At 36.9% G+C, this 126,645-nt stretch overlaps 1 long non-coding RNA gene across 3 annotated transcripts; it reads left to right on the forward strand.

Annotated features, from left to right (window-relative positions):
• Window positions 1–24,980: 24,980 nt before the first annotated feature.
• On the forward strand, window positions 24,981–99,489 carry LOC107311761. Of its 3 annotated transcripts, XR_004306892.1 has the most exons (8): window positions 24,981–25,920; window positions 26,832–26,954; window positions 49,886–50,034; window positions 77,892–78,095; window positions 80,378–80,562; window positions 95,150–95,247; window positions 96,474–96,553; window positions 99,307–99,489. It is a non-coding gene; the product is annotated as an uncharacterized LOC107311761 (long non-coding RNA). The 3 variants fall into 3 exon arrangements; XR_001554231.2 differs by lacking the exons at window positions 24,981–25,920; window positions 26,832–26,954 and adding an exon at window positions 31,167–31,655 and having other exon boundaries at window positions 99,307–99,487; XR_004306897.1 differs by lacking the exons at window positions 24,981–25,920; window positions 26,832–26,954; window positions 49,886–50,034; window positions 77,892–78,095 and adding an exon at window positions 78,918–79,001 and having other exon boundaries at window positions 99,307–99,486.
• Window positions 99,490–126,645: the final 27,156 nt, after the last annotated feature.

Here is a 126,645-nt window from a genome sequence, read left to right on the forward strand (position 1 = left end):
TTTCTGAATGATTGTCACACTAAGCTGCAGATACACTTTACTCTTTTGTTCAAGCAAAAGTACATGGGTTGACTTGAAGCATGCTCATATGTGTGTGGTTTTTTGGGGTTCACTGTCTGATATGTTTACAGATATGGCTGTGGGAACTGAGAAGCTGTGTTAAAATTACTGGCAGTGGTTTTAATGTGCAAGACAATTGAAGAAAGAAGAATCTGAGCTATGAAAGAACCTGTGCTGGGAGAAAGAGATGGGAGTTCTTGATTGCGCTCTTCTACCATCAGTAAGCCATTATTTGGGCCATAAGTTTGAATGAAGGTAACTACCTAAGGATTTTTAGATGGGACGTCGCAATCTGGTGCTGAGTGTGGGGCATATGCATCTGTTCCATATCACAGGGCTTACCCACAGTCTCCAGGCAGAGCTGCAGGACTCTTTATCTATAAATAAATAATCTGATATAAGATAGATTACATTCCTCAGATATCAATCACTGGTAAATATCATGTTCTACTCACGATGTACGAATACTAAATGGAAATCCATGAAGATTTCAGATTGCTGCTGTATTTATGGTCCCATGGCTCACTGCTGAGAATTATTGGATGTCTTTGCCTCTGAACATGAGCTGAAAGCTGCAGTGGGATGCTCATTCCTAGCTTGCCTCTTACACTTTCAAATCAACATTTATCTTATTTCTTTCAACTCTGTCTCTGATTTGCTGTCGGTAATGCAAAACACTGCCAGATCTCTACCAGCTAGATTCAGTACAGACACAAAACCACATCACAACCTTTCTTTATTCTGAAATAAAGAAATGACCACAGTGTTTCCTGTCAGATCACAGGGTCTGATTGCAGTGGAAGAGAAGGGAAAAGAATGCAGTAAAGTAAGCTTGAAGCATTGCAGTCTCTTGTAGTAGCCATGCAATAATTTTGTTCCCCTTTCTTCTACCTGGGCATCACAGCTTTTTGTGTCAGCAGTCATGCATCACCCATTTCAAGCTACAAATGACATGTCCCTCCAAGTGTTGGCATCTGGAGATAGAGTTGGTTTAATCCTGGTGTACTACCATCTTTCTATGACAGTGACTGCAAGAAATTGTAGTCTGTTCATAGTCTTACCAGCTTCTGTCTGAAATAAAGGTGAGAGATTGTTTACAATACTCAGGAATTCTGTGTTGGAGACTATGAATGTTTTTAAAGAAGCCACAGTTGGGTGCTTTGAGTCTGGACTCTGTTATTTTTCAATATGAATGTAGCTGCTGTTTCATTCCTTCTGAATTTTGTCTTATTAAAGAATAATTCCAGGCATGTCTAGATTTATTTTTGTTATTCTTAGAGGAATCAGAATACGTAGATTGTTCTTCTCATTTAGCATATTTGCCTGTGAAAGCTTTTAATAAACTAGGGGGATAAACAAGATTTCAAAGGTCTCAATACTCTTTGTTTTTAATCTTTGTTGGAAAAAGGATATATGTGTCGTGCTGGATATATATTTATGAACCTTTTTCAGTCTTGACATAACTGCTCTTATTTTGGGTTGTGTTATTCTTGGTTCTGTAACATCCTCATTTAATAACAAAAGAAAGATTACAAACAAAAGAATAGCCAAAACCATGTTGGTTAAAAGTGCCAGTGAAGAGGGATCCACAGCACTTTATCAGACTGTTTTTGTTCAGCTATCCTCAAAGTAGGCCTAAGGAGATTATCTAACAAAGCCAGCTAAGCTGGCAAGAGAATTACTGCAACTTGGTGTAACTACTTCTAATGTGGAACAATAGAATTCATGTAGACCAAAATTCAAATGTAAGTCTAGGGATGATTTTTTTTCAACTGGGGTACCATAAAACATTTAATTTCTGTGTGGGTCTTTGTGATAAGAAATTTTGCCTGCTATTGTAATGTTTTATTTCATACAACGTTATGGTTTTCACATCTTTAACTTTGTGCCAATGGGACTTCTGAATTTTCGAAAGAGATTGCTTCAGTGTGAGCTAAAGCTTTCTATTTGTTATTCATTTATTATAAAGTAAACCTTTTCCAGGTAAGTGATTTGGCTTACCACAAAAATGTACAGTGTTTCCAAATGTAGAAATCTAAAGCTATTTCTGTGAAATGATCATTTATGGGGAAGCCAATTATTCAATTATGAATGGAGAATGGAAGACAGACTTTTCAGAGGTATGCTCAGCCAGTTTTGATTCTTTAAAATTATTTCAGGTATTTTCAACCATTTTTTTTCCAGTGAGTTCTTATTTCAGACAGTATTTCTGACTATCTATTTTATGTTTCATTGACCACAACATTTGAAATTCAAATCCGTATTGAAGCAGTAGTGCCTTTTTATTATTATTGTTATTAATCACTTTTGCTGTTTCTGTCTAGTAAAAAGAAACAGATGGATCAAGGTGGAAGATTGCTTATTTCTATGTAAGATGAAATGGACTGGCCAAGGAAGGGTAAAGGTACACATACTGTATGTTCATTTTGCTTTAAGAGAGCTTTTGTGCATACATAATTTCCTGAGTTTGATTTTTAAATGTCAAATTAAAGCTCATAAACTTCATGGTGATACTTTTTCTATAGCAACATTACTACTCTTGGAAATCTATTTAAAACACGTAACATGATTCATAATTGAGTAGTATTCTTGCTAGCCCTATTTTCATAAGCAAAGATGTTATATTTAGGTGTACTGTGGATTAAATATTTTGAATTTCAAGAGAGTGGTAGCACTGCTAAATTATAACCTCATAAAATAAAAAGCTAAGTGACAGTAATACCTACTATCATTTTTTTGAGTTATACCATGCAATTATAAAGTGGAGGAAACTGAAGGGAACATGAGATAAGGAGATGAGGTACTGAGCAAATGCTTCTGTTTTAGCATGTTCTTTAATACTACTTATCCATTTACAGGAAACCATGTTTCCTCATAAAAGTGAGCAAAGAGGTAACCACTTTATTTATTTATTTGTTTATTTTTGGTCCATTTCTAAAGAAATTGACATATTATATTTCTTATGTAAATTTTTCATTATCTCAGTCTTTAATGTGCAACACTGGAATTATAATATCTTGGTGGTTAGCAGCTCATACAAATTAAGTAGCAAATAGATAATGTGAGCTTCGTGGGATATATTTCTTCATATATTTGAGCTACAATTTGGCAATGAGACAGCCAAAATATTTTCCAAAAAGCATGTAATGATGTGCACAAACACTGTCATTTGATTTAGCTCTCAGTGATCTGTCTGAAAAATAAATAGGGATGATTCTTCTCTGTAGTGTTTCCTTCAGTGAACCCTTTTGTGCATACACATAATGAATGCCTCTCATCTAGAAATGAGGCTAGGCTGACCACATTTGGACCTGACCTGTGAATTTCATATATGCAAAAAACATAGCTTCTGCAGGAGCTTTGGCTTAGTTCTGGTCTGAAGCTACCAAATATGAAAGTGTGAAAAGACATTACTTATTATAAAGGAATGAGAGTGTAAAAAGATGGAAAGGAATTTTGAACAATGAAGTGTATGCAGGTTCAGGAACTGACAAATTTAGTCTATCTGTTACAGACCATTTGGCTTCCCTCTAGCCATTACCATAAGCAGTCTCAGCTTAACTTTTGAAGCTTTTGTATGTCATGTTGTCAAGGAATCTTGCTTCAAAACTCAATTAATTAAAGGACTCTAAAAATCTTTCTAGCTAAAATTCCTAAAAACGTGTTGCAGTGCTCAGGAAGGATGGATTGGGAGATACATTCCAGACTTTTCTGGTTAGCTGCTGTTACATGTTTTGTCTATTTTGTTTTTAAAACAACGTATGCACAAGAGATGTTTCACCATGTTAAAACATATTTTACCCTGTGTTGTTTTCTCATCAGTGCTCTATACATCATGCTCAAACTAAGCTGATGTTTTCTTCTATTTTACTCACCCTAAGCATACTTTCCTTGCCTTAAACCATCAGAAAAATTCAGGACTGAAGTATTTGAATATATTTTGACAAACAAAAACATTAAAAAAACATGTTTCTTTTTACATCAAGTATTTTGGGAAGCCATTGAAAACTCTCAATAAATTGTGTAAAATGTGTACTTTTGCTGATCTACATATGCCTAAGGTGTATACAAGGTCTTAGTCTACACATATGAAATGGCCAGTTCCTTGAACAGAAGTTATAAGTCTTTAATAAAATACACTAAACAGTGGGTTTTTTGTTTGTTTGTTTAGTCTTTTTTTTTTTTTTTTTTTTTTTTTTTAAATATAGGCTACAATTAAATAGAGAGGACAGTGAGTGTGATTACAGTATGTTAAAAAGGCAAAGAAGGGAGTTGCCTACCTGAGCCAATTGAATAGTTTCAGAGAGCTGAATAGTATTAATGTATTTCTAAAGTCAGTGCAGAAAAGTAACCGATCATTGAACTGGCAATAAAATGCTTGCTTCTGAAACTGCAGAGTGATAATCTAAAGGCATACTGTGGTGTGGAATAGAATTGATTTTGCTTTCCCTTGTTTATTTGGGTCTGTGGCTTATGGGCACTTGTATATTCAATTTCCATGTGCGTTTTATATTGTGATCTATTCAAGTTCCTGGATGTTTTATGTATCAAAAATATGTATGCTAATTTTCATGAGAAAAATCTATTGCTGAATTTTTGTATTTAATTTTTACAGAATTAATGGCTGTTGTTGCATTTAAGTTTCCTTTTGCAATGGTTTCAGAAATTTGATTGTTACTAGAAATATTAAACTGCTCCATAATACTACAAACAGAAAGTCCTGTTGGTGGGAAGATTCAACCTCTACTGCTATCCAGTCAACATCCACTTCTGATGTTGTGGGCCAACATAATAAAATAGGAGACGAAACTTTCAGAGCAGCCATAACACTTGAACAGCTCATTGCTGGGCTGAGCTCAAGAAGACTGTGTGCCGGGTCCTGCACCTTGGCCATAACAACCCCATGCAACACTGCAGGTTTGGAACAGGTGGCAGGAAGACTATGAGGAAGAAATGGATCTGGGGGTGTTGGTTGATGCTTGGCTAAACATGAGCCAGCAGTGTGCCCAGGTGGCCAAGAATGCCATGGCATCCTTTCTTGTATAAGAAGTAGTGCTGCCAGCAGGAGCAGGGATGTGATCATCCTCTGTAGTCAGCCCTGGTGAGGCTGCACCTCAGGTACTGAATTCAGTTTTGGGCCTCTTATTACAATCAAGACTTTGAGGCTCTGGAGCATGTCCAGAGAAGGCCATTGAAGCTGTGGAGGGTCTGGAGCACAAGTCTTAAAAGGAGCAGCTAAGAGGACTAGAATTGTTTAGTCTGGAGAAGAGGAAGCCTTGCAGGGGGGAGTGGGTGGAACTTACTGCTCTCTACAGCTACCTGGAAGGCCTCTTCTCTCATGTAAATAGTGGTAAGATGAGAGGTAACAGCTTCAGATAGCACCAGGGTAGGTTCAGATTGGTTATTAGGAAAAATTAATTCCCTGAAAGAGTGGTCTAGTGCTGGAATGGGCTGCCCAGGGAGACTGTTGTCACTGTCCTTATGAGTGTTCAAGAAAAGTTTAGATCATGTACTAAGGGACATGGTTTAGTGGAGAAATAGTGGTGGTAGGCAGACTAGATGATCTTGGAGTTCTTGCCTTACCTTGCTGATTCTATGGTTATTTTGGTTATGAAATCATTCTCTCTCAGATTTGGTAGAACTTGGCCAATAAGTTAAAAAATGTCTGTATCTCGAAAAAACATTATCTCATTAAGTATACATTCTTCAGCAATCAGGCCTTACTACTGTAATAAAAATACTCATATAAGGAAATATAGATATATATGCGGTATTCAGATCGAAGTATTCAAAGACTAGTCTTTTTCCCAGGGTAGTAATGGAGACTGCTGACTGATCTCATATATACTTCTTCAGTCTTCATCTTTTATTTTGATACCTGCATGTTTGCAGTACAGGCTATGACAGTTGAAAACAAAATGCTCTTCCTCCTCTTCTTTTTCTCACTGATTTCATTTAACTTAAACAGTGTTGACAGGAATGAGTTGAAAGGAAGGGAGTTCGGACAAATTTATCTCTGTCATATGAAAAGTCACGCTTGGGAGTGAAGAAAGGCAGGGAAAAGCATCTAATCTTTCAGCATTAGACTATTAATAGGCAATTATCACAATTAAATATTAAATTCTTGCTTTTAATTATTGTGTTGGTCTTTGAAAACAAAGTATTCCTTGTTATCTCCCCCTTGAGAAGATAAATAAAACTGTCAACTAAAACTGAAAAATGCTAAAATACATCTTTTATTTATCACGCTATGTCCATCGATTTGTCTTTTCTCTCTTCGAAAACATAGGCTGGTTTTAGATTTAGAATTGTTAATTTTTTCTTCTCTCTGTACTTGAAAGTCCTTTATTATCATGTGAAGTCAAAGAAGCATGAGTATAAGCTTCCATGCTGTGTGTATAAATAACTCCTGTAGCATCTCACAAGAATTAAAACATGGCATTATTGGTGATAGCTGCATTAGCTGGAATGGTTTTCCCAGGATACATTAACTAATAAACTTGTATCTATTTAAGAAAGAGTCTAATTAGGATACTTTTGTTACATAAAGCAAACCATGTTGTTTATTCTAATAAAACCTACATAAAATAATGAATAGAACATCTTCTATTTCATTATTTCTTCAAATGAGATGACTTAAAGGTAATTTCTACATTTTAAACATTTAGTTTCATCACATTCCCTAGCAATTCACTGACTATAATGCCTCAAATGTTTGCCATTATTAAGAAACATTTAATGTAAGATTAGATCGGTCATAAATATTTTATAGGGAGAAATATATTCTTTCAGGTGCTTTCTGATGCCTTTATGCCTGCAATTTTCTGCATCTGCATACAAATAAAATGGATGTTTCATTAGCATATTTTACTCCTACCACATCCTTCTGTTTTCAGTGAGTCAGTCTCAAAACACTCTGAAGTCTGTTTCAATTTTGTTTCCAAAGTCAGATAGGTAAATCTCTCCTCTCCCTGCCAGTGTCATCTTGGCTGCTCTCTGTCAGATGACAGCAGCCTTTGTGGGAAAGTTATGGCTTTTCCCAAGTGACAGCTGATACCCTGTGGTTTGTGCCTGGCAATGGGAGGGGTGGATCCTGCAGCTTCCTTGCTGGCAATGGGCAGCCAGTTGGAGACCACTGCACTGCCTGCCCTGTTGGTCCTTTCTGTAATTAAAAATTGAAGTGTTTTCATGCTAAATGACGATGGAGTTTTGGGGGGCTATGGGTTGGAGTTGGTTTTGCACAGTAACTTATATCACCCTTTGAACTATCACTTCTGGTTTTCCCTTCACAAGGTTTGCAGCATGGTAGTGCCATTGGAGTACAACAGGTCAATCTGTCTACATCAAGCCAGTGAAAGGGAAAAGCAGATAGAAGAAACTGATTTTCATTTCTTATAGTGTGTTATGGCAGAAATGCTACAGAAACAAACATTGTGCTTTTGTGGCTTGCAGTAAAATGAAAAAAACAAAACAAAACAACAGTGTTTATGAGAAAATGAGCCATGTTCTAGAGTTGGATTTTTGCCTACATCTTTTTGCCTTTTGTAGTGAAGGAGCTGTGTGCCACCTGCTTCTGCCCCATTAGGCCCATGTCCCTCCTGACTACTATTATGATCAGAACAGCCATTCTCAAAATTTCCCTCTCAGGGACTCGTAATGCACATCTGGGCTGTGATTCATCTGGAGCGGTAGAATATCCCAAGGGATGGTGACCCCACTTCTGAATGCATCCTTTCTTACAGCATATGGATGCTAAGTGAGGATCTGCTGATGTGTATCATGCACAAAAGCTGGATGTGGGCAGCAGCAACCTGGTGTGGATCTTTCCAGGCCATGGCCACAGCCTTGAAAAGAAACAGAACACCTCAGAAATGTTGTGAGGTACAGTTACTATGCTCTGCTTTAGGGCTGTTCTTCACTATGCAAGCTTAATAAGCTTGAAGGAAGTATAGTGTCTGCCTTGCAGCCTGTCTATTCCATTTTATTTCCTTGTTCTGAAGATAAAACAATGCTGTTTCTGTTATGATCATATGTGAAGAAAATTTGTTTTGATCACTTAAAATGGAAATAATACCAGTGACTAAAGATAAGAGAGTAGTTTTTCAAACCATTGAAAACAGGTTAACAAAATGGAATTAACAATTTTTTCTTTCTGAATATTTTCTCGTCTGGATCTATCTGTTATCTGCAAAGTTGTGAACATCTTTAAAATCAGTCAAGTCTAGTTTTGTTGACAGGCAATATTGTTCCTCATTTGGAATTTTGATTTGCTTCCTATGAGATTTCATGATATATACTACAAGTACAGTTATAATTTAAGTTTGAAGAATCCAACCCTGCAAGTGGATGTAAATGAAGATACTCTAAATCATGGGAATATTTCTCCATGTACTGTATCTTTTGGCTTTGCACTAGCCCATGTTGGTGAAAAAAAAATAAAATGTGAGGAGCTTCAGATTAGATTGATTCCCCAAAGTCTTCTTTGCAATATGCTGTTTTCAGTATGCACAAAATTTAGGTGCAAGGATGTTAAAGTCCTTGAAAGTTTCATTTCTTCTGTGATAACCTTAAAAAGTTCCACAGCTTTTCCACATCCTCATGGATGCCAGAGCAACAACATTCCTTTAGCAATTAACAGAATTGTAAAAAAAGATGAGGGACAGAAATTACAGCCCAAAAAATTGTCTTCTTTTGCGGAACATGGGATTCCAATGCTTTTAAAGTAGTTTCATCTCTACACTTGGCAATAGCCCTTTTTCTTCTCTTTGTTTCTTTTTATTTATTTATTTTTTCTTTTAGTTTAGCTCTGTGTTCTCTTTAATTGTCTTTACTAATGCAAACGGTAGTCCTCATTCAATGCATAGAAGTCTATTATTAAGTTGCATGCATATGAATAATGCCTTTGCTTTTTCCATTCTTTTTTGGCATGCAGGAATTGGAGTGAAAGAGAAAATAGACTGGCAATATCCTTTCTTGCTGTTTAGTCTAAAAACATTATAAAGACAATGATATAACATAATTTATTTCCTTTCAGCATATATTAAAAACAACAACAACAAAAATCCAAAAAAGCAGAGTTGTTTACAATAACATTTTACCATTTACCTCCTTTTTACATTATGTGATAAACATAATATTTCGTATGTAGGATACTTCATACATCCTGCAGAAATAATAAAAACAAATAGTTCCTCAAGCACTTGCAGTAATGAAATCTTTTCTGCTGATTTATCTTCTGTTTCATTTTACGTTGGAGCATTGGAAAGATGGAAACACTGATTGAAACGTTTAATAGGTTTTGTGCCTGAACTCTCTCATGGAGGCTTCTCTAGCTGTTATGTTCATGCCATAGCCTGTATCTTTTTAGGTTTGTTTATTGGAGGGTTCTCCCCTTCAGCAAAAGTCTCTTCTGACAATACCTGTGGGAACACCATGTTTAATCCATCCACTCTTAAGTTAATTTTCACCAAAACTAACAATTCAGGAAGTGATTAATGAGAGTGGCAAACAAGCTGACAGAGCAAATAGTATTGACTACATAAATGTACTCCGTTGGACACTGGGTTTCCCAAGTATATAAATAAATAAGCCCCTAACTTTAGCTTAATGTTAGCTTGTAATGAATCAACAGAATTCCGCAGGAACTCAGAAACTGATGACATAACTTGTTCTTAAAACACAGTTTATTTTAGTGTTGTACTGGAAGCTGGAACTGAAGCAAGTGCAGAAGACTTATTCAGATTCTTTTGGAAACTACCCAACTTTTGTCTCTCTCCTTTTATGGATGTATGATGAGGTAGGTGTCTTCTTTCTGCTTGCAAGCCCTGTCTTCTTTACTTAAACTGGTGGAAAATATTATACAATGTTTGAACCCAAAGTTGGGGATTGGCATTCTTGTCTGTGTTGATGTTTGTCTGCATCAGAGAAGGGTAACAAATACAATTAGAAGAGCTAGTAACTTTTGGATTAGATTTTTCTAATAAAAGTACATATATTTTTGATGCTTAAGTCAGGAAATGAATAAATGCAGGTTCTCATGGTAACACTTTCTTAGCTGCTTTACACAAACGACTTTTTTCCTGTTTCTTGTATGATGCTAATGCAAATTGTATTATCACTTGCTTTTCTCTGCTTGGAAACAGTTACCTTTCTTGCAAGATATACATTGTCTTCAACTCACTGTCTTTAGTTAAACACTTAATAGTGATGATTAAATGATGGAATGTATAGCTTAGCTAGGCTTAATTAGAAGAAGCACGTTTTCATTTCCTGAGTCTTGATTGTTGATAGTATTGATGTAACCTTAATTTTAACTGTGTATAAGCTTTGCAGTGTAAATATAAAACAGCTCATCTGAAAATGTCATCAACTGTGATTGAAATGTGCTAGACTGTGTACCCACTAACATAGAACACAAAAGACAAGGAAATCAGCAGTTGAGCCATTTGATGTCTAGGGCTTCACTCAGGTCTGCATCTCAGCCGTCAGCTTGTCTTAAGTTTACTATGTACTGGTCCTTATTATCACCCACAATTACCATTCACCGGTGTACTTGATAGGAAGTATAAAGCTGGCATGTCTAAACTAAATCTGTCATACATTTCAAGTATACTCTGTGTATTTCTGCTTGTGAGTTGTGCTGGCTAGTGCAAGGTAGACAGCAAAATCTTGTATCAGGGTTTATTATAGTGCTTCTCTGGATTTTTCTGCACTTCAGAGGTCTAAAGAGGTATCCTCAGCATTGAGTGTGCTGCCCTCTGCTGCTGTGACTCCATCTCAGAGCTACTGATTTCTGTGATCATTGCTCACTCAGGAACCTCTTTGCAAGAGCAGGGCTGGTGGCAGCAAGGTCAAGTCAAGACCAGTGGGTGATGATCAGCAAGGTGCAGGCATGCGCACAGCATGCTTCAGGCAGGAACTAACGGCTGGAGCTTAAATATCTCTTGCAGGCTGATGGGCAGACAGAGGTTTCTCATAGCTCTTTTCCCAACCTCAGATCCACAGGTGTCCGTTGGCACCATGACCAAGGCTAGCTTTGACTACAGGCAGCTAAATCCTTTGAGGAGTGAGGTGGAAAAGCTGTGGGGTGCCACTGTACCTCACTTAGTGTTCTGACACAGCCTCTGTCAAAATATTTTGGTTAGGTATATAGAGTTAGTAACTCCCTCTGCCTTCCCCGCTATGAAATGCAAGAGTTTGGAGAGGATGTGTGGAACTGGAACAAGTGGGAAATTCTCCCCATTAGTTTTTGGCTCTATAAGTACATTTGAAAATCATACAGTGAGAATTCCTATCATCAGCAAAGCAAATTTGGATCTGAGCATTGAAGAACTGATGGAAATTCTGGTCCTAGTGACTTAGAGGAAAGGGAGCAGCTGGTATCTCCTGTGGGACACCGTCAATCAGAGGTGAAGGCAAAAGCTGGTCATCTTCTGAGATTGCCTTAAGATTGTGAAGTCTTGTAATAGAGTTATAATGACTCTGGAATTTCTGTTTCGATCTCACAAAGAGATCCCCCATCTAACATTTGACACTTTTTCTGATGCCTGAAATAGTAAATTTTCTCTTCTTTTCATAAGTTTCACAAACTGAAATAAAAACCCTAACTAACTAGTTCACCTTTCATTTGTCATCTGTTTTCTGTAAGAGTTAGGAAACTGTTGTTTAACACAGTGAGTGAATAATTGAGAGACCTTGCTTCCTTCCCTCATTAGTGTACATGCCAGCAGTATCTGATCAATAAACACAGCTACATTTGCTGTTTTTTAAGGAATAACAGAAATAAATAAATAAGGGAGAAGTTTGTTTGTTTGTTTTTCTATTGGAGAAATAAAAGCAAATAGATTTTGATGTGACCTTATTAATATTTTTCACAGAAGAAGATATATTTCAACCAAAATAATTCCAATAGTTTGAAGATTGTCTAATCAAAGGTCAAATGACTCCAAAAGGTGCCCTCAGGATTTCTTTTGGTCCTTCTGATTTATCATTCAGTATAGTTGGTGTTGGAATTTTTTTATGTTATTAGGGTGATTCATTTTATTTCCTAAAACTAAGTTGATGATTTTCCTTTTTAAGCAGAATACATATTCCAGGAAGGAAACAGATAATATATTAGAAAAGGACTGGTGTCCTAGAAGTGTTATTTGGTGTCTTTCAGCCTGTGAGGAGGACACCTGCAGAGTTATATTCAGAGACATTTATTCACTTTCTTTTTATTCTTTGCTCAAAGATCTAAATTTCAGTTGTCAAAACTTTTTCCTTTCAAGTATAGAAATGGAAAACTTAAAGCTTAGAGAATAACCTTTGACTTGAATTTAAATGCACATTTTCAGGGATTATAAACTCAAATCAGTCTTCTTTCTATACAACAGATCCTGCAGGCAATACAATATAATTTAGAAATTCTTTTCACAGTAAACCTTGCCCAATCTCTTTCTTTCACATACAGTTATGGAGGGAGTAGAAGAAGAAACTTCAGTACTTGAGACGGAAAGATAGTTTTTCTGTTGATACCAACTAGCATTAATCATTCTTTTTTCACCTTACGCCACTTGGCACACCTTTGGCAACTGCTGCTCATTTCCATCTTTCTCTAACAACAAGTTTCTTATAACTAGTTTGGTTTTGCGATAAATACATCACCCACAACCTACCTTCCTTTATCTGGACACATGTTCTAGAATTCTTGAAGCATGTTTCCAACATTTTGGTTTAAAAACCTGTATAATACATTGTGTTCAGCTCTGTAAAAGGACTCTGTTGCATGCGCTGGTAGTGAATATCAGACAGAAGGTGGCCTTCACAGGTGATGTGATGCTATTAATCCTCAGAAGTCTAATGTTTGGGAAGGAGTCTTGCTCAGCCATCCAGCTGCAGTGCTACAGCACTCATGCAATACTTCCAAGGTCTGGAAGACCATAAGGAATGTGTTAAAGTGCCTATAGGAATGACATATAAATGTCACTTGCTGAAAGCAATCAAACAGTTCTTTTTACACGTGCGGGAAAAGAGCAGGGTACAAGAGCAATTCAGCCTATCATGCATGTACAACTATGATGCACTGTTTTAGCAAACCAGAGAACTTGTCTTTCCATGCATCATGATGTGTACTATCGTCCAGCACACACATTGAAAGGGAGGGTAGAGAAACAAAACCGAACCACAAATCCCTCAAGGTCAGTCAGTCAAAATAATGACAGGCAACACAGTTGATTTTTTTTTTATACCTAAACAGAAGGGGAGTGGGCAAGCTCCTATTATGCCAGATAGCAGTCTGGCTGTGATTTAAGGCATTTGAAATTAAGTCTCTCTCATCAGCTGTACATTTTTACTAGGTCTGCAGAACAGGCTGGCAGACAGCATGAGCAGATGCTTGTAGTGGGATCAGGAATGGGAGATGAAGGGTGAAGTTCTTTGTGCTGGCTTTTCAGTTTGCAGTCATCCTTTGAATCCTTGTGTAGAACAATAGCAGCAAGTTTTAGGTGTTTTCCAGATGAAATATTGGACCACATAATTCTACTGGTGTATCACAACAGAGAGTCTGTAAAGGCAGCTTCTATTTAAAGATACCTGCTCACTGCATTGGTAAAGAACAATTGTGACTCCAGAAGAATTTCATCTTTTTCCTTCTTTCCATCTTTGCATTCCCCTTAAGGATGTTTAGAAAATTCTTGCCATTTTTATCACCCAGACAGTACACCACCTGTTCCTTTTTGGATTTAGAGTATGCGAAACCAACACCTTATTTAATAAGTAACCTAAAGGAGTCTGCATTTATATTTTTTTCTTCAGTAACAGAAGAAGTAGTAACTTATTTTGCCACCTGCTGCCTTATCTGTGTGGGTGTTCTTGGCCAGTTGTAGTAGCTGGATGTTCATCAATAGCCAAAATCATTAAAGCTTCAGATCCTAGAAGCAGACTCTAATACTAATAATCTTTTCCTCAAGACCATGGAAAATGTACTTTGCAACCAGTTATTGTGAACCTAACGTGTAACTTACTTCAATACATACCTAATGAACCATCACTTCCATGAGATACAAAATCACCAAAAACACGTTTGGAATGAGGATTATTGCTGACTAAAAATATTGGAGGTGTGATTCATTTGTCTTGATTCTTGATTGCTTAAACTTTTGCTTTAAGGCAGTAAATAATCCCCAAAAGTGAGTATGACTACTTAGAAACTAAAATAGATGGATTGATGGAATTTGATGGAAAGGAGCAAGGAGTTAATGAAAAACAAAACAGGAGTTTAAAAATGCCCTTCCTAATAGTTTTCCATGTGCATTATTTTCCTTTGTTCCTCTTTTTTTTTTCTTTTTCCTCTCTTCTCATAAGCTTTGTTATCTGGATCTTTAGTTCTTCCTTTTTCTTTCATATCTTAGCTGCTCTTTCAGCAAGAGTTTATGGCCTGAAGGCCAATTGTCTCTTTCTTCTTTAATTATGGAAGCTGAAGGCCACTTTGTTTGCTCTGACTGCTTAATTGAAGGAAGACCGTGCATGCTCTTTTGTTGCTGTCCAATCTGCCAAGTGTATGGTGCACTGCATAGATGGGACAACTGCTTCTTTGGTTATTTCATTTTAATTGGCATTCTGGAGCAAAGGGGGAGCCAATAAGGAGATTATAATACTCAGTCCTGGGTTTAGGAAAGATTGTGATGACATAGACTAATTTAGTTTATATGGAACATGTATTAACAGTTTTGCTTTTACACCGGCAAAATATATGGAAACTGTTGTGTTTGTTTTTGTTTTGTTTTGTTTTGTTTTAAGTAAGGAATTTTAAATCTCCCTCATCTGTTCCTTATCAAATGTGTTTTTGTTCACAGCCCCCTAACCCCACCTCCATGCTTACTCTTTTATCACTAATTAATTAATGTTTTTCTTATAATTTTATTTTAGTAGAATTGCTTGTATAATCACTGCAGACTTTTTCTATGCCATCCCTATGAATCAGTCAGAGTGACTTTAGACAGTAAATATCTCTATTCACATTCTAGTCTGTGTTTGCCCTTGTCTAATGTATTTGCCTAATTTGATATCCGAATGAGTCATTGTTTTATAAAAGGAATGTCTTTGAAATTATTAAATATAGTGATAAGACTTTTAAGCAGCAAAATGTATTTGAACTGCTTTTATAGTATTTATGCTAAAATGACACTCAGACACTCCAGTTCTACCCCAAGATACTTGCTAATGTGGTAGTGGGATTGGGCTTGGCTCTGATTTATCAGATCATGCGTATCTTATGAATGAGTCATGAAGGCAAACTGTCATATATCAAAGCTTAATTATTGCATAAACTTATCTTTCAGCCATTCTCCTCTGATCTTCTCATACCAAAACTCAAGCGTTTCCTGTTGTAATGTGTTTTATTTTGCCAAGAACAAATCCAATGATGCCAAAGGAAGCTGTGGTTGCATTTTAATGACAAAATACAAAAAGGAATGTGATAATTAAGTTATGCTCTGAATATTGGTTATAAATTATGTTGTCTCATGTAAGCACTTGGGGCTTCTGTTTTCTTTTTCTTCCTACTGCATCATTTTTATTTTTTTTTCACAATATTGGAAGCTTAGCTGTGTGCAGAGATTTTCTTATCTAAGGATACCAGCTGTTTACTGGAGGTTGAAACTAGTTGTTCCTTTCTCAATCAATGTCTGTCACAAGGAGACAAAAATGTGCATATGACTTACATGATTTGTTTTCATAATGATGAATGTAGTTTAGTTAGGAAATTGATTATAAAAATAGAAACCAGGCTTTGAAAAGCAATTTGAAGATATGGTATAGGTCTGTTATGATCATTTTAAGGCTAATGAGTATATTTCACTTACATAGTTAATCTTCTCAGTGTCTAGCAACAATGTTAATGTGGGAAGCTCCTGTTGAGAGTAGAATGCACGCTTTGCTGATATGCACCCAAATTATATGCTAACTATTTAACGTGTTATTTCCATGGAATGAATACACAGAATACAAATGCAATATAAAGCTGAGGCATTAATCTTCTTCAGAACACACAAGTATCATCATAGAAGTGCAGTAATCTCATTTAGGCTTTTTGTGGATAATGGTGAGAGAATATTTTGAATCATTGCCAGTTTAGAAACCAGTGCAACAGTTTGAATAGTCAGGTTCTATCAGATCCAAACTACCCCTGAACTGCATTTTAACTCCCAAACTTGAAATGTAATAGTCAGGATGAAAGGGAATCTTTCTTGTATCAGGTGAGTATTGCTTTACTGTGCTATCTTCCTTGCATCAAGTGAGAATTGTTTTAGTGTGCTGCAAATAGGCTTTGTACTGTGTATCACACTGTTCCCTCACTCCTTCCATAACATTAGTTTTGCTTTCCTATTCTGTATTAATTCAGTGTTTATTTTACAAATAAACTTTCAGCAGTTGCTTCAGATTCCCTCCAGGCTTTGATTACTTTCTCAGTTCCCTGCTGCCTCCTTTGATAGGCCGCCTCCCAAATGAGGAAGCAGAACAGGTGTAATTATTATAAAAAATAAAAAGAAAAAAGAAAACCAATATATGTTAATTTGCTTCTTACCGTAGGAGAGCTGTAAACTTTCAAGTTCTCTTGGTTCAGTATGGCCTTTAAAAAAGATCATATGTGATTATTTTGCTCTCTTGACAACTGTAAGAGGGGGGGAAAAGAGATAGTTACAGCAGTCCTATGGAGATGGCAAAGAACATTTTAGAATGATGCCCTCCCTCTGTGTTACAGAGTATCACAGAAAATCAGTATGGAAGGGCTTGCATTCCTGATTTGAGCTCAGGATATGAACAATTTTACTATTTTATCTTTTTACTTCCTCTGACGCATTTCCTTTGACATGGTCCTACACAAAATCCTCATCTCTAAATTGGAGAGAGATGGATTTCAGTGGTGGACTATTTATTGGATAAGGAATGGGCTGGGTGGTTGCAGCAAGAGGCCCTATGTACAGGTGAAAGCCAGTGATTAGTGGTTCTCTTTAATATCTGTCAGTGGAACAGTGGGATTGAGTTGTAACTTCAGCAAATTTGCAGACAACACCAAGCTGAATGGCACAGTTGATACAACATAAGGAAGGGATCTGGACAAGCTTGAGAAGTGAGTCCATGTGAATCAAGTGAGGTTCAACAAGGCCAAGTGCAAAGTGTGCAGACGTTGCAGACATGAGTACAGACATGGAAAAGATTGCCTTGAGAGCAGCCCTGAAGGGGTCCTGGTGGACAAAAATCTAGACATGAGCCAGCAGTGTGCTCTTGCAGCCCGGAAGGCCAATCAAATGAGGGGTTGTCAGCAGGGAGAGGAAGTGATTGTACTCTGCCATTGTAGGGCCTCATCTGGAGTACTGCACCCAGAGCTCCCAGAACAAGAAAAGCATGGTGCTGTTGGAGAGGGTCCAGAGGGGACCATGAAGTTGAGCAGTAGTCTGGAGCACCTTTCCTTTGAAGAAATACTGAGGGAGCTGGTCTTGTTCAGCCTAGAGAAGAGAAAGCTCCAGGAAGATCTCATGACCTTTCAGTACTTAAAGGAAACTTCTAAAAAAGATGGAGAGTGACTTTTTGCATAGTCTGATAGTGACAGAACAAGGGGGAATGGCTTTAAACTAAAAGAGGGGAGATTTAGATTAGATTTTAGGAAGAAACTCTTTTCTCAGAGTATGGTGAGACACCTCCACAGACTGCCTAAAAAAGCTGTGGGTGCCCCATTCCTGGATGCATTCAAGATGAGGTTGGATGGGGCACTGCTCATGGCAGAAGGTAGGAACAAGATGAGATCTAAGGTCCATTCCAACTAAAGCCATTTTTGATTAGTTGATTAGTTGGTTGGTTGGTATTTTCAGTTCTTGTAGTCCCGTTTTTCCCAGCTGCATAAGACTGCATTGGGTCCTAGGGAAATGAAGTTGTGTCTGTTGCAAAAGAGTATAGACTCAGCTGTTACAATAGCCATTGCACTTAACAGAGTTCTGACAAAAGTATCCTGTGAGGAGATGAGAGTGGCTGAAGCAAGGGATGATAGATCATATATTCTTCCATATCAGTTCTTGCCATTCTTTTACATACCGATGCCTCTAAAACAGGCTGGAAAATGTATCGTCTTTTCTTCAGCTTTACTTTCAAGCAGAGATACGGTTTTGTATAAAAGAACTTAGAGTTGTCATACTAACATTTATATATTTTCTTTCCAGCACAGTGCCACTGTGGGTGTGTTACATAAACTGCCACAATGGAGTGTATTTCAGATTCTTTAGCTCAGAGGCCATCTGTCACTGGAAGTGGCACTTCCACCTGCTCATCTCTTCTGTAGTAGTGTGTGCTCAGGACAGAGCACATCCAGGTGAAGTTAACAAACAGGGCAGCACTACATACAGCTGAGTATGAAAAGACTTAGTAATCGAGTCACTCTTTCAGATGAGAGCAAGCATCACAAATAGATCTCTCTTTTTATCCAAGAGAACACCAAGTGCTTTCAGCTTTGCTTCAGAAAAGAACAAGCTAGTTCCCTGAGGGATATTTTTCTACTCAGAATCCAGCATTGTATCTATAGGCACTTCTCTTCAGTGTCTGATCTGCAGGTAATAACAGAACTTTCTTAAGAAAGTTGTCTTAAGTCCTATGATCTAGACAGGATTCAGAACTTTCATAATGATCAGTGCTCATCTATGTCTCCTTCTCAGCATTTCCCCGCCATCTCTGTATTTCCTTGAATTCTGAGGAAGTGGAAGTGAGCCAAGGCATGCTGCTGAGTGCTTGTCCTAATATTATTTGCTTGGAATACTTTTTTTGGCTTGAGAATATGTTCACATTTATATGTTTGTCTAACTTTTCTTTGTTTCATATTTAATGCACTCTATGTAAATTGTTGAAGGATAAATTTAACAGTGTGGATGTGTGCTGACAATTTGCTCTAAGAATTCCAACTATGGGTCAGAGATTTTTCTTCCTAATCAGTGACAATGTACATAACCTCTCTGTCTACTCTAAATGTTCCTGTCTGTAAAATGAGGTTTTGCTTGCCTGCCTTACAGGCATGTTGAAGCTTAATTAGTGTAGGTAATAAATGCTAAGTATTTTTTAAAAGAATCTAAAATGGTGAAGCTTGGATCTTAATTCACAGCTTTTATGGGATAGGGTTCTGTATTGATTACCTTAGATTTTCACAAAGTGTGATCTGAATTTAATAAGGGATTTAACAAAAATAACTCTTGAAAATGATAGTGATCCTTGTTAATAAAAGCTAACCAGCATTTGCACTAAGCTAGTTGAGCTGTACCCTTATACAGAGTTTTCTTGAATGGGATGGACTTTGAAACATAAATGTTGTATAGGTCTATCCCTTATGAAGTATATATACTTATTATTTTAGCAATATATAGTTTTCTTCTATTTTCTTACCCAGTTTCCTTTAAGTTCCAGTACAAAGGAACAATATAATTTAAAATCACACTGATTTGGCATTCTTTCAATGTTTCTTACATAAAAACAAATTACAAGATAGGGCTGGATTCCATTTGACTAGAGTGGGAAGACAAAATGAAAAATGTTGAGATTTTGGGGGCTTGATTTTGGCTTTGTACCTCATAATGTTTAATCAGATTGGTATCAGCCATGAAAGGCTGTCTGTCTAAGATCCCTCTCTCTCCATTGTTTGGAAGACCAGTGTTGTCAGACACCATTCTGTCACACTGCCTTTCTGCTGCCATCTGTTACATTGCAACAAAATGTAATTCAATATTGGTGAGAAGGTTCACCATTCTACTGCCATACCACAAATATCTGCATTTGAAGTCATGATCCAACAGAATAAAATAGGAGGTATTACTTTTGGAGCAGCCTTCGCATATGTCTCTTGTGAAGTTACCCATCTCCTTGTGTGTGTTGAATGTGATTTGCTTTCTCCTCTGTTTTCTTCTTCAGGCTACTGTATACTTTGTGCTATTATGCTATTTAATTAAAATTAACCTTATGTTAATCATGGATTACCAGTTAACTTCTGTGGATTCTTCTAATCTAAAAGTTGCTTAAAGCTCCAGAATAAGAATTGGGCTGGAAGTGTAATTATTCTGTTGTACTGTAAGTGTCTTTTGTGAAGTTCAGAAATTGTTTCCATATGACAAAGAATACTATTGGGAATGACCTCAGGACTTAGGGATTCCCCTAGGAGATAAAAATTATCATAAATCTCATTTTAATCCATACTCTCATTGGTAAGAACATTTTTTTGACCTTGTGCAAATGCACAACGATATTTAGAAAACAGTAAATAAACTAAACTCCCATATTGGTTTGTCTTAATCTCTCAAACATTATCCTCACCCATAAGAAAGGATGGAGGAACAAATAATATGATATCTTTGATTCATACTGCTAGATGCCCTTTTAGAAAATGCTCAGGTATTATTAAGTTTTCAAGTAGGCATATTTGTTGATGTACCAGAATCAGGAGATCTTGCTTTAATACATCCATCATGGTAACTTTGATAGTTTCATTCACAGCTGTCCTAGATGGATGTACAAAAGTAGTCTTGAATCCCTCAAAGAGACATACCTTAAAGAGTTCTTCTCTTGGTGATTAGCTGCTGATTTCCAAAGAGGAGGAGATGCATTTCTGCCCTGATACAGTTGTTAGGTGCTCCAATAGTGGAATTCAGGTCAGTTGTCCTCTAGCAAAAATTTGCAATATCTGAAAATGGTTGCTTAAAAACGAACGGATAACAAATATATAGGATGATTTTCTGTATAGCACAGTTATGTGTCTCCATCTATTTGAAAGGAAAAGAAATTGTGCAAATTCTCTACTGAACTGGAATAGACAGTAAGTTATGTCTTTGATTCAGAGCTGGTGCTCTTTAGGTGCATCTAAAGGAATCATTAAGGAAGATTTCCAGCAAACATCAATGGTTTTACAGCCACCTATTTTTCCAAGTTGAGAAGTCACTGAAAACAAAGCAGCGAAGAACTTTTGTGCTTTAACACTGGTTCAGGTAAAGCACATGCTTAACTGTTCTCTGAGAGCTTAGTTTAGCTCAGAAAGACTAGTTTGTCACTCCAGGCTCCATTTTTCTGTATCTTGCTAATTTCTATTTTGTTAGGAAAGGAATGACTTTCCTAACAGTAGATTCCATTTACTGCACAAGACTGCAAAAATCTTTATTTTATTTTATATTATTTTAGTATTTTTCAGATATATTTTTCGAGGACTTGGTGGAGAGCTTTGATTGTTCTGTCTCAGGAAATGACAGACGACATTAGGTAGGGAAAGCCTGGTGCTATGTAAGTCTGCGGTAAGTAATCTTTGATGCTAGCTGGTAGAAAAGATGCTACTGAGTTACAGCACTGGTAGGTAAATAAGTCAGATTTTCATTTTATAATGCAGTTCTTAGTTGATTGCATTGGGAATGTACATTTAAAAATATTTTCTTTTGTAGTTCACATCTCATGATGGAGGCTGGATTTTTTTGTCTTTGAATAAATACAGTCACTGTTTGATGCTGAGAATTCCTCATGACCGTCTTTCATGGGGGAAGGAGGTTCTTGGGAAGCTGCATAGAGATATGCAGGAGGATCTTGGGAATCCTGCTCCTTTAGGAGAGAGTAGCATATATTTTCTCCAGAGGTAAAATTAGGAAGATATTAGATAGGAGAAGCAAATGCTGTTTCTTTCTCTCTTTAAGGAGATGTTTGTCCTTAGCTATGTGTCTAGGAATGACACTGGAAGGGTGTTTCTCATGTGTGTTGTGGGGTGGTTTGCAGGTTGATGTGGGGAAACTAATCACTATAGTCTGTTTCTTTGTCTTTCTAGTCTATTGGTTCCCCCCACCCAATCTGGAGAATGGGGAGGATATTCACAGTGCTAGAGAATTGTTGAAGAGGGAGAATTCACTTAAGATTTTTTTTTTCTCCTAAATATTTTAATGAATTATTGAAGTCTAAAACGGTTTCTTTGGCCTAAGCTACAAGACAAAAGGTATCTTCATGAGGTCAGTGTATGAAAGAGGAGAAGGATGTCATACTCTGAACTTGGCCTGTTTTTCTTACTTGTTATTATAAATGAATGTACTGGACATCCATCAGCTGGATGACTAATGAATAGTTCATACTCAAAGAGATTTAACTACAAGTATATAGCAACAAATATTTACTTCCTTTAGTTAGCTCAGCTGTATGCAGTTTTCTCCAAGGAAAATATGCAGATCCTTGTGTAAAGGAGCATGAAATCATTTGTAACTTAAACTGTCAGTTGACTCTTCATTTCAAATGCCCTATTTAGTCCCTAATGCTTAAGAAATATTTAGTTTGTGTTTCCTTTCTGTAAAAATAATTTCCTGGGGGTTCCTTGGTTAGGGAAAAACAGTGGATAAAATCAGAAATGTTTTACAAGTCCCAGAAAATCAGTTATATTGCAGAAGTTACAGGAACACTTTGAATATCTGATGTATGTAAGGTCTGGAAAGAAGGCTGTATTATAACACAATTTAGTGTTTCAAGGTAAAATGAAACTGGTTTCAACGCTATTCATATTGTGAAAGCCAGATTTTTCATACTCACTCTTCTGGGACAAAACCTTTGTATGTGTGCATGTGTGTGTATACATATATGTATATACAAAGTCTGCTCTGAAAGTAATGCCTCCTGTCTTATGATGTCAGCCCACAACATCAGAGTTGGATGTTGGTGGTGTGGCAGTAGATGCTGAACCTTCCCACTAATATTCTGCTACACTTTGTTGCCATGTGATAGACAGAAGCAGAGGGGCAGTCTGACAGAATAGCATCTGACACAGAAGTGTGGATGAAGCAAAGTTGTGTCACTGCATTTCTCAGTGAAGAAAAAATGACATTAATTGGCATTCATCAATGCTCTCTGAACATTTATGGAGATGGGACAGTAGATGTGAGCACAGTGAGGTGGTGGGTGGTGCGTTTCAGCAGTGGTGACCATGCCTGTGGCTCACCTTCACTGGTGCAGACTGTTACAAGCACAGCATGCAGGCTCTTGTTCATCACTGGTGAAAATGCACAGCTAATGGTGGTGAAAATGAGTGCTTCTTAGCTGAGAATTTGCTTTATCAAATACTGTTATTGTGGAGTTTATTGTAGTTTTCATGCAAATAAAGAGGAAGCATTATTTTTGGAGTCCTACATATATTTATTGGTGAGTTATTTTTAATCAACAATAATACTTCCCCCTTCCTGCATAAAGTATCTCCTGTAGTGATTCAACTTTGTGCTCGCCATATTTTCTTCTTTTTAAGAAAAAATGAAAAGTCAGTGTGAAAAATTGCAGTCCTACCAGAAAGTTTGTGTTTGAATCACTGTTTAGCATTTTTTTCTGGTGGTTTTACCAGTACAGGAAAAATCTTCACTATTTATCACTGGAAGCCAGATGAAGTTTATTATTTCAATACAGTGTTTAACTGGTTCATCAACTGATTCTTGAGATGACTATGGTGGAAAATAAGTATGAACAGCAGGTCCAGGTTCCGGTGGGTTTGCTAAAAGTCATTATTCACTGGTTGCTCACAGAGAGGCAATGACAACTTCAGGAGCTCAGCTAGCCCACCTACATGTCTCAGGGCAGATCAGATCAGATCCCAGCAGAGCTGCATCTGTCTGTATTGATTTTTGCAAGGACCACTTGTGGAGCATGTCAGTAATCAACACAATCTTAATAACTGTCTGCTTTTTATTTTAAATCTCTATTGGTAATCGATTTACATTTAGTTCTTTGCTTTCACCATGCTGCAATCTCTTTCTTCCAATAAACTTTATTGACAGCAAGTATTAACATACTTTATGCTCACAGTTATTGCCTGTTTAATGGATTGGTGGTGCCTAAGAGCAGATTTTAACATTCCAACAACAAAAGTCAGTTCCATAACTCCCCTCATAAACAGATGACATGAAAATAGGGATTATGGTAGTTTGTCATGGATAATTTGTTTGGAAATAAATAATTCACTTTCATAGGTACATCCAAAAGAAAGTTGCCTGATTTTTACCTTTTTCCTAAATTGGAATATGAGTTTACCTGTACTCTATTTTTTAGGGTTTTTCCAATTTTGTATAAAAATAAAGTTAATGCAAAATTCACACATAAAGTATATCAACCTCATGATTTTCATAGTCACCTTGAACATCTTCAGCTTAAAGAGTTTTTGTAATGTATCAGTACGTTATATGAATTTGGTGCTTTTAATAAGTTAGACTGTAACTTACAAGAACAGGAACTCCCATGAGAGTGAGGCAACTGCCTAGGATTAGCTGTGCACCCACTTTCTACTAAGCTGATTGAAAGAGGGGTAGGGAAATACCGTGCTTGCATTCTGTAATCTTAAGACTCCATTTTTAAAGTCATGATAACTGAATAGAAATGTTTGCTTAGCTGAGTTCTGTTTTGTTGAGAAGAAGACTGTCACATTTGTTTAGTAAGGGGTTAAACAGAAACTAATCCTTCAGGCTTACTTTGAAAGGTGGTTATCTTTCCAGCAATAGAGAGCATTGTTTGCTTTGCCAGAAACAGTGTAATTGTTCCTTAAGCCAGTATGTTCTCTGACAGAACAAACTTATTCGAAAGAGGAAAAATACCATTTGCATGTGTGTTTTCTTTAAAAGATTAAAAAAAAAAATAGGTGAAATTGCTTTAATTTATCTAACAAGCAGGCATTTTACATGAAATAAGCTCTGTTAAAGGTTTCTGTGAATACATTATTCGGTGTGTGACCAGTTCCCTGATAGAAGTTTTATAGGTTATGGGAAACAGAACAGTAGTGAGCTTTGCTCAAGTTAATTACATTTATTCATTTGATACATTATTCTCCAGTAGTGTTTGGGACAAGCAGAGAAAACACTGAGACCTTTTTAGGCATCATTTATCTATTTCAATTATTTTTGACAGTGTGTGTTGATGTGTGCTTTAGCATCGGTGCTTTTCTATCGAGAGTTGATAGCACAAGCCTTTTAAAGCACAAAGGGTAGCAGTACTTCAGCCAATCTGTGATAAAAGGGAAAAAATGAAATCACTATGGAAACTGCAGGAAGAATCTAAAAGCTTTCTTTATAAAGTAAACGTCTGATGTTTGTGACTGTGGGGGCAAAAAATTCATAAATCTGTACAATGCTATCGTTTCTGATTTGTTATCGCAGCAAATGCCAAGTCTAAGCAGTCTGACCTTAGCCTTATTAAGTGGTTTCTTTTCAGATACAGTTATTATTTGACAATAGAGAGACTGCAGTGCTGCAAGGGGGAAAACTAATATATTTAAAATGTGTGCGTGTCTGCGTGCATGTATCTATCTATCTATCGATCTCTCTCTCTTCCCCCATGAAGCTTACAGAGCTGCGAGCACTGAATGTGGGAACTTGGACTGCTATTCTGAGCACATTTCAGAAAACTCTGTTGCGTCCCATTACGTGCCTGTCTTTGATCTCAAATTGAAAATCTCGGAGCCTCTTCCTCCAATCCAAAAGCAAATAAATAGCGAAAGAAAGAAACAACTCTCCTCTCAGCACGTAGGGCCTCCACGACTGAAAAATGAAGGTGGCAGTAATAGCTCTGATGAACCTGTTTGGACAACAGACAGCAACAAATACCTGTCTCTGTGGAGGAGTTTAAGAGCACTGCAGAGATCCTCAGACAGTGCAGAGCCTCTTGGCTTACACAGGCCACTGTCTTTCTCTCCAAACAATACCAGCCAAGCTTCCTCGGTACCTACAGCTGAAGAGCTGCGGGAACGGGACAGTAACTAATGCAGCTTTCAAATTTGAATCTCCTGGTATTATTAAAACATAACCAATGAAAGAAAGAAAAAAAGAAAGGAAAAAGGCATGAATTTTAAGCAAGATGAGGGATTTGGTAAGTATTTCTTTTTCATTTGTTGCTTTAGCCTGGAGGATATTTTTAGTCATGTGTAACTTGCAAGTAGGATTAGGGCTTTGAATGAGTTTGTGGGTTTGGTTAAGTTTTTTGATTATGGAAAAAAAATTAATGTCTGTTGCTGCTTTCCCTACTTTGTTAGCTTTTGAATTGCTTTGTCTTGTTACTTTGCTGTAATTAGTCTATTAGCTTTGTAAGTCAGATATTTAAAGATGCTGAAAAGAGCACTGGTGTTCCTAGGCTGTTTGAATATAAACATACCCAGTGGTAATGCACATAGCTAGCTATTACTCATATATACACAATAAAAGGCTTTAATATTTGTTTTAGTGTCTTAATTTTAAAATATTGACTGAAGCCAAGTATGTACTTTCCAACTACGTGGCTCAAGCTCTGAAGGTAGTGTGAATTTTTTAACTCGTATTGAGAAAGTTAACACATGAAGATTTAATCTGTGACAGATGACAACATGAAATTTTTTGGCAATAAATGAGAGAGATCAGAAGAATTCTTGGTTATATTCAAATTTCATGGTACATTGGTGAATGTTGCTATAATATGTACTTATGTTATTAACAGTAAGGTTTTCAGGTGAACAGTAGAAAAAGAGAGTACAATTCTTGTAAAAGCAGGTCAATCTTTCTGTAATAAATATAAATCCTAAGAAAGATATAGTTTGACTTATTGGCTTCATTGTAGCTTTTTATACACATAATGGAAACCAATTATCTGTGGAGAAAATTTGACTTTGTGGAATGGAATTAAATTGCTTTTTAAAGGCTTCCTTAAACAGCACTAGCTGGAGGGAAGTCCAATAACATTTTTTTGCTCTGAATTGTAATGACTTTGCTACATCAATAAATCATGTTGTATTCTGACTTTTATCAAAGATTCTGAGGAAGAAAACTACACATGGAGGCTTGAAGGGCAGTCCTGACTGTTTTTTCTCCACCCAGCTACTTTACTCGTGGCCCTTTGAAAGCAGCGATTTCTGTGAATCAGCAGTTAAAACGGTAGGTCCACATGGACTTTTTGGTGATTAGAACTACTGCTAAATACAAATTTCTGATAACAGATGAACTGTCAAACTGAAGTATATCTGTATTGTGGTCTGCCTATTTAACCCAGAGGAACTCTTCATTTTCATCCCTTTTGTATTGTGTTTCATTTTTAGGAAAAGTTTGATTCTGTTTATTTCTTGTCTTGATATGAAACTGGGTACAAAATTGATTCTAATAATAAGCCTCTAAAATTGCTTAGTTTACCATCTAATACACAAATATAGCCAGTGGTTGTAATTCACATACCAACAGCTAGTTAAGTGTTGGGGCTCAGTGATGAATGGAGGGAGGTTTTGTGAATTGTGTATTTGGGATTCAGAATCTGGAGAGTTACAAATGAAAAGCCTTATTTTGAACCTCGATTCAGTCTGCTGATGTTAGCTCTAAAGTAATTGAGTGCTGAGGGTTCGGAGTGGTGGGGGGAGTACACTGTCAACTTCTATCTATTTTTCCCAACAGATCATGAATCAAAAGTGTAATCTGTATGTGGAACATGAACTGGTGAAATGCATCTCTGATGCTAGTTTCCTATGTTGTTATGTAGAATGCTTGTAATTATCTTGCTGAGTCCTAATCCCTGACATTTGCTATCACAAAGCATCTAGTGGAGAATGCAATACTCTAATTAATGTTTCTGTGAAAAGAGTTAGGGGGAAGAAAGGTTGTGCTGTTTTAGCAGAGCATTTTCAAGAAAAGGTATTTCGTTAATGATATAGATGTAACGTGTTGGGAAGCCTAAGTACACTTTATCAACTGTAATACCTTGTTGTTTTCTATCACAGCATACAAATACAGTTAAACATGTGTTAATTGTAAGTTATTTTCTAAACTATGCACTGTACTTTCCTACATCAGAATCAAAATAGGCACTTGCTCCAGTTCAAATATTTCTATATCTTGGAATTTCCTATCTTATGTTTTTAAGTATTTTCTGTGATAAATAACGCCTAGTTACTGCATTTAAAATAAACTTATTAAAAATAAATAAACCAGTGCTTTCACATATCACGTTTTACAATAATTTTTATATGAAGGAAAAGAAGATCAAAACAAAGTCAGTGAAATGTGAATTGCAGCTCATTAAGATTGCCTTGTGCCATATTCGTTTGTAGCGAACAAGCCACAAACAATGTGAAGCTGCAAATCTGTTTTTTGATAATAGGGAGACATCACTTTGTACAGTTTGTCTGTAAACTAAAGCAAAAGGTTAATTGAGGTTATGTGCTGTGGTACTTGATGTGTATTTCACCTGTATAGCAGTTACTTTCTGAAACTTTGTGCTTTTTTATATCTGGGATGAATAATCTCTTAATACAAAGCTATTTACTAAAGAATTATTAAACTGGTATTTCTGAAGGAAAATGGGTGCAGAGTGCTGGCATGTTGCTGTGTTTGCACAAGTGTGACTGCATGGATTAACTGAAAGAAATCACTGCAGTTGTGTGGTCACAAGCAACATCCTCAGGCACAGGTTTGCTATGCAGGGCAGGCATGCCTTTCTTTCTCCTTCTGAGAAATCTGTTCAAACAGTTCAAATATTGTATTTTACGTGAGATGAGATATTCAGCATTGTGCTCATTACACGCACCTTGCTTTTCCTCACACTTTAGCAAGAGATCTGTGCTTGTGTACTTTTGCAAAAAAAGAAAAAATAAAGGAAAAAAAAAAAAAAGACTTAGTGCTACTCAGTATCAAGAATTTTTGCCCTTTAGAGAAATCACATAGTAGGCACTTCATAGCAAGGTGGCTGCTTTCAGCTATTTGTGGTAGACTTGACTGGAAGGAAGGGTCATCTTCCTGCCCAGAGGCAACCATCAGAGAGTGCAGAAGGTCTTTGGAAAGTATTTTTCTTCCAGTATTATCTCAAAACCTAAAGAAAGCTGTTTCCCTCACAGACGCAGCCTGGGGATGATTCCAGCAAAAACAGCAAGGCTTTCTGGGGAGGAAGTCAGGCACTCTTAGAAAGCGCAGATTTCTCCATCCTCCCACGCGGTGTCCAGCTCACATTATCTCACTGTGGAAAGTTTTCCTTCTCATTCTCTCACAACCTCTTGTTTTTTAATACTGTGTTGTTTTTGAATGGTGTGTGCATTTGTGTAGCTACCCAGGCATTGTGTAGTTACCCAGGCAATCACAACAGCATTGGAAGACATGTAGGAGACTCCACTCAGGGCAAAAATATCCCAGGATATTGCACTGAGCAGGCAGAGTCACACCAGATATGGCCATGCTCAGAAGCCTCACGTGATCTACAGCTGTGCTTGAGACCCTTCTCAGGGTGGTGCTGATGGTCCTCAATTTGCAGTGCTGGCAGCATGGTGGGGAGAGTAGAAGGGACCAGGCTATTCTCCATGTCTTTTGTAGTTGTGGCCTTGTGGACAGCTTGTCAGCTGGCTCAGGTCTTCCAGGATCCAGCAGGACAGAGGCTGCCTGGCAGGCAGTTCCTGAGCAATTTTCAGTAACATTTAGCCACTGTCACCGGTTTGCCCAAAAGGGAAAGGACAGAGATGCAGAATGCTTTAGAATTTGTAATGAGATCATATTTTTTTTTTTTTTAAGAACACCATTGATTTGTAAATATATTTTTAATTCAGAGCATTCTTTCTGCACAGTGCTGGGCACTTCTGTAAGTTGATGAAGAAAAAGTACAGTCCAATAGATGTCTCAGCCCCTAACGACTTATATTCCCATTGGCATAACTCAGGTACTGTGTAACAAAACAGCAGCAGGGCTTGTGAATGCTTAGTCTTGCTTCTTTAAAACACAACTGCTGGTCCAGGGGTACTCTGCTTCACAGAGTGCACTGCCCTGAGTAACACTGATCTGCTTTCTTGCTGGTCTGCTCATTTCCTTGCTGCACTGCAATAGCCTGGAAAAGCTCTGAATGCCTGGCAGTTTTATAGAAGTCTAACCAAATTCTCAAAGAATGAAGAAAAACTTACTCTGAAACACTATAAAATGACCACTGGCAAATTTTCAAACAAGGCACATGCAGATTTTTATGATGTTACTAATAAAATAATTATTTATGTAATTGTTGGTGAGGCTTGTCAGAATTGATAGCATCTGCCAGGTTAAAATACGGTTTTTGACATCATGTCTCTAATTTGCAATTCTGTTAGCAGTCTGGTTATTCAAAAACAAACCCACAAATCTGTATTTCACAAATCACATTTTATTGCTGTGGGAAAAAATAATGTTGTAATCTTCTCTGTCACACTTCAAAAATTGCTTTAAAGCAATCCAGACAACCCACCCTAAAGCAAGTATGCACATTCTACTGCAACCTGCTTGAAATGAAGTTAAGACTTTCTTAGAGCGAAGAAGGGAGAAAAGTCTGTTTACAGCTCAGGTATAAATCTAGGCTGAGCTTATCCAATATTTAACCAGGACATGGAATCTTTAGTCCTTCAAATAATAACACATTACTTGCTAAAAGTCAAGCACCGAGCATAAATGTCAGGATATTTTATCTAACAGCTTCCTTGATTTTGTTTTTGTGAATACATTCTTAAGCTCCATGTCTTACTAAAGAAAAATCCTTTCTGTGTAAGTAAAATCAGCTTACCAAAAAAGAAGATCACTGCAAGACTGGCATGAGTATCTGCTTCTTCTGGTGCCAACTAGTTGGCTGGGTATGTCCGTGCTCTAACACACTTCTGTGTCAGAGACCCTATCCTTCACTTCCAGCCAGTGCTGAAAACTGATTGCCGGTAGAAAATCACCCTACATGTGGTAAAGCACTAAACTGCTATTTATTTATTTATTTATTTTTAATTAACTGAAGTATTTGTGAAAAGATGAATGGTGTCTCTTCAAATTCTTTTATTTCCTTGTGAATTATGAGAATTCAGAAGGAATCAGAACAGGAGTCATTTACCTTACAGAGCTGGAATCCTGTTTTATAGCTGATGTACTGTTGCTGTGTTGTCCAACACTAGGCTAGATCAGATTCCAAAATAAAAATCAATGCCTCTAAATGTGTATAGGATTTCTTCCCATGTATGTGAAACCTTAAACACTTTCCTTAACAGAAGCAGAATGATGTACCGACATTCTCATGGTTGGTTTTTTTTTGTTGTTTTTTTTTTTTTTTTTTACTTTCCCTGCCCCTCCTTCTGTAAAGCAGAGAGACCATTATAAAAAAGTAAAGCACTAGTAAATAAAGAGTTAAAATGAAGGCAGGCTCACTGGTTTGTTGAGATCTGTCAGAGTCTGAGTGGCTGGCTACATATCTGTCTGAGGAACAATAGCTACCTGTATTCTGCACGGGCTGCTGGGCAGGCACTAGCAAGCGGGAGAAGGGCTGCCTCTGCTAGAGCCTCACTAGTGGGAATCCCTACTGACAGCCCTGCTTCACGCTGTGGAGGGGTGAAGCAGAACCTTGTCTGCTCATTGATGAGAGACAGAGCTTCAATCGCTCTTCCCCAGCCCTGACTTGGCCCGAGGTTCATATCCCCAGTCCCAAAGTCTACGGGCTTTCCTTGCTCCCACACGCACCCACTCGCACACACCCCTTTGCCGGCAGATCCGTGTCACAGCTGTAACTGAGGCACACAGCAATAAACATAGCAGAACCAATCTCCATGGTGGCAAGAGGGGGCACTGGAGGTGACAACAATGGAGAAGGATCTTTCTGCTGACAAGTTTTAGGTAAGAAAGACTATTTATGCCCGCAGATGCGTATTTTATAGCCTTCTAAATAAGTTAGAAATTGTTAGCTTTCAAATGTGCCGGGTTATAGAAGTGTTTCAGTTTACTGCGGTATCCAGGCTGTTACTAGCTTGTAAAACTGTGCTTGCATGCTTTGTGTTACGAGACTGCAGGAAGCAGGCAGGGGTTTTGCATAGAAGCGCTGGCTACTATAGTTACGTTCTTAAAACATTTCTAACATTTGTGTTTTTAAAAGTATTTGTGAAGATACGTTTCGACTGAGTTAAAATTATGCTTAGCTGTAATAGATGTCCGTATGCAATAAAATGCTGTGTAGCTGATAGTACGCATGCAATATTAAAACAGTGCTCCCTCAACCCTAATTTGTAATTATTTTTACACTCTTAACTGCACTGGGGTCAGAGAGTTTTAAAAATTAATGAGGTTCCCTGCTGAGTTCAAATAGTATAATCTACATGAGTTGTTGCTGCAGAGGATTGAAATTATTTCTGCATATTGTTATTGTAGGTGTAGAACTCTCATTTTAATCTACTGCTTTTGAACATTTTCTTTAAATGTCAGTTTAGAGAAGCTGCAGTAAGGGGGGAATGATTATCCGTTTTTAGTAATGACAAATTGTGTGAGGGAAAAACAGGGCATAGAAGGACAATACGATGCAAGCGTTTGTGAGATACGTTTTCTGATCTCCTATGTCAAATTTGTGTTAGATTCTCACTGCTGTGTGCAGCGTTACCTATTTACAAATAACTGCCTCTCTAGGAAGAGGAAGAACAACAATACTTGCTTCTTTGTGTGCAAAGGATGTAGTTAGTAGGCTGCCTATGTGTTTGCAATGTTAAAAAGTATTGTTCGAGTACTTCAAAATGTGTATGAGAGAGAACAGCAATAGTGTGAAAAGAGGCAATCAAAACAAAACGATGTACCGTGCCTTTTCCTGGAAACGCCAGACAGATAGTATCATCGGCACTCCTGGAAAGTTGAATTTGCTGAATATCCTCAAATGGATGGACTGAAAAGGAAAGGGGGAGGGAGCTGTTTACTATGTGATTTCCATATTGAAATAATGACAAAGTTTCATCCTGCAAGATTTAAAGCATTGTTTATGTTTATTATAATCTACAGGGCATTATGTTTAAATGGGAATCATTTTGAAGCTGAATATGCTGCAATCAGCACTAAAGGTGCCTTGCACTCGGTCTTCCATTTGTAAGACCCACTCTGAGCTTCCTGTGATACATTGTCATGTAAATACGGTGCAGCAAGGGAAAGCGGCACTATGGAGATTCAATTTACTTTGAAAGTTGTTCATTATGGAAGGGATGAATGTTATTTATTTGATGTGAATCAAAGGCTAGAAATGACTTTTTCACTGTGAAGTCTATTGTGGTGGGTGCAGCGTGATCTAATCTTTTTAATTTTGGCTTTCACACCAGTGGAGATGAAAAGAGATCTGAGCTCATTTATTGGTTGCTAAGTCTTACTGGAGGCCTTCGTACCATTCTTGGTTGCTATGGCCAATCTGACCTCAATCTATGCAGTTTTAGGGACTTAGCAATCCCTTTTTTATTTAGGAGCATGTACCTTGATTTATGTCCAAAACTGTGCCTGAATGTCTTTGTCTACAAGTGATAAATGGCGGTGTACAATTCATCAGTTCTTACAAGTAAACACTGCTGTCCCACTAAAAATATGTTTTGTTCTGAGTTAATGGTATGGAACAAGCCAGTCTCCACAAACAGCTATCTTTTATTGTAGAGAGCCTCTGAAACTTGGAGCAAAGTGAAGGAAATTGGCATTCATCTTCTCTTCCATTAGCATTTCATTTGTGCTCTCTGGTGATGAGACTGGATGTCAGCTGACAATGAAAGGCTAGAGTTCTGTTTTCCTGCTTGAATATATAATCGATCAATTATGAATTTATTTATTCTGTACAGATATTAAAAATTCAGGAATACAATTTCTCATGCTGTTTGTCTGCTGCTTCATTATTACTAACTGTAAAAACATTTGCAGTCAAATAAACTGTAGGTTGGCTCTAGGACATTCCCAGTTTCCTCGACAAGTTCCTTGTACTCAAGTAATATCAGATATTTGCTACTATCAGACATGTTCTGCTTGTGTGGTTCTTACTGGCACTTAATATTTCACATACATTAAAATTTCTCTCACTATGAACTGTTCTAACAGGTAATTAAGAATGTAGAGGAGTTTTTAATAATCTGAGCAGTAATAATTATGTTGTACCAAAATTTCTGGTAGTCGTTCATAATGTATGTACAACAAGCAGATGTAAAAATGAATACGGAATAGCAGAAGCTATTTTTTAATGAGGTATTAATAAATAAAATTATCTGAGAAGTTTGTTAATATGCTTTCTACTAAATTGGCTACTACTCCATGGAGAGGAAAGTCAGATCAATTGTTTATCTTAGTACTTGACACTTTATTGCTTAAACAACACAAAGCAATTTGCTCCTTAGTAATGTAATGAATATGTTTCTGCAGGAGAGTTCAATGTAGCTAAGTAGCTATGGAGCAAAAATAATTCAGTTGTGATCATGTTTAAACTATTCCAGTTGAAGTAAAAGTGGTATTTCCCAAAACCTTTTTTTTTTTCATAGCTTACTTTCAAAGAATAGAATAAGAGTGAGCCTTACGATTTTTGTTGAGCCCACTGTGCCATTTTTTTTTCTTTTTGTCTTCCCCAGGTGATTTTTAAAAATTTGAATCTACAGTGGTGACAGATTTTCTCAGTGCACTCTGTAGATAATAATTATCAGATTAAATTCTCAAAGAAATGGAATTTGCAAAGCTTTTTGGAACTACTAAGCTGCCTTTCAGTGTTAGATTGATAGCTGAGTTTGCAGAGGCAGTTCCTTGGGGTTTGTTCACAATAGTGCTATTGCTTCAGCTCTTCGAAGAGCAGCAGTTATTACTTGCTTTTCCTACAAATGGTTTAAGCAACCACTGACAAAACTAACTTGGATGTTCTTCTTGAAAAGGTTCTTTAGAATAGTCAGTCCAGAATAGTCAGCATAGTTCATACACTGGCTGTTTTTTACAATCAGAAAATGTTAAGCTAGTACTGCTCACTTTGCAGTGGACTTTTTAATTTTTTTATCTGAGTGTAACCTGAAGAAAAGACCTAAAGTCTACTGGATGTTTTAAAAATGGTTTTGAAAGAGGAATATCCTAGAAAAACATGTAAAAATAATAAGGAGATTATATTTATTTTGTCTTTGATATCATTTGATATTATTTTGTCTTTCAATGCTAGGATCTTGTTTTAACCAAGTAAGGAAAAATAACCTTTTCTTTAATATTATGGGGGGAAAAAAATAGCATATTGATTAAAGAAGTTGTGTTGAATACTATGTATATTTTGTCTTATTTACACCAATATTTAAGTTGACTCGCTTCAGCACACACAGGCAGACACTGCTTTTGGAGTAAGTGTAGAATCAGGAGACATTCTTTGTCCATGTTATTTTCACATTTTGGTTTTCTATATACAAACTTAGTACCTGAAACAGTTTCTTTGGAGCCCTCTCATTCAACTTACAAAGGAGAATACAGAAATTATGTCTTACTTCAGCTACGCGTAATACAACAGCATTTATTAGCTGCAAAAATATCACCGCCATTTCACTGGAGAATGAAAATGTGAGAGAAATAAATCAGTGTGTTTTCTGGGACTCTCTTCAGCTTATGGAACAAGTTTCCATTACTGGTGTCACAGTTTAATTTTTGTAGCAGACTTTCCATTCATTAGACATTATGTAAGAAAGATGCATGAAATTGTTGCAGGAAAAGAGGAAACCTTTTTAAGCTTATTTTACTCTGTTATCCCCTGTGAATAAAGTTAGTCATTATTCTTTCTCATCAACAGCTACCTTATCAACTATCATATAGTCTAAGTTTTGAAGTAAAGGTATAAGATTGGAGAAATCTCTATTTCTTCTCCTTAAATTGCATGGTTTTGCATGTAATCTTGTGGATAACTTGTAGAAGGTTTGGATGTATGCATAGTGTAACCTCCCCCTTTGCAATATTAACTAGTCTTATATCTTGGAAGAGAAGTAGAAGAATAAATTATAATGCATAAAATTGTTGCGTACTCATACATCTTCTTTTAATTTCCCTCATGTTCTTCATGAGATATATGCATGTTCTTTTGCATGTACCCAGTGTAAGCAAACTATGACATATAAAGCTGGTCCACGTTTGTTTGCATTTTGGATGAAGCCAAAAATCATGTATGGATTAATTTCTTGATTTTACCTACTTGGTATAGGGCTACTAATTTATTCTTGTGTCTGTCTATTGGACTTAAAGTGCTTGTCTCTCTCTTGAGATGTCTCATTGACTTAAATGTCATGGGAGTTGGGAGTAGAATCTGAGTGACTTAGCTGGTTTTTCTTTTACCTGCACCAAAAGGCTTTAAAGTTTGATGCCAAATGGCAGTAGCTCAAATCTTTTTAACATCTGACGGTTCTTGACCAAGGTATCACCAGCATGTTATCCATCTTCTCCACTGGACATCTTTCCTGTTTTTGATACTGTCTGTATATCACTTTACAGGCAGAAGATGCCTGAAAACAGAGTCACTGGGGTGAAATAATTCATTACTCAATAGCAGTCTTGCACACTTAATGAGAGAGGGTCGCTATTAAAAATAACTATTAAAAATATTAAAGATATTAAAAATAAAAAGGTAGTTTTGTAACTAAGTCCAATTCTGAGCTCATGATCAGCCTTAATTTTTGGTACATCTCCTGTTTGTTATTCAGTTTTGCACTCTGTCATAACTTCTAAGAATAATATCTGTGCTTTTAAATATAAATGTAGTGTGTGTGGTCAGTATACATTTTGTGAGAATTACAGCTTTAAATAACATCCATTTTGTTGAAATAATAGGGCAAGCAGAATAAACTCTTAAGGTTGTCTTGAATATTGTTACCCGTATTGTTTGTTTGCTTTAAATCAATAGGTTCTGCCAGAGCCTGGCTGAGTGAGAGCAGCGTTCTTTGTCTCTGTGCACCCATTTCATCATCTTCAATCATCCTGATGATACTATTGACCAATGATGTCAAATGTTTTCAGGCCCCAAACACTGAGTGATGTGTAGGTCTCCATGCCAAATGCAAGAATGAAGCCATTGCGATCTCTTTGGCTTGAGACCTTTGGGGGCAGCTGCTGAGTAACGTGACTCCACTTGAACTGCAGCCTGAGCTGTCCCAGACTGAACTGCACACAGATGGCGGCTGGGATCACCTGAGTCCTCGCTTGGCTGCCGGGTGGCTGTGTGCCTGGAGCAGTCAGAGCTTTGAAGTAGCTCAGCTGACCTGGGCCTGCAGTGCCCCCCAGAAGTGCTGGTCCTCCCTCCTCTTTGTTGCAGAAATGACTTCTGAAGCTCACAGACCAGCTGAAAGCTAATCTGTCTTTTCTTTCCCTGGTAGGGTTAGCTTTCAGGCAGATCAATCGCCTGATCCAGCTGACTGCATGGCTGCTCAAGCCCTAGCGTCAGTGCGAGAGGCAGCTGTGTCACACCACAGATTTGGGGAGGGCTGCTTGGCCCCTTGGCATGTGCAGGCACAGGAGGACATCTGTGAGCTGGGCCACTGCTTGTGGAAATGCCGACCTGGTGCACTGTGCTGCCTGCCTTGCCTCTGTGCTGCCTGGGGAAAGAGCCACCCACCTCAGTGGTTTCCTGCATCAAATACTAATGAGTCCTGGGGTGAATTTTTCTTTTTTTCTTTTCTTTTCTTTCTTTCTCTCTCTCTCTCTCTCTCTTTTTTTTTTTTTTAATATTATTTTTTCCCCTTGTGTCTTGGTAGGCTTCTGATACAGATTTTCTTGCACGAATATGAAAATGTAATTTCTTGCAAAACCAGATAGACTAGACCATAGATCTGTTTTCTAGACAAAGATGCTATTCCCATTGAATCTGAATGAGTGCTAAGACTCCCCCTTGATTCCAGATTCAGTTTTTAATGCTGTCAGTGTTATTCTCTGAGTAAAAAGCAAGCAAACTTCTGCAATGAGTAGGCTATGTCTTCCAGAGGTGTCTCTGACCTCTGTTAGTTTTTCTGTAGCACATAAAGGTATTTCCTTCAGCTTCGTTTGCTTTTATTCAGTCTGCAATTATTGATTCCATTGATTCCATCCCTCTCCTTTAGAGAATCAAGGAAGTTTGCACTTTCATTTCTTGTTGGTAATTCCTCAAGCACTTCCACAAAATCATCTTTATCTTCAATAACAGCTGTCATCCTTCCTCTAGGCCTGCGGCATCAGAAAATGGTGGCAGCGTATTCATTGCTGATGGCACGGACTGGAATCTGAAGAAATTCAATTTTGCAATGTTATTCTCAGCTTCTGGCATTACATTTTTAAATATTGCTGCATAAACTATACTATTTAGGCAGCAGTGTCATCTGAACCAATAACTCGTATAGCAATCTTATTTTCATTACTTCTTAATTTCATCATCTCAAAATCTAAATTCCTGTTACCCCGCCAGGACTCTTGCATCTGAAAGCAGAGAGCTGAGGCCCCAAGGCCTTGACTTGGCCATCAACTGAGAGCTGTTGTTTTGGAAACAGCTTCTTGGTGGAAACTGCACTGGTGTTCACTATTACACTTAACCAAGTTTCCATAACTGAGGAAATACAGCAAATTTAAACAGGGAATGTGGTGAGGGAACAGTAGGTTTCTCTGTCAAACAAACACATTCTTATCTTAGCATGTCTCAGTAGGACTGTTGCATTGTCCTAGACAGGAACTGCACTGTCCTGTACCAGGAAAACTGATATGAAAAGAATTTGTTTTTCCTTCTGTGGTGAAAATGCATATTCACACTTAGCATTCAGTGAAATGTGATAGGCATTAAAATATAAAAATCCATGTTACTGGGCATTGTTGCAGCACAAATTATATCTTTGAAATATTTTATTGGAAAATAGGTTATTTACTGTTAGGCCAAAGAACACAATTTTAGATAATTACTTTCTGGAAGAAGGAAATATTAAGCGCTTTGGACACAACATTTTGCCAGTGTAAATATATGTGTACTGATATTGTCACAAATAGCAGTCTTCGTGAGAAGGAGCTTGAGATCACTGCAATTCAGTGTATTGATTCAAAATCGTTATTGAATAAAGCTGACATTCTTCCTTTCAGTTCATCACCTTCCATATCTATGAAATTCACTTAAAATCTAATATTTGTACTCACACATTCTTCTTGTCTAGAAATCCTTCACAGCTCTGGATATTACAAAAGCCTGTTATGCGTAATGCATTCTTGCAGTATGGCACACATTTTGATTTTTAGTTTGCTCTAGCATTTCATTAAAAACTATAGATATGGAACATCTGTAACTTGTGCATTGTGGGTGTAGGTTACAATCCACTCACATGTTAATCATGTTTGTTATGCAATCCCTAGGCCTACTCACACTTACCCAACCTCACAAACTGTTCTGTAACATACAGTTTGATGTTTTAATATGTGCATGTTTCATGTAGAGCTTGAGGCTTTCATACAGTGTGGGAAAAAAATAAATCAATTGTATTTCTTCTAGATTGTCAGGTGAACTGGGATGCTTTGGGAACATCTTTTGAACAGAAACTGTCTGGAGGGCCTAGTAGGTACAAAGAGGAGGAATCATGTTCAGGTATTATTGCAGCACTTCTCAGACATGTAAGGGTAGTCCCTCCTTTCTTTGGATTTGCCACTTCTTATTCTGCAATGAGTGAGTGTTTCCATAGGCTCCCTTGTTGTTAGCAAGTTGGTAGCAGCTCTTATTGTGCTTTTGTTTCCATAAACCACTTCTCCCTATCAAGGTATGCCTGAGAGAAGATGAGATTTATTTTAAGAACAATTTGCTCTAACTGAAATGAAATTAGGTGTGGTTGACAGAGAAACCATAACAAGTGACTGTCTCATGAACATGCCTGCTCCTTTCGATCAGAGGAATTCACCATCCTGCAGTTTTTAGCAGTCCCCTTGGGCAGTCTGTAGGGAATACTTCCTCTTGCATTTGACTAGTCAGTTAGGGTCACCTGGTGACTCATGACTGTCATCTCAATGTCACTTTTTTGGTATGTTCTGATGGGAATAAAGGTGTTGCAAAAGTGCCAGCAGGTTTTTATTTTAAAAAGGACAGCTGGTCATTAATTTGCATAACATTTAAATGAAAGTAATGAATAGCGAGTACTTTCCCTGTTTAAAATGAGTGATTGACATTGGAAGGATCTTTCTTCTTCCCAGATGAACTTATTAAACAGAAAAATACCGTGGGTGAAAGGCTTTCAAAGTATATTTTTCCCTGGTATACATAATGCTAAACACCACCACTGAATATTCAGAGTGATGTGTGTTTTGTTCCTCTATATTCCTTCCCTGAGGGATATGAGTGGGAGCCTCCACTATACTTTTCTAGAAACAAAAAAAATGGTCCAAGAAATGGAGAAGTCCTCTGTTTAGTAGCCAGCTGCTTTTTGCTACACTGATAATGTAGATAAATACCTTCCCCCATTTAAATAATTTTCCAACTTTTGTGGATTTTAGTTTGAGGTCTTCATCTCAACCCACCTATGAGTTCATCTGGGTGTGATAGTGAAAAGGGAAGATCTTCTGCAGAAGCAGCTGTGGTTTGGACCAGCTACTGCTCCAGTCTGTTCAGTATAATAGAGGTGACTTCTCTGTTTTATGTATCTGCTTTCCGTGCAGTGAGACCAGCATAGCAAGCCTTAGCACTTAAGCAGTGCTGCCGTTATCATCTACCTGCGTGTCCAATGGGGTTTGGTATCGACTGAATTTGAAGACTTTCTGATAGAGGCAGGCAATGCTGCGATGATGGTTTCTATGGAAACAAGTGTGAGATGAGAAGCAACTAATAAGAGCTCAACTCAGCCAGCTCCTGGATGGTGATTTAAAAATACGGACTTTTAAAAATAACCCTTTACCTTATTCCCCCCCCCCCCCACCCCCCATCTAATCTTTGTTTCTGAAGAAAGGGATCAGAAAGGCAGTGGGTTGCTAGCAGCAATGAATGAGAGCTCTCACTCATCTCTTTCATCTGTTGGCTGTCATGCAAGAGCTGTAAGTAGCAGTTTACTAAAACTGGCTGCGGGCTTAGAAAGCGTGTAGTAATTGTAATTTTGGACTGGAAGAAAACGTGAAAGGCATTTTAAAGGTGTTCTTCCATTCCTGTTTTTATCCCTTTGAATTCAACGACTTCAAGGGTGGCACAAAGGCACTTTCTAAAGCGTGAAGTTACACTGTATGCTAACTGTGTCAGAATGTTTGTGTATCTTGCTGCATGCAAAATACTGTTCTTATGTTGTACCTGTATTGCAAACAGAATCTAGGTCTGTTCCACTTAATCTGTTTAGTTCCTTTTTATCCTCCCTTCCATTGACCTTTCATGGACAAGTTCTGATTTACACACCCATAATGACTCAAGAAAAATTATGTGAAGCATTTTTTTTCAAGAAAGATTTTGGAAGCAAGTTATTATATATCAGTGAAAAGAGGAAATGTTTATTTAAATTGCTTAGATTATTTGTATTCTCACAGGATTTAGGAGATGGGAATTTCTCATATAAAATTGAAAGCAGATACAACAGGTCATGGATGGTGTTAAGGCTGAATTTACTGCATTCAATCTCATGCTGGATTGATTTTGCTGTTGTTCTATTAATCTGACTCTTGGCTTTTCCTGTTAACCTTTATAAAACAGGAACTAGACCAGATTGTGACTTAATCAATTTTAAAAATCCTAAGAATTTTAAACAAAAGAGATAGTCATACCCATGAAGATGGGAGCACCAAAGCTCAGCATTAAATGGCAGGTTCCATACATGCAGATGCTGAACTAGAAGGAGGAATCCAGATACATTTATATTCTTATACATCTGTGCAACTCTCTTCTGACTCAGCCATCCTATCCCATCTCCATGGCTAATGCTTTGGGAATCCTGGGAAATCTTGGCTAGAAGTACTGAGATGTTGCCTTCTCAGTCCTGTTGAGCTTGCACAGAACTGTTTCCTCTCTTCCTGTTGTGCCTGGAGTGCTATTGGCTCCCCACAGCTCATTCTCCATCCAATAGGCATATCTGTGACCCCACTGTGTGATGTGCTTACTGATGCTGAGAAATAGCTCAACAATCTGGGGTAACTGAGTGATCTGTCACAGGTAAAAATGTCACTGGTGAAATTAATTCAGTTCTGTGGAAAAGAAAAAGCTCCTGCACCTTCAAAAATAATTTGAAAATCCCTTTATGCCCATAAGTGGGGGCAGAGGTTATAGAGGACGCTTAAATATAGGAGAACAATAGTTTGCTGGAAAATGCTGTGTTTTCTGTGCCCAGGTTGTAAACATTTTTTTTTTTTTAACATAGGGAAAATTCAGTTACTTTAGACAAATGTTAGAAAGCTGAAGTTCCAAGTTATTGTCTATAATTTTAACAGAAGTGATTTTAATTCACCCCCAAAAGCAAAACTTAATGGATTTTAAGTTTCTGTTTTACAGTCATTTCTAATTTTCTGAGGGGTTTGGTTTGGTTTGGGTTTTATTTGTGGGGCAAGAGAAGAAAAGGGAATAGGGAGGAAAGGAGTAGCTATGACTTGTTTTAATTAATAGTAATTTAAGTATGAGCAATTTTCAACATCTTAGTATTTTTCAGGAGAAGAAAGTAGTTACTATCTACTATGAGTTTTATTTTTCCCTTTGAGGTACTCCACATTCCTCTGGTTGACTGTAATGTACTTAAGAGTAGTGTTTGCAGACTCAGAGATGTAACACATGCTGATTTGTCCTCCCAGAGGCATGGTAGACTTGATGTGCAATTTTTGAAATACTCTGTCACTGCTGAAAAAAAAAATGAAAGCAACATTAGTTCATAAAAAAGACCCCATACATCAGTTTCTACAGTTTGCTGTTTTTGCACATAGACACAAGTATGAATGTTCATAAAAAATGTTGAGTGCTGCAGTTATTTAGACTCCATAACATTAGAAAGCACTTTTTAGTGGGTTTTTGCAGTTATTCTATTATCACTATGTTCACAATAACTGCCTTCACAACACTGTGCTACAAAGGACTTGTTTGGAGTGTTTCTTGGAGATTCCAGGACAAAAGTAGGGTTATCCTACTGGCAGTTCAGTAAGTAGGTCCTTTCCAGGAACACTCGATGACATTGAGTCTTGCAAGCATGAAAGATCTCCCTGGAATTTGATCAAGGTACTCGAGCTCTTTTAAATTTTTTAGCCAATTATAGACTTTCCTGTCTATAATTTAAGTCTTATACTAATTTTAGTCCTTTTAAGTCTTCTACCAAGAGACAGCAGTAAAAATATTGCCAGTAGGACTAGTAGACATACCTATCCATTTATTGAAAATACCTGAGCCTTTCTGGAAGTCTTGTTTCTATTTGTTTATCTATTTAGTAACACCAGTCACCACAGCATCTGAGCATGATTTATTGAAATAGTCTTTTTTTTTCCTTTTCTTCTTGTTATCTAGCCTTGCTGGCACGAATTAATGTTGGTTATATTATATTTAATTATGTTTATTAATATTTAGACTAGTCCAGCTGGCATGAGTCACAGTAAGGAAGAAAAGATAACAGTTTTGGTATAATTTGCTTAGAAAGTAGTGCAATAGGTCCTAACACATGTCTGTAGAAATGGAAGTGCTAACTAATGACAGTGCTGTCGCAGGACGCTTTGGGGGTGGAAGCAAATAGCATTTTCTCTGAATGTTTCTTTTGGAATGAAGAGTTAAAAAGCAATTTTCTAGCCTTTGTTCTGCTTCTTTGCTGTATTTTTGTTTGGTTGTTTGTTAATCCATGCTTATGAGGTCCCCTGTATCGCTTCACCAATTTCATTGTTCTTCTGGAATGCTGCTGTCATGTGAGATAGTGCTTAGAGAGAGAGAGAGAAAAGTACCTTGAGTTAATACCACTTGTCCCTCATATCATTCCTCTTTTGCAGGGGCATCTATCCATGAGTATATAATGAGTATAATGGATGTAAACCATCCATGAGCATTTACAACTAGGTTATTTCAGGGTAAAGTCAAACTTACACTGTTTTTGTAAAAGAATCACTGATGACAGAGGTGGAAAGCAATCTGACAGATGGGTATTTCTATATGATTTTTTGTTTATTTTTTTTTTCTTTTCCCTACATGTAGTTGTATCTGTAAGTGCTTTTTCCACTGTTTTGCTGTGGATGTTCTTAGAAATTTTACTTCTTGTCACGAGGGACAGGACTCTTTCTTAGCTTAACACATCTCACTAACTGATCTTGTTTCCTACTGTTCAGTCTTACTTTTACTACTGTTAGTGTTATTTCATTAAAACTAATATATCTCTCTGCATCACACTAAACATTTAATTAATCTGCTTGAAATACAGACAACTGTGTTCCAGTGGCCATTGGTTCAAACAACGAATGCTCAGTTAACACTGACTGCCTCTGTTTAAAAAAAAAAACACAACTATTTTCTTGTTTAGAAACTTTGCCTTTCTCCATCAATTTCCATTCCTTCTATTTTGTTCTTCTTGATAGGGCTCAGGGAAAATGCACTTCATTTCTGCTGAGATTTTTCTATTTTTTTTTTTTTCTACTACTTTTGAACAATATCTTGAGCCTCCAGCTTTCTTGGGACTATATAGATGGTTTAGGCAGGTTACAGGTATATTAAAATGAAGGAATTGATTATCAGGTGAAAGGTCTTCTGAATGTTGGTTTTAACACTCACAAATACTATGCCTTATTAAGAAGCTAGTCATAACTAGGTATAGCTGTTAGTACAGGAAAAGAGAAACTGAAAGCCTTGTGAACCGAAGTGATGATCAGTTATATACTGAAGCAATCATGGATCTTCTGTGAGGAGGGCATCGGGAGAAAAGAGGTTTCTCTGAAGAAATTGACAGTGTGTTCACAGCAAATAAGCGAGTGGGAAAAAAAAAACTGAAACAGGGAGAGTGTGACAGAGAGTGAGAGGTATGTCTCCTATGGCGCAATATGTTTGGAGTTGGCTCTCTTTCTACCAGGACTCTTGAAGATAAGGCAACCGAAGAACAGCTATCTAATGTTTCTTTTGGCTGCCCAGTAAAAGCAAGTTTTGTAACCCTGTCTGGCATCTTGAACCTGGGTTGTGGAACTCAGAGCCAGTAGATATTAGGGGGGACCAAGTTTTAAATCAATTAAAAATAAAGATTAGCAGTCTTCATGGACAACAATGTCCATGGTGGCTATAAAAACTGTTCAGATGTGGCCTGCTTTTATCAGTTCTCTATGAATCATTGGTTTAATCTAAAGCAGGAGGAATATGCCGTGTTCTTACATTTTTTCTAAACAGTCTGCGCTGTGTCATGGTCAAGGACAGCATCCTTGACTAGTTTTTTGCACATTGGAGGCTTTAGATTTTTCCTTTGGATAAGTGAGGTACATGTTTCAGGGCATCCATAAATAGATTTTCACATGGCTCTGCACTGGTTTGGTTAAGGAGGTAATGCACAGATGTTCAGTGGGAATCTGTAATGAACAGGGAGGTCAGGTCTTTTACTAGGGTCTTCCACTCTTTGAACAGCTTTGCAGGTCTCTGCTAGAAACTGAATTATGTATTTACCGTTGCACACTGAGCTTCCAGTACAGATGCAACCAATATTTCCACTTCAAATATCTAGATACCCTACACTGCAATGTTCTGTAATGCTTCTGTGATGGTCTGTGTTTTTAAAAATTATATCATAAATGGCTTCAACGTGCCTCTATTTCTTTATTTATTTATTAATGTGACTATGTGTAAGACAAAGATAGATTTAATAGACTCTGTCTTTCTTTTCCTGGTAAGGATTATGGTTATTTCCATACTGGTAAAAAATATGTACTTTGATTAAATAGACGCTGTGTAGATTTTGATTTCATATAATTAGGAAAAAAACAAATACCAGAAATTACTTCTTACACTGATTATTTTTTTCTGAGGTTTCTTAATAGGTGGCAATCTCAGACAGTTTTTTCAGTTAGTCCATTATAGCATATTTTAGGCTCACATTTCAGGCTTATGTTAGTATGTTGATTGTTGGTGAAAAAATGTGTCCTACTCCTATTGGATGATACTATTTAGGTCCTCAGGATGAAATGAATATTTACAAGTGTACTTTAGGTCATTTCCCACTGCTTTTAGACTTTTCTAGTCTCCTTTCCTGGAAGAAGCAAAATAAAGCTGGGGAGATGCTGGTGGAGGCAGGGGGAGAGTTGGGAGAAAGATTAGCAGTGCCAAAGAGAAGTAGCTATTTGACTTTTCTTTAGAGGCTTAAAATTCCTAAAATATTTGGGTTTTGAAATCTAATGTATTTAGTAAAGAGAAAAAATGCTAATGATATTAGCATTTTCATTTATGGATAATTCTGTTTTAAGTTCTCTTTTCCCAAGAGTACCTTTAAAATTGGTGCTATCTATTCTAGGAGAAGAGAAAGCAAAGATTGCTTTCAGACTGGGGGTTGGGACTTTAAGTAAAGACAAATCCCTGAAGAGCAGAACTACTTGTTCTGTTTAGCTCTACCTTAATTGTTTTGAAATGTTTCAAGAGACGTTATTTTATGAAATATCATTCATCACATAAAAATGTCTGTGAAATTATTTTTAGAGTATCAGTCAAAAGAGTTCCTTAAATTACTAGCTCACAATTTGACTTATGCCAAAAATTTTCACAAATTGTTAGAGGAGCATTAGTTCTTTGGTGAGGTAGCTGAATCATACTGAAACACGTACATGATTGGAGTTATATCTGTACAGAACAGTACAATATTTATGGAGTTATCCTGGGTGTATACTGCATTCTCAAGTTATATGCCTTGATCCCAAACTACTGGAAAATATTTTCTGCTTATATTAAAAAGTATAGAGGTATTAAAATTCCAAATCCCAGGAAATGTATGTTTTATTTATTTATTTATTTATTTTTGCAGTACACAGATACACGTGATGTGTATCCCTTGTCTTCTAGCATTCCATCAGCTAATGAATACCGTTATGAAATTTTACTGTCACAATCAGCACTTTATATATGTAAGGCAGCATTCAAGTGAGTGAAGTCTATAGATTTATAAGGCGTAAGTTTATATGTTTGGTCATATTACAGATATGTTCCTGAAAATTTGTCTTCTCCCTGGAAGTAGAGCTGAAAGAGTGTGCATCAGTCAAAAAAAACCAAAAAACATAAAACAAAAAAACAACCAGAAGTTCCCTAGCACCAAAGATCTTAGCATTTTCACAGCTCTTCCCAGCTGGATTTCAACCTAATTTGGCACACATATCATAGTTGACCTCAGACAGAATAATTCAGATGTTTGAACCTCTTAGATGTGTAGCCAAAAGCGAGCTGTCTTGTTGCATGTATTTTTAAACATCTGCAAGCTGAGCTGGAAAGCAGAATGCAAATTCTAGGACTTGAAGATACCTGTGAGGTTATGAGAATCCCTTCAGGACTGTGGGAAATCCTGAAGCCTATGAACACACGCTTTTTCAAGCACGCTCTATTTAGAAGTTTAGTATTTGCTTTAGTTTCCACTAATGCAAGCAAAAATGACAATAGACGCGGCTCATCAATAATTTAAAAGTAAATGTGCAGTCTGATATAATATCTTTTGTTGACCTTTTTAATGCATATCTCATGAGGACTGGAGAAATTATCTCCTGCAGTTTGTATATCTGCTATATAGTGCAATAGAAATAATTTACTGTTCATGTATGCAGGAAAGGTTTTCTTTGGTAGCCAGTTGTTTCTCTTTGTAGCTCTCTTGAAGTATATTGCATGGACAAATGGCATGTGTGGTATGGTGCAGAGGAATTTCCATGCCTCTTTGTTATAGGTAGGTAGGGCCTAACTCCTCCACTCATGGTCACTTGGGATTTAGGTGAGGAGTCTGAGATTAGCATTCTGAAACCACAGGTAAATGAAAAGATGTCTTGATTATTTTTGTTTGGTTGAATATTGTCCTATTTTCACTGCACAGTACTTTTTTTGCTTAAGATATTCCATTCTCTGACCATGCTTTTTAAACACACTGTGGGGATGCTTGCTTTTCAGCAGGGTGTCCTACACTCACCAGTTAACCTTTTGAGGCAGAACTGAATTCTCTAAACATTGATTTTTGAAATACTTAAATTGTTTGCAGTCACAGGTTTGATTCCAAGAAAGGATCGTTTGGTCCTTTACAAAGCAAAGCCCCTATCCTAAAGCACTCAGTGTGAAATCTGTTGATATTTTCCTGTGGAGGTCATTCTCATAAACACTTGCTATTCAGGATTCTCTCTCATACAAAAAGAAGTTGCTGCTATTATTTTTCCTTTCCTTTTTCTGACCAAAATTGATACCCACCCTCTTCCATTAGCTTTGCAACGCAGTTGCATTTCAGTGGCTAATGAGATGGCTTATCTCTGAAGTGGTTCTTCAGCTACTGTCAAAGCTTTGAAAAGTTGCAAACTGCTTTCAGAAACATTGCAGAAAGAGATTAATACAAAAAAAAATGTCTCTCAAGGTGAGGAAATGGATGTGTGCCATCATAATTCAGATGACTTTGTATCACATGCTAAAACAGCACCACATATTCAGTAAGTTCCGAACTTCACTTAGGCTTGCTCAGTCTCAGTCTGTAAGGTCCTCTGTGACAAAAGCTGTTGATTAACAGAGGCGAAGTTATGATACTGCATGAAATCCTACATGTTTGTGAATTCACTTAGCATCCCCGTTCAGGATGTGTTCAAACATGGAGATGCACTGTCACGTCTCCATTGTAAACCCTCTTCTTCAGAAAAATCTAGTTCTATTACTATCGGTTTTGTTAAAGTATTTGAAATAGAAAAATGTGTTAATCTGGGAAAATGGATTTTCTCAGCTTTGATTCTTAACAGAGGAACATAGTGGATAGCTTCAGAAGGCAAAGTTGCCACGAACATGGTTCCATATAGCGCTGGGGTCATGTGTGCCTCAACGTCTTCGGTTATGAGGCACTTGGCACCTGCTTCCCTGAATAGTGACCTCACTGATATTATTTGATTGAGCTATCCTTGATAGCCTGGCAGTGATAACTGAGCAAGGTATCTTTTTGCAGTCAGTGAACATGAGGATTTGTGGTTTTGATCTTTTTCTCATCTATGCCATGGGAATTATCTGTCTCTTTCCTCATGAGTAAAATGCTCGCCTTGGGTTTGGAAGCCTCAGGTGGAGTAAAAGGAGAAAAATAATTGAGCATTTTTGCATAAATCAAAATATCCAGGAACAAGATTCAAACAGAAATTCAAGTGCATACTGTGGTATGAATACTGCAATCACCATATTTAGGAATGGTGATTTGGCACATCAGAAAGTCATAGCAGGAGATAACCTTAGGTGCTGAAATTTCACTTGAGGGTGATATGCTGTATTAATTTTCTGATTAGGTATGTTCTAGTAGGTCCATACACAACCATCTGATCTAGAAGAAGTTTATTAGAATGGCACCCTTATACAGCCAAAAAAGAAAATAATACAACAACCGTGTACGAAAGTTGTGTCACATTTTAGAAAGTGCTAATGACCAACAGGGCGTTACGTCATCTGGGAAAATGGAACTTCTCACAGACTGACAGTTCTGCAATGTTGAATTGAGAAGCTACTGCCTTAGCAGTCTTTCAAGAGAAGGGACTCAAGGCAAAGAGATCTGTTGCAGTTTTTGAGAGAACAGTAGCAGTTCATTTCATGTTTGATTTTTGTGTTGCTGGTTTTTTATTTTCCCCTCATAACTATGACATTTGATTAACTCTGAAGTTTGTGTTGGTGTCTTATGACAAGGTAAACTGTTTGCCTTCTTAAGTGTAGAGGTCATTAAAAAACTAATTTGTCTATGAAGAGAAGTTTGATTCACAACAAGCTTGAAAGGAGACTATTCTCCCTGGAAAAAAAAAAAAATATATATATATATATATATATATATGTGTGTGTGTATGTATGTATATTAATCACAGGACTATCAAGTAAAAGCTTTGACTCTAAGTGTTTTTGGCAGGATGGCTGCAATGGCTGTACTTGTGGGTATATTTCTGTCATGTCTTAACATCGTGCTTGTCACAAAGCAGCTCCAGCGCAACTTCGAATGAGAATGTCACCCATGGTGTGGAAAACAAACTGTATGCTTTCTGTTCCACAGGATTTGCTGACAGAGCCCCAAAGTTGCCAGAGGCCATCCTCATCTCGTTACGTGCTCTTTCTGCAGATGGTTGGGGCTGGTGGGACGATTGCTGCCCCTCCTCGAGGGACTCCACACCAAGCGCTGCAGGCCTCTGGGCTGAGACACAGGTGTGTGATAGCGCAGGGAATGTGATGTGCTATTGATTTTATGGTAATGTTTGACACGTAGAATGGGGGTCACATTCTGGTGTCAATTACCCTTAAGACGTGCACCATGATACAAAATGAATGGCAATGCTTACCTTCCTGGAGCATGTGGTCTACTAATGCATATAGTTTTAAGTTGCAGATTTTGAAATTTTAGGCTGTCTCCTGTCTCCTCCTCTTTCCTTGCAGAATGCCCCCAGATAATTATTAAAATTATAATATAAAGGTACTATTTCTGCTTTCTGTTTCTTTTTGTGGAAGTCTCGGGATAGGAACAAATGTTTAGGCTGACCAACAAGGCTGAATTTTTAAGATTCTCCAAGATTCTCTGCTCTCTCCATTCTGTGGCACTTTTCCATACCTTCCTCAGACTCTCTGATGACTGTTTAGTGAAGGCCTAGTTTCAGGCACTACGTATAGAAGAGAAAAAACTAATAAATAAGTTCACAAGTTCTGATGAACAATTAGTAATTGACTGCAATCAGACAACTTCTGAAAAAACGCAAGTCGAGTTTCCTGCTTGATGATGGATATGCATATACATTTCTTTACAAATTCCATTATGTTTGTTGAGTTTTGATTTCTAAGCTCTTAGCTTTTCACTCTGGTACAAGCTGAAGCTTTTATTTGTAATTTTATTGTCAGTGAAAACTTCATGCCTCATAGCTACAGACTGAAATCCTCTATTATTTTAGCCAGATAACAGTACATAAAAAAGGAAAAAGACTTCCAATCCTCTACTCTGTCAGTGTATAAGTTTGATGCTGTGGGAACACTCTGAGATTTGCAGAGAATTTGCTTTCTTTTAGTCTGCTACTGAAAATGACAACTGTAAGCTTCACTGTGAAGAATGCTGTCTGTGGAGTGAAACATCTAATTAACATATTTTATTGCCTGATAAATAATTCACATTACATAAAATAATTTGAACACTGTTTTTCTGAACTTGAAGGCAGGACTGGAAGAGTCCAGGGCATAAAATTTTCACGGTGACTGAGATAACCCAGGGCTACAGGAGTTGAGCACAACCCCATGCCTATAGATGATCCCGTCTCTTCCTGCCAGTAGTCCCTTATTTCTTATAGATAGATAGATAGATAGATAGATAGATAGATAGATAGATAGATAGACAGATAGATAGACAGATAGATAGATAGATAAAAATCAAAGCCAACAAACTGACCAAAAACCACAAACCTCAACTGATGTTCTGGGTCAACTAATGTTCACGGGAAGCGTGCTATTTTCCTGAAAACAAATAAGTTTTTAGAAGCAAATCCTTTCCTTTGGCTGGAATAACAATGATGTACTTCTCACTTTCAGTTTTCTTTGTGAGTTATGGAAACACAAAAATGTGTGTTGTGCTCTGATGGCATATCGTGTGCTTTAACCTTAAAGGAGTTACTTAGTCCAGTCACTCTAGAGTAACCAAGAAACTTTAGAGATACCAAATTTGCAGATTAATATAGACTATTTATTTTTAATACTGACTTGTTTCCTTAAACTCAAATGGGAGGTACTTCCAAATGTTTTTCTCAAGTTTTCAGCAGGTGATACAGTCCTGGCTTAAACAACACAGATGTTTGTCAAACATTTCCTCTCATTAAATTGTTTTCAGTTACTGCATATTGATTTATATTAGTGACTGTTTTGGCTCCTTTAATGACTACTTCCTTTTCTTTTTGTGTTGTCTTGCATAGGATCACAGGTTGACTACCCAGCCACTTAAGTGATGTTAGTAATGGGCTAGAGTTATACTGAAGTATGTATTTCTATACTGAAATATCTCCAAGGTATGCTTTAAAATAATACAAATAAAAAAAAAAATTACCCCTTTTTTGCTTGAAGAGATACAGTACTGACTAGAATCAAGGTTATTAATCAAGGTTATTAAGATTAAGACAGTGGACAAGTATTGCTTGAGACTGTGTTAGCTTTTTGTATTGTACCATATTGTAAAATTCCACTCTACAACACTCCTTCCCCCAGCCCCCATAAAAAACAACAAGAAAGAAAAGAAATAAGAATTACAATATGGTTATGTACTATTTTCAATGTTCTTTGATTCACAAACATTTTCATTTCTTTCTTATTAGTCTGCCAAGCCTAGAAAAATAGATATAATTCAAAATAAGTTACTGCACGTGGTTTTAACAGGGTTTTATTCTAAAAGTACTATTTATTTTCTTACTGGCAAGATGTTTTACAGGCATAAGTTTAAATGTTAAAGTAATCTAATTGAACAATATTTTTATATTGCTTATGCAGTTGAGAACATATGATATTTTTCAACGAGCTCTAAAATTTATGTCAAGTTTTGGTTGCACAGAAAGTCTCTCACCCAACTTTTATTTAATAGAATTCTCTGTTTCAGTATTTTTCAAGGAAAAAAAATCTTTTTTCTTTTTATTTTTTTTTATTTTTTTTTTCCCACACGAAGGAAAACAATATTGACAAACTTTATCTGGATAGTAAATTTCTTTTCTATTCACAGGAGATGCAAATGCCATTTGTTTCAGTGTGTCAGCAAAGTCATATTGGGGATTACAGTTTGCTTGCAGTTTCTGATACAGAAAATTATTTTAAGGTTCAGTTTAGACAGTAAGCCCGCAATAGTTTATTATGTTGTGAATTTCTATTGCTTGTACCTATTGTGCAGGAAATGACTTTGGAGGTGGAGAGTAAAATGAAATTCCCTGTTGAGTAGATAAACATCCATTTATTACCGCTTCTCTAGGTGCCAAATTATAGACTAGTTGATAGTGAGAACCTCTATCAGTTTTTAGCCTTTGACTCCAGATGAGTGAGATAATCACATGACTTATATCTCTTCCAAAGAAAATGCACCTCTTCAGAAAGAGTGGTTGAAAGACTGTTGCTGCATTATTAATAAAAATAGAGGCAACACAGAATCCCTGATGTCTCATGATGATGAGGTGAGACTTTGAATTGTCCCATAGGAAACAGCTTTATTTTATTTATTTTCTACCAACTGGTTTTGCATTTCCTTTGTTGCCAGAGGCAACTGTAATGCTTTCAAGTGAGGAGTACAAAATGCAAATAGCAGCTTTACAGTTAATAAGTGGTTAGAAATGTTTGGTGCTACAGAGTGGCAAACCTGCTTGGAATGCATTAGCTCCTGCACACATTTCTACTTTGTAATGCACCAGTTTAGACTTCCTGGGTAGCTTTGGTAAGTAAGAAATAATGCACAGTGACACTCATACTCTCCTAATGTCAGCGCTGGCAATGAGGTGTGGTTAGTATGGTACCTAGGGCAAGCACCAACAGAGTGGTCTTACTTCTGTTAAAAAGAAATTGCTGTTGCTAAAAGATAACGTTGAACCTTAAGTTGGTGACAGATGGTGTCGTTCAATTACATAATGTAGAATTAACAATTAGATGCTTAATGTGTGATATCAGTGCTTGTATTTTGAAAATTTGGATTCAGTGCTATAGCAGCTCTGCACCAGGAGCAATGACCAGTGAGTTCTGGTGCGATATATGAACAGCTTACACCTGCCTGTCAATGGTATCTCTTTCAAAAGGGAGAACTTCACAGTGTATTGCACTTATATCTCTTAATTAATGGAAGTAACTTTGTTCAGGAGTATGAACACATCAGGTTTATTTCTGTACCCTGTTTTTGAATAACAACTCAGGATGACTATAGGTGAAATGTCTTTCAACCCATGAAGTATTTTGCTACTTCAAAACCAAAACTCATTCAATAGATGATATAATGATGCAGTATTCACACCAAAAGTAGGGCAAAAATTATAAATCAGTGAAGGTTTTTTTCCTTCGAGTAATGTTCATTTAGGAAGATAAATGTACTTAGGAAGATAAATGCACTGCCTTTTCAGTGATTTTATTAGTAAAAACTGCTAAGAGACTGTTTTATTTTGAAACCAGCAGTACTCTTTAAGTGTTAAGTTCAATAGGCAAGAACAGGTTAGGTATATGGGCAGTAAAGTAAGTAGTCCTGTGGAAGTTAACATTGTGTGTACTGTTGTACATCATGCTCCTTTAGCTGGTCTGATTTTCATGCAAGTCCAAAGGAAGACAGACGTAAGGAACAGCAAGCCAGAAAACTTGCACAAACCCCACAGTTTTAAAGAATTAGGGTTCTTTGTGTGCGGAATAAAAGATTGAGTATTTAAATTCAAATACATGAAAGGTTGCTGCACAGAGGAAAGGAGTAAATTTTCCTCTTTGTCTGTGGGGAATGGGGCAAGAATTATAATGGGCTTAGGTTATAGTGAGGGATATTTCAGTTAGACATTAGGGCAACCTTCTAAAGGTAAGGTTAATAATGGATGGCAGTTGATTATTCAGAGATACTGTGGAATTTCTACTGGAGACTTCAGGAATGAGGCAGCGTCCATCACAGGCAGGTTGGTGCTCCTTGTTGGGAGAAGAAGGATGGATGAGATGGCATCCTGACATTAGTTCCCATCCTACTTCACCTGGGTCTGATTTTATGCTGTTTCAGGGATTGAGTGAGGTTTGAAAGTCAGAAACAGCTGATCTACCCTAAGCTGTTTTATGATTGTACACCTTATTTTACTCCCATTAGGTCAGAAGATAAAGCTTTAACATATTTTTCACCAGTAAGTTTCCATAGATAACTTTTTTCAAGAAGGGTGTTAAGAGAATAGCCAAATCCAAACAAGATTTTAATTCGACCAGTGAAAATGCAGCTTGTCTCTTTAATACTATTTGCTATTTGAACCCTGATTGTTGTGTTCTTTCACAGTATCATTGGCACTTGTGTTGTGAGTGGAGTCTTTTTTTATCATTTGAAACAAAATTTGCACATTGTCAATGGGTAAAATTCAACCTCAGAAATTCATGGGTTCAGTTCCAGCTTTATTTAAAGAGGATCTGATAAGATTAATTAAAATAGGTGTTACAGAATACCCTTCTGTTTTGCTTTTTTGCTTGTTTTTCTTGAATATAGAATCATAAATAAATTCTCTTTTATTCTGAGTTTTTGTGGAATCACATCATGTCCCACATCAATTAAAAATTTTGTTCTCTAGAGAAGGTGTTATTTACAACACAGTCCTACAGTATTCAAAGCAATATAAATTGTCTCGTCACAGCTGATGAAGACATTGTTTTCTAGAATAGATGGCAAAGTTCATCAGAGCATTAAGGGTGGTATTCTTGTTATTTCGTATATAGATACAGTCTAGACACTTGAATAATCAGCAGAGTCATTACAATGTCTGCCTGTAACAATACTAGTGCTGGTGGTGAGAAAACAGAAATATTTCTTACTCATCATTGTATGTCTTTCACATTTGTTTTAGCAACTGACTTTTCTTTCTTAGATATTAATTTGCCCTACTTGTGGTTTGTTTTTCCATGCCTACTTTTCAGTTTGATTCAAGAGCTGGAATGGGAAAATAGTTCTGGAACTGCACTGATATATTTCCACTGAATGGTAACAGAATTAAACTGACTGATATTCCAGTGTCTTAATTCATTCTGTTTACATCAGAGAAGATTAGAGAAATAGTTTTTTAGCAGAAGTCAAATCACTGTCTTTCACAAATATTTATTCCTGCATGCTTTTAGATTTGGAAAAATAGACCAATGCAAAGACTATCAGTGCTTTTCAAATAGAAAACTTTTGATCACATTCTCAAACTTTAAATAGAGTAGTGGTCTTTCTGAGTATTAAAACAGTGCCTTATGTGGCTCCTGCTTCTCTTAAGTCTACTCTTCGAGAAGTACAATTAAAAATGTATTTTTCCTGTTGCTGTCACCATGCATTTGTTCTACGGCAATTTAAGAAGGGAAATTTGCTCTGAGTCCAACAGGATGGGGCTGAAGTGCTACACGTGAGAGAATACGTTCTAGTGGGTTTTTAAGATTGAGAAAAAATACTGTTTGTCTTACAGAAACAAGTAAAGGGCCTCCTGTGACACATAAGATTTTGTAAGCACACTGAACTGGCAATCAGCTAATCTCCAGTGTCAGAATGATATCAGTAATTGGATCCCCTATGAAGCAGCAGCAGTCAGTGGTGGGTGGATAGTGTATGTGCAGTTCAATGGAGGCAGCTGAGTTCTCTGTGCTCAGCTGTGAGGTTGTGGGAGCACAATTGCAACACTACCTGGAGAATTGAGGCAGGTTTTTAATTACTGCTTTATTGAATTATTTGGTATTATTTCTTGCAAATGCGCAATGAAGCACCATTTGAGAATACTAATTTCTACTCCGTTAATCATGGGTGGTAGCACCTCTGTTGTATGCTTGTAACCTGCTGTTGTACTTAAGTTTTACATCAATCATGAAAGATGCCACTCTTACATTTTTGTAGTTAACACAAATTTTTGAGTCAGAAATGACTTTTTAACTGTATTTATGCTGCTATGATTGAAAGTCACAGGACAGATTTCAGCTTTACAGTGCAGCACCATGGGAATGCCTTGTTGTTTGAGAACAAAACCAACCCAGAATATAGAAGGCAGAAGTACGAAAGGATTTTATTTTTTTGTTCTGTTTGTAATGTGTAGGACTATTTTGGCTCTATTAATCATCAAAAGTCTCTGTTCTTCTGTGAGTATTTTCACCAAGAGCAATAACTCCTACAAGACAAATGTCCTGATATTTTTGAAAGAGTGTTTTAAATATGTATATGTATGGTTTTTGCATCTATTTGATGTTTAAATTAATTTTAGACACAGACATGGATGTAAGGGATGTAAGACGCTCTTTCTCTTTTAACTGCCGCAGTCCATACTCCTGTGAAGTAGTCTAGCATGTTTTTCAAGTCGGCCATGGCCCTAACAGGCCAACTTTTTTAATTGCTAAAGTGCCAAATAAAGCCAAGCCTTTGAAACAGTATGAAATGGTTACTATCATCTGATGTATTTAGCATCTGTGAATTGAACAGCAGCTTTTGAAACTGGTTTTCTTCCAGCTTTAACATAATTTTCCCTACCTCATCACCTACTGTTCCTGGCACTCAAATGAGTCAGAACTCAGAACATGTTTTCCTGTCTTATGTTAAATCGGAAAGACCTCAGAGTAAGTCTCTGAAAGATTTCTCTTGTGTTGAATTAGAAATTGAGGATGTCCCTGTTGGGAATATAAGCAGGGGGAATAGGGAATTTAAACTCATGGGAATATACATAGGGAACATTTTAAGTAAGATTTTATTTATAATAGATGGATTCTACATTTATAATCTGTTTTAATAACTTCTTATGAAACCAGCTTGGTTTTGGTGTTTGGCCTCCAGCTCCGGTGTCATTTTTTTTCTTACTTTGCAGAACAGCAGCAGACAGGGGTAGAACAGGGGTAGAACGGAATTGTGTCTTCTCAGTCATGTGCCATAGCTGCATGCACTGTAACAGAAGCAAGATTGCACACAGAAAGAAAGACTAAAATGGACTTTTAAAAATGATTAAGTAAGGCTGGTTGAAGCCCGGTAAGTTTTAGTAACTTCTGAGAAGGCAAATTTTGATCTGACTGGACATAGAAATGGATTCTCGAGGATATCATCACAAAGGGAAATTCTTCAGCTGTTCCTGAAGTCACTGAACACCACAATGTTTGGTTGTTGTTGTTGTTTAATATATGTTTTTGTCTTTCAAACTATTAATTTGTGTTTCTTACATAGTGTTACAGAACTCTTTCATAGAAGTTTCTTTTTTTTTTACTGAAATCATTTACTACTGAGCATCATCACATTTGTCTTTTCTGCCCTCTGTAGCCAAATAAATAAAATTAGCTGTATTGGTCTAATTTTATTATCTACCCAGTGCATGCTACACACTACAGTAAAGTTTCCTATGTCAGACCTTTAGTCTACCTTTTCTGGGATGCTCCTAATGGAGCATTGCTTCAGACTTTTAATTTTTCCTTTTCCTTTTCAAAGCTCCTGCTTTTTCCAGATATAGTTTTGTGAGTTCTTTAAAACTTGCTTTGTTTTCAAACCATGTGCTGTCATCTTATTTTTTCTCCTCATTTCGGTGAGATGTTTTGTGCTACAGCTGCTTTCTAGGTTTACTGAGTACTACTCTTCCAGCCTATTTTTGCAGATAGTGAGAAGTAATAATATCGTTATATAAGAAAGTTGAACAAATACCTTATCTTCTTGGTTATCTTTTTCATTCTCCATGTAATCGCAGTATCAGTTTGAGGATCTTAATCAGATCCCAAATTAGCAGATAGCATTTCTCTTTGATACAAATTTTTCAACAGTTTTAGACGTAAGATAGGTTCCTTCCCTTGAATCTTTTTTAATGTGAGAAATGCCATTTAGGATTTGCTTTACCCAAATATGTATTTTTGTTCCTGCTCTTTCTGGGGCTTGGTGTGCAGCGAGACAGCTTCTTCGTTCCTGATGCTGGGTTTCTCTGACAGGCTGCCTCGACTAATTGGTCTCTGTCATTTTCTTGATCTTTATTTCTTTCCTTTTGCTTTCTCTTTTTGAGCAGACCCTCACTGAGAACAGCCCACAGGAAAGTGCTCTCCTTGAGCTTCTGATGACCACCTCATGCATGGTGCTATTATTAACAAAACAAAAGCAGAAGCCCTTATGTGGGATTCATGGAACTACTGAGGAAACAACCTGTGAATTAAACATCTGCCTACGTTTAGTCTAAGAAAGAAACAGAAGAATGATGTTTTTGAGGCAGCCTTAAAAAAAAAAAATTAAAAAAAAATGAAGACACTCTTAGGATTTGGATGTTATATTAAGTTTTCTTTTATTAGAAAAAAAATTTACAGTGAAATAGTATGATTTTACATTTAGTAGAGTAGTGACATTAAGAACTGATTTATAAGTTACGTATAATATAATTATTGTACTCTGTTCTTACATGCTATACAGCACTTTTAGCGTCCTTCCGCTCTTCAGACTGATTAGGTGCATAGAGTAATAGTTGTTATTACCAGTGTTCAGAAGGAAGGAAGGAAGGAAGTGCCATGAGTTCATCTTGTATTTGCTTGCTTCACTAAAATTTTAATTCAGTTTGAAATTTATAGGGAAGCTTTTGATTCATGTGTTTCATTATATTCTTTTTAAAATAAACATATTCTGGTGAATTAAATGCCATAACTACAACATTCATGAAGGAATGAATAGCAAGTTTACATTTTTTCCCTACATTTTCTTTTTTCTTCAAACAGACACAATCAAAAATTAAAACTTTTGAAGCATCTTAGATGATTAAGAGCATGGAGCTTCTCCTGTATGAGGAAAGGCTGAGCAACCTGGATCTGTTCAGCCTGGGAAAAAGAAGACCAAGAGGGGACCTGATAAAGGTTTATAAATATCTAAAGGGAGATGTGAGGCAAATGGATGAGGTCAGGCTCTTCTCAGTGGTGTGTAGTGATAGGAGTAGGAGTAATGGCATTTGAACATAGGAAGTTCTATATTAACATGCAGAGGAACTACCTTATGAAAAGGATGGTGGACCTCTGGAACAGGCTGCCCAGAGAGGTTGTGGCATCTCCTTCTACATAGATATTCAAGACCCATCTGGACCCCTACCCATGCAGCCTATTGTAGGGAACCTGCTTTCGCAGGGGGTTGGACTTAGTGAAATCTTGAGGTCTCCTACGACCCCTGCAGTTCTGCAATACTGTGATATTACGCATTCCCCTGTTTAACCTACTTGAGGCTTTTTATTTGCCTTGCTTTCATTCTGAACTTTGTTAAGCCAGTGGGTCTTGACAAACTGCTATTCTATTTAAAATGTGTATATTTGTGTTTCTGATATATATTTTTTGGCTTAATTCTTCAAAGTATTCTGACAGTGAGTCAGCTTAAAATTAGGTTGCTCTGTTATACTGCTTATAATCTGTTCCATATTGAGCACAAACATGCATCATCATTAAATGCTATTGAACTATAACCTTCAATTCTATGTTAAATCAAAGTTTAATCATCCACAACATCAAAAACAGCTTGAGTTAAGTGCAGTTTGCTGTTGCTTTGTGCTGTCAGAGCAACGCAGTGCCCAAGTGCAGTTCAGACTATTCTTGAGCTGCTACAAGACATTCTGAAGTTGATTTGTTGGAGGATTTTCATTGTACAATTGGTATTGATGTCTCCATGTTAGTGATTTCCTTTGTAGGTCAGCTTCTTCAGTGTCTGTATTGCATAGCCAAGTTAATGCAGCTGGCTGCACAGTGTTTCAAACAAGACCAGCTACTGTAGCAGACCGCTATGGAAGTTGTTGGCTGTCAGACTAAGTACAAAACCAGCTGTAATTTTTGACTCTCGAGTTAATTCTCCCTTATTTTATGTAAGGATGAAAATCAGCGTAGTTGCATCAGTGTAGAAAAATACTAATCGTTTCATTTTCTTATTTCTGATTTGACTTTAGGTGTGTGTGTGTGTGTATCCACATATATATGTAACGTGCAGTATTGAGGTATTCAAGTGCTGTGATAACATAACCATGTATTGCAACTTCGCTTATTCAAATGCAAATCTGCAGGAAATTTAGGTTAAACATCAAGAATGAATTAAACAATTAAGCTTTGCTTACAGTCACCCAGGATTAAAAATTTAAGTTCTACATTTCTTAACCACTTAAAACAAATGTTAATCTATCCCTGTACAAAGCTATTAGGGTAAAGAAAAAAAAAATCTGAACTTCAAGTATACAGTCTGTTTTTCATACATCTTAATAAACTTAATAGCTTATAGCAGCTTGTACTGGGGTATTGCATTAAAACCGCCTTGAACATTTTGTCAGTAATAAGCAAAGCAAAATTTTGTCAAAGGATTTAACTAAATTATGGCTTTATCTGGATTCCCAGTTTCCTAAGGAAAGAGATTACAAAGTGCAAGGTACTATCTTTTATGGCATATTTAGCATTTGTTCTTGCTCAACACCTGTAACTGTGCAGATAATAACATGATTCTATGATGCTTCTATTTGCAATGCTTTGTTTAGTCTTGAAAATAAAGATAGATAGCTTCTGCAGCAGAAATGCTATTAATAAGGAATGCTAGAAGCTTAGAGAAGATCAAGTAGGGGGAAACACCCTTTGAAGGTGAAAGAAATAACAAAAATATCTGTTCATTTTATCATTTCTATGGTAAGGAAGAAGCTTCACCATTTGGTGTTTCCAGGTCAGGCAGCAAGCAACTGATAACCTTGTTGTTGTCTCAGCTGGAAGTGAGTAAACTGTTCACTTCATACTTTTTCTGCCTGCTGCTTTGCTACTTCTTGATGCATTCAACATTGTGTTTTTCTGTTGCACCATATGTCAAGTCAATGTTCATTTTGTCACGTTCTCTACAAAGATATGAAACAATTTATTTTCATAGATTTTGTGATTCTTTCTTTGGCTTATATTTCCCACCTTGGTGCCTGTGCTGTGACATTTGGAGCTGGCGGATCAAGCCTTGGATCTTGTTATTGCACAGACCAAACTATAATATCTGACATAAAAAGACTGCTGGGTTCACTCTTTCTCAAGTAAGAATTAAAACAGCTTATGTGCTCCCTATCACACTGAAAGCTGTGATAGGGACCTATAGGAACAAGAGAGAAAGTAGGAAGCACCAAGAGGACTGGCGACCAGCTCTTTCACCCATCTGTGATATGGGACTTGTTGAGATCATACTGATGAATCCCTCTGTGTAGACACAAAGTAGTCAGGTGGCGTCACTGAAGTTTGTCCCTTCTGCTTAGTGGTGATGGTATCTTTCTGTTGGTCTCTATGAAGGCTGTCCATTTCCTTGAAATACCTTTGACCACAAGTAAAGATCAGGAGGAAATAGAAAGCTTGGACTTCAAAGAAAAAGTGTTTTTATGTCTACAACTGAAGATGAGAAGAGAAGCTTAGGGAGGAGATGAAAGGGTGTTGCCTTATCCATTTTGATTTCCTGCATTTTCAGTGCAGATGTTTTCCTTAAGAATGGGTAACATCCTGATGCACAAGATCCTGCTATGCATCAAAGATAACTCTCAAGACCCCTTGACTTCAAAACCCATAACTGAATAGGTTTAACTTAAAATGAAAAGAGTTGTCACGCTTTGTAGGGACAAATAAAGCAGACATAGGACAATCTGTTCTGCACCGGAGCTTCTCACAGCTATGGGTATTTGTGACAACCTTTCTGTTATTCTGCATGAAGCTTCAACTTCCCCTTGCAGAAGATGGGAGTAGAAATGGATGCTTTAGGAATGCCCTTCAAAGACTTTTCATAAAACTCGACTCATCTCAGTCTTTAAAGGGCATGTTATGTAAATTATCTGTCATAATTGTTCTTGGAAAAGAAGGCGAGATTTTGGGAAGGAATTAGAAGATTGTTTAGATTGGTTGTCATTTTTTATGTAATATTGTATGAAGTCTTCTCAGTTGATCAATTAGGTTTATTTGCAAACGGAGGGAGGGGAATAAGAGAGTTCAGGAGAAATTCTATATAATATAAAGCCCATCACTAAATTACTGAAATTAAAGTCCCAACAGTTTTTATTTGGTCAGTAGCAGTAAGTGAAAGCAACATAAAATCTGCTTCTTAGTATTTTGAATTCTTTATCTGAAGTCAAGAGAAATGCTTCGATGATGCTGAGGGACACTGTAGGTACAAAGGAAATTAAACTGAAGGCATCCTTTACTTAATGGCCATGACAGGTGCTTACGGTAAATGAGACCAGATGCTAAGTGGATAATCCTCTATTTTGGCTGCACTTTAGTTCTTTGACTTTTCTCCCTGTACTGTTTATACTAGGGCAGATTATTTATTAACTTATATAGATGTAAAATCATGCCCTTTCATCATAATTTCAGTGAGTCTTACTAGAAAAAAATGTTCACATAGGCCCTAAAAGTGTTTAATATTCCTGAGAAAGCAGGCAGAGGTGGGACTGTGTTTAGAGAATTACAAAGAAAGCTGGAAACTTACTCGTAATTCTTACTGATAATATTTGCATATAGGGGTGTGTGTATATATATATATATATATATAAATTTTCTAAGAATATTTTTGCAGTTGAGTTATCATCAGTGACTGGGGAGAAAAGAAGGAAAGCCCTCCTTCTCTACTTCTGTTAACTCACTGGTCCGTTCTGAGTTCGGCAGAATTTCTTACTGTTCATATGGAAATGACCAAAGAACGTCTGTGAAATTGAGAACAACCATTTGAAAAATTACTGTATTCAGGAAAATCTCATCTCCTTTGAATATGTCCTGTAGGTTAAAATTCATACCCCTTTTTCAGTAAGCTAATATAGGAGTTGAATTGGGAAATACCTTTCACTCCTAAGTGGGATTGTGCTTTCAAAAATGTTTGAATTCCTCATCAGTCGCCTACAAATTTAGCTCTGAAAGCCCCTGAAAAAATCAATGGAGTATTTCCCGCACAGTCCACCAAACTGATTAGAAAAATATTCATACTTAATGAGTTTATTCTTATCTTTCCCAAACTGGGCACAAAGCAGATCTGGTGTATAAATTCACATGGAACCAATGACATTTTCAAGTACTTCCAGTGCTAGTAAATTTGTAGTCACATTTCCTCTGATCTGTGCTTTGCTCTTCTGACTTAAACATACAAGCAATTTCCAAGATACAGTACATGCATTTTGTAACATTCTGTCATCTTTTCTAGTAACCCTTTAACTTTCCTAGGGTGAATTACAAATGTTTGCATTCACACAAGACATAAACATAAATGTTGACAATGTCATGCAACAGTGACTTCTGTCATTCCTGCCAACTGTGTGGATCTGTATTGTACAACAGCAGTTGGAACTTGGTGGTAGAAAAATAATAATAATAATACAGTGGGCTTTTGAGAACCTGTATGTTTGTGTTGCCAAATTCCTATTGAGTTTGACATCCTTTATTTCATTTCATTTTAATGATTTGTTTTTTTAAGGAATGCAAAACTTCTGCAAATTGTATTACTGTTTCTTTTCTACTAGGCTTGCCAAATTTTGTTTTGATATGTTTATTTTCCTTTTATTTAGTTTAGGAAATTCAGCCTAAATTTTGTCAGTCATTTGTACTCATTTTAGAAATGAGTACAAATTTGGATTAAATTGCCTATTTTGGGAGAATCTTGGTGATGTCAGCAATCCTCCACTTTCTACAGTGAATTCCTGATGGCTATGAATTGGTTCAGTGTTAGCATTGTTGTTACTGGGAATGAGACCAATAGTGGCAATATAGATGTCTAATTTAAAAGGATATTTTTAAATATCCATGACAGAATGGTGAAGGCAGTAGGAGACACAGAATTTCTTCGGTGTCCACCTTGTTAGAGACTTCTGTTTCCTGGTTTTATTTCAATTCTGTAAGTGAGTAGAGGCAAGGAGGTGTAAAATTGCATCCCGTCTGTTCTCCAGTATTTGAACATGAGTATTGGACTGTTCAGAAGATAGGTAAAATTGTTGATGTCCTCAGCAGCTCTTCCTTTTTCCTGGCAATGTTATTTTGCACATGACAGAAAAAGTGTTGTTCCTCTTTTCCAAACAGCACCTGTGTGATGGGCTCATTTGCTCAGTCTGCGGAATTAGAGCATGATTGCATTTCACCATGAGCAATTGTCTGGCTGCCTTTTCAGGCATTTACAAAAGTGTTCTCTTTGCTGCTCCCTGATCTGATAGGTACCTCAGGTTTTAAAATTCACACTGTTGCAGCTTGCTACGAGCTTCAGGCAAGTCACTGAAGAGTGTCCCATTTACATCCAACCCAGAATCAGGGCACCTTCTTAGGAATAATGGAGTTCAGAAAGGAGACTTTTTTTTTCTTTTTTGAAGCTTTGTTAACCCTTGCGTGCTGGAGGAGTAATGTGTTGATAGTCTTCAGGCTACAATTAGCTGTTGGTTTTTTATAGGTCTATGAAAGACTTCCATGAAGTAGAACTGAGTTTCTCCACAGTGAGGAGAGTCAGAAGTGGTTCATCCTAAAATGCAGCAAGTTAAAAGGAGCTGATTAGCAGATTAGTGACTTACTGCCAAAACTTTTTCAGGTGCACCTGGCAAAACTAAAGCCTTGCAACAAAAGTCCAAACTGTTGCCCTCCCCCCCCCCCCCTTTCTTCCTGCTGTTGGCAGTGGGATGTGTCTGTTGTCAGTGGTGCTCATATGCTCCTAGATGGATGGATAATTGCAGATTGTGTGTTGGATGCTGTGTTTGTTGAGCTCTGCAACTTTAAAGCATTGTTTATTAAACCAACCAAACAAGGGAATTAAACAGATTATAGTCTTATCGTAGAGCAAGTGAAAGACAGAACGCACGTAATTGGAAGGAGGAGTGTTTTGACAGCTTCTGCAGATGGCAGCAGACAGTAGGGAGGACTGCATTCCTAGCATGTAACTTTTTACTAACAAGGTTCAAATAATTCTAGCAGTTCTTTTGAGGATATTGTATTTGTCACGAGAAGTATGATGGGATTTTTTTTTTTTTCTGTAGGTACCAGTTATGACACTTTCACTTTTTTTTAATGGTTGAAAAGATGTTCTGAACAAGGCCATTGTGAAATTTATGTACTCATTTTTGAAGCAATGCTCTGATTTTTATTTACAATGCTGTGTTCTCTGGAAGGATCAAGAGTTCAGTATTACCTCAGAGCCTTTGCTTTATTTGTCACAGCACTCAACAGTGCTTTCATATTCAGTATCATCTCTGGAGCAATACATTTAAATAGATTATATCAGTTTATATATTTTTTCAGAGAAACATATATAAATACAATAATAGTACAGTGAACAATTTCTTTTTGTATGTACTTTTTAACTTTTGTCTTATTTAAAAAAAAAAAAAAAAAAAAAAAAGATTTCCTTGGAGATTTTGCTTGTCTAAATCTATTTTCTCTCCACCATGTGAAATGACAGGCTATCCAGAATGCCCAAATATTAATTTCTGTGGCATGTCTGTATATTCATCTGTCAACCTTCAGTGAATTTTCTGGTTTTCTATTAGCTTGTCCCAAACTACTGGCAAGCTAAATTTCTCAAACAGGCATCAATTCACTGCATTAAATGCCTGTTCTGCCCTGCAAGATGTATTGATTATTTTTTTCTCAGCAAAGTGACAAATACCATTTTCATGACAATAATAGAGATTGATTACAATTTTATGGAGCAGAGAAGGAGCCAATATTGCTGAGAAAACCTTGGGGCTTCTAAAAAATTGGAAAAAAATCGTTTGAATTAATAAAGAAATTAATGAATTCATCTGTTGCTGATGAAGCTGAAGCATTTTTGATATAATGAAAACTATGGTAAATGCATGATCATTGCTGAAGTGTGGCAAGCTTGAATGTAGTTATATCATCTAGTGCCTGAAATCATTCAGAGAAATGCTTATAATCCATTTTGAAGAGTTCAGACTAGAAAGGACTTATAAGATCTATTTTTTTCTACAGACTTAGGTATGCATGATCACGTGCACGTGAATGCTGTAGTGCTGTCTTCATCAGTGGAAGCTAAATCTGAAAAGCTGAAGAAATATTACCAGATTTTGCTTATTATGAGTATTTTAAATCTAAAGAAAAAATAAATTTGTTTAGGGCTATTTTGATTCATTTTCATTTTTATTTTATGTTATCTCATTTGTTTGAAGTGCAAATTGTAGGTCAAAACTCTTTTACCGTTGTTCTCATTGTGTAGCACCTTGTTCACTATTTAAATGAAGCTGAACAGATAGACAAAATGAAGTTTCAGTATGAGACTGAATATCTGTTTTTGACATGGAGTTAGATTATTCATGGCATCATATCAAAGCAAATTGTAAAAGCAGAATTCACTCTGGGTGTAGTAACATTTACAATATGTATGTGTTTTTGTATATTGTCTCAAAAAAAACCAAAAAACCCTGCATATGGAAACTTTTCTATAAACATGGTTTCATTTGTGTGATGTGACTGTAAAGCCCACCTGTCTTATTCAATGTGATTGCCTTGTATCAATTTTAATACAATTTTATCTTCAGCAAATATATTTGCCTGGTTGAAGTACAATTAAAATACTACAGTGAGAGTGCAACAGATGTGAGCCTTTCAGACAAACTGAATGGTGGGGTGGAAGATAAAAATTACACTGATAACTGTAGTCTCTCTGAAATGGTACTATAGTTTATATATAGCTTATTGTCTGGTCTTCTTCAGGAAATATGAAGAATGGCTTAAGAACAGGAAATTGAGTCCACTGGGTGAAGTTTGCAAAGACAAGCCAGAGTTATATGCAGAACTGATCAGTTGTATCTATTGTACACATAACTCACCAGAGTGACTTGGAAAATAATGGTCTTGCCTTACTTTTTATATTTAAATACACATATATGTATAAATATTAATCGTGGCTCTTATATTTTCTCTTAAGGCAGAACAAAGTCTGATTTTAAGCCGGTTGCAAAGGAGAGTTTCAGAGTTAGGTGCAAGTAATTTATTTATTTAATTAATTTTAATTTATTTATTTATTTATTTATTTATTTATTTTGGTTTGGCGTACTTCAAAGTATTTCTTAAAGTTCTAGGTTAAACTGTGAAACTTAAAAGGAATTTTTCTTCCTTTTTAACTTTAAAGAATCTGGTAATGTATTGTTTTTCTTTTGCTGAATCTCTAGATGTTTACAGGGAGAAATCTGGTTATTTTAGAACAGGAGATTGCAAGAACTGCAAAGTGTCTTATTCAGATTAAAAGAAGGATAAACAAGTAAATGAACAAGCACATCCTACCGCAGATCTTGTATAGAGGTTAATGATTAAGATAGCAATAGAGCCGATTTCCCCAGTTAACATCAATTTTAAACTCTTCTCATACTGCCTTTTCATTTACGTATTAAATATTTTCATTGCAAAAGTTACTTCAAGAGTATCTAAAACTGTTCAGGAGTATTTAAAGACAGGGGAAGAAAAACAGCACCTTCATTATGAAAAGGGATGGCTCTGACATTTAAAATGACAGCTGTAGTACCGAAACAGCTGGGGAATCTCAGGGTGAAATTTTTCAAGGTGGCAGCTCTATCTCAGGAGAAATGTCTTGTGAATGTCTCTATAGAAATAGTTGCAATTTAGCCTTAAAGTGGTGTGATTTTCACATGTGCAGTAATATTTTATTAATGGTGTCTTCCCCAAGTTATCTGGAAGAAAAGTTGTCTAAACCTCACCTTACATATCTGAAGTGGTTTCTGCAGGATGTGCACCTGGGATGTGCAAGAGTCCTGGTGTCATTCACTGCTGCTTGTAATTTGTAAAATGATGGGCTTCCTCTTGACGGTGCATAACAAGAATATTTATGCCCCAAGAAATCAGGCAGTTCTATTGTTGAGGATTTAGGTACTATCAGTTTTCTGTTTTCCTTTTCTTGAAAAGAGAGCTCTGACCAAACTGGACTGAGAAATTCTGCAGTTAACCTTGCGTGGAAATGAAGATGATCCAGCAAGGACTTAGAGCAGCCACAGAGCTGCATGAGCGTGTCAGCTCTGGCACTGGCCTCATGTTTGGTCCTCCTCCATGTGCATCGAACTTGTCTGGTGCCTCAGCCATTCAGCCTGTCCAAACCTATTTGAATTTTATGAAGAAGTTGCTGAGAAGTCTTGCTGCAGTACTCCCTGAAGGAGCTGCAGTGATGAAGAAGGACCAGGGAAAACCCATGTCCTCCTGAATACCTCAGCCTTGCTCCTGAGGCATAGTGAAATTCATGCAGTACTAATGGAATGTCTTTCCACAGAGCACCTTAGCACCTGAGTCAGGCTGTGTCCAGAATGGTGTTGTCCAGCAGCATATAATAACTAAGGTGACATATTTCATTACTGTTTACTGGTTACTGTGCTGCAAAAGTCTGGAATAAAACTTAAGAGTTGTTCCCTTAGCGATCAGTGTAGTCTTAACGGTATTGTGCTTCCACACCATTTTGTGTAACAGGAAATTTCAGTAGCCGTAAAATGGTGTCAGCAAATAAAATGTGCTCTGTGACTTTTTTCCTAAACAACATATTACCCTGCTTTATTTATAGCAAAGTCATTCTCTGACTGCTTAAGACTAGGTGAATTTGTAGAAAAGTTGTTTTAAATACTATCTACAGCCTGAACATATGCGAACAGGAAGAAATATATTACCAATGAAACAACACATAAAATTCCTCATAGCAGTACTTGCTGAAGTTGCTTTTAATGTTCTCATTGTGGATTAGTTTGCTGAAAGAAGCACTGTAGAAATCTGACTTAACGCTGTGCAATACAAACTCATTTTTGCAGCCAATTTTGGAAATGTAATGAGAAATTTGAAAATACTTGATTCTTATGATAATATTAATTTTTAAACACAAATTCATTTAAAACAATTAAAATTGTACATAATGCTGGTAAGCAGTTGATGATTTCAATTATCATAGTATTTGATATTTTTTTAATATGTTATTTCTGTAATGAAATCTTTAAGAATTTAGCTCAATCAAGGGCTGAGGGATGAAGCCCTACTTTCATGCTGTAGGTGAAGGACTCTTAAATCAGTCTCTGGAGTTATTTAACTGTCACCAATTACTCCTGCATTGTAAACAATCAAAGTGCTTGTATCTGCAGGCAGTAGATAACGTGCAAATCAAATAGATCAGCTCTGCCCAGATCCTTGAAGAGATTGTCCTGTCAACTAAAACAAGAATAAAAGATGTGATTGTAAATAACATTTGTGGGACAAGCGGGTTGCTAACATTCATTTAAAAAATAAATAAAGAGCCACCTGTAGCAAGCGGCTCACATTAATTGAACATCCAGCAGAAAGCAGAGCCTTAAGAAAATTCCAAGCATGTGTATGTTCAATTAGCTTTTTTTTCTTATTTTTTTAAGTTATGGTTTGCTGCCTTCTGGTGCAAGGTTTTCTTTTGTCTGTTCCTTGCAGTGAGGTGTAGCACATATCTCTGTCCTTTCACAGGCTTTAGAAAACTGCAGTGGGACTTCTTTAAGTAATGAAGTGACTGAATTGAGAGATAGTACTACAGTTTTTTTACCTACATAAGGGTTGTGCATACGGACCACGGGGATTTTATTTTAATACTAGAATTATTCAGATTAGTATGTCCAGATAAATTGTGTTTTTTACCTATCATGAACAACTTTGTTTTTCTGGTTTTATTTCTTGTTACTAAAGATAATGAGGAAAAAGAAACAAGTCATTACCTATTATTTTTGATTGTTGACGTGTTTCTATTGCAATCTATTTAATGAACAGGACAAGAAAACTGAAGTTGTAATACTATTTGGCATGGCATCAACTACTACTCCTAATATCAGTTTTAGTGACCTTCAGACTTATTTAATACTGCTGCACTGAAGTTATTAGAGCTTTGACAATTTGACTGATAGAGTACAAGAAAATATCCCAGAATTGTCATATGATGAAAGATATTTTCATTCAGAATCCTAGGCTGAACCTGCTGTATGTCCATGGTTGTGTTCATAGGTCAGGTAAGCACTGAGCCTTTTTCTTTTATTTCAAGGGAATGAGAGGAAGGCTGTGGCAATTTCTTTATATTCAGTTTTGACAAAAATATTTGGTAAACAAACTAGCTGGAGAGAGAAGAGCAAAGCTGTTAAATGTCATTTTCTTGTATCGACTCTTTTCTTTTTTTCTCCTAAAGATAGCTATTTAGTGCATTAGTGGATTTCTTTGCCCTTCCAGACTGGCTTCCTGTAGGTTTTACTGTGAAGTAGCAGGTGTACAATTCCAAAGTGTCTTTACAAGTGGCTCAGCAGGGCTTCCTATGCCATACATCCACTGGAGACAGCTCATCTGTTTAATCCTTATGTTTTAGTCAACCTTTCTTATTATGCGGACAGAGCTCCCATGCTCAGCTGGATTTTGACTCTCAGAATGAATTGATGGAGCTCTTTGATCTTTGCTGTGTATTGCATCTGTTTCATCTTTCATCTTAATGCATGATCTTCCTAACTCCTTGCTGGTGATTTATTTATTTATTTATTATTTATTTTCCACTTGAGTTCATCAGTTTTACTTTGTTCCTTCTGACATGCCTTTTTACGTACTATGAAATTGTTTGTAGAACTTTAACTTAATCACAGTTAAGTTGGTATAGGTGTTTAAAAACATGGGCAAAAATCTAGCCAGCAGGTTTTATTTAGGGCTGGCATATAGCATTCCATAGACTTGATCAGAATTGTTACACTAAATTTATTAACTTTTTACAAACTTGCAGATTTTTGTTCCTGTGGGAATTATCAAAGAATAAAAGGATGTCACAGTATATACTTTTGGAATAGGCTGCTAATGGGTATCAAAATCTGAACTACAGCACTGCTCGGCAGTGCCAATATAAAGCAGTACTTTCTTGAACTGTAGCCTAACATGTGAGCATATGTTGAAGCTCATGCCTGCTAGGGGCACTGTCTAAATTTCTGTTCAAAATTAGCACCTCCTTAGGTACCATAAAGCAGGGATAAATTGTGTGCTTATTCTGCTTCAGGCAGTTTTGATTAATCCTATTCAAAACTCTAGGTGTTTTTTTAAGTGGAAAGTTAAAAGTAAGTTACTGTTAACTTGCCTCCACTTTAACTATGATAACTGGTGATGAATTCCCCTTTTCCAAATGAAACCTGGAAAGGGACAATTTAGATGATATTTTTTAGCTTAAAGTAATACTATCAACAAAGCATTTTGTAATGGTATATTTGATTCCAGCATTTATGCAAGAAAGCTTAAGTTCCCTTCTCAAAAAGATTTAAATCGGTGTTCCATTTTTGAGTGACAGTAGCAATTTAATTCCCCTAGTGATCATTAATGCTAAAGTGGCAAGCACATTTTCAAGTGAGCGAAGAGCATTTGGTCTGAAACAGCTAAAATCTCAAGGAGTCCTTGCTCATAAGAGGTTTGATATATTTCACTGCAGTGCAGCATCTTTAATATATGGTGTTGCACAAGGCTATTTCTTGTTTTCATCCATAAGATGATCATATTTTTGGCTTAAAAATGCTTAGGGAGTAGGCATCATTTGGGTGCTTTTGTTTTTTTGTTTTGTTTTGTTTTGTTTTGTTTGTTCTTCCACAGGAGAGGGCTCCTCATGTGGAACTTTTGCTTCCCTGTGTGGTGAAGCCTAGGGCAGTTGACTGTTGTGCGCTGAAGAAACTCAAGGAACTTTCATGTGGAACTGGAAAGGGATCCTTTAGTGATACTTTTTTGGTCAACTAACTATGATCATTTTGGTCACGTTGCACAGGAGTCCTTTGATATTTTCCTGCAAATGCAATCTTTTAAAGTGGAGAGAAAGAAGTATTTTTTTCCTTTTGAGCCTGCTAGGATTTATTTAAAAAGAACACACAACCATGTAGATTGAACTTGAACTTCCAGGAGATTAGAGTATCCATGCTGTTCTGGTGGCTTTGAAAACTTTAGTGACGTATCAAACAGACATGCATTCCTTACCACAAGAATTTACAATGTTTGTTTTGGAATTAGTCTAAAAAATGAGTAATGTTAGGCTTTGTTTCACAGAGACAAAGATAGATAGGAATGTATATCATGATAATTTCCATAATGAAACATCAAAAGACCTTGATGTAGTACAATGCAATTACATCTGCTGCAAGAAAGTGTATTTGTTGTCTATTATAATAAATATCATTATTCCTCCTGACTATTTCTCTTACTGTTGTACTTTCTTTTAGCAACTGCTTGATGTAAGACTCTGTAAGAGCTTGCTATCCTGAGATTTTGATGAATATGGTTGCACGGTTGGCCATCTTGTCTTCTATTTAAAATTATTATTTTATTTTCTCTCTGGAGTTACAGCTTTTTAACTGTTCTGAAATTAATCAGGTGTAAAGCATTCTCTGTCAGAAAATTAAATAATTGTATTGAAAGCATCTCATTATAGCAATCTGAAAAATTAATGAAATCCCGAATGCTCATGTTGGATAGTTTCATGATTTGAGACCTACCTTTGGAAAATCCAGACCCAAAGCGTAACTATAGCGACCACTTTACTTTTATTTAAACAATGATTTATAGACAGGCAATAAATAAAAATCCTACCTGTTGTGTATTTTAGATTATTTTGCTTTCTTTGGAACACTACACGTTGGACAGGCTATGTCTGTAAGGTAGAGTTTGATTCAGCTACATTTATGTATTTTACATTTTTGTACAGAAAAAAATGGATACTTTAGAATACTCCAGTTGTCTCCAGAGCAAGCATTTGTTTAATTCAGATGTCATTTCACTCTGTGTTTCCGTGTGTCTGTCTGCCATCCCATAAGGATAATGAAATTCATTCCAGTTTAGTGCAAGTAGGAACATTTTGCTTTAGAAAAGGTTTTTTAAGTGCAAAATTGGGAAGGAATTTCTGCACACTACTTTCTCACAAAATGGTGCCTTCAGGGAAGAGCTACTGCCAGCTTCTGGAGCCCCGGGGCTCCGTTGTCTCACTTGACCTAATGAGGCCCTCGTTCAGAAGTTGCTCTGTATATGGGAAAAAAAAAAAAAATCTTTCTGTTAAGACAATGCAAGACTTTCTTGCCTTGTCTTACAGAGTGATGGAATGGTACTAACAAAATTCTTTAATCCAGAATTGTGCAACGCTGGCATTCTGAATGTGAGTGAATGATTTGCTTTCTTTTTAATTTTCAGTTGTTATTGTTCAATAAGATAGAATTAATTTGGTAGATTTCATTTTACTCTTGGCTTCCTATTCACATGAGTTTTGCTAATTGCCAGGTATGTAACATATTTCACTGGATTCTTGGTCTGATATTTTTATTATATTTTATTTTATTTTTGTCATTCTTTGTCACAGAAGTTGCTGAATGTGTTGTGTTAAGTCATCCCGACATTTGTTCTATTAAGTAAGTCTCATCATGGATAGGCAGTAGTTGGGAAATTACACTGGGAAAAACTGCTCTGTGCATGCAATTGTGTTTTTTCTTGGGTATGTGCTACTGAACTTTGTTAAAGATGAGATGTTTAGCTGGGTGTGGGTGACTCAATATAGCTGAAAGAAAAATTAGCTTTGGGGCTTACCTAAGAGCTGTTTAGAGCAGAAGTCCCCAGCTCATATGTGCCGATCATGCAACAGAAGGAGAAAACTGAATCTGTTGATCACAATAATGATTGAGAAAAAAAAGAGGTTGATGTCCCTTTTCTTCCTTGATCAATTCATGTAGTGTAGGAAAGGTCATTTTTCTTACAACTCGTTAATATTTCACTTTAGTTCATTCTGTTCTAAGAACTGACACAACATGTGGCCTCTTCACATCTGCCTAGAGGAGCTTCCCCCTGGAGAAGCTACACATGACCATTGCAGACAATGTTCATTGCTGCAAAACTTTACGTTTTCATTCCATTTTATGTGCAATATGTGCAATTTATGACAAAGGCTGATTCTTGATTTGCAGTGCTAAGAATACAGTAAAATAAATCCATGGCTATTTTTGATGAGTATGACATGCCAAAATGAGAAATTATACCAGAAGCTCTCTGTCTGTAGCTACATATGTTCTTTCTTGGAATTAAGAGGGAATCAATCAGTGGGTGAAGGGATTTGTGGGTTGATGCATAACTGAGCATCTGAAGTTCTTGATTTCATGAAGAGGTTCACTGCAGGAGGACACTGTCTTTCATATGCTTGCTCTGCCATGTGTGTGATTCCTTAAGCTAGCCAGCCAGCATCTGTGCAGTGTCCTGCTCTGAGTTTATGTACTTGTATTTGGCCTTAATTTCTGTGTTCTTGTTGCCAAATGTGCAGACTCTATTAATTGGAAGCCACTGAACATTAAAAAATAATTTAAAAGCCCACTTCCCTGCAAGGTGAAGAATATTCCTTTCATTAAGCTGTCCATTATTTTAAATGTATAATTTACATATGTATTTTCACTTAAGTTTTTTAAAGAAGTACTGAATTGAAGATGTGCAAGAGTACAAATGGAAAGTTTATCAGGCTGACATTTTTAAGATTTACATAATTTAAAAAGTCAGCTAATGTCAGTCTGAGACTGTGCAATATAATTGTTGTGGTTTATCAAAACATTTCAGAATATTCTTACAGGTGTAATTCATGTTATTGGGTACATCTCCCATAAATTTTGCCAACTCTGGTGCTTTTTTTTTTTTTTACCTTAGCCAATTCATAGATTAATAGAATAATTCAGTTTCAAAGAGACCTCAGGAGGTCAACTAGTCCAGGGTCCAGCTCAAACAGGGTTAATAATAAATTCAGATCAATTTAGCAGCCTTCGTTATTACTAACAGAGAGAACAGTACTTCAATGGACCAGTCATTCCACTGATGGCTAGGTATGGAAATACGGAAATAATTCTTGCCTGGTAGATCTCTGTCATGCCTGTATCCCTCATCCTGGGTGTGATAGAGGAGAGCACAGATGACCAGCCTAAAAGCTAAGAGTAGAGTAGGTGAGACTTATTCTATGTCTTTCCACAGTGTCCTCTGAAGTAAGGAGAAAAAAAGCATGAGAGAAAAGCCTGATATATTTGCTGAAAAATTGAAAATGTACAAATGTAAGTGCTTCTCGGGCACCAGATTTTATCCTTCTTTCATGCTGCAATTCAGACTTTCAATTTGGATGTGTTAGAGACCATCCTATTTGTTTCCCAGCTGTGCCAGCTCAGATCTGCTCTGTCAGCCTAGAAACATAGTCAGGTCCATGCTGGTCACTGGCTCGAGATACTGCTATGGGCAAACTTACATATATTATGGTTTGATTCACTTTCTGGAATCAGTTTTTACTGAGCCTCCTATTCCCGAGTACTTTCTAAGACTCCCTCATTTGCTATACACAATGATTTCGCCTTGCCTTACACTCTGTCAGGATATTAGGAACAAGACAACTTCTTCATTTTTACAGGCTGTCTAAAAAACCAAGATCTGATTTGGGTACAGCAATTGAAATGAGAAAGAATAATGTATAATGGTCTTCCTTAACTTCTGAGTAAAATTTGCTTTGTTGTAAATATTTTTACAAAATAGTCATTCTAGTTGGGCTAGGACTGATCTTTCTAACAGTTCTAACAGTTTCTGCCGTAAAATTGATGACAGTAGAGTATGAAAGTACTTGAGCTAGATCTCAACTTCTTAACAACTCGAGTTTAGGTAGCAGAGCAGAACTGGTGCAGTTTTCAGTATCTGACTGAGAAGCTGAGATAATACTTGATTAGTGACTTAAAATGACTGGATGGATGGCATTACATTTGAGGATGACATTTATTTTCCTGCCCTCATCCTTTTCAACACATATAAGCAAGCAATTAGTTGTGTTTTGACCAGTAACAAATATCGTAACCATTCTTGTATATGGCTTTGTAAGCTTTCTAAATGAGACAGTTCCATGAAAGAAAAATTTAACTTGGAAAGACAAAGCTGATTCTGGCAACACTGTAATTTTAAGGAGTGCAATCAAATATAATTGATACTCCCTGAGCTGTTGTTTTCTGACTGTTGCTATTTCGTTTGGTTTGCGAGAAAGTGTGAAAATTTTATCTGACTTTCATGTGATACCCTTCAAGAAAAAATCTATTGTTTTCAACTGATTTGTTAAAAAACAAGGTCTTTCTTGTTCATTTGTTTTTGTGTTTTGTTTTTTTTGTTTTTTTAATACTTAAAGTTAAGATGACACAAATGAGTATGTGAAGTATTGCTGGGTAGAAATTTTAATTTGAAACTAGCCTTTAAACTGAAGTAAATGTAGGATCACATTTCCTGACAATATGTGGCTTTAGAAAAGAGACCGTTAGTCCAAGTGCTATGGTAACTAGAGTAACACAAATTAAAAAGTGGACATAAAATTTTTGCTAGTTCTTATATGTTAGTATTAGTTGACAACCGCACTTAGCTTTAATTAGTTAAATGGAATTATCAGAAGGCATTTCAAAATTATCAAGTTTTGTGCTGGAATGCTGGGCTGTGATGGTATTTCTGCTACTGCAATATTTTTTCTACTTTATATCAATTGCCTTACAGTACTTTGTTGTGCATTTGGTTTATATACGGAAAAAAAGGAGAAGTCTTGAACCACCAACACAAGATCGTCAGACGTTCCAGTGAACAAAAAAGATGAAGCATTGTTTTTTAGTGCAATGCTGAAATTGTCTATTGGCTTATATTTCATTAGCACGTTTTTATATTTTGAGTGCATAATATCTTTGTGTTTTTAACCATCTCAATGTGTAGGCTTTGCTAGTTGGAATTTATAGACTATCAGACTTGTTGAGAGGAAGATGTATACAGAGAAGCCTTTAATGGTAGCTAACTGCTTCTGTGGGCCCAATTAAGACTACCCAACTGTGAAACTCAGTCTCTGGAGTATCAGTGCAGTAGGCTTGCCTGGATTTTTTGAGATGGAGGGGACGGAGGTCTGGAATAAGGAAATATCCACAGAAGCCGTGCAGAAAAAAAAAAAATACTTTAAGAATGGGGATAAAAGAAAGCCAAACCTCATAGAAACAGAACAGTGACCAAGTGTCAAACTTTTAGTATGTGGTATTAAATAAGGTCTGGGGTCAGCTTTATGTATGTGCCATATTCTGGACTGGAGGCTGTAGTAGCTGTGCCTGGGATCTGGATGTGTTGTTGGTCCAAAATCAATCTTGTCGTTCCTCAGACGCAATGAGAGATAATAAGTACTATTCACCTGATTGCCTTCCTGCTCTGAGACAGCTGGTGACGCTTGTCTTCCTGATAACCAGGAGTTTCAGATCTAAGGCAGGGATAAAGAAATGCTGGGAGCTTGCTGAATCTAAATTTGACAGTCGATGGCTGTGTAGAGGGTCAGGAGGGATAGAATCTCTGACACGCATAAGAAAGGAACAAAATTTATCTGCTCTGGTTGCAATGATTAGATGTCTCTTTGTCTGGCTTTCTTACAGTGGATGATTGATTGTACCCGCCAGCTGGCTAATATCATAATTAACAAAGTTGCTACCATGTCTGAGAAGTTTAATCGAAAAAATTGCTGGCAGTATGATACCATTGTCACAGAGATCACAAGCCCTGCAGTGTCGACTTTTGTACTGTTGGAGCCACAGGACTATGTAGATGTGCAGAGAAGTCGTTCGCTGGGATAACTAAAGGTATGTTCCTTTCCCCATACCTTTCTCCTGTGTCTGTGCTCTTGAAAAATGTAGTGAATGGGTCTTTGATGGTATCTTTCATTTCAAGGTGGCACATGAAGCTATTCTGTTGTATTTTAAAGCATTGGCAATGGCAATTTTGAATGTTTTATCAGTGCATCAAAAGGTAGATAGCCAAAACTGTAGTTCAATACTACTCACCTTTTTGAGGTGTTCTTTGCTGTCTTGTCAGATGGTTTTTGAAAAAATACAGATGAAATATTTTTCGTAGATACTTTTCTCAGTCGTAGGAATTATAAATGCTGTTGACAGCCTATTTTGTAGGAAATTGTACTTCAATTCGGTTTTTGTTTCGTAATGCTTCTTTTCACTCAGTTCTTCAAGTCAGAATGCAGCTTGAAAGGCAGAAGAAGAAAAAATCTGTATGCTTGCATTTTTAATTCACTGTTAAGATATCCTGTTAAAATATTCTCCTTTAAATATACATATTTGTGTGTGCATTTGAAATGCAAGCAGCATCAGTTCCATCAGCTAGAAAGCCTCTTCATAGCACTTTTATAAAACATTGCTTGAGAATGTTACGTATTCCTTTTGCATGTTTCTGTAGTTTTCCAAGTTAAAAATGACTCCACTGAGCTCATCTTCTCTGCGGTTGTATTTTACGTGTGTGTGTGTGTGTGTGTGTGTGTACGCGCTCTGCGTGGTAGTTCAGTTATGCTCTGGAGTATGTGTTGGAAATGCCAGCCTGACATATTGCTAATGAGTGTGCATATTGACAGTGACGGGGGCGTGTGTCTGTCTGTGTGCCATATATTAAAACAAAAAGAGGAGGGAGACGGAGACAGAGAAAGACAGAGACACAGAAGGAAATATTGGGATGGGAAAGAACAGTTTATTTACATTACGGTATGTCAAAATGTTATTGTGGCTAAAAATCCATTTTAAATAGAAATGAGATAGCATATGACAATTCCTTCTCTCTCTCACAGGAGTTAATATGACCATGGTGAGAGTAAGCAAAAAACATTTGTTTGAGTATTAATGGGGTTTATTTGCTCTAATAATGATATCTATTTTGTGCTAGATTCTAAAATTTGGGAATGAATTCTTTGCAATGTGTTTCAGTTCTGTAATAAGATCTCCCTAAGTTTTCTGTTGCTCTTCTTTGTGTCTTTACAGGTAAAATAGTTTTGAGCATTCAGATCAAATTGTTGCAGTAGATGTTCGAAGGAATGCTTTGCTGTATAGCTAACACAGTTGATGTTTATTTAAAAACAACATATTTGGGAGATGTACTCTTTTCTATTTTACAATTTACTGTTTTGACTTAAATAACTGTATAGCTTTGAACTGATGCAAATGTCATAGCAATTTCAAACTAATCTTGGCTTATGTTTTTGGGAGAGAATTTTCAATTCTCAGTCACTTTAATTTCAGATAAATTATTATCAAGTAGTAGACCAAAATGGAAGTGCCAACCGAAGCCTTTATTATTATTATTATTTCTTTATTTGCTAATAGTCTGTGCCTTAAAAGACAGTTCTGTTCAGAGGAAGAAATACTTTTTTTCCAGGCCATAAAAATATTTCTATAATCATGTTTATTGCTACCATCAGTAACATATTCCAGGTTTTAACTTAGCCTACTAAATCTGCTCTGCTTTTCAAGAGGTGCTAAGCAAAATTTAAAAATCGATATTTTATTTTGAATGGATAATGCTGAGAACAGTAGCAAAATAGATTAGTATTGTAATTGCAGACAATAGGGAAGATTAAGTTACTAAAACAGTATATTGTTGTTCTAAACTAAACCCTGTAATATTTGATGTAATTGAGACTGTGCATTGTTAGAACTCAGTTGGAGTATCAAACGGTTGTGAGGATTAGAGCAGACAACTAAAGCAATGTCAGATAGATGTGGCTGGATTTTAACAGGATTATCTTCTGAGATGTGTAGAAATGAGCTCTTATAATAGTTTCAGAGGAATTAATAATTTTAGTAAAATGTTAATGGCAGATGTGATAATATAAAGAGTTAGAAGATTAGCGATGCATTCTTTTGCATGGAAATAAGAATATAATAAATGTCCTGCAGGTGACTGAAGCTGCTGCAATTTTATTGGAGATTAAAGTTTGATTGACCTTTGCTGAGGTGATTAACCCTCCTGAAATTAAAAGCCAGTGCTAAATTATTCTGTCCAATTTAAATGCAAACACAGAACAGTATGCCGTGTCATTCAAGTGAAAGGGAAAAAAATGTTTTAATTTTCCTTTTGCACTCAGTGAGCTGTGCTTGCAGACGTTGCATGACTGTGCCCTGCTGGAGCTGCCCAGTGGCATCCTTCCTCTGCTCTGCTTGTCGCCGCTGAAGCAGCAGTGCCATGGGGACGCTGAACCTGGGAGCAGCTGCCTGAGACAAACCCTCATGCAGGGATATCAGCAGAAGCACATGGAGGCACATCAGTAAGGTAAGCAGAAGAAAGCACAAATGAGATGCTTTATCTCCTGGTTTTGACCTCAAACTGGCTGGAATGTGCATGAGCAGGAGCATAATACGGGTGAGGGGTTCTGCTGAGCCTGCAAGGGAGCTTGAGGGAGCTCGGCTGCTCACCTGTGACAACCATTGTGGAATTAGATGTAGAGAGTCGTGTGTTGCCTTATTTTCTTCTCCCTGACCCTTAAATGTTGTCTCTATAAGTATGCAGAAACATATGTTTTGACTGACAGCGCTTCCTTGAGAGCAGCTCAAGTGCAGGTGTGGGAATGGTTGCACCACTTGAACATACTGATCCCAGTCCTTCAGACCACGTGTGTGCATGTACTTAGGTCTAAGCCAGCATGAGTAGGATCAGACCATGGGCTTAGTAGTTGCCTAAAGCCTGTGGGAGATTACTTGCCGATGTCAAGTCATGCAAATGGTTTTTGGAGTCACTGTTGCTCCACATTTGAGCAGACTTGGAGAAACTAGCAATCTTTGAATTAATTTGTAATAGATTGTGGGTCTTCACAGTGCAGTTGGTAACTGTGTGCACACTATATTAGCATATAATAAATTTTACAGACCTGAGCGATATGTTCACTCTAAGTTTCTTTATGAATCTTTCGTAAAACGTTGAATATCTTTAAATTCCTCCCAGTTGACCTGTCTTGCTCTTTTCTTGTTTAAAAAATAAAAAGAAAATAATGAATGCTAGGATTGGATTTGTTTTGTAGTGAAATAGTTTTGCTTTTCCCAGAATGAGACGTTAATATCTTATTATAAAACACCATACTGCTTAAAAGCAGTTCTTGAGGATTGAAGAGACTTTGAGAGCTCAGATTTACAATAGGTAGAAATACTATAGTTGGATTCACTTTAAATTTGTCTCTTTCTTGTGAGCAACAATGATTAAAGATTCATGTCAAAATAGCAGAAGATTCAAACCAGGTTAGTTACTTGAGGCTGAGCTTGCACAGAAGTACTTGTAGCATCGCTCCTCCTTTCCTTTGTCGGATAGCCCAAGGAGGGAGGCAAGTGGAACAGATCTCCAGCCAAGGGTGCTTGTGGTCCTTGACACAAAGCATTCTGCATCAAACTACATGGTACGCCATCCCAAGTCCACTTCTCTTTGACCATCTGAGGAGTGATCAAATGGCTCTTTGAAGCTTTTTTCTTGCATGCTAGTAGCATCAGTGTAGAGAACTGGAGAAGGGCTGCTTTCTCTGTTTAGATTTGAGTGAACTTTCTGCCTAGTAAAATTCCCCTTTTTATACAGCCGCATCATGCTAAAAACACTATGAATATGCCATTTTGATCCTATGTTCTCATTTTTCACCAAGAAAGACTTTGTATTACATCTGTCAAGGCAGGGAAGTCCAAGGAATTGTAGTTCAGAAATTAAGGACCCTGTGGTTGTGTCTCACTTCTGTCTAGGCTTTTCATTTACACTTTAAACAGCCTTCAGAGAGATGAGCTGCTGCTTCTGGGACTCAGTGAGGAAAGTGAGGAGTAGATAAAAGCAAAACTTGTGGTGGAGTGACCTAAATGGAACAGCTGGCAAAAGCATAGAGGGGGTTCTCCAGGGTACTGAATTATACCTCCAGGCTTGGATTAGTGGGATGTTTAACAAAGAGATCCATTTGCCAAAAGGATCTCTGCCTGATTTTTAATTACGGAGATAGCACTCCCTTCAACATTTGTAAATTACTGAGCTTTTTTCCTGTAGTAAGGTGTAGAGTACTAATTGTTGGCTTTGGGCTTTTGCTTCTTCTTTCTTCAAACTACGGTTTTTGTATTGTCTAGATTAACCCTATAAATACTGGAGAAATGAAATATTACCATAGCTTTTCTTACGAACAAGATGCATTCTCTATAAAAATAAATATGAACTTTAAATTTGTATATGTTATAGTGCTAAGAGTGCTTGGAACATACTTTTTAAAAAAAATTTAGGAAACCAGTGTTTCATAGGATCTTTTTAATCATAAGTACCCATCCTATTTTAGTTAACAGTAGGTACATATCCATCAACCAGCATTTTTTCAAATTATAGTAGTTGCATCTCTCCATCTCTATGTGTATTTTAGAGTAGAGCAGTGCAGGAGAGGAAAATGAGTGGGGCTGCTTGTGTGAGAAATTCCTATTTTATTAGCGAACTTTAGTATGACTTTCATGCTCCATATGCACTCTGCTATTTTATATCGTCAATTAGTCTTGCCACGCATTTATTATGACTTCACATAAAATGAAAAAAAAAAATGCAAGAAAGTATGATACTCTAGGAGTTCAGAATATTTTCAAAGGGTTGTCCTGATTTTCAAATCAGGACAATTCATGATGAAGTAATATTGTGAGCAATACATGTGATCAGTGACAAGAGGCTCCTAAATGTGTTTTTGTATTAAGTGACAGGTATAGGTAGAACAGACAGGAGAGTGTAGTAAAATATTTTTAGAAATTTTGTTGGAAAATTCACTAAATCTGATTAATTTAGGCAAAAAAGAGAATAGGGTTATGGAAGGAGGCTAGGATGTTGTTGCAGTACTCACTTCCTACAGAGTGTAACACATAGAATATATAGTTAGTCCATACAGCTTCTGGTTTGCTTCTTCACAAAATCGTTAATCAAGTATAGGAAGTTCTAGAAACAATTCACATAAGATTAAGTAATATTCGCTATATGTCAATGTAAATAAGTCATGTGAGAGACCAAACAACTGCTTAGCCTGTAGTACAACACACAGCTGATTCTCTCTTGCAACAGAGAAAATATTACATCATATCCCATTTCCCCAGCCACAGTGGCATACGGAATTAGACATACTTCTAGGCTGATCTAGTGCTTTCTTTTACAAACCATCTTTTTCAACATTGTAATATTTAACTACATTGGTAGTAGTTGTGATTATTTGAATGGAAAGCACTTCAAAATTTTTTCACTTTTTTTCTGTAAGCTTTATTTTTCTTCTGAACTCTGACAACATCCTCTCAATATTCTGCTCTGACAATAGATAAATGAAAACTGGAGGTGTGGTTACCTTTAACTACAGTATATGTTAAGCATTTTCCATATATCTTTAATGATGGTACAATTCATGCTTTTCCATATAGAAGAAACTTTCTAAAGAGTGATGTATGCACTGTAATGTGACCACAAAATACACCGCAATATCAATACCTATGTAGAATTAAATTTTAAAGTTGTAAAAATATTAGCTGTGAAGTTCATAATGAAAGCTACATATTCTGTGTTGTAGGTTTACACATGATGAAAATGTATTATATATTCCAGCCCAGAAGTAACCCTAGAACCAGGACAGAAGATGCAAGCTGACTAGTCTGAATAAAGAAATTATATGAATTTGGAAGTAAACTTATTCTGTCTTATTTTCTTTGTTATGGAAAGAAAAAATTAGCAATAAGTAACAAAAATTATAAGTTCCTTTCAAGCTTCTTTTAAAAAATCAGTAAATTACCTAAGTGATCATTTTGTCAGTCTTACAATTTATGGAAAACTAGAAAGAGGTTGATTATGGAATTTTTGCCCATTAGACTTGTTTAGCTTATTGGAAGTGTGTATAACAGAGAACTGAATTTGAATAACGCAAATAGCTCCATGTGAAAACTTCTGGAGAGCAATGACTGATCCTTCATTCAGTTTCCTTATTTATTAGAATTCTGTTATAAATATAGAGATTCTTATACGGCTTTAGTATTTTTGCTTGTTTTCAAGTTGTCATAAAGCTTTGTAGGTCAAAGTGCAAGGCTTTTTAAGTATTTACCATTTTACTTTCTTTAAAATGAGTAGCAAGATAAATTTCTAGAAGCTTTACTTGAGAGTAGACTAAAAGATATCTTCTTTGAAGAAATTAAATTGAAAATGAAGTGAGGGAGTTTTCATTAACAATTGTCTGAGTGGAAATGAGAACAACTTGAGCCATCATGTTCAACAGTTCAAAAATTGCTTGAGGAGACATTAACTTTTTAAGTCCTGTCTGAATAATCACTAAAGTTTTTTGTCAGAATTGAATACACTTTTCCATGTGGAAATGTTGAGGAAAACATTTATATCAAAAGATATAGTCCAATTTCTGAAAATACAGACCAATTAGTGAGATTTAATTTAGATATTTGTTACCGAGTATGCATCATGTATATGTTAGAGATGATTTACCATTATTTCCTTGTCTTATTTGCAAAAAGAGACTCCTACTTATTGAAATATTACTGAAGAATCTAGCTTTCCCCACAAATTACACACTTTTTGCATAAATGTGCCTAATTACCTGAATTCAGTTTTGATTAGCAGTGTTAATTGATGCAGCTGTGGATGGGCTCTGTTTACCTAAATTACCATGTGCAAACAGCAATACGTCTGAAAGTGAATATGCTAAACTGAAAATACTAATTAGCTAAGACAGATTGTTATTCAAGTCACATCTCAGAGCTTTTTAATGAAAGCCTGAATGTGTCAGGGCTTTATGATGTTCAGACAGAAATGTCTATATTACATATGATTTCTAAATTTAATTCATGGGAACAGATGGGATGTCGGCCGGGATTCTTCTCCATCACTTTCAGTATTTATGTGAATATTTTACTCTACTGGAGACTTGTGTGTGTGTGTGTGTGTGTGTGAGAGAGAGAGAGAGAGAAAGAAAAAGAAGTGTGAAAGAGGAAGGAGGAACTCGTTGTGTGCACTGACAACGTGTCAGCCAAGAACAGCTCACTGGTCTGATTTTCACTGACATATTTGTAAATTATAGCCACCTACTTTCCCAGAATGAGGATAAACAAACTATTTTGCAGATTTAATAAAGCTAGATAGTAAGTGCAATAAAACCAAATAACAGAAAGGTCAAACAAATCTCAGTAACAGAGAGATCTTTTGCAGCAGTACATATTTTTCTTTCTGCAACCATAACAAAAATGCATCTACTTTTTATAAAAGAGGAGGATTGGATTTCTGTTTCTAAATGTTGCTCACAGGCTTTTAATTACATTGAGCTTTGTTGCAAAATACAATCATAAAAAGGTTTTCCCAATTTTATTGAGAGCAGGTATTCAGATTGAGCACTTAATCGCTTTTAATAGTTCAGTTGGTTGGCAAACTGTGAATATATTTGAGAGTAATAGAAAATAACATTTAAAGCATATACATTGGCTTAGATGTTCTTAATTAAGATCATCAGCTGTACCGCATATGCCTATTCTTCAGTCAGTTTATTCTTACTTTTGCTCTAGAGCTTAAATATTCAGAGGTCAACTCCCATGTGAAACTCAGTAATTCCATCAAAAGCTTTTCCCACAATGTTTTGTCAAAACGCGAAGCAAGGATTAGAAATACTGTGCCTAACTATTTGTACCAAAATAACAGTTAGAGTTGTAACGCTCTAATTTTCATATTTGTTCAGTTCTTGCAGAAATGTTGTCCATGATGTCTGTAAAGGTCCTAATTCAGTACAGGTAGCTATAGCTATTAAAAATGTTTAATCTTTTGTCCTGAACTGGTTATAACATGTAACTCTTGTGTTACATGTATTTTGCAACAGGAGAGTTCTTTTGGATCTACTATTCCAGAATTATAGATAACATAGTTAATAGAATTCAGCCTACTTACTTAGTTTGGAGAAAACAATAATTCCTTTTTCCAAAGATTCAACAAGTCTAGTAGGCTAACATGTAGAACAAACTGTATGTTCAACAATTATCTAAGCTCCTAAACTTTATATCTGAGCTTTTTAGTCATGTCTTCTTGTACTTCACTTGTGTAGGCTTTTCTGGTGGAACATACTCCTACAATACTCCTTGCCACAGATATCTGCATTGTCCAGCTGGCAATTAAATCTGGCTAGAGAGAATAGCAGTACTGCACGTCACTTTGGGACCACCTTAATAAAAGAATTTCTTCGTTCCCATTACTGCTGCAAAATGAAAGTGATTCTGTATAATTGTCTCTTCAGTCCAGACATCTGACCTAGTAAAGAGCTTTTGTCCCAAATAAATCATATTTAACAGAATTATTGAGTCAGAAAATATCATACTAGACCATTTCATGATGTGTAGTCCTTGGCCTTCAATAGGGCTTGAATTCTTTGTGCAAGTTGTAGAGAAAAGAATAAATGAGAAAAAGAAGCATCATGTTCTAAGCATAGAAGAGGCAGGGACAGAAATCCATGCTAGTTTTAAGAATCTGTGGAAGGGCAGATACAGCTGTGTGTCTCAGCATGATTCTCATGACAAAATGGAAGCATAGCGTGGTATGAACTACCATGAAACAAATGAACTCTATCCCAGTCAAAACCATAATAAAACCATCCTCAAGTTCTTATGAAATATACCTATGAAACATACCTAATACAAACTGCAGACTTGAATCAAAGGGACAAGAGAAGAAAAGGGCATTCTAACTCCTCCTTGCTCAGCACTACCTTCAAAGAGTTTTCATCCCCACATCATGTAGTGACATTAAAGCTGTGTTTGATTAGGGGGAAGCCCATTGAAGAATAGAAACGGTTTCCATCTCCACTTCGTAAACGTACCAATTTTTACTAATTGCCTTGCTCCCTATGCAACAGTTTATATCAAATTCCATTTTACTCTTCTAGAGTAGAAAGATCAATTGGTGGCTCAAGCAGAAAATCTCTCTTCATCTTTTTCTTAAATGCTTGTGGTCTTTTCCCACATACAGTCTAAATTATTGTCGTTCTTGTAATACAGGGTTGACCTGGAAACAAGGCTGAAGTGCTGTATTGTATTGGATACTGCTTTTTGAACACACTGGGTGGCCACACATATTCATTTGATCTGTTTTGATATTTCTGAAGGATTAAAGATTTCTGCTGTTGCCAACTCAGTGCCATGTTTCTCATCTTCAGAGCAATTCACATGTCAATACTGGGTCTATTGGCTACCTCTGACTTGTCAAGGTGATTCTCAAAACAAGTAGGATGCTGTCTCCGCATTGGAGAGTCTCTTTAAAGGCTGCAAGTCAAAGGCATCTTATTTTTGCCTTAATAAGTAATATTTGACATATTCATAGATTAGCTAATGTAATATGTTGTATTTTCTAGATCTGATTTTCTTTGGTTCTGAAATTTTGAGTTTAGAGAAACAGCTTGCCGTTCTCTCACAGGACAGCAAAATTCAGATACTTACGTGAATTTTCTTCTAAAATCAGGCTTAAGGTCAAATGCAGAACTTCTTGTTGCTAAACTAAGTGATTATATTTATTCACCAGAAAGCCTATGCAACTGAAATCACTTAAATGCTTCCTATTATAGAAATTAATTGCACAATATTATGCAATTAACACTAAAAAAATAAATAGGAGAAGCATTTATAAATCTTTATTTTTCTTTATATTCCTGTTCTGCCTCCAAGTGTCCATTACTGTCTAGGGTCTGTGTTTTAGAAAATTCCTTCTTCAGTAATCTGTCAGAGTTGAAGTCCTTCAGTCTCATCCAGATGCCTTCAGTTCTCTTCCAGGCTCCTTTTCTCCTATAATCTAGTTGCTCTTTTCACTTTCAGCCTGATTTATCTTTTCATACCATGATTATATCTTACCTTATCCTGAACTTCCTACCTCTCTCTGTGCCTTTCTCCTTATTGATTTTCTTTTCTTTGACAGATTAAAACAAAGTGTTAATCTAATAGGCCACTGTAGACATCTAGAAGTACTGTGCTCAGTGATGAATAATGTTTCCTAAAAGTCTCATGTCAGCATGGATTTCAAAAAGACTTGCAATCTACTGCTTAATAAACTAGTTCTGTAAACTTTTCCAAATGCTTTTCTCTGCTACACAGCCATCTCTTTTTCACCCAAATTCAACTTCAACATAATTCTTTTCATCTATTAATTTAGTTCATATCTAAATTACAGGCCATCACAATAGTATGTATGAAAGAAAAAAGAAAGCATGATAATCATGTGTCTGAGGACTTCCATCAAATAAAGACTGATTACCAAAATTTTATTTCTGTTGTCACTAATCTTGGCCAAATCTACTTATAAATTTTCTCAGTTCTTTAATCCAGACTACATTATTCCTGTTTCACTTCTGCACATAAAGTACAATACAATGCACTTCTAATCTAAAAGGGTTTTCAATTTCATAAAACTGCAAGAAGTAGTAAGAGCAAATAGAATAGGCAGTATTATGCTCTCTAACAGATTACAGCTACTCTGCCTTTTGTGGGGTTGCCTATGTCTGTATGAGGAACACTTAGAAAAGAAGAAAAACTATGTAAAGGTATTTCTTGTTGAATTTTATTAACACCCCTGTGAATCCTATTAAGTGAAAGTTTTTGTCTTCCTTTAGTCCTTACATAATTCTACTATTTTTACACCATCTCAATTCTTTGCTACCATGTTTCTTCCATCCACTTAGAGCACTGATTGTTGGATCAGTGCAACTGCAGCCATCTTATAGCAAAGGTTTTTGATGTATGCTTGTGTGAGTGTGCATGTGTGTGAGTATTCATATCAGCATATGAAATGCGTGTTCTTGTGGCTGTTTCAGACAGAATTGTGCTGAAATGAATAAAGCCTTACATAACTTGTTAAATACTGTTAAAATACTTATTAATGAACTATTTGAGGTGTTGAGAACTAAAATAAGCAGTGTGCGTGTTTGCACGCATTTGGATTCTTTCCAAAGTGAGTATACCTGTGCTGATTGACATCTGCATGCTGAATACGAATCAATCTGTGTGTGATATTTTAATGTTGTGATCAACTAAGGCATCCAATTTGTTTGTCTACTAAAAAGTATATAATTTTTGGATAGTGTCTTTTCCAAGCATTCAAACTCAAATTGAAACTACATGACTAGATAAAAAGGTTCTTAAGTGCATGTAAACTAGTGTGAAGGGATCGTAAAAGTGTGCTTCCGTCTGTATTTTGCATATGCATATTTCATACACATAAGCTTTGCCCATCAAAATGTCTGTACATAGGAAATTCATAAAAACTCTCATAACTTTAATTTGTTTTTCGCCAATTCCACTTTGGAAGACCAAAGTTTGGGAGCATCATCCATCAGAAAAAGGACATAATAGGTGTGCTTTTGCAAATCCTTCTAAAAGTTCTTTTTCTCTCTTAGATGTGTTTTTAAACTATGCTTATTAGTATTAAGAGTAGTATCAGGTCATCTTTAAATCAATTATTATTTTAACATTAATTTTCTCACTTCTCACGCTTCGAAAGAAGATTCCTAATGGAACAAAATATTTATTTTCAGGTGTTTGAGATCTGAGGTGTGGGGAAAAAAAGTTGACATTTTAGTCACCTGGCTTTTCTTTAAGTTAAATTTTATAGTTATTGTAAAATGTTTTTGCTGTGGTTATACTTCATGTTTTAGAACTATATAATGCTTCAGTGTGTTGCAAAATTTTAGGCACAATCTCAATTCTTTTCCCGTTTCCTCATTATAATACAAACTTCAATTACTTACTTGTACAAATTACTTCTTTGTAAGCTCACCTCCACTTCTTAAAAAAGAAAGTGTGAGTGGATGAGAGATAGATGATAGGAGTTTTGGGGGCAAATCATTTCTCTTTCATTTCCAACTTCTGCTTCATCTGGATTGTCTGCAAGACACCTGAGAGAACAAGCTGAAGAACTTGCTAGCTTCTAGTAAGCACTACCATGTGATAGTCTCATCTAGGGGACTCCAGACTCTCCTGCAATGAAAATGCTAAGAAATAATATTCCATTTATCTAAATAGAATGTTATGGAAGAGTGATATGAAGCTATTTAAATAGCTAAAGTACCATTTTAAGCATTGTCTTTGCCTGTTTTTACCAAGAGTAGGAAAAAAAAACCCAACCCATAATGTGGTAAGACTGTCAGGGACAGCTGAAAAACAGTCAAAATGCCAGAGGCTTAGTGAAAGACTTTTCAGGGCAATAGGCATATCTACTCTTCATTGTACAGAACCAAGTACAGTAACTCCTTGGTAATAACCACTGGTTCTAGGCCTTACTTGTAATATAAATTCTATATATTTACCAACATACATGTCTTTATAGCCATGTGTAAAAACAAATGGAATTTTGTTTTCCCTTGATGAACAAAGGAATCCAGAAAAAAAGCGCATGTTGGTTTTGTCTATTCCCCCTCCCCCCCCACCTCCCTTTACTTTGCTTTACATTGCTTGATTAGATTTCAGATAGTTTGAGGAACTTGGCTGTATCTCCTTTATAATTCTGTAAAGCAGCCAAGCAGTTTACTTGCCCATATGTTTTTCATTCTAAAATAAATTCTAATAACTATATCTATCTATCTATATATGTATGTATATAAATTGGGATGCAATTTTATTAAATAATTGGTTGTGGTGTGTATAACTTGGATGATATTCAACAACATACTGAAGATTCTTTCTGGCCATTGATTTAAATATTGCTTAAATAGTTGGAAGGCTTAATGATTAAAGCGTAATTCCCCAATCATTAAGGACTGTGTCTCAGGAAATGGTTTTTAAATGATTACTGGTTGGAAAGATATATTCACTTTTCATCTTATAAAGACAGAAAAGTTTACATGTTAACAGCTGTTGATGATATTCAGGTTTTCTCTCCACGTGATCAACTAACATATTCTTGTTGAAATACTGAGTGGAAAAAAAAATCTGCTATAAATTCTTGTACATATATTTATTTTAGAGGTCTTTTCATTAGTTCTTTAATTAAGTTATATCTTTTTCTTTCTTTTCATTAAATGTGCATAAACAGTTATATTTCTGTTGCAGTACATATTTTATTTGCATTTCATTGTTCTCAAGCCTAATTTGCTTGAAGTTAACTTTAATGGTATTAAAGCTAGGAGCAGAATCAATGTTCACAATAGAGAATTTGGCAAGATGAATTTTTGCGCATTACAAATCCACCTTTCTTTTACTATTATGTCTTTAAGGGGGACAAATTTCATTTAAGAATTAGATGTTATTTAAGACAGAAGCATTGCATCTAAGTGAACTTAAGTCTTTCAGTAAGAATGTTGTAATTGTTCTAAATAGAAAAAAAAGAGATTGGTTCAAATTCTATACATCACAAAGTAGCTTCTAAAATGGAGTGTTACTAGTAGATGTTTAACTGATACACTATGAAGGGCGCAAAGAATGAACTTAGCTTCCCATTATGATGTTACTAAGATGTTAGAAAATTTTCTGTGTTGTCTTTGAAAACCTTTGTATGTCAAGTTAGATAAATAAATAAAGAAATGAAGTTAATCCATCCAAAAAGGAGAGGACCAGTTGGAATACCAATAAGTGATAGAGCCGGTAGCTATCAGCTAACTCTGCTTGTTGGAGTTAATCTTAGTAATGATTCTATTCTCATATCAATCTCTCAAGCCTTTCCTTCTCTCTGTAGAATAGCTACCCAGTTCTTTTGTGTGCACTAAATAAGTTAAAAACATGGCCTGCTGCAGGTTGAAATGACAATAGAGCTCATTTAAAACTGGGATTTTGTCTAGAATGTGCTCCTACATGATCTTTTTTTGTCTTTTTTTTTTTTTTCTTATTCTTTTAATGGGCCACAGCTTGGGCATCTTTGGTGATAAAAATAAAATTCAGGAGTGCCTGGGCAATCTTAAGACTGTGTATAATAGAAAAAAGAATCCAGCCCTCCCCCAGGTACTGTGAAGTTTCTGGCTGTGGGTCAGAGCTGAAGAATGGCATTTCACTTTTCTATTAGATGTATGAGGAGAATAGATTTTGCACCAGAAGTGAAGGAGAATGCTGAAGCATTCAAATTAGTTTATGGAAAATGGACAGCACATACTCATCTTGTAGCCTCATAGGGGTATGCATTCCAACATCAAATAAAATTTATTCTTTGGAATTCAATTTTTTGATTAGCTGCAGTTAAAACTGCATGTTGCATGGGTTCCAGTAACCCAGTGTTCACAAGAAAAAGTAGCTACAATTCATAGAATCATAGAATCGTAAAGGTTGGAGAGACCACTAAGAACATCTAGCTTCACCATCCGCCCATGACCATACCCATTCTAGATGAAGTCACTCAGAGCAAAATCTACTTATTTCTTCAAAACTTCCAGGGACGGTGACTCCACCACCTCCAGGGGCAGCCTGTGCCAGTTCATCACCACTTTTTCTGAGAATAAAATTTCCCTAGTATCATTGTTCAGTTACGGGACTGAAACACATTTTTTTTAAAAAATTACTTTAAAAAATATCACAATCTTGTGCTTGCACAGAGAAAGGAAAACAGAAAGAAACTCTACTAGATCATAGCTGTGATGTAATTTTGTTACACCAACTGGAATTCTGGTTGGACTGTAACCCTGTAGTTTGAAAAATGGAAAGGAGTGTAATTTCTACAACCAAACAACATATGTTTGAATGGCAGTAATACTGTTTAAAAGTAAATTCTGATCAGATATAACACAAAGACCCTCAAATTTCTGACAAATCTATTTAAGTAGTAAACTAACCTTACTGTTAAAATAGCAAGAGTTAGCAATAATTGGAATTTTGCATAATTCTACCACCAGCATGACAAATAAAAGTTATGAATAGGAGGAAAGCAGTCTTATGTAAAGGGGCAGAACATTGCTACCAGCATATGGGGGTTAGATAGAATCAGTCTGGTTTACTCTGGGTAGAGGTTCAAGACCTGGTTGTCTTATCAAAGTCCCAGTTTCTCCCAGATGTTAATCTGGCTCAAATAGAGCAAGAAGGAAATCATAAGCACAATGAAAATCTTAAAGGCACTGTCCCAGTTTTTTTAAATGGTCTTTGAATACTGGCTGATTTGAGAGAAGGAACAATGTATAAGATCATACAACATCACCTGCTGTTATTCAGAAGATGAGAACAATAAAAAAACTAAAGCACTTAGAGTTTTGCAACAGTTAAATGAGGTGTCTTATTACTGTGTTGTAAGAGGCACCAAAATATGTTAGAGGAATATTCATTGGAAAACTGAGTCTCTAGCATTATTTTCATCTCAAGCATCTCCTATTTTCATGATCCATAAGATTTGTGTTACTTTATTTTTTATATTTGGAAGGCTGAAAGACTCATAGGGTTCTTTAATTTATTTTTGGATTAGGATAACAAAACTTAATTTCTCAATCAGTCTTTTTGCTGGGAAAAAAATAAAAATAAAAAAAATAGAGAAGTCTTGATAGCCCAGAAACTGGATGATTTCTATGTATTTACACATTTCTAATCTTAAAATATTAAATTACCATTCTGCTTCAGTATCATCCTGAGCCCCCCTCCCCCAAAGCTAACACTTCCCAATTCTTTTAGAGATATAATGTTCTGGAGGAGTGAATGTATATATGCAACTATTCTGCTGAGATTTCTTGTTACTTCAAATGTATGGTGCTTAAAAGGAGGGAATACAACCGTAGGGAAATGACTTTCTTATCCAAGTGGAAACAGTTTTAGTCATCTTTCACGCAGGTTCTATAAACATAATGCAGTGGAGGAAATTACAGAGCTATACTTTAATGGCCATTAAAATTGTCTCTGCATTGCATTCAGTGCCAAAATACAATGAATACCAATGTTTGTGTTATGAATGGAAGACAAATGTCTTCTGAGTGAAAGGAAATCTAATGTTAATTAAACTTTTCTAGGGGCTGGGATGGATAATTCTGCTTTTGTGTTGTTAAATCTCCTTTGATTTTAATTGCATGACAAAAAAATTGACTGTTAATGTAATGTTAGCAAATGTTCAGATTGATTGCAAGCCTCTGTGTATGCTAAGTAAAATAATTAAATGCTTTTAATTGAGGTGGTTTGTTTTGTTGATTTTTTTTTTTTTTTTTTTTTTTCCTTTTTTTTTTTTTTTTTTTTTTTTTTTTTGTTTTGTTTCTCCACAGGACAGCCACACTGCTAACAAAGCTTGTACTGTCAGGATGTTGAAGGTCATTCTATAATCTGTTCAGAGAGAGCTACTTCCCTTTAAATGAAAAGAAAAATCAACTGAGATGACCTAAAATTGTTTAGAAAATCCTATTACACTTACTGAATTCCAGTTATATATTTCAGATTCACATAAAATTCAATGAACTCTCATATCAAATATGAAAAATTGTAGCAAGTTTTCAATGATATGCGCAATATTTCTCCCCTTTTGTGCCTGACTTGGACAAACAAGGCACTTCTCTCAGTGATAGCAATGGACAAACTGAAATTATTAACGTTAAAATGTACCTAATACTGTGATGTGTTTTAGAACTGGAAACAAAGGTAGGACATGTCTTACACATCTGTCTTGCTTCTCTGTGCATCTGTCTGTCTCTTCACAGCAAGTCAATAAAAATGATTAGAGCTGGCATCTCACAAACGTACACCCTTAAACCATGAAGAAATAATACTGTGAAGGAAATTTTTTTTCTGACCTTTTCAAATTACATCCAACTGTCTAGGGAATTTCTCAGTGACTGGAGGTAATAAGGTTCAATCCGTTTTGCTGGTTGGCTTCAAATTTAGCTCCTCAGAAGCCCTAACTTATCTATTCTTTTTATCTTGGCCTTGGCATCTATTCAGTACAGTAATCCATGCATCTAATCTATTTTTTTCTCCCCTCTCAGGTTTAGCTGGTGGATCACATTTTGAAATCTGCAGCCATGAAAAGCCCTCCATTTATTGCACCCTTCAAAACGAAATATTAGCATGGGAGGCTAAGCTGGTATGTTGCCTTTCAGAGGCTCTTGTTGAATTTAATTAGCTTTTAGATTTCATCTCCATCTCACATCTCAGCTTTCACTATATTGTGTGTGGTTTAGGCTTCAGTGATTTTCATTATTTAAAACTTTTCCAACTTAGCTGTGCCACTTTTGCACTGTAGAGTATTGAGAGAGAAAAGTTTAAAGTTCATTGTCTTAAATTGATTTCTGTTTAGTTTTTATGAAATGAGCTCGAAAACAATAGAGACATAGTCTCCCAGTAAGTTAGTGAATCAGCCAAGTGAGAAAGTCAAACAGGCGTTCGTGCATGTCTGATTCCTCATTGTACTCCATGAAGCAGAACTGGAAAGTGTAAAGAATATCTTTTGCAAAAAATGTATTAGAGTACTTTGATATAGCCTTGTGAAGAAGGACCTGGGGGTCCTGGTGGGTGAAAAAACTGAACATGATCCAGCAGTGTGCTCTTGCAGCCCAGAAGGTCAATGGTATCCTGGGCTGCATCAGAAGAGGGGTGGTCAGCAGGTACAAAGAGGTGATTGTCCCTCTCTGCTCTGCTCTCATGAGGCCCCATCTGGAGTACTTTGTCCAGGTCTAGTGTCCCCAATACAGAAAAGATATAGAGCTGTTGGAGAATGTCCAGAGGAGAGCCATAAAGATGATCAGAGGGCTGCAGCACCTCCCCTGTAAAGACAGGCTGAGGGAGCTGGGCTTGGCTTGTTCAGCCTGGAGAAGGCTGCAAGGTGACCTCATTGCAGTATTTAAAAGGAAGGGGAAATAGGGAAAATATTTAAAAAGGAGGGGAACCAACTTTTTACAAGGATAGACAGTGATAGGACAAGGGAGAATAGTTTTATGCTCAAGGAGGGAAGGTTTAGATAGGATGTCAGGGGGAAGTTCTTTTCAGAGAGTGGTGAGGTGCTGTCTAGAGAGGCTGTGGATGCTCTGCCCCTGGAGTTGTTCAACAGGTTGGATGGGGCCCTGGGCCACCTGGTAGTAACAGATCTGGAAGTAGGTGGCCCTGCCTGTGGCAAGGGGGTTGAAGCTTGATGAACCTTGGGGTCCTTTCCAACCCAAGCCATTCTGTTTCTATGATGTCAGATACTTTTGTTTCTAGGAAAAAGAAAACAACACTTTCTTTAAAACTCGGTGTAAAAATGGTATAACAGGGGGCATATATAGTAACTTAGAGCTTTTGATGAATGAAATTTTATTTTTATGATTTATGCAGGGTGTTATGGAGTAATGACTTCAAGTTCTGCTTCAGAAGTAACTCCATGGCACTATGAGGAGAGGTGTGAATGAGAAATGGTAAGATCTTGGTTGTGAAATGTGCAAAGTCTTACTTACTACCCATAAGTTTGGACCTAGAGTCTCCTTTCATTTCAGGCAAAGTAAAATCATTAAAATTTGCCTTTACTGCTGTAACTTCCCCAGAGTATTGTCTCTGTTTAGCTATACTTGATGAACTATTAAATGGCCTATAGATTATTGAGAGTGTATGAATATCAAAAAAGCACCCATGAACACTTTCTTTAAATTGTGTGAGAAATATTTTGGGAGAGATATGCAACTCACTTTACATAGACTCAAAGCAAAACAGTACTTATAAGCAGTTTTGCTAAAGATATGTGGTGATTTTTTCCTTTTTCCTGTAACCATATTTTGATTATTTTGATTCTGCTTTCTGGCATAAAGCTGGGTAAAATACATAACAGTGAGTTTGCTGTCTCTGTCTGTAAAGAGGCCCTTAACAGTGTTATAATGTTTGTTGACTCTCTTAATCATTTTTCATCATAACTATCACTTCTAAGAAAAGCTGTCTGTCAGTATTCAGCATAAGATGAGCTGTAGATGCCACAAACGTCATTGCCCTTGACTGTTCCAGCTGAAACAAAATCAGTTCATTTTTAATCAAAGTAAATCTTTCACTAAAGATAGGATATTCACTAATCTGAAGGTGAGTAGGCTGGTAACTTGCCTAGAAATCAGCCACTAAGTGACTGAGAATAGCTTTCATTCAGAAATTAATTTAAGGGAAACAGGGAAACAGTCTTTCACATTGCTAAACCTCCTCTCCAATGCTCTTTGCTGTTCTTACTGTCATGTCAGGAAAAGAAGTGTTGCTAAATGGACAGACCCAGACATATTTTTAAGCAAGCAGGAGTAAACAGTTCAAAAACCTTTTGTTCCTCTTGAAGTGTCCTAGACAGTGTTTTGGAGGTAATCTGGAAGTATGTATATTGAATGCACAAAATTGTACAACTTTGCAGAAAATGTGGCCTTGTTTTAAACAGTAAAGTAACTGGTGAGATCTCTCTCCTTTAAAATGGTGTACAAAGAGTGTAAACTAAGTTAATCTTTGTCTAGCTGTTCATTTACTTTCACATCGTCGAAGCTCTACTGAAATGTATAGTCACCAAACAGTAAAATAGGTTTGCTCTTCATTATACACAAATTAGGCTTCTCCTGGAATTCCAGCATTTGGCATCCAGATACTGGAGACCAGCAACTCAAAAGCATTTATAGTTTTTTAAGACTACCAGAGGACTGAGAAATGTCTCATGTCGCAAGCTTTAGCACTGCAAAGTCATATCAGGGTTTTTGACTTTGTGCATATATCTTCCCACAGTAGCTGCTTTGAAGAATGTCTAACAAATACCACTTCTCCTAGTATTTCAAGCAAAAATATCTAAATAAGGATGGGATTATTCTCAATGAAAGTATGATATATGATAGTGGCTGTGTGAACTAAACATAGTCTTGTTTCCAAGACTGTTACTTATTTGTAATTCTGATTGCTAAACCAAAACTTTTCAGTCCATTCTTCAGATATTTCTACTATTCTAATGTATTTCAGATCATCTGTACTGAAATGAATTTGAACTAATAAGCAGAAAAGATTTTTCTTTCTTCTTCATCTTCTTTCTTTCTTTATTTTTTAAATGCAGTTAATCACAGTGTATTTTGCATAAAGGCAATTATGTGGAAATACCTAAATGTTTGCATCTCATTTGTTGGAGTGTTTTTGTACCAGCAATTATAAACTATTGACAACAGCTGAGCAAAATGTGTTGTGCTCTTTGAATGTCGTTGAAACTTTTTCTTTGTCAAATCTGAGTGTTCTGAATCAATGACGATCTTAAAAACCTCAAAGCTGTATTCTACTTTGTGGTATTACTGGGGAATATCAAACTCTTCTCTGTAAACGAAACTATTTTTCAAATCAAACACAGTAGTTTTAAGTTGAAAAGAATAATAAGACGAATCCCAATTTTTGTCTGTTTTAGTGTCTTTGTGGCTTTGCCTTCTATTCTATTCTTCCTGATTTTTTTATAAGTTGAAAGTCCAGCAATAGGAAAACAAAATGGGCACCAGGGACAGGTATATGAAAAACTGTGTTTCAGATTTGCCTTTTTTCCTCAGTTCTCATAGAATGTCAAGTACGGTTATATATCAATATAAAAAATCTTTATGAAAAGAGAATTCTAGAGGTCCAGTCAAAATAACTCCCATCCACACATCTGTCGTGTTAAAATGTGAGGCTGCATTGTGCACATCAAAGGGACTGTGTGAATGTTATTGATACACCATTCTTCATTGCTCTATATTATTTATATTTTCATCATTAGTCTAGAAAGTCATAATAATTAGCTCTCTAATTTCCCAGAAAGAATGTGTTAATTTATTGGGCTGGCTGAAGCAAAAAGTAGCTGATCAATCTGGCATTGTAGGTTAATAGTATAGAACAAAACATACTCATAATTAGTTGAGAAAAGGACTTGTTCATTCCAGTTTATAATAAAAAGTCCATTGCCAAAGTGACTTAGAAAATAATGCATTCAGACTGAGTAGAATTACCGCCTAGCAGATTCTATTTATCTGTAGCTTAAAAAGCAGCTGCGTTTTTGTAAAAAGCAATGAATGTGGCAGTCCTACTTAAAGGTAGAAGAAAAAGAACACCCCTTGTTTTGTAATAAGGGGATTTTCAATTTAAAAGAGAGAGCAAGCCTGTTGTGTGAAGTATGGTTATTACATTCGCTGTATTCTATCTCACCCACCAGGAGGCTAATAACGAAGGAGTCAGTGAAGGAGACCAATGCCACGAGGGTTATCTCGCAGCCCCAGATGCTGGATAAGTTGGAAGAGACAGAATCGCTTTCAGATGACATTCAGAAAGGCCTTGAATGATTATTTGGAGAAGAAAGGACTATTCTTTCCAAGGTAAGCAGTCCATTTCATCTGTCTGTTGGTGGTGTCGGTGTAAAAAAATGTTTGTATAAATACCTATAAAATTCTTTTTTTTTTAATCTTTTTTTTTTTATATACATTTTTCAGTTTTTGGTTTTTTTTGTTTGTTTTTTTGGGTTTTTTTTTTTCTCAGTGCAGCAATGATCTTCCAAGAATCCTTTCTGAGACAAAGGATCCACTCCACATCCAGCCACACCTAAAGAAATGCTCTGAAGGAATTGCCAAGCTCACTTTTAATCATGAGAAAGAAATTACCCACATGGAGTCAGCAGAAAATGAAAAAGTAGAGCTCGTGCTGTGAATAATTCCAGCAAGTGCCAAGGGGCTAGTTGAGCAATGGCTTCATGAGGTGAATATCTTTAGCTCTTACTTAGGGTTTAGTTACTGTATAATCATTTTCTCTTTTAGGAGCAATGAATATCATAAGCATATTTCCTACCTAAACAGCTCTTTGAATATTTGTCAAGATGTTGACAGATTTCAGCCTTATTGTTGTTATTTATTGCAGCTAATATAGCAACTGCAAGTGTGCAAAAATTAATTTTAATAAAAAGCTCTCTGAGCCAGGCTGTCAGCAGAAGTGGTTCTGTGTCTGAAACCATGTTTGTGAATATATGTCTAAGTCTACATGTATGTGTTTTTGTGCTTTCATTGTGTAATGTCTGTAGTTCAGGAGAAAACATTTTAAAATCAGTCAGATAAATTTATATTTCAAATGCATCCCATCCTGTACAGATGTGTTCCATTATATTGGAGGGATTCTATTTACAGCGTATTTTAACAAAAGGGAAGACTAATTATGTTACTGATAGCATTTTAACCTTTCCCCATGGAGCTTCTCACCAAAATTCATTGTCTTCAGCATGAAATTAGTTTGGTGACTTCTTGTTGTTATTACTGTTGTTTATTTCTTTCAAACTTCCTTTGTCAAATGTCGGGAATGTACCCTTTTGTTATTCTTCATTTCTGGGCCAAAGGCCCATATCCTTTCCCTCACTCCTCCCTTTATTCTGGGGCAGGACCAGCCCTGGGTAGGCATGGGGTGACAGCTAGTGAGATGGGGCAGTTGAAGGAGCACCATTTCCATCCCCAGCTGATTCACTGGACTCCCTGGGTGCCAAGGAACAGTGAAGCCTGGTGCAGGCAGTGGGTTGGAGGAGTTTTTTTCCATTATATGTTGCTTTTCTGCTGTCTGGTTGAACAAATTTGAGCCCCTTGAGCCATCTTGTAAGGCCTTGTTTCCCACTGCACTGAGTTCTGTGGCAGCAATGTGCCAGGGTGTGGCTGAGCCACTTACAGTGACTTCAGGTTATTTGAGATGTTCCATCAGCAGCATCCTTTGGACTAAGGGAGGAAAACATGACAAGATTTAGACAAATAAAAACCCTTGCACCCTGTTCTCTGTGTCATGCGTCTAGCTTGATGTTTGGACAAATTTGCAGCTAAAATTTACTTTCCTGGGGAAATGTTTTTTATAAAAAGCTACAGTGGGCAAATGGCAATTCTGAGGTCCCCAGGAAAAGCCTAATTCTCAGTTACACTAAGCCTTCAATATACTTTTCAGTTTTTTCTTTTCCCCGCAAATGATAGAGATTTGGGGAGGTGAGCAGCTGTGTTTATTTTAACACATTTCATTTAACCTTCACCTAAAAACAAATTGGAAGGTTTGGGAGTGCATTAATCTGGACCCAATTAGTGTCTCTTCCTTTCTCAAAAGTGCAACCTGAGATTAATGAATATAAACCAGAGTTTCATATGCAGTCTTTAAATCATTTGCATGTTTTATGCATGATAAATGAATTTATTTATGCACTTCCTTTCATTTAATGATTTCTTGCTCTTTTCTGTGCTATCAACATCATATTATGCAAGAAATAGGATTTGGTAGGCAAGAAAGAGTAGTAGTACATAAATCAAACCTGAGTTAATTTTTAGTTCTAGTGTCAACAGTGCATCACTATTCATTTGGGTATCATGCAAGGGGGGTACATGGCTGGAAAAATATAAAATATTTTTGGTGAAGGTTTCTAGCTTGACAAGACAATTCTGATGCAGCTTAGTTTGCTTGCAAGTTTGCAAGCAAAATTATTTTCAAATGGCAGTTAAATTATTGTATTGACTTTTCAATGACCCTGGAGACTTGTGTTTCAACTTGGCCAATTAGTAGTAATAAGAAGATGAACAGTAATTACATTAATAAATAACTGTTTTCAGACCAGGACCTCAGTATCATAGTCTAGCTAAGAAAATAAGGGCATATTATAATTTGTCTCATTTTGTCTTTGATCAGGAGAAATAGGGACTTTGGAACTATAGTAAATAGCTCATAGCCCAGAATGTAGCAGTCCTAGGGACTAGTGAGCCATATCAGCTAGCAGCTCTGTGGTAGTAGCTGTTTCAGTGCCATAAGTAGGGAATTTTGCTTTGTTTCTCTACTCAAGCTCAGATGTCTTAAAGATTTTTTAGTGTTTGTCTCTGCATTTTTTATAATGCATGCCAGGAAACCACCATGGCAAGGAATTTTAATAAGATGCTGGTAGTGGTGCTTTCAAAGCCTTAACCGATACCAGATTCTATTTTGTCTCGTCTTTCCTTATGTGTTGAAAGATGTATGTGGAAGTGACATTTTTCTGTGGTGTCTTGTCTTTTATCAGTGGATTAAATGGTTGTGTGTTGTGATTGTTTCCTGATTCTTGTAGATAGGAATGTGTTTAAAGGCTAAAGCTTTGTTAATTTGTGATGTAACCATTTCAGTGTGTTTCTTGTCATTGAAATGTAGTTTAAAATGTTCAGTAATATAGCATGAAATTATTGGTTAGTTTTGGAGTGGTGGTGAAATCATGTGAAGAAAATAAGTATTGCATCTGATCAAGATAAATTCACTCTAGTGTTTTATGGCTTTTTATTCCTATGTGATAGTAATAAAGTCTCATGTAGGGATGGAAGCCATGAAATACATTGTGAAAAATCATCAACTCAGATGGGGCCATCAGGATAGCATGCTGTAGTTGTAGAGTTATTGAGAATGATCGGAAGATGATTTAGTACGTCACCACGTTGACTACCATGTTATTCATTTTGTTTCTTCATCCTTTACTCATGTAGTTTGATGAGAGGAAATCAGTTTCTGATGGGCTGATCCATCTCCACATCAGTGTTTGGTGTTTATACCATTCATGCATCTTTCATTTTCTACTAAAGATAACACTGTATATGAAACACTAAGCTATGAATTTAGTGTATATAATAAACAAATGCCAAAAGGAATATCAAGGAAATCCAACAAATTTGTAAATGCTTGAAATTTAAGGACAGAACAAAGCAAGGTCTGCCCTGTTAGTTAGTGATACAGGTTCTTTATTTCCATGTTCAAGAGCAAATCTGAGAGATGATCTGGGGATTGATGAATTCTCTTTCCCCACTTACTTGTCTTTGTGAAAGTGCATGATCTTTTCTCATTCTGGAACTGAGATAAAGGCTGATAGGGCTGAGAACAGAAAACAATCCTTGACAATTTCTTTGCATTGCTGTCATTCCATATAGTGCCGTACCACTCTGCTTGGCTCTTGGGTACCAGTTTCCTTTGGGAATATTTTTGAGTAGGCTGTTTGTTCTGCTACAGCTATTTACAATTTTTATTCTGTATTCTTTTTCTGAAAAAAAATACACTAATAAAACTATTGATTTTTGTACTTTGACTCCTTCATTATTTCTCTCCCGTGTGGCTTTTATTTTTTAGTTTTTGGTCTGCTACAAAAATACTTTCTCGTTATAGAAACTCAGGGCCTCATTTGGTGAAAAGTTCAAAAAATAATTAGGAAGGAAGTATACTCGCCTTTTCTTCCCCCTGAAGTTACATTTCTAGATTAAATCAAATAGCGCTCAGAAAAGTTGAACCTTGGCAAATTCACAAAGTGTGGTAATTATTTCAATCTTCATGTCACGTGAAGTAAAACGTGTAAAACTTTGTAAAATAAGTTACTTGCAGATTTCTGTTAGAAAGCAAAGTATTTGCCTTTTATGTTTTAACAGAATTGCTTCCAAGAGTGTCCAGAATGTACTGCCAAGAGAATAAACCACTCTTGTCTTTCAACTTTGTATTTGGTTAAGATAAAAACTGTCTTCATCATTTGCCCCCAGATGTTTTCGTTGTTTACTTTGGATATGGTGATTCCTCACCAGAAACCTGGGACAAAGTTCTTTAGACAGTTTCAGATGTGCTCCATTTCATCCAGTTTAATGGTAGATTGCAGTATTATTGTCACTCCTAAACAATATACAATTCATAATTAATGCAGAGAATACAATGGAAAATGCAATCCCACTTGCAAAGTATGCTTTCAGTACTGTATTATATTTCCAAAGTACTTCCAGACTCACATGTCCTCCAAGTCGAAGTACTTTTACATGCAGAGCCAAATGGTTGAAGGTGCAATCTTGAAGGAAAGCTGAGCTCTTTTCCTACGTGTCAGCACCCATTTGGAAGGACTCTACTGACCAAACGTTAAGTCCTCAGTTTCAGCAGTGCCAGTAATCCTTCTTGATTATTTCCTTAACAGTGCCATTGGTTTCTGTGGAATTACACAAGTTCCATGGGAACGTGGTAAATAATGTATTAATTGTTAACCGTTGATGAGAATCCAGCTTATTTTCCCATAGTAGTTTTAATTCTGCAGCAGCCAGAGGAAGTTAATAAGTATTATGTATTCTACCAGAAACTATGCTGAAAATGTAATGTACATATTCTTTGAATATATCGATGCTGTTTATAATCCCTTCGATAATTTGGTGTAAATAGGTTGAACATCTTGTTTTCTTAGCATAGCATATACCTCACTTCAAATTACTACCTTCACTTTGGATAAGAATAAGGGTTAAAGAGAAAACACATAACAGGGTTTAAAAAGGCAGATTTTATTACTGGGGCCACCGTCATAACTGAACTTTTTGTGGGAAACATTTAATAATTCACTGCTGTGACCTATTTGGAGAAAAAATGTGTGTGGTTTCAAAAATCCAAAAGAGGTTTGCCCAGTAAAGGAAAAAGATTTATTTCCCTCACCTCTGTTAATTATACAGTGTTTACCTGCCCTTTTGGTCACTGAAGAGGACTTACTCTGCCTATGTTGAGGTATTAAAAATGTAAGACTTGGCTCTGTGTTGTGCTAATGTAACTACTTCCTGTCTGCTGGGAGCAAACCTTTCTTGGAGCGTGAGCAGGATCTGTTTATGTCTGCCATAGCACAGCCAGTCAGCATACCTGTAGGCTTCAACTTACCAAAAGCCTTTGTCCCATTTGATTAATGAAACTACGCTAAAATTTTAAGCATGCCTTTTTTGAAACTGCTCAGGTTTTACAAATCAGTCACAAAGTGGTAGAGTGTATAGAAAGAAAAGCCAGGAAACTTGCAATCCTCTGAAGTATCATCACGATTAATATATTCCTGTAAACTGGGTACCATAATGGCCTAATTGCACTATTTCACTTTGGTACCTTGTTTTGGTCTGTCTGCTGAAGCAGCTCCGCTGACTTCCCTTTATAATGAAGTGCCAAGGGGTTTTTACCAATAAATTATTGAGCAATAGCATATCTTAGAGTAGTCACATCTTAAACATGTTTTTGTGTTTCTGATGAGTTTTTCTTGTGTTAGTGGGGATGAGGTTTGGGGTTTCTTTTGTAATAGTTCACCCAGAAATAGCGTAGATCCTTCTTTAACCTCTTCTTTACAAATAATTTTATTATTGCTACTCTGTTCTTCCATCTAACACCAGGGTGTAGATTATCTGTTTCTGGGTTGTTTGTTTGTTTATCCTGAGCAAGGGATGTGCTTTCTTACAAACCCTGTGACATGATATCAGAAATCCCTCTTTGAATTGTGCGTTATTGTTACAAGAGCTTGACAATCAAGCCTTATGTGACATCTTGCCTTGATGACAGAGTATTTTTCTTGTCAGTGTCAATTTGAGTAAAAAGAGTGCATGTGTGTGTGTACATTTAAAATGTAGTCACTTGTCAGAAAAAACACAAGGTCTTGTCACAGAGATTAAATGTTAAAGTTACTACTTTGCTTAATGTTTTGCAAACGTCCATATTTTGTACCTTCTTTATTCATTAACAGCCTGAGTCAAGAGCAAGGCAAAATGCTTCTTACACCTGGCACTACTCTGAATAATCTTAGGTAGCGTACCAGCTTTCAGGAGAGGCTACCTCTTGGCAGCTGTGGCAAGATGGATTTTTTAAGTAATTCTAGGACAATGCAAACAGCTTGAATGTCATCTGTGAAAGCGTGTAAGCCTCTGAAAACAAGTGTAATGTATTTTCCAAAGCAAGGAAATAAGGTGAAGGGTACTTTATTTTTTTTTTCCTGTCAGAGACACTATTTTAAATCAACCTTCAAAGGTAGACTCATGGAGAATAAATAACAGCAATTAAATCTGGATGTATGAAATGCTTTGTTAACTGTTGGGAAGGCTGTGCCACTGGGGAAAGAAGAGACATTTGCAACATTTGTCTAAAAATAGAATCAGAGACATTATTTCTGGACACTGGAACTTACCTGTTCTCCTATTACTGCCTTGCTGATGGAAGCATCAGTTGACTTCATCCACAACACTGTGCTGGACTTTGGAAAAAAGAGCTTAGGATTATATGAAGAGAAGTTGAGGCGCTATTCAGTTGAGTGGTTGGGGGTAAGGGATCTATGTACATAGAGATAAGTAAATTTTTCTGACCAAATAATTCAGAATCATTTTAATTTATAGGGTTAGCTTGAATGTTGCATTGTCAATGTGGTTGATTTCTTGATTTCTCAAGATATATTGTACACAGTGTATTACTTTAGATCCTTCTCCCTTATACTCTTTTTAATTACAAACTCTCAAACTTGACCATCTGGCAAATGTTATGTGAGTTTTGATATTTCTCCCTTTATAACATGGGTGGCAATTGTTTCTGGCTTGCTACTAAAATAAAAATAGCTTTTATTTTTTTTTTTTTTTCATCCTTAGAAAATACACATATACCCAGAATCAAGCTAATTTTGATATCAACATGAACTTGCCTCTTAAGGAGTTATTACCCATTATGGATAGTACTGGGTTGAGTTCAGGCTCCATATTCCTACTTACTTGCTTGAAAAACTGAACTTTTCAAGAAGATTTTTTTTTCAGGTTTGAAATGAAAGTACTTTGGTTGGACCTAAATTTTTAGTTGTTTTGATCAACCTGGAAAAGCATTTTGAAGGAATTAGCTAGGTTACTTTTAGAACTCTAGCAAGTTGGAAAACAAGAAGAATTATTACAGAAAGCAGTAGTTTTCTCTCAAAAATATTTTGGACAAAAAGCATTTTTATTTTTCTTATTTCATTTATGGTTCCAAGTCTGTATGCTAATTCTTCCTGTCCCCACAAGGAAATGCAATGAGGAGGATGTTTCTTTGGTTCTTCAACCCTAGAAGCTCTTGTGCTCCAGAAAGACATAGGAAGGTGAATGCAAGGAGATGCCCCCGTCTGCTAAAATCTGAAGACCAGCCATAGTCAATCATTATCAACTTTGTGCTTACTCTTTGGCCAAAGTTCTTGAGTTTTTGAAGAAACTGAGTGCACCCTGAAGAGTTTTCAACTTATGGCCCATTTCAATTCATTTCTGTAGGATGCTTCTACTATCTTCATGCTAGTTTTTGTTCAGTCTTTGTCCTGGGAAATGTGAGGCAGGGAGACAGAGAGAGGTTGATAAGCAGCAGAGATAGAGAACCAAAGAAAGGATCAGTGAGTTAGTGAAAGCTGCATGACTCTGGATTCCTTCCAGCCCTCCTCTGCACAGATGCTTTTGTAAAACTCACTGTGGCTTCTGAAAGGAAGGTCGCTATTCATCCGGCCACTGAAGGAGATCATGCTAATAGGCTGCAGGATCACAAAGACACTCACCGCCTGCTGTCATGAATGCAAGTCAGGCTTTGTTTGTTACACTGAATGCTTATTTAAAAAAATAAAAAAATAAAAAAATAAATAAAAGAAAGAAAGAAGGAGAAAAAAAGGGGGGGAATAACAAAACAAAACAAAACAAAAAAAACCCCAAAAAAACCCCACACAAAAATCCACACAACCCTGTAGTGCAGATATATATTTAATGGAGTTTGTGATTCTTCCCTGTGAGCATTTCAATTACAAAAAAAAAAAAAAAATACGGAGGAAAAACAGATATTGTTCATATTGCTACTGGTAAATACAGGTGCATCTCTTCAAAATAAAACAAGATAACATTCAGGAAAAATAAAAAGAATTTTAAAAAATCATGGAAATCTGTATGCAGAACCAAACCTAAAATAGTATAATTTAAAATTAAGGCTTATTCAGCTTCAGCTGAACTTAGCCATTTTTATGTGGTAGTAGTGAATTATTTTGGCTGACAGTACAAGTATTCTCCAGTTTTCCAAACCAATACAATGCATCTAAATACTCATCAAAACTTTTTTAAAAATAACACACTGATGTTTAATTTCACATTGACAAAATGAAACTGTGGTTTCATTAGGACTGCTAAAAGCAAAAATCTGCGCTTTTAACAGCTCCATCAGATTTGTCCTTTGAGAGGGACAGCAAAACAGTCTACAACATAAAAAATATTCAGCATAGGCTGTTTTACATTTTCAGATCTTAACTGGTGATAATCTGGGATTCTTAAGAGCATTAAACTCAGTCCTGAATCAAATAATCAAATTTGAAGAGCAAACGATAGAAAGAATTGGTATTTGAAACTATAGGAGTTTGGGAACTGCTATCAGAAGTGTGTACTGAAACTTCTATGTGAATCAACAGATAGTTCTTTCCTTTTCTTACATTATCTCATGAAGACCCATTTTAAGAAATCAATTTCTTAGTGTGTTGAGATAATAGAAACTGTTTGAAGGATATAGTGTGATAAAAATTAGATTAAAGCAGTGCTTGAAGTGACAAATGCAAACATCTCCTGAGGTACTGCAAGCTGTATCCATATAAGAGCACAGCTGCAAATAATTTGAAAACTAAATTGTATTTTTACATCAACATGGTTAGACAAAAATTACTTATTAAGTAATTGCTATTGTGACATAAGCTTTATGCAGTAGCTGAATTACTTGGCACAGCTAAAACCTCAAACTACCTTGGGAATTTACCACATTCTTTAATTTTCTGATTGATTAAATGGATTATTTGACATTTTGGCAGAGCTTTGAAATCACTGCATAACAAAGACTCCTTTCATTGCTCATTATTTGCTCTCTTCAGGCTTAGTACAGATTCTTTGAAATGAAAGGTTTAAGGTGCTTCTTTCCAGGGTAATTTTTGTTCCAGTTCACATTTTTACTAGCAGTGTCACATTTCCAACTCAAATTCCCCTACTGTGTAAATGCAGTTCCTTATAATGACAGTGTAACCTATGGAGATATGTAATCTGGAAAACACTTTTCTATAGCTCACAGTGCAACTGATGCAATCAGCATGGCCAGTTTGCTATCACAGGCTCTTAACCCACACAGTCCTGGTATTTTCTAGGCCATGGAGTGCAGGGTGCTGCTCTAAATGGTGTGTGTCTTTGTTCAGTGTGTGACAGCATTTGATTTTCTGCTTCCGGAGGTGGAAGTAGGCAACACAGTGCACCCATTTTGGGGCACAGCTCAGAGGCAGCCAGGTAGTTGAGAGGTATTTATCAACTTGAGTAAATACATTACCTAACTGCTTAACAAAAGCAGTCCACGTGGTTACGAGCAGTGGTGATGACTGTTCTGCTCCATACTGCTTCTGAAACACAAATTTGGTGAAACTAGGTAGCAAGTACATACAAGGACTGCTACAAAAGTAATGTTTCCTATTTTATCATGACAGCCCACAGTGTTAGATGTGGATGCTGGTGGTACAGCAGTAGAGGTTAAACCTTCCTGCCAATATTCATTACACTGTGTTGCCATGTGATAGATGGCAGCAGAGGGGCAGTCTGATAGACTAGCATCTGACATGGAAGTGCATATGAAGCAAAGGTATGTAACTGAATTCCTGTATGAGGAATTGTACCTACTGGGATTCATCAACACTTGCTGAATGTTAATGGATACCAAACAATGGGTGTGAGCACAGTGAGGTAGTGGGTGCTGCATTTCACCAGTGGTGACAGTAAGAGTGGGTCACCTCCACCAGTACAGATTTTTACAAGCAAAGCACAAAAGCTCTTGCTTATCGCTGGTGAGAAGGCACAGTTCATTGTGGGTACTATGCCATAAAATAGTGTTTTGTAGCTGAGAATTTTCTCTATCAAATAACTTTACTGTGATCTTTATATCTCTTCTAATTCCCAAGGAAATAAGTAGTAGGCGTTACTTCTGGAGCAACATAGATGAAGTAAGACCTTCATTGTATTGTACTCACCCTTTTTAATGACAGAAATTATTGGCAGTGCTGAATGGGAGAATTCTGTATTTTTTGTAATGCTGCAAATGCAATTGGGGTGAATTGCCTTGGCATTTGCCCCCCAAGGGGACAATGTGTCCTCTCTCAAAGCCGTGAACACCAGTCTGGGGCTGCAAAAGCACTAGAACATGGCACCAATAATGCTGTCTGCATGGCAAAGTTTCTGTTCTGGAAAAAATCCTTTCAATGCTTCTACATCACTGATGGAGCACAGCCCTCCAGGAGAAAGTAAAATATTTGCAAAGGCTTCTTTGAGTTCTCTATAGGGTCTCTGAGACATGGTGGGTTCAGCTGGGACTATTCAAACTATTTGCTATTCTTAAAATACAACTTTCCATGTAAACCACCACTTACTATGTTCTGCCTTAATCTCTTGTGGTTTACAAAACAGAGATATACTTTTGAGTGGGGAAAACTGGATGTCCAAACCTTGCAAAGGTAAAGCTGTGATTCCTTCCATTTTTCCATTCCAAAAGAAGAGAGAGGGCTGGGGGGTCCTATTCAGCCTGCAAGCAGTTATGGGTGTATTTCTAAGGAATAAACTTCTACTCACATCTAAATATCCTGGTTTGTTTCTGCTTATAAGAACTGGTTCAAGAGTGATGCTCTCATCTTCCTTTCCTGAGAGCAGGAGCAACATCACAGTTAATAGCAAACTTTTTCTGAGGTTTGACTGGAAGTTGTATGGTAATAAAAAATGTCCCAAGTTTGGCAATTTTTCTAGCTGAGGTAAAGCTGATATTTCTGATAGCTCTCTGTTATGAAGTGGTTAGAGCTCTAAGGATGAAAGGAATCTGTAAGTCTATATGCAGCTATAAGTTTACTCATCTAAAGCTGTGATTCTTGAAGTCAAGACTGTGCAGTGCTTTCAGAGAATCACAGAATCATTAATTTTAGAAAATACCTCTAAGATCATCCAGTCATCATATGAAAAATTGTTGCTTTCAATTGCTGTTGACTTGTTCAGGCTAAAATTTTATATGCCTGGAATCTTCTCCATCCTGATTTTAAAACAAACAGAAAAACTCAAAAGAAAACCCCAGAACCACAATCCGTTCAGTGAAAAAAATATTTTAGTATCATGGTGGTAGTTTGGTGTAAGCATCTATGTGATTCATATGATGGAATCTGCTGTTTAGAAAACTTAGGGAACAGCAAATGCAAAATAAAAGAAGAAAGGAAAGCTACCCAGCTCTGTCTGTAGATAATGTAAAACCCCCAAAATGTGAAAAGAAGTAAGATTCCTTCTTTTAAATGTATGTAGTCCAAGTCTTCAGATACACATTAATTTTATATCCCACTCTATGCGATAAACCCACTGGCAACTCCTCTGCTCCACCCATAGAGGAACACCATCAGAGAGGAAGATTTGGGAATTCCTATTTTGGATATCCCACATCAATTATCTGGTATGAGAGAAATAAGTTCAAGATATTTACGCAGTCTTGAGCATCCTAATAACTCATCATCTGTATATGAAAACACGACCACCAGTACTGTCTATGAAGTGTGTAGAGGGCAACAGCTTGTTCATGAAGTTTAGGAATGAGGACCCAAAAGGTAAAGTGCCTAATTCCTAATGAGCACATAAATGGAACAGAGATTTGTGGAAAACAGTGTATTGTGTAACTCGTAAACGACACGGAATCCTGTGGCTTAAATATAGCCTTTCTCTCAATGCACTCTTATTGAAGTTTTAGATATGTGCTTAAATTATGGCTCAGGTAGCTGTAGAGGGAATTATTGCAACTTTCCAGCTATCCCTGAGCATTCTTTTAGTCCACTGAAAATGGGAGGAAACGGGACTTAGCACATTCAGAGAAACACATCATGGCACCTCAGTCACTTCAGTTTACATTTGTTGTGAGCTCGCAGCAGTTTGAGGCACATCCAGGTTGTGGGGCTGATCCTGGGGCCACAGCAAAGCATTGAGTGCAGATGTGACTCCTGCATATGAAGCAGGATCTAGCCATGACAGTCATTACTGGTTGATTTAAAAGGAAAGAAACCAAAACCCCCAAAGGTTTTACATCTTACCTATAATGAGACCATACAGTAGTTTTATTTAATACAGGACTACTTATGCCATTGCTCTGGAACTAAAGTCATCCCCTTTGGGTCACATATCTGCCTCAGCTCTAGAAAGAGCAAGACCCTCCACTTTCATTATCCTCAGAGCAGTGGCATGTATATGATCAGCCTTCTATCCTACTCAAAAAGCCCTTTCTTGAGCACTGGTCTGAGCCCCTTTGAGCAATGCCACCTTGTTGTTGGTTTATTTATGGCTTTATTTTGTCATTTTTATGTTATAATAAAGTTTTCTACTGCCCCAAAAATAGGCTATAGTGGGTGGTAAAGATGTTGAAGAAAGGTGCATGATTTTAAACCAGTATAGTCACATCAATATTGAATGTGCCACTCTGAAATTTTCTTCAATTCTAATGCTGTACCAAGACCTGACATTCACGTTGACTGGTTACATTTCCATAAAAGTTCCAGTTCCTTTACATTTTACAGTGCCTACCACTAATTAACTCAATATAGAGATGCATCCTATGTCACTACAATACAGCCTTAGAGTTAACCAACCTCAGCACACATACCTCAAGTTTTATTTAAAGTTGACAATAGTGTTTTCATTGTCTTCTGCAGTATGTATTTGAGTTTGAAAGCTCTATGGGTTGGTTCTATCCTTATATAAGTGGTAGTTAATGAAACCTTTTATTAATAAAGTTTAGATAATTACTTGAGTAATTTTACAGACAAATAATTCAGTAACACGAAATGATTTATTATGTTTTTAATGATGCTCTTATCCTCTTTAAGCTGCACTTAACATATTAATTGCAGACCCTCAAGGGACTTGTGAAAAGTTATTTTAGTGATTACATGTTATTAATTCTCCAGGGACTGTTTTGGAGTAGTACCTACAGACAGATTCAAATGTCAGGACAATGTACAATATTGTCATTTAAAGTTTTTATTACAAATAAATAAATAAATAAAAATAAAATAAAATCACTACAGGATTTTTTATGTTCTTTTTTTTTCTTTGTTTTGTTTGTTTGTTTGTTGTTGTTGTTGTTGTTGTTTTTCCCCTGTAGAACTGAGGCCACTTAATCTCCCTTGATAATGAGTCTCTACCTGGAATCAAGATAGATGTTATGTGACTTCCTAGTAATCCTGGTATGAAAGTACGTCATGTCATTTGATCCTATCTTCCCCTGTGACAGTTCCAACAAGCTGCAATTCTGTCAGCACTGTTAATATGTAGCACTACTTTACTCCGATAACATCTTTTCCATTGATGCCTCAGTGACGTCTTTTGCAAATGCAGAATACAACAGTCTTGCAAGCACTTGTTCACTCAGAGCTGTGTGCACCTGATCTAGGGTTAGATGTGAGAACATTACCATCTCTTCACTATTTGACACCAAAGGTCAAAAACCCCTGTGATGTTGGGATTATTGGCACCTTATATTTTTTCAGGCAAAAATATGGAAAGGCTGGACTGAAGAGGCCTTTTGATTGGTTGGTTGGCTGGTTGTTTTGACAAATCTGTGATTTATGAAAGGTAGAATTTCCTGAATACCCTGCTTGAGGCTCACTGGTGAGTTGAGTCTGGTCAAGTGGCGACAATTGAAGTACCGATACTCTCTATTGGGGTTCTATCCTGCATAAATCTGAAAGCAAATGCTAAAACAATTATGGTTTATTTTCCTCATCTGGCTTAACCTGTGATTCAGATAATTCCCATGAGGAACCGTCTAGCTGTTGGCAATTCTGACTGCAGTAGGGCTGGTGGAATTATATGATTCTACAAGGTCCCTTCCAAAGCAAGCTATTCTATGATTCTATGGTCTGTCAACAGTGCTGTGTCTTGCCACATCATATTCCACACAAAGAAAGATTGTAAATAATTCTGAATGGAAGCAGAGGGTGGGAGACTTATTTTTAGCAGAAACTGGAACTGCAGTCCTGCACTCTGAAAGTCCAGGTGATAAGGTTTCCACCTCAGTACTGCCATATCTGCATGTTTTTCTGATGTCTCTCTAGACCAAGTTGTAGATAGTGCTTAGCTGTTTTAATAGTTTGGGCTGCTCTACCTATATATTCTTCACATTCACTATATTTTGACCTGCCATGTAGCTAGACAGACATGCAGATGATATGTTCATCCCACTTCAGAAAATACACTTCCTTCTTTGTCGTATTATCATAGCATAGACTCCTCTGGTCTCAGGTTTTACCTTGGTGAACATTCCATCTTCTCCAGAAGAGAAGCAGTATGTATACTTTATAACTTCTAAAATATTTGAGATGTGTTTTTCTCTGTGCAGAATCATAAACAATATTTAGAATGCTGTAACAAAGATTAGGATATTCCACCTAATGCAGAGCTGATAGTGACATTAGGAAAAGTTTCAAAAGATTCAGCAAGAAAAATGACACTATGAAACAGCAGCATGAGGAACATTATATGTAATTCATTCAGTAAATATATAGATCACCAGTGGCATGTGCTAAACTGAAAATGAATACTGTACTTACATCATTAGAAAAGCTTAGTAAGTTTGTGTGTAATGGTTCATTCGGGATTATCCCAGGCATGTGGATATTTATCATGATATTCTTGCATCTGTGTCTAATACAGTAAAGAGATGTGCCTCTGATTAAGCTAGTACAAATTTTAATCGCTGATACATTGTGTTTAGGGCAATAAATCAAGGGAGCCTCTCTAGCCAAGCGTAAAACATCAGACGTTATAGCTTGAGCAGTAATAATATTGATCTTTCAAACAAATACTAGAGAACTAGGGAAAACAGAAAATCCCCAAAGTGATGGGAGTTGTGTCAATTTTCCAAATCCTTGATAAAAAAAGATTTCCCAGATCCATTGGCTACAGCAGGTAAAAGAAGATGATAGAAATGGATCATGTGATATTAATTGTCAGATCATTAATTTCTGAATTGACTTCCATCTATTTCAGGTGGTTTGAGAAAGATTCTGCCCAAAACTGAACGGAGAAAGAATGAAAATACCATTTATAATATGTTTCTTTCAATGCATCAACTTGTTTGTAAGAATATACTTGTGGGAGTGTGCTAACACAGGAGTGTATAGAAGTAGTTGTCCAGAAGACAACCTGCTCCTAGGCTGTTTCCTGACTGAGTGATTGTGACTCATCTGCTGATTTTCCCATGCTGCTGTTGAGAGTTTATGAGAATGCTCTTGGTGGGGAGAACTGAATGATGTGGAAATGTGGAATAAAGATCACCACGAACTTATGCCACAACAGATTCAAACATGAAAGTAGGAAGTAATTGAAAAGCTGGTGCATGGAATTATGGAGGAAGAAAACATAGAAGTGACCTAGAATGCAAATAACTGATTTATTCTAAGGATATCCATGTTTACAGCAATGTACGATTGTTCATTTGAGTGTCTAACATAACAATGTGTTGCATTACATGCGATTTTCACATTAATCTCTTCAGCTATGTAGGTTGAATTAGGGGGGAAAAAATTTTTTTTTTCCATTTCAGACATTTTTCATCTCGAGGCCTCATTCTGTCTCCTGTTTTTTACAGTCTTCTCTTGCTTTGCAGATGTTTTAAATCAGGGACAACTTTAAGGAGACTGCTGAAAGCAATAAAAGTGCAGAGCAAATAAAAACACTAAAAAGAGTCTTGTTTTCAAAATTTTATTTTCTTTGAAAACCTCTCAGGAAGCAAAATTGGATTTCTTTAAACAACATTTTTGAACAAAATGAAATTATTTTTTTCTCTAGTGTTTGGCAAATTACCTTTGGGCATTCTGTTTAGCAGTATTTTTTTTCCCTGAAAATTCAGGAGAGGAGTTGCTTCTTGACCAACTTACCCATAAAACTATTAGTCCTTCTGACCCTGGAGAAGAAAACTGGAAATAGAAGTATAACATATGAGAACTGTTTCAGTATTTGGTACACAGAAACGTCAATTGATTCATATTGTGAAAATGTGTATCTTTATATCTTTCAGCCAGGAGTATTTCTGAGCATGCCATGTACATTAAAATATTTTGAGAAGTAATCAAATTGATAAGATTTTGTTCTTCCGATAGTCAAATCCCTTTGCCATTCAAAGGGACATCCACAAACATGAGAAGGGGGCCCATGTGAACTGAATGAAATTCAACCATGCCAAGTGCAAGGTGTTGCTGTTGGGTTGGGGCAATACCAGATACATTGCCAAGGATCATGGTTTAGCAGGCAACATTAGTGGTAGGTGGATGGTTGGACTAGATGATCTTAGTGGTCTTTTCTAACCTTTTTTAAACCTTGCAGCCCAGGAGGCCAGCAGTATCCTGAGCTGCATCAAAAATTGTCCCCTTCCACTCTGCCCTTATGAGGCCACATCTGTAGTACTGTGTCCAAGCCTGAGCCTCCAGTACAAGAAATATGTGGAGCTTTTGGAGTGGGTCCAGATGATTAGAGGGCTGGAGAACCTCTCCTATGAAGAAAAGCTGAGGTTGCTGAATTTATTTATTTTGGAGATGAGAAAGCTCCAGGGAGACTTCATTGTGGCTTTCCAGTACTTAATGGAAGCTTGTAATCATGAGAGAGATCAACTTTTTACATGGTCTGGTTGTAATAGGAAATTATCTTAAACTAGAAGAAAGGAGATTTAAATTAGATGTTAGGAGGAAACCTTCACTGAGAAGGCATTGATGCACTGGAACAAGATGCCCAGAGGAGCTGTGGATGCCCCATCCCTGGATGAGTTCTAGGCCAGATTGGACCTGCTCATGGGCTGAGTGATCTGACAGGTGGCAGCTCTGCTCGTGGTGGGGGATGGAATTAGGTGATCTTTTAGGTCTCTTCCAACCCAAGCCAGTCTGATACAAAGTTGCAGAATCATAAAACAAGCTCTTGCAGAGCACTTCCTTCACAGTATTCTGATAAGAATTTCTGATGTGACAATCTACTTTTCCTGATCATGTTTATAGACAAATATTTGTGTGGTGAATGTTGTTTCTCCAACTGATCTTACATTTTTGTCATTGGAGTAAATTTTAAAAAATGGACAATCATTTGGTTAATAATTATCATTGTAATTGTCCATAATTTCTACTCTTCTGCTTTGGAACTTTAGACAGTTTCCTTTTCTCATGTGGTGCCAAGTCCCATAAAAAGTCTGATGATAGCAAAATGGGTTTAACACAGCTAAAAAGCATTGTCCAACTTCATCTTTTAAGCCAGTTTATCTCACACAAACAGCGTGCAACAGTGTGTGGTCAAAGATTTGCAAGCAAAGATACCCTGGAGAATCCTACTTGTGATGAATTCCATCCCACCTAATGACAACATCAGTGCATTGCAAGGTTGGTGGCAGGAGAACTTATGGAATAGAAGAGGTGCTGGAGGCCCAGGAAGGTGGTTGAGTCACTGTCCCTGGAGATGTTCAAGAAATGTTTAGATGTTGTACTAAGGGACATGGTTTAGTGGGGAAGTATTGGTGGTAGGTGAACAGCTGGCCTAGATGATCTTGGACATCTTTTCCAACCTTGTTGATTCCATGAAAGGCACAAGATGCGTACACTCAGGGTTGCCTGTTCTCGTGCCTTTGCTTCTCTTTCACTTACATGCTGTGAGAAATCCCAGGTCTTTATGACCATAACAGATAAGCTCTGTGCAGTGCTGAAAAGCTTCTGGCTGAGGGATACTCCTCAAGATCCATGTTAGGAGAAAGACTAGAGGAAGAAATGTGCTGGACAGAGGAGCAAGCTGAGGAATAGAGTCAGCACCATTCCCGAGGCCTTTTGTCTCTTTAGAGTCCTTTAGGCTCCCAAACCAGACTTGACTTAAGATGTCACTCAGGCGATTCAGTCTTTACCAACATCTTGGGCTGGCAGTCCTACACAGCATGGCATGGTGACTTACCTCTAGATCTGTGGTCATTGCTTGGAGAAGCATTGTAAGCCTGCCTAGTACTGATGTGCTGATCACAGAGAAGCAAAGCTGATATGCTTTTGAACATGGTGCCAGGCAGGAACCAGAGGAAAGGTGGCATTTTGCTCTCACTTCTGTCCTTAGATTATGCTATGATGAAGGACCGGTCTACATGCTGTGTGGCAGAACCTGGGGAGGAAAAACTAAAGCTCTTCCCACAAATTTGTGCATCACCAACCTTCCCAGATCACTGGTGAAAATATTCGTTTGTGTTGGGACCTTTCTCTAAGAAATAACCCCTGTATCTGTTGTACATGAATGATATGGTTAGTGAACATGGTTGTGGTGGGCTGATGGATGGATAATCTTAGAGGTCTTTTGAAACCTTAATGATTCTATACTTCTAAAAAATAAAAAATCACACTTCTGAGACAGTTAGGCTGGGAAACAGAAAGAGATATTGTCTGTAGATTTAGAAGATTCAGATAAAATAATTTGAACTGTAAAGGTTAGGGAGAGTCTGGACTAATCCTTCTGAGAGAGATGAAAATTGAGTGCAATGAAAGCATTGTGTTGAATTTCTGTTAGAAAATTCCAAAGGATAAAAATTACTTGCCCCTGGAAATATATGGCAAATTGAAGTTCTTCCTTCAGAGAAAGTTATCCACATGCTATTATTCTTGTGAAAACACCTTAAAAAGATATTAATGAACAGGAATTTAACACGAAGAAGACTACAGACTTGAATATTGTATCAGTTTGCCTCTCTGCTGCAGGAATGTAGATGAGATTTAAAAGCCGCAGTAATTTATGAGCTGTACTTAGAACCCATAAAGAGATATCTTGGATTCAGAATTGCTTCATTCCTGATGTGATTTAGAAGATTAAACTGTCTTATTTTAGCACAGATAGATGGCCATCATTGCTATAATTAATCATGTACAATAAATTCTATTATTTAAAAGATACTTCATGTAAAAGTTGAAAATATTTTTTACATAATGCAAAATGAAGTAGATTAGTTAAGCTTTATAATTACATTTTCTAGATATATGTTGATCTGTTTCATATGCAGAGGCTATTTACACAATAATTCAATATACCGAATGCATACTGCAAAACAATATAGTAATGAAGTGTTTGATAATGACTTCAATTTAAGGATAGCCTGTCTAATAGCTGAGATAAGATGTTACTAAAACAGTGTACTAATGATTTGAAAATTGCTACAAAAATTGTGATCAATCTATGATGGGTTGCCAGCATAATCGTGCTGATAAATATCCAAGTCAGTCCTGATTTTCAAGCTCATACAGTGATTACCAGGAGTTTTAAAAACGGGAAGGGGCTAAATTATGTTGTTGTGCTCACATGAATAGCATCTCTAGTGGCAGAGCTCATCTAAGTAAAGTATACAAGCACACTCTTACTAGACAGCAATGTAAGAAATTTTCTTAACTGACTGCTCAGAGTTGCTAAGCTATGCATGTTATTTGAAATTCTCTACCCTGAAGCTCAGTATATATACTATTGTGAATATAAGTTTATAAATATATATGAGATTGCATTGCTACCCATAACTGTAAAACGTCATGCATGTAGTGATGCTGTTATCATCTTTTTATATATTATTTCAGTGTTTAAACTTCTCATACAGGATAGAGGACATCTGAGCTGTTTTATTCTCTGTCTGCATGGCCCTGATGCTTATATCTTCCATTCTATGATTCTGTGATCTTCTATGAAAACATTCTAAAAAGGTGCTAGTTTCTTCAGAGGAATGGTCCTAGGAGTTGATGTGCTTTTTTGTTCAATGGCTCAGAGCATCTGCTTGTTTTCTGGTCTGCTATGGGCCTGCTTATGTAGTTTAGGTTAAACAGAAAGAGAGTAATATATATTTACTAGATCTTGGGACAGAAATTGAACCTTAATTTGCTGTTTCAAGTAAGTGGCTTCAGCATGGTGCCACTCCAGAGGAACCTCCACTTTGACAACCAGGTTGTGAGAAGAGGAATGTGTATTGTGTCTCTGTGCCCTCTAATGAGGTGTCAGCATGGGATGGGGTTGGAGTTCAGTGGCCTCAGCAATACAGAAATATTTCAGGAAGTTTCCTCAGGCAAAGTTATTCAGGCAGAGTTTTGTGTGGTTGTGCTATTTCACAGCTGGGTCAATAGTTATAACTATATGAGAATTTATGCACAGAAACTCCTGAAACTTTGTGCACAACCACCTATTTCAATGCTGATAAAATTTCAGCCTATGTTCTTCAGAAAAAGCAAAGGCTCTGGCAGAGAAATTTTTTCTTTCGTTCTGAAAAAGAATGAAAACCTATGTGCAGCTACTTGTAAGGTGCAACACTTGAAAGCATTAGTCTGAAACTGAAAATGTGAAAAACAGTTTGTCCTCCAGCTTTCTGACAAGGCAGGAATTTGATGTTCCCCCTGCTTCTTGCTTCAAAGTGAGGCAGTGAACCAGCTACCTCATGTCAAAAAGTGGGGGCTGAGGCTGGCTCCTAAGGCAGCTTGTCGAGGAAAAGTGGTACACAAGCATTTATAAGGATATATAAGGCATATAAGGATAACGTGCTAGAGAGGCCTTGGAGGAAGCTGTGAAAGTGTGGAGGAAGGCAGAAGCTTTTGTGGAAGGGCAGAGGAGCTGCTGGGGCAGGGTGTGCCCCTGGTGTGCTGCCTGGTGGTACAACCCCGCACTGCTGACCAGGAGGGAGCTGAGAGCCTCCTGGCAGCTCAGAGCTGTGCAACTGCAAGCCACAAGGAGCAGCAGGGAAGGACTACATTCAGCTGGAGATCAGGGAGAGAAAAAGAAGCAAGCTAAGTAAGAAACATGGGAGGCTTAATTCACTTGGCTTGCTTTCTCCTTGAAGCTGTTCTACTTCAGGTTATTTACCAGGCCTGAATTGTTTCATTTCTTTCATCATTGTTGTCCATAGTTAGCTTGCTTTGGGGTTGAAAGGAGCTAAGAGTCAATTATGTGTTGGGGAGCTTCTGAATGCCTAAAGTGTAGTAGATTGCTGCAGCTCTTACTGCTCACATATAATGGTGCCAGGAAGACAGCTGCTAGCCCCTGATCCGGCACAGGCCCATGGAAGTGCTCCAAACAGCCAAACAAAAGGGAATAGAGGGTAACATGTCTGTTGGGCTTTACAGGGCATCTGCAGCTACTGCTCTGTTTGCTTGGCTCCTCTGCTTGTTCTTGGCCTGCCCCTTTGCCCTTGTGGGCATGGATACATCTGTATGCCTCATGTTTGGGGGTACCTAATGTGAGAGGACTATTTCAGGTGTCTTCCAGACATTGGGAGTGTAATGATCAGCAGTGGTCTGCAGGGGTGGCACTGTGTGAGAGCTCCAGGTAGCACTTATTGTCTCAGACATTGGTTGCTATCTACTTATTTTCTAGTTCTAGCATCTTGCCTCCGCTCATAACTGCTTCTGCTAACTCATGGTGATATCATGATGTATAGTGTACAGCATCAGTTACCTCACTTCTGCTTCTACTCCCCAATCTGTAGGACTGAGCTAGAGAGTTCACTTTGCTGTTCACCTCCTCTGACTCCTTCTGCCTAGTATCTCAGTTAATTATCGGTAGACAAAGCCACACTTGATGCCTTATCAACTAGAAAGACTGAATTAATCAGCTTTGTTAGGCAAAGGTTACAGCAAGGGGGCGACCATCCTATCCATCTGTTCACTCATCTCCTGAAGAGTAACCATAGCAGAACTCTTAAAAATCCTATTAATGGATTATAGGTCAATAGCCTAGACACTCCGATATCACTGTGAGCAACTATGGACAAAATGTCTGGGATTAATGGATTTTCTGAAGACTTTTATAAGGTCTTTTATAGATATTTTCCTCTCAAATGCTAATATGTTCTGTAAGTAGAAGGAAAATGGCTTTTTACCACTGTATTCCCTTGATGTGGCAAAGCAAAGCAGGGAGGTATCTTAAAGTATATAAAATGCATTGAGTTGATCAATTCATATGTAAAGTTCAAGGAGAAAACTTTGGCCTTTTGCCTTCAGAAGTAATCATCCAAGTCACAGAATTATCTCATCTTGACGCATGAGGAGTCTCATGCATTGAAATTCAAAAGTTCACCCAATTTACTAGTGGTGATAAAATTGGCAAAATGTACTGAAGAAGCATCAGACAATTTGCTGTGCAGCATACCTTGCTGAGGTGAATCCAATCTCCCCGAAATCCTGTCTTATAGAAAAACATTATAGGAGTAGGCTTAGAAATTCTGTCAGCTTCTTTATCCTTTAATTATGGAAACTTTCTTTCATTCGGAGGTGTATTGTAACCTATTCAAATGTTAGCACTCTAAATACCGTGTTTGTGCTTAGTTTGCAGTAAGCATGGCTGTGTGACAGGGCGACCATTTGTCTCTGTTCTTTCTTGCCTTGACAGCTAGACTTGACATCTCGAATTGCTGCAGCATACACTCACATCCAGAATAGGGCACAAAGGGTGCAGAATTGTTTATTGAATCTTTTGTCCCTTTTGTCCTTTATTTTGCAGCACTGAGGAAAGCAAAATGATTAAATATGGGGAATTGAAGATTTATGCCAATGCTGGGAATTTGCTGCTGTTGTATCCACTGCTCAGACATCGTTTGAGGTTTATACCCTTCCCCATCGTTATTCTGTAAAACTGAAGGGATCTGCAAAAGCTGAGGATGACTGCTTCCTCCCAATAAATGCACAATCCTCATCATTTCTGATAGAATCAGTAATCACAATGTTTATTATGTTTATGCGCTGAAAATAACAAAGCATCATTTCTGCCTGGATTTTTTCTTTCTTTTGAGTGTATCAATATGTGTGATTACAAGGGGAGCAAATCTGACATTTCAGTTTCTGCCAGTTTCCTGAGGATTCTTTGCACTTCTTCCAGGCTCTCAGAAAAGAATTGAGTATTGTGTCACACTCTTTTGTCTCTCAAGATGAAGGTCTGGGCTCTTGCAGAGAAAGTTTTTCTCCTCGATGAGGTGTATCCCAGAGGAAAGGAATGCTCAGATCTCCTTTTCTAGAGCTCTACAATGAGGCTGCTTCTGCCACCCACAGAAGAAAAAGAAAACAAAGGAGTTCCTTCCACCCTCGCCCTCCATGGTGAGGCTGTGCTAGCAGACAGCCCTGAAGGCAGAGAGCTGGATAATGGCTTTTTTGTTGTTGTTTTATTTTCAACAGCAACCCCAAAAGAATCTGGTGAGCAAATCTGGGACTAGGGGGGAAGAAACTGAGGACACCTGTCTGAAGTGGCAACTGCTCCTCTTGATCACAGTGGTGGACCCAGTGAACAAGGTCAGCCACCATCTACCAGCACCATGCAGGATGGGTTCTTTGGGAAGTGGCTGACCCAGGAGCTGAGCTTGGAGGCCTGATTCAGCTGTGAGGTGTGAGAAGCCCTCAGCAGGGCTGGCCAGGCCAAGTTCAGACAGGGATCTGTCAGCCTGTGCCTCCTTATTGCTCCAGTTGAAATGTTGGCACAGCCAGAGAGGCACTTAGTTCTCTTTACGCCATGCGTCACTTTAAAACAAAATATATCAGCTTGCAAACATTTGGACATCTTTATGAAGGTCAGGATTTACACACAAATTGTCGCTGAATATCACAAATTCTTTCTTGCCTTCTCATTTCTGGGAAAGCAGATGTAAAGTCTAAGGGATGAACAATACAGGTATTGTTTGAACATTCTGAGTAAATCTTCCTTGACCAATTCCCCAAAAGTTGTGTCAGCAAGATGTTTTGTTTTCTTGGTGTTTGGGATTTGTTTTTCTTTTTTCTTTGTTTTTAATCCGAACCCACAGATCTGAATTGGTGTTTCTTCTTGCTGCTTTCACATCTTTGGTGGTGTCTGTCACACATTTAATCTGAAAACCTATGAGTAACAGTTTGGTGAGAGAGTAAGACAAAAAAGAGAAACCTGCTTGTAAAGGAAGATAATTGACACAGTGAGAGTCCAGGCCAAATCCCCTCTACAAACAGTCTCAGTGTAGTCAATGTGATTAGTTGTGTGAATAAGGCAAAGAGAATTTGGCTCTTGCTGCAGTCCCAGCCACCTTTTATCATTGGAGAGAGAGAAAAACACCATAAAATTAAATAGGTATCATCCTCCCCTCATTCCTAGTGTAACTATTTTAACTGGAATGCCTCATAAACAGATAAAGGCACTCCTGAGCTTTGGGAAGATCATTTTTTAAATGACCATTTAGAGCTGGATTATGGTTTTACATTTTCACCTTGGAACATTTAAGGGCTGTTTGGGACATTAAACGCTAACCTATCAAAGCCTAAACAGAAAGGCAATGTTGCTTGCAGTCGTACAGCCCACAGAAATAATATACTGCTGCTGCTGTTAATACTTTCATTTGTGGAAGCAAAATGGTGATTCAAGAACGTTTGATGCCCCTAAAACTCTCACAGCAGCTGGATATTTTACATTGGTTTCTATAATATTCTTATGATAACATTCCTGTCCCGCAGGGGTCTGCTTGAATATCAGAGCACTCATCTTTTTTAAGTTTTGCATAATGTGAGATATTAAAATTAAGGCTGGTGTTTACTGTTCAGTTCTTATACACATATTCCCACATTCACAGCTAGATATTATTTCCCTTGGAAATGCTTTCTGTCCCTGCCAGTTACTGAATGCAATCAGATAGCATTGCGTGGGCCAGCATACCAATTAAGTGCTATGCCTGGATGTGTGCTGTTTCCTCCATCAGCAGCTTGATGGTTCATCAGCACATAAGCAGTGTCTATTGATAAGAAGAAAGCGTGATTCCACAATGGGAGCAGAATCTATTTCTTGAAAATAATTTAAGGATGCATTTTGAGGAGGAGAGGGGAAAGGGAACAAGCAGCACGTTTAACGGTTGGAAAAATGAAACAGGAGGAAAGATTAATGAAAGCAGGATCAGAAAAATATTCAATTAGAACTTACAGGCCTGGTCATATTACTCTGTGTTACTGTACATCTTGTCATTATCCAAATCTGTTGCTAAACTGTTGGCGTTTGTCTTCATTATGCAGTAAAATGGTATAATGAATAGTTAGAAATGTGATGGAGGAAATGCCCTGGAATTATCACAATTCCTGAGAATAAAAAATGCCTTAATTTAAATTATTGGTGTGCAGCATCTGCCAAGTGTACAGACAGATGTGAAGAGTGGAACGTGATTTTGTTCTGATGCTGCCTTCAAAGTTTCTGTTCCACTTCAAAGCGGTTTTCAGGCTGAGTCTTTCCTTGAAAGCCAATGTCAGGGATGTGATACAGCAGAGAGCGGCATTTGACATATTTCTCAGCTGTGATGATCTGCACAGCCTGATATCTTAAGTCCAGTTTTGGAGCTTTTGCAAGCAGCACTCCCCCACATTTCAGCTGAAGAGCTGGTTAGTGTAAAGAATGTGACTTCTAACAATAAAACGAGGTGGGAAAAAGGCTGCTATCTCAGTCTAGTTAATTAGACATAATTTACTCTTCAAAAGTGTTCTTATCCACATTGCTATGTTAACTTTCAAGCTCGTTTTCACATTTGACTGATTATTATGTTCTAGAAAGACAGTTTCAGGGTACTGAAACTGAACATTTGGCCTACTTTGAAACTAGGAGCTTGAAATTCAGAACCACTACATAATAAAGAATTTTATATTAGTATCAAGATATGAATGAATATTTTACTAAAAGTTCAAATAAAATCATACATAAGATTAAAATACTATTTCAGTAGCCCTGTCTGTATGTGCATTGACTTAAATAGAGCTTCACAATGATAGCAAGGACTGTCCACCCAAAGTGATGTGTAAGCTTTCAAATTCATTACGAATTATGAGTTGTTGTAAAAATAATGCAAGATTTGTAGAAGGAGCATGAGAAATCATATGGTCTTTCAACAAGAAGACCCACCTGGGCCAGGAGAAAGTTTATCAGAAGGCATTGGTAAGTGTCTTTATTTCTCTGTCTGGAGAAATGGTAGGAGGAGGGAAGCAAGAAGGAAAGCAGGAGGGTTTTTGAGGGGAGTGCTCTGGCTAAGCCAGAGTTTGTGGATCACTCATGGGCTATCACAGTGAGACCAAATAAACTATTAAGTTCTTCCCTTCAGTTTTTGAAAACAGTCACTCGTGGCTATAGTGCATGGCACAGCATACTGGTAATGCAGCGCATGAGAAGCTGTTTTCAACCTCATGTGTGAGAAGTGAAGTACTCGAGTAGAAGTTTGTACTTACTCTATTCTTACTACATTATCTTTTGTTTATATTTTTATCTTGATTTACATGTGTTACTTTAACACAAGATCAAATATTAGGATGAGATTTCACTTCCATATAAGTATCATTCTATATTGCATTAGAGTTAATGACAGACAGTTATCTTTGCTTCAGTGTGAATGGCAGCTATATTTTAAATGCATAATATGCTGAAGTTGATAGGATTGCATCTATCATTCAAAGGATAATTCTAGTCTTAAACTTCACAATTGCTGTTAGATTTTTTGTAGCAGTATTTCTCTGTTAAATTGCACATTTGGAACCAGATGGCTCAGGAAATTGATAAGATGATACCAAATCTCTCACCTCTCAGTCACTGTTGGGTTGAATCCAGCCCTGGTTCAGAACGACTAAAAGTTGCTACCATCTGACAGCTGTTTTGTGGCTTAGATGTTTCCAAGTGGACAGGTGTCCACAACACACACACACACATTAAGAAAAGAAAAGAAAAGAAAAGAAAAGAAAAGAAAAGAAAAGAAAAGAAAAGAAAAG

The sequence above is a fragment of the Coturnix japonica genome, chromosome 1 (genome assembly GCF_001577835.2).
Source record: "Coturnix japonica isolate 7356 chromosome 1, Coturnix japonica 2.1, whole genome shotgun sequence".
Lineage (NCBI taxonomy): Eukaryota > Metazoa > Chordata > Aves > Galliformes > Phasianidae > Coturnix > Coturnix japonica.